Genomic DNA, 107,168 nt, shown 5'->3' on the forward strand with positions numbered 1-107,168 from the left:
CACGCCATATGCAGGAAGCCAAGGCGTTACTAGTGAAGGCTTGAAACATGGATTGTCCCATATAACTGCTGAAAAGGCATGTTTAATTGGGGCCCATGCAACTGTCCGAGGCTTCACCTTTAGTTTGGAGAAAGTGGGAGAAACCTAAGTCAAACTTGAGAGTAAGAACTAGTTCTACCAGGTGAGGAAAGATGGTGATGAAGGGGAACTGATGAGGTCTGTTGTCTAGAAAGAAGCAGAACATTAAGGACTTCCTGGAAGGGGATGAAAATGTATAAACACTAAACCCATAGTGAAAATAAAGTGATCTGGGCCAAGTAACTGAAAGTGATTGAAGTGATGGAGAGATTGCAGACCAGATAATGTTCTAAGTGTCGGTTGCCAGAAAAACATTGGCAAGAACTGGAGGAAGAACACTTCCTACTTCTTTTTAAAATTAGGACTACATTATCTGTTACATTGATAAAACCAGACAGGTTTCCGGTTACCATTGCATCTCTATTGGTAGAGTAATCCTTCAATACCGTACCATATGAATAGCCTGGATTGTGGGAGCCCAGGTCGGTCTTACAAGAGATAATGTTAAGCCTGGAAAATTGTAGCTATGGAGGAAAGATTGGATAAGCTTGGGTTGTTTTCTAGTCTTGAGATGTATAAAATTGGGAGGATCAAATGGCAGAAATGAGAAGGGCTTATTTCCTGAACAGGGGGATTAAAAAAAAACTGAGGTCCATCGTAACTGCTAGTAGTATTAAAAGTATTTTCACTCAGAGGATGGTAGAGGGATCTGAAATACTTCCAAGGCATAAATTCCCCTCATATTTAAAAAGTAAATGAATATCTGAAGCGCTGTGATCAACTGGGCTACAGAGCCTGAGGTAGGACGTGGAATTAGAATGGGTAGCTCTTTTCTTGACCATCACAGATGCAATTCCCAACATATTTATTTTTATGGTTCTATGAGCTTGGCTTAGGAAATAGGCAGGTAGGTTTTATTTTTAGAAACACAATTTAGTTGTTCAACTAATTTTTAAAAGTGTTTATACTTGTAAACTTTCAACTTAAAAAACTTTCTTTTATCAAGTGTTTTTGGAATGTGTCATCTCAGGTGTTTACAGAGAGAACATTTTGAGATGCAGACGTACCCTTTTTAACAAAGCAACTCAATGACACATTAGATCCTTCACCCTCAGGAAGCAATTTCCAGCTCTTTTCAGATTCAGCCCTGAAAACAAAAAGTAGAAAACTAATTTTGAGCTTAAGAGCTTGGCAGATAAATATCATATTGTCTTTGGAATTTTGCAGTGACGAAGGATCGCAGATCGACATTGCAGACTGCTTTTCTTTTCACAAATTCTGCCTGATTCCGTGCGTGTTACAGCAAGCTACTCACAACATTTCTGAGCCAAATCCCACAGACTCAGGAGCACAGCAAATATCATAGATTATCATTAAACTGCAGAATAGAATGAATTATGTCACTGGATGGAACAATCAGCTCTTGAAAGAAAACCTGCTAGAAATTTAGTAAACTTTTTGAAAACAGAAATCAAAATATCACAGATGCTGGAAATGTAAAGAGAATGACAAAATATTCAGCAGGTGAAGCAGTGTCTAAAAAGAGAGAAACAAAATTACTGAAATAATATTTCAAAAGTCACTGTCATTGTTTCATGCTCCACCTCCTCAGTAGAAAATACTGTACTACTCTTTAAAGAAGTCTGCTAAATAAATGAACAACAGTCACGTGCAACCTAATTTAAAAATAAGTACTTTCAATAGGGGAGAGGCCATCCCATTATGTTTAACTTATAAAACAGTGATACTACCAATATTCTGAGAAGTCCTTTTCCAACTAAGGCTGTATTGCCCAGTGACATTACCTTTGTAGAGAAAGTGGTTCAGCCTTGGGCTTCTCAGCAGCAATGGAGGAAGGGGTTTTGATTTGTGGTTTGGTGGAACTGGACACTTTGCTTAGTTTTGCTGGAGTCCTTTTAATCGATCCATCACAGGACTGGTAATACAAGAGAAAGAAAACGGTGAAATGTTCAAAGGTTCATTTTATTGTCAAAGTATGCACGTACAACTCTGATACTTGTCTTCTCCAGATAGCCCTGAAATACAGAAAGACCATGAGAGTTGATGAAAGAAAAGACACCAACTCTCCCCACCATCAGTACGACAAAGAAAAGAAACAATAACAATCCCCGACCCCCTCGCCTGCAAAACAGACCAGTGACAGTAACATCGAAACCCCCAACCCCACCTTACACACAAAATATTTACAGCTCACCCACCCACCAACCAGCCACAATTAACAAAACACCAAAACCTGAAGGAAACCAATATGAAGTACAGTCCAAAATTCACATATGTCTCAGGATATTGGAAACAGCTTTCCATCGGCATACGAAGACAGTGGCTGCAAACTCAACAAATCAGCAAAAGCATTTTCAACTTAATAAATCCAATTTTAGTTGGTAAATTAATCAAGGCTGACAACTGAAAATATTCAGAGGATGGCAAATCAATTTGGCTAAATGCTGTAAAAAATAAATTGTAAAGACTGCAACAATCCAGATTTCCCCAAACTTTCAGAAAGCATTGCCTCCTGCTGCTTTAACATAGCAGATACAAAGCAGGAGAATAGCAGCAACTGGGGAAAGACAACCGAACGCACTATTGAATGCTGCATACTTTTCAAAGACTTTTGAAAGTCAGAAGCAATATAGCAATGCAAAGGGCCTTAAGAATGAGTTGAGGGTGATATAAAGGATTTTCCAGCAATGGAACAGAAACAAAAAGAATAAAGGTAGATCAAGTCCTTTGAATAATCATGCACTTAATTTCCTCAAACACCAGGAAATCTGCAGATGCTAGGATTTCAAGCAACACACATAAACATTCACCAGCAACTTTGATGTGTGTTACTGAATTTCCTCAACAATTTTCCAAATTAAAAAATGAATATTGTGGATAGCAAATTGATTTTGGGGTAGTATATACATACAACGTTCTTATTGCCCTAATCAAAGACTGGCAGGGCAGTCAAGGTGAGTACGACGACAATCTTACCCTTAGTTCGTTAATGAGACTGACCTCCTGTGCCTTCAATCTCTCCTTCCGAAGCTTCTGCCCTTTCTTCAATTTGTTTACAATAGGTTTATGTTTCCTCAGATCATCTTTAGGTGCATGAATCCTGCCCTCGATATCACTCTGCTCAGATGCTTTCTCTGTTCAGGATGCAATCAAATCAAAGTTATAATAGGTAATAGCTTCCAATTCAACCAATTATTTATCATTCAAAATACATACCTCAGCGGGGTGAAATCAACTAACAATTTTACTCAGTTTCTATTCATTTATTGCTACTTGAAGCTTAAATTTCGAATTAAAATCCACCTGATTCAATGCATTAATAGCTGCCAGAATTAAATGGAAACTCTCACATACGATTTTGTTTTGTTTATCACACATGTCCTGAGATCCCCAGTGGCAGGAAATGCATTTTGATTTTGACACTGTCCTCCTGGTACCATTCTCCCGTAAATATAATCAAAAGCTGTCACTGTACAGTGCAATCAGATCCATAACTCACTAAATGCACTCTTAAAGCTCAGAATACTACTAACACACAGCTGAGCAAGGCAATAGACTCTTAAATGTCTTCTTAATTGGCCCAGTAAGCCAATAGATGAAGGGCAAACAGGGAAGGAAAGAAATACTGATATCCCCCAAAATACCAATTACGCACATAAAGCCCCAACCTCGTCGGACACCGACCGGCCAGAGTCACGGCCTCGTTGGAGACGTGGCTCACACTCTCAACAGCAAATACAGTTGTGGACTCATTGAGATCATAAGCAGGGAAACATCAGGAAACAATTTAAATATAAAATCAGATTTTTAAAAAAATCGAAGCTAATGGTGAGCATTGCATCAATAGGCAGAGAAACACTTGCTGCAAAATAGATTACATGCAACATTTCACTAACCAAAGCTAGAACTCACTGACCACTGCTTTTAAACCTTTTCCTTTGTGTGGTACAAATCTTGCCAGTGTAGTTTTCATGTTGATTTCCAGAGTTCAATTTGATTCGGGCTATTTAATCCCACACCCTGTCAAATACAGCCTCATTAAAGGCAGTCACTCAAATCACCTGTAAATACTGCACTAACTCTGACCCTGGAAAGTCAAAATGGGCATGGGGGAACAGATTACTGAAGAGCAAATGTCCCTTAAGAGCACAGTTGGTGACACCTCCCATTACTTTTATGATTGGACAGTAATTAGCCAGATCGGATATACTCTGTTTTTGGTGGATAGAACGTAACTAGGGACATGTAGTTGCCACTGACAGACCTGTACTGGATATGCTTGGCTTGCTAGGCATTTAGTTCTGAAGTGCAACTTTAAGCACGACACATCGGAGGTTGTCCATTTTCATTATTATTGCTGTTCCTGCTACTCGCTCATTCTTTGATTTGGCTGAAAACTACCATTATAACAGTGAGGACTTTGGGAGGAAGCACAGATGCATCATTCACTCAGTTCTTCGAGTTGAATATAGTTTCACAAAGTTCATTCCAGGCTCTGGTTTAATTGAAGGTGGGGATCTTCACTGGAGAAGTGTCCTCATGTTAGCTAACCTATCACCATCACGACTGTGTGAACCAGGGTGGCAGAACTTTGATCAGATCCATTGGTTGGGGAACTGCTGAACTCTTCATTGAAGATGAGAAAATCTGCAGATATAGGAAATCCAAAGTAATACCCAGAAAATGCTGAAGGAACTCAGCAGGCTAGGCAACAGCTACGGAAGAGAGTTAACAGTCGTGGAACAGTCCATGTTTCGAACCTAAACGGGCATCACTCCACAACTCTTCCTACGCTACAAAGATAACTGCATTGGTCCTGCTTCCAGCACCCATGCTGAGCTCATCAATTTCCTCAACTTTCTCCAATTTCCACACTGCCCTCAACTGGCCCACTTCTGACACCTCTCACCCCTTTCTCGATCCCCGTCTCCATCTTTGGAGACAGTTTATCTGCTGATACTCTTTACAAACCCACTGACTCTCACAGCTCTCTGGACAAGACATCTTCCCACCCTATCACTTGCAAAAATGCCATTCCCTGGCCTCAGTTCCTCCATTTCCACTGCATCTGCTCCCAGAATGAAGCTTTTCATTCCAGAACAACTGAGATATCCTCCTTCTTCAAAGAAAAGGGCTTCCTTTCCTCCACTATCAACGTAGCCCTCAACCACATTGCACAAATCACCCTGAACCCTTCCACCTGCCGCCACACGAAGGATAGGGTTCCTCTTGTCCTCACCTATCACCACACAAGCCTCTGCATCCCGCACGTAACTCTCTGCAACTTCTGCTATCTCCAAAGGGAGCCCACCACCAAGCACATCTTTCCGTAGGAATCACTCCTTACACGACTCCCTTGTCCACTCATCCCTCCCCACTGATTTCCCTCCTGGCACTTATCCTTGCAAGCAGAACAAGGGCCACACCTGCCCCTACACCTCCTTCCTCACTACCATTCAGGGCTTCAAACAGCCCTTCCACGCCAGGCGACACTTCACCCGTGAGTCTGTTGGGATCACCTATAGTATCTAGTGTTGCCTCCTATATATTGATCAGACCAGACTGGGAGACATTTGTCAAGCAGCTTCGCTCCATCTGCCACAAAAAGCGGGATTTTCCGGTGGCCAGCCATTCCAACTCTACTTTCCATTCCATTATGTCAGTCCATGGTCTCCTGTCACTGTGAGGCCACCCTCAGGTTGGAGCGGCAAAGAGCTTATTTTTTGTTTGGGTGATCTCCAACCTGATGGCACAAACGTCAATTTCTCAAACTTCCAGTAACTGCCTCCTCCTCCTCTCCATTCGTTTCCCTCTCTCACCTCATCTCCTTACCTGCCCATCACCTCCCACTGGGGCTCCTCCTCCTTCCCTTCTTCAATGGTCCTCTGTCCTCTCCTATCAAATACCCCCTACTCTAACCCTTTACCCCTTTCACCAATCAACTTCCCAGCTCTTTACTTTAACCGCTCCATCTCTCCCAGTATCACCTATCACCTGCCAACTTGTATCTCTTCCTTCCTTTCCCCCACCTTCTTTTTCTGACTCCTTCTTCCTTCCGTTCCAGTCGTGAAGGTTTTCGGCCTGAAACATCGATTGTTTACTCTTTTCCTTTAATGCTGTCTGGCCTGCTGAGTTCCTCCAGCATTGTGTGTGATGCATCTGTTTACTGCATGCTGCTTTTGCCATTTAACAAGCTGATGGTTCTGAGTAGCAGCTCTATTCAGTTCAGATCCACCCAATGCAACTTGTAAAACTTCTTTCTATACTCACCACTGAACTGGCATTGGTCCCTAGCTTGATAGTAATGGTCAAAAGGAGTGATAGACCAGGCCTCGAGATTACAGTTTGCAGCTGAATACAATTCTGCTGATATGGACAATTGCAACCCTTCATGAGCAACTAGATTTGCTGAGACTCTCCCATCAGTACTGAGCTGTAATGTTAGCTGTGCTTACATGGAATTCTGTGAGTACCTACCGAGTATAAATACTGAAAAGCTCACACATAGCTGTCAGAAACTTCATACCTGATTGTGTCATGGATACAGATTCGTCAGACGAGCTGCAGGATCCTTGGCATGACTGTAAACTAGGGCTGGTGTTAGTCTTTCTATCAGCTTCGTTTGATGAAGGGGCACTGTCTTCTGAGGAAGCAGACTGCACAAGGGCAAGAGAATGGAAATAGATTAGTTCCCGAGCTGTTAGTATTTTCTGATTTGATAAAATAAAGATTAGATGGGCAGGAAGCTTGCAAACATTTAACATCCAGCAACTTAAATTCTGTACATCCGTCCACTGGATTGCCCCCTCCCTGCCCTTTCAATGCATCCCATTATATCCTTCCATATATTTCACTAACCTGCTGCAACCTATTAGCCCAAACCCTCAAAGTTTAATGTTCATCTCAAACATGTTACCCTTGAAAGAATCACACAAGAAATTCCCAGCCTTTTCTTTGTGCCCAGTGATCTCATTTAGACCCTGCCATAGTCTACTGGCATCCCTTTGGTTAACCTGGGCTTCCAACTCGGCTCGATATTGCCTCTTGGCGCCCCTAATGGCTTTCCGGAGTTCACGCCTGGATTCTGTGTAGCCACTGGTATCCCCGGACCTAAAAGCCGCAGCTCTAGCCTTTAAAAGGGATTTGACCTCATAATTCATCCATGGTTTCCGGTTAGGGAATACCTGGATCGTCTTGTGAGACACACAGTTCTCCGTGCATTTCCAAAGAAGTCTGTGACAGCTGAGGCATACTCATTGAGGTTAGCTGCCGAGTCCTTGAATACCTGGTCCATTTCCGACACCTCCCTCCCCTTTCTAGATCTTTCTGTCTCTATCTCTAGAGACAGCTTATCTACTGATGCCTACTATAAGCCTACAGACTCTCACAGCTATCTGGTCTATTCCTCTTCTCACCCTGTCTCTTGAAAAAATACCATCCCCTTCTCGCAAATCCTCCATCTCCGCCGCATCTGCTTTCAGGATGAGGCTTTTCATTCCAGGACGAAGGAGATGTCCTCCTTTTTTAAAGAAAGGAGCTTCCCTTCCTCCACCATCAACTCTGCTCTCAAACGCATCTCTGCCATTTCACGCACATCTGCTCTCACCCCGTCCTCCCACCACCCCACTAGGGATAGGGTTCCCCTTGTCTTCACCTACCACCCCACCAGCCTCCAGGTCCAACAAATAATTCTCTGTAACTTCCGCCAGCTCCAACGAGATCCCACCACTAAGCACATCTTTCCCTCCCCCTCCGCTTTCCACAGGGATGGCTCCCTACGCGACTCCCTTGTCCATTCGTCCCCACCATCCCACCCCACCGATCTCCCTCCTGGCACTTATCCTTGCAAGCGGAACAAGTGCTACACACGCCCTTACACTTCCTCCCTTACCACCATTCAGGGCCCCAGACAGTCCTTCCAGGTGAGGCGACACTTCACCTGTGAGTCGGCTGGGGTGGTATACTGCGTCTCGTGCTCCCGATGTAGCCTTCTATATATTGGTGAGACCCGACGCAGACTGGGAGATCGTTTCGCTGAACACCTACGCTCTGTCCACCAGAGAAAGCAGGATTTCCCAGTGGCCACACATTTTAATTCCACGTCCCATTCCCATTCCGATATGTCTATCCATGGCCTCCTCTACTGTAAAGATGAAGCCATACTCAGGTTGGAGGAGCAACACCTTATATTCCGACTGGGTAGCCTCCAACCTGATAGCATGAACAGTGACTTCCCTAACTTCCGTTAATGCCCCACCTCCCCCTCGTACCCCATCCATTATTGCCCATCCTCTGGGCTTCCCCCCTCCCCCTTTCTTTCTCCCTAGGCCTCCTGTCCCATGATCCTCTCATATCCCTTTTGCCAATCAGCTGTCCAGCTCTTGGCTCCATCCTTCCCCCTCCTGTCTTCTCCTATCATTTCGGATCTCCCCCTCCCCCTCCCACTTTCAAATCTCTTACTAGCTCTTCCTTCAGTTAGTCCTGACGAAGGGTCTCGGCCCAAAATGTCGACTGCACCTCTTCCTATAGATGCTGCCTGGCCTGCTGCGTACACCAGCAATTTTTATGTGTGTTAATTAATTAGGTGCTGATTGCATCGTCTCTGATCTGGGCCGACATTTACATGCCAGGCAGCACCTAATTAATTAGCTTGTTTATTTTGGCTTTTTTCTGGGTGCGTTCCGGCTATCGCTGCACCACTGCATGCTTCGCGGATCAGTAGCGGTCCGCGGCCCGGAGGTTGGGGACCACTGATGTACAGCGTAGTTTCACTTAGCAGAGTCAAGAAGACAGCCAGCACGCTGGAACATTCACACATCTTTCTATCAGACAGTTCTTTGTAAGCACTCAAAACATCCTGCAAACCTGCCCTGAACCTACGTGCCCTTTCAAAGTTAAAGTCATACTTTTCTGCAATCATTGCAGCATTGTCAATTGTAGCGAAAATCTCACGCAGTTCAAAGCTATGGCAGCTTAATGCTGAGATGCTGAGTGTAGTTCCCGGGGAAGAAGCTTGGCTTTTCGCCACTCTCGCAGCTCGGGGTGCGCGCTGCCTCTATAACGGCTCGCTTCACAACAAACGCTGAACGCTATTTCACTTTTCGCTGCTCAGGGTGCGCGCTGCCTCTATAACCGCTCGCTTCACAACAAACGCTGAACGCTATTTTCACCACTCTCTCTGCTCGGGGTGCGCGCTGCCTCTATAACGGCTCGCTTCACAAGAAACGCTGAACGCTATTTTCACCACTCTCGCTGCTCAGGGTGCGCGCTGCCTCTATAACGGCTCGCTTCACAAGAAACGCTGAACGCTATTTTCACCACTCTCGCTGCTCGGGGTGCATGCTGCATTTTTTTGTAACAGTGAAAACACCTTCTTGTCAGCGAAAACCGGTAACTAATTTGGTCTTTCACAACAGCGAGGAGTCGTAAAGTGAACGTTCCAAAAAACGGGGGCCAGCTGGACACTGAACACTTGCTGACAAGTTTGGAATTACCTGAGATCTTTCCTCTTCATCCTGCCTGAGCAAGCATCTGGTCCATCTCAACCCCATTTTGTTCGGGAGTTATCACCTCTTTAGCTCTCTATTATTTCCTAGCTGAAGACTGAGACACAACAGTTTGTGCTTCTTATCTGATATCAACACCAAAATATTTCTCATGGTTTCTGATTTGGCCACTGTGATGTCATCAGCTATTGTGATGTCATGACCCACTGTGATGACATCAGCCACTGATTAAAACTAATTAAAACATGCTATCCCAAATATTTGAAGCACTTCATTATTTGAACCTTCCCATCATTGATTATAATCATTGGCCACAAATTTCAGTTGGGGTGGGTCTTGTGATTTATTGAATGAAACAGTTGTGTCTGACAGACTTTTTGTTCCAATGTACACAGAAAAGAAAACGACACAGAATTACATTCGTGATCCCAGTGCATTAATATTCACCTCTTTGGGCAAGTTAGGATTAAAAAAAAGAAATCACTCTAAATTGTTCTCCGAGGCAAAAGAATAATAAGGGGAAAGTTGACATTTGTCCGTACAATTGGCTTTAATTGATTCCTAATCTAAATTACCTTCCCACCAATGGTTAGCCAAATAGCCTCACACCTCCTCCCTGCAGGAAGCAAAGAATCTTTAAAATATAGAAATGGTCTTTGAGGAAAACAAATCCTGGCACTTCTAGAAGAATTGCCAACTGAAGAAAACTCAATTCTACCATTGACTTGTTTCCAAAATGCATCAGGCTTGTTTAGATGTTCCTTTGCAAACTTCTGATGCTGAAATTTGTGGTAACGATGCAGGAAAAGTTTTCTTCTGATGACTCTTCCATGAAGGTCATATTTCTTCAGTGTCGCTGCACAGTAGAACAGTGCACCACCACTCCAGAGTCTGCTAAATCTTCCTGAAGGTCTTTTGCAGTCAAACAGGGGTTTTCATTTGCCTTTCTGGCAATCCTATGAGTAGCTCTCTTGGAAAGTTTTCTTGGTCTTACAGACCTCAACTTGACCTCCACCGTTCCTGCTAACTGCCATTTCTTAATTACGTTACAAACTGAGGAAACGGCTATCTGAAAATGCTTTGCTATCATCTGATAGCCTTCTCCTGCTTTGTGGACATCATTTATTTTAATTTTCAGAGTGCTAGGCAGCTGCTTAGAGGAGCCCATGGCTGCTGTTTGTTGGAACAAGGTTTGAGGAGTCAGGGTATTTATAAAGCTTTAAAATTTGCATCACCTGGCCTTTCCTAATGATGACTGTGAACAAGCCATAACCCTAACAAGCTAATTAAGGTCTGGAACCTTGGTAAAAGTTATCTGAGAACTCAAATCTTTTGGGGTGCCTAAACTTTTCAATGGTGCTCCTTTCCTTTTTTTCACTCAAAAATTGTACAAAACCAAAATAATACACTAATCTTGCTCAATATGTTGAAAAGAATGTTTCATCTTCAACATTATGATTTTTGGAGATCAGTTCATCTTCTACTCACTTAACTATTCACAGTAACAGAAATTTTGACCGGGGTGCCTAAACGTTTTCCTGCCACTGTATGTCAATTTAGGCAGCTGCAGGTACCATGATGTTTACTTCTGCATAGACTGCAAGTGAACGTTATATTTTTTTTCAATATTACTGGTATTGTGAAAATGGTATTCTTCATCATCCACTTCAAGGTTCGACATGTGTGTTTAGAGATGCTCTTCTGCACACCACTGTTGTGACGTGAGGTGATTTGAGTTACTGTCACCTTCCTGTCAGCTTGTACCAGTCAGTTGTCGTTTTGGGCCAAGATGCTTCATCAGGACTAGAAAAAAAAAGATGAGATCAGAGTAAGAAGGTGGGGAAGACGTACAAGGTTGTGGGTGATAGGTGAAACCAGGAGATGGGGAGTGGTGAGGTAAAGAGCTGAGAAATTGGTGAAAGAGATAAAGTGCTGGAGAAGGGGGAATCTGATAGGAGAGGACAGAAGGCCATGGAAGAAAGGGAAGGGGGAAGAGCACCAGAGGGAGGTGATGGGCAGGTAAGGAGATAAGGTGAGGGAGCAAAATGTGAATGGAGAATGGTGAAGTGGGGGGGTCATTACCGGAAGCAGGAGAAATTGATGTTGATGCCATCAGGTTGGAGGCTACCCAGACGGAATAAGGAGTTGTTCCTCCAACCCGAGTGTGGCCTCATCGCAGCAGTAGAGGAGGCCATGGACCAACATGTTGGAATGGGAATGGGAGGTAGAATTAAAATTGGTGGCCACCAGGAGAAGTGCCACAGCTGCCCCTGGATCTCCTCCCTCACTACCATTCGGGGCCCAAACAGTCCTTCCAGGTGAGGCAACATTTCACCTGTGAGACCCGGCCCAGATTGGGAGACCACTTTGACGAGCACCTACAGTCCATTCAGCAGAAGAAACCAGGACCTCTTGGTGGCCACCAATTGACTTGGATGAGGAAGTGGAGGATTAGGTTAGTAAATTTGCTGATGACACAATGGTTGGCGGGGTTGTGGATAGTGTGGATAGCGGGACATTGATAGGATGCAAAACTGGGCTGAGAAGTGATAGATGAAGTTCAACACAAATAAGTGAGAGGTGGTTCATTTTGGTAGGTCAAATATGATGACAGAATATAGTATGAATGGTAAGGCTCTTAGCAATACGGTGACCTTTTATCCAATATTTTCATTTAATTATTTATTACTCTTTCAGTCTTTTTTTCAAAGTTTTAGATTTCATCAGAAAGTCTTTCTTTCTTTCTTGATCGTATCCTGAAAATGGACTGCCCAGTCCTCTTTTTTTTTGTTTCTTTAGTGTAGTGGGTTCTTTTTCCTTTTCATTTAAAACCCAATGTTTTTTCCTTTCTCTTCATAAACTGCTAAGACAATTGTTATTTTCATTTTTTATTATATATTTTATACTAGTTTAACAATATCTATGATTTTGACAATGTCTATCTTAATCTTGGATTATATTGTTACCGATATATATATTTGAATGAATTCTCCTCTTGATTTGTATTTAAGCTTTTTTTAAATCAATGAAAAGATTAATGAAGAAAAAGACTCTTGGCAGTGTGGGGGATCAGAGGGATCTTGGGGTCCGAGTCCATAGGATGCTCAAAGCTGCTGTGCAGGTTGGCTCTGTGGTTAAGAAAGCATACAGTGTATTGACCTTCATCAACCGTGGGATTGAGTTTAGAGCCGAGGGGTAATGTTGCAGCTATATAGGACCCTGGTCACACCCCACTTGGAGTACTCTGCTCAGTTCTGGTCGCCTCACTATAGGAAGGATGTGGAAAGCACAGAAAGGGTGCAGAGGAGATTTATAAGGATGTTCCCTGGACTGGAGAGCATGCCTTATGAGAATAGGTTAAGTGAACTCGGCCTTTTCTTCTTGGAGCGACGGAGGATGAGAGGTGACCTGACAGAGGTGTATAAGATGATGAGAGGCATTGATCGTTTGGATAGTCAGAAGCTTTTTCCCAGCTAGCATGAGAGGGCACAGTTTTAAGGTGCTTGGAAGTAGGTACAGAGGAGATGTCAGGGCTAAGCTTTTTATGCAGAGAGTGGTGAGTGCGTGGAATGAGCTGCTGGCGATGGTGGTGGAGGTGTTCTAAGAGTAAAGTTAAGAGTAAATTGCTAAGTTCTAAGAGTAAACCTAGCAATTATCAGCCTGTGAGTTTGACGTCAGTGGTGGGTAAGTTAATGGAAAATATTCTTAGAGATGGTATATATAATTATCTGGATAGACAGGGTAGCTGTTTAGGAACAGTCAACATGGATTTGTGCATGGAAGGTCATGTTTGACAGATCTTATTGAATTTTTTGAAGAGGTTACTTGAAAAGTTGACAAGGGTAAAGTGGTGGATGTTGTCTATATGGACTTCAGTAAGGCCTTTGACAAAGTTCCACACGGAAGGTTAGTTAGGAAGGTTCAATCGTTAGGTATAATATTTAAGTAGAAAAATGGATTTAACAGTGGCTGGATTGGAGATGTCAGAGAGCAGTGGTGGATAACTGTTTGTCAGGTTGGAGGCCGGTGACTAGTGGTGTGCTTCAGGGATCTGTACTGGGTCCAATGTTGTTTGTCATATACATTAATGATCTGGATGATAGAGTGGTAAATTGGATTAGTAAGTATGCAGATGATACTAAGATAGTTGGCATTTTGGATAATGAAGTGGGTTTTCAAAGCTTGCAGAGAATTTGGGCCAGTTAGAAGAGTGGGCTGAAAGATGGCAGATGGAGTTTAATGCTGATAAGCGTGAGGTGCTACATTTTGGTAGGACTAATCAAAATAGGACATACATGGTAAATGGTAAGGCATTGAAGAATGCAGTAGAACAGCGTGGTCTAGGAATAATAGTGCATAGTTCCCTGAAGGTGGAATCTCATGTGGATAGGATGGTGAAGAAAGCTTTTGGTATGCTGGCCTTTATAAATCAGAGCACTGAATATAGGAGATGGGATGTAATGTTGAAATTGTACAAGGCATTGGTGAGGCCAAATTTGGAGTCTTGTGTACAGTTGTGGTCACCAAATTATAGGAAGGATGTCAACAAAATAGAGAGAGTACAGAGGAGATTTACCAGAATGTCACCTGGGTTTCAGCACCTAAGTTACAGAGAAAGGTTGAACAAGTTAGGTCTTTATTGTTTGGAGCGTAGAAGTTTGACCGGGGACTTGATAGAGGCATTTAAAATTATGAGGGGGATAGATAGAGTTGACTTGGATAGGCTTTTTCCGTTGAGAGTAGGGGAGATTCAAACAAGAGGACATGAGTTGAGAGTTAAGGGGCAAAAGTTTAGGGGTAACAAGAGTGGGAACTTCTTTACTCAGGGAGTGGTAACTGTGTGGAATGAGCTTCCAGTAGAAGTGGTAGAGGCAGGTACAATTTTGTCATTAAAAAAAAGTTTGATAGGTATATGGACAGGAAAGGAATGAGGGTTATGGGCTAAGTGCAGGTAGATGGGACTAGGTGAGAGTAAGCATTCGGCACGGACTAGAAGGGCCACGATGGCCTGTTTCCGTGCTGTAATTGTTATATGGTTATATGGAAAGCAGGAGATTGCGGCTGAGAGGAAAAATGGATCACCCATGATGAAATGGCAGAGTAGACTTGATGGGCCAAGTGGCCTAATTCTGATCTGCATCTTATGCTCTTAACCACATTCTCTACTACCCCTTTATAATCCCTCCTCAATCCTATCGCCCTCTTTCTGATCCCACACCAGTTCCCCACTACCCACAACACAATTGTGTCGCGTTCTGGTTGCCTCAGGATTGGAAAGGTGCAGAGGAGGTTTGTAAACGTAACTTTGCTGGATCAAATAACAACAGTACAAAAAGATCGTTACTTATCTTTCCACCCGTTTAGTTCTTCGAGCTCAGCCGGTGAGTGAATTTGGACCTGACATCAGGGAGAGAACCTTTCTGATCTCCCCAGCAGTTCAACTAATTCACTGCCTGATGTCAGAATTGTCAGAGGTTATAAGGCCACCGATACAAAAGAACAATCAATTTGATAAGCATTCCAGCCAAGTCAATGGACTATGGATACAAAGAACAATCAGCTTGATAACCATTCCGGCCAAGTCAATGGACTATTGATACAAATGAACAATCAGTTTGATAACCATTCTCTTGGTTGACGTGCTAAGTCGTCTTAGGTGGGACGAATGATTTAATCTACGAGATGTAGATGATTTCAGCTGAGCTGACATCTTGTAGATGATTTACAGCTCAGCTCAAAGCAACCTCTCAGCTAAGTCAAGATTGGGAATTAAATATCCAAGGATATCAGGTTATACGGTATGATAGGCAGGAAGGTAAGGGAGGTGGGGTAGCGCTGTAAGGATGAGATCAGTGCGACAGTGAGAGACGATATAAGATCTAAGGAGCAGAACGTTGAGTCCATCTAGGTAGAGATTAGGAACAGTAATGGAAAAAAAATCCCTAGTGGGAGTTGTCGATCAGCCACCAAATAATCACATTACAGTGGCACAGGCAGTAAACAGAAATATCTCAGGCACGGGAGAATGGAACAGCAGTTATCATGGGAGACTAACTTGCACAGAGATTGGGTGAATCAAATTGGTCGAGACAGTCTTGTGGAGGACTTCATTGAACGCATAAATGATGGCTTTCTTGAACAGCGTGTTACTTAACCTGCAAGAGAATGTGTTATCTTAGATCTGGTCCTGTGCAATGAGAAAGGTAAGATTAGTGATCTTGTAGTTAGGGATCCTCTCGGAAAGAGTGATCACAGTATGACTGAGTTTCCCATACAAATGGAGGGTGCAAAAGTAGTCTGGGAACACAGGCTATATGGTGGGACTATTGAGGAGCAGTGGAAGACTTTCAAAGAGATTTTTCACGGTGCTCAACAAAAGTATATTCCAGTTAAAAGCACGGACAGTAAGGGTGGGGAGAGCCAGTCTTGGATAACTGAGGAAATTAAAGAAGGTGTCAAACTAAAAGCGTGTGAATAGAAAGCCTCCAAGAGTAGTGGGAAACTGGAAGACTGGGAAAATTTCAAACAGCAACAAAGACCCATCAAGCAATTAATAAAGAAAGGGAATAAGGAAAGAAAATAAACTAAAATTCTCTGGACTGTGGGCAGGTTCTGGTGGATTAGAAGACGGCGAATGTCACGCCACAGTTCAAAAAATGATGTAGGCTAATGCAGGTAACTACAGGTCAGTTAGTTTAACATCTGTAGTTGGAAAATGCTTGAAGCTATCATTAAAGAAGAAATAGCGAGGCATCTGGCAAGAAATGGATCCATCAGGCAGATGCAGCATGGATTCAGCAAGGGCAGATCCTGTTTGACAAACTTACTGGAGTTCTTTGAGGATATAACGAGCACAGTGGATAGAGGGGAACAGATGGACGTTATTTACTTGGATTTCTGGAAGGTGTTTGATAAGGTACTGCATAAAAGACTTATCCATAAGATAAGGATGCAAAGAGTTGGGGTGATGTATTAGCATGGATACAGGATTGGTTAACTGAAAGAAAGCAGAGTTCGGATGCATGGGTGTTACTCTGGTTGGCAATCAGTGGTGAGCAGTGGTGCCATATGGGTCGGTGCTGGGCCCGCAACTGTTCACAATATATATTAACCATCTCAAAGAGGGAACCAAGTGTAGTGTATCGCTTAAGTTTGCTGATGATACCAAATTGAGTGGAAAAGTAAATTGTGCAGAAGATACAGAGAGATACATATCGATAGGTTAAGTGAGTGGGCAAGGGTCTGGCAGATGGGGTACAATGTTGGTAAATGTGAGGTCATCCACTTTGTTAGGAAAAATAGAAGAGCAGATTATTATTTAAACGGTGAAAATTTCCAGCATACTGCTGTGCTGAGGGACTTGGGAGTACTTGTGCATGAATCACAAAAGGTTAGTTTGCAGGTGCAGCAGGCTATCACAAAAGCAAATGGAATACAGTATTGGCATTCATTACTAGAGGGACTGAATTGAAGAGCGGGGAAGTTATGCTGCAACTGTACAGGGTACTGGTGAGGCTGCACCTGGAGTACTGCATGCAGTTCGGGTCTCCATACTTGAGGAAGGATAGACTGGCTTTGGAGGCAGTTTGATGGTCAGGTTGGGATTGGTGCGGGGAGAGTAGAGGGCAGTGCATTCAGTGGAGGAGTGAAGGAGTGATGAATTCGATGTCCCGTCGGCAATTCGAGATGAGAAGATCCAGAGCAGGCAGAGAACCAGAGCGGGGAGTCCAAGGAGAGGAGGAGGTGAGTGAGGGTAATTTCAGAGATGTGAGAGCGGATCGTTTACACAGAGAGTGGTGGGTGCCTGCGGTGGTGGTAGAGATAGATGCATTAGAGATTTTTAAGAGACGTTTAGATAGGCACATGAATGTGAGGAAGATGGGAGGATATGGACATTGTGTAGGCAGGAGAGATGAGCTTAGTTAGCTATCTGATTACTAATTTAATTGTTCTGGCACAACATTGAGGGCCGAAGGGCCTGTTCCTGTACTATACTGTTGTATGTTCTATTAAAGGACTCCTGCCCTCAGCTGCAGGGATATCTTTGAAGGAACGTCGGAGGGTCACGCCAACGGGTCTTTTCACTGCTTTAGCCTTCAGCACAAGCAGGGCTTTGGTTCGGAGGTTGGGAACGTGAGCTGGATTTCAAGTTAACAACCAAACCTGTTGGCAGATGTTTGCCCTGGCCAGACAGCTTGGTGTCAGTGTGAGTGAGAGAGAGGATTCCAGTCTTTCTGCATGTAAGGATGTAATGCTGAGGCTTTATAAGGCAGTAGTGAGGCCTCACCTGGAGTCTTGTGTGCATTTTTGGGCCCCTTATCTCAGAAAGGATGGACTGACATTGGATGTTTGAATAGGCAGCTCAGGCAACGCATCACCAAATAATTAGATAGGGCGTCAAAGGTTAAAGGGAAAATGGGTTTGAGAGGGAAATGGATCAGCCATGATGAAACAGCGGAGCAGACTCGATAGTCTGAAAGGCCTAACTCTACTCCAATGTCTTCAGTTCTTCCGGTCTTTCATATGGAGGCTGTCCTCCAGTCCGCTGAAGGAGTCTGTTAATGAGCTAGGCCTGGAGGTTCTGCATTGGTCGGAATGGACCATGGATGTTGTGTCCTAGCTGTCTACATGATGTGAAAGCCAGGGAAGTACAACACGGAGAGCAAGTTGTTGCCCACACAGCAGGCTAGCTCTCTCCACGCAGCAGATGAATGCAAAGGAATGGCAGAGGTCGATAGTTTGGCATCAGCCCAAAGCAACTTGTTTTAAGGCGTCAGTAACCCACCTAGGTGCCTTCTCCTGTCAGTAGAAACGGTTCCACCAATCTTAGTAGCTCAGCCAGACGTGAAGGCCAGGAGCTGGACTTGGTTGTCAGAAGCCTGCCCTGCCGTGCGATGTAATCATGTCTGCTCTATGCTGACCACAATTCTTTTTTTCCTGTACTGGTTTACGTATTAATAAACAGCCAGTAGGTGGAGATTGTGTCTCTCTCAGTCCATCAGGGTCAAGCATATTTTGCTTCCAACCCACAACACACACACCAAGTGCTGGAGGAATTCAGCAGGTCAGGCAGCAACTCTGCTGAGGAATAAAGAGTCGATGTTTCAAACCGAGACCCCCTCATCAGGACTGGAAAGGAACTGGGAAGAAGCCAGAATAAGACTGGGAGGTGTTGGGAGCATGGAGGGAAGGACTTCAAGCTGGCAGGTGATAGGTGAGACCAGGTAAGGGGGAAGATGGATAAAGTTAGAAGCTGGAAGTGTTTAGGTCAGGGGTTCCCAATATCCTAAAACCACAAGATATGGGAGCAGAATTAGGCCATTAGTCTGCTCTGCATTTCATCATGGCTGATCCATTTTCCCTCTCAGCCCCAATCTCCTGCCTTCTCCCTTTATCCCTTCATGACCTGACCAACCTCTGCCTTAAATATACAAAAATACTCGGCCTTCACAGCTGACTGTGGCAATAAATGCCACAGATTCACCACTCTCTGGCTAAAGAACTTTCTTCTCATCTTCCTATTCATCTCTAAAAGGACACCTCACTATTATGAGGCTGTCCTCTGGTCTTAGACTCCCTACCATAAGAAACATCCTCTCCACATTCACTCTGAGACCCCTTGCTTAATTGTACTGGTCCATGGCAAGTAAAAGGTTGGGAACCCCTGGTAGAGGTGGAAGAGTTAAAGGGCTGAAGGAGGAGGAATCTGATGGGAGAGGAGAGTGGGCCATGGGAGAAGGGGGATTAGGAAGGGAAGAGGGTGAAGATGGGAAGGTCTTCATTGAGTTCACAACATCCAATCTGCTCTGGTACCACAGTATTTATGTGGGCTGTCCTGCTGAGACTCTGGACAATGTTGGCCCCTCCAGGACATTGACAGTTGGGTAATTCAGTGACGAAAGGGCTGACGAACACAGAGGTGTGTATTGGCGATGTAATACGGCTGTCTGAAGCCAGCTTGATAGTGAACCTTGGAAAAAATGAGTTCGGCCACACGAAGGTCACTTACCTGGGAATTGTGGTGACACAGGGGCAGCTGGCGGCGATGCAAGCTACGGTGCAGGCTATCGCTGACATCCCAACCCCGACAGACAAGAGGACCCTCAGAAGGCTCTTGGAGATGGTGGGGTACTGTAGGAAGTTTTGCAGTAACTCTGCGGTTACCACCCCTCCCCCTCCGACTAAGCCCTTGCGAGAGAAAACTAAGTCGGAATGGGACGACCCTTGTTATTGTGGTCCGGGACGAAACCCAATGAGAGGTACATTGATCGCAATTCATCAGTGTTTTTGGCCACTATGAAGTTTGCTAAGTTGGAGCCTGGTAAGAGGGATTATTAATAACACATATAAAAGGAACAGAAAATGTGATGGCTGACTGTCTGTCAGGTGTTGACAACTTCAAACTCGCTGTATTAGCCAAATAGCTGATAAAGATGTATATCTGTGTGTACCAAATAATGTATTCATGTTTGTAATTTTTACCCCCGGTAAAAATCCTTAAAGGGGGGAAGTGTGACAAGAATACACATAGATTAAGATGTAGCTGTCCTGTGTTGGCACCAGTGGGATCAGCAGTTGGTCTGCCACCTGTCTTCAGGAGAGAGAGAGATAAGGAAAACAATGGAGCAGCATTGGGAGATGTGTAATGAAGGGACGGGAGAGAGAGTAACAGAAGGAGAGAGCTGTCAAGATCGGCTCCCCCTTTGAACCCTGAACTGTTTGAAGTGATGGACAGGCGATACCCCAGCAGGGGGATAAAAAGGGACAGGTTCACTAAGGCAGCACACACACGACACCCGAGGTAACGAGACCCTGGAAGCGGTGCGTCTCTCACAAGTCGGTGGGAAGTTTTGGAAGGCCGGTTGCGGGACCAGGCCATAGACGCACAGGGTGGAAAGGCATGATCGGCGGGAACCTGGTGTGTGTCCACCCTTGCCTGGGTGCCGGGTTCACCGCAGAGAAACGATCGTATCTCGAAACGGAGGGGGTCACGGTCAGTGACCTCAGATGACATCACAAAGGGCTCGCCCGAAAGCTGACTGCGAAGGTCTGTGTGTGGAAGCCCTTTTGAATATTCATTCATTTTGCTCTCTCTCTCCTTCCCTCCACTGTCTGCGAACTGAGCTGAACTAAACTGAACTGAACTTTGCGTCACTTTGAAACTGGGCATTTACCCCTAGACAACGATAGAGCTTGATTGATCCTGTTATCTTAATTCTGTGTACATGCATGTTTATCACTGCTGAACTGTTGCATTCATTATCCTTTTGATTAGAGTACTGTGTTGCTTGTTTCTTTAATAAAACTTTCTTAGTTCTAGTAATCCAGACTCCAACTGAGTGATCCATTTCTGCTGGTTTGGCAACCCAGTTACGGGGTACGTAACAAAGACCAGTGGTCCCCAGTCACCGGGCTGTGGACCGGTACCGGGCCGCAAAGCATGTGCTACCGGGCCGCGAGGAAACGATATGATTTGGCGATATGAGTCAGCTTCACCTTTCCTCATCCCCCCTCACCCACTGCTGAGCTTGAACACACGCGAGGTCATTACCCGCGCGTCATCCATGTCAGCACAGGAAGAAGATCAACTCCTCGAGCTTGCAAATGAAGGCGGACTTCAAAGTATGTTTGACATAACATCTCTGCCGGCATTCTGGATCAAAGTCAAGGCTAAATATCCTGAGATAGCCACAAAAGCACTGAAAACGGTGCTTCCATTTCCAACATATCTCTGCAATGAATGCAACAAAAACTAAATTGCAGAATAGACTGGACATAGGGAACCCACTTCGAGTATCGCTGTCTCCCATCACCCCTCGATATGACCGTGTTGTTGAAGGGAACAAGTTTTCAGCCCAGGGCTCCCACTGATTCAGCGATATTTGTGTGTTGCAATTAATTTATATGCGGGGAAGTATGTGCTGTGTGTTTAATATCCAAATGTTACTTAAAATGTTATGATGCTATTGACTTATAAGTGACTTATATAACCATATAACAATTACAGCAAGGAAACAGACCATCTCTGCCCTTCTAATCTGTGCTGAACGCTACTCTCACCTAGTCCCACCGACCTGCACTCAGCCTATAACCCTCCATTCCTTTCCTGTCCATATACCTATCCAATTTAAGGTTAAATGATCATATCGAACCTGCCTCTACCACTTCCACTGGAAGTTCGTTCAATACTTACTTCAATCTCCCCTGTCCTCCCCTATAATTGACTTATTCATGCAAGGAAAATATGCGCTGTGTGCTTAATATTAAATTTGTTAGATAAACACTTTTAGAAATGAAATTCAGTGTATTAGCCACTTATCACCTATATTCCGGTCGTGATTAACACCCCGCCCCCGTACAGAATCGCCAAAAACGATTTGTAGAAAAAAAATCGGCACGTACACGCATGCGCAGGTCACGCATGCGCACTGGTGCCCACGCAAGTCTTCATGGTCATTGTAGCCTATCTCGAGGTAAACACAACGTATCCGTTGGTAACCCTACACCCCACCCCTCCACCAGGTCGGCCAGTCCGCAAGAATATTGTCAATAAGAAACCGGTCCGCGTTGCAAACTAGGTTGGGGACCCCTGCTGTACAGTTGTGTTGTTAGCAGAACCGCAGATATTACATTTATTTTTCTGATCTTCGACATGAAAATATATTAAGAATGCATGGATTACTGATTCCTTCAGTATCCCTTCTGGCCACTGCCTGCCACTTGAAAACATACTTATTCTTACTCAAATCCTACAATTCCTAGCCGTTTGTCTACTTGCACATGCAGAGGAGTTGTTAGGCTGGAAGATAGACAAGTATGGAGAGGGAGGAGTTCAAATCAAGATTTTGTTTTTATAAGTTTTTAAAGAGTAAAGTCCTGTCAGAATATGTTAACCTGGGTCTCATTAATTCTGATCCATGTTTATGCCAATAAAATTAGAATTTGAACTTGGACATTGCACCTTCGGCTCTCTAAAATCTCACATGGTCGAATAAAGCAGTTGAAAGCAGCTATAAGTGTACGAAATGCAAACGAGACCAATCACTATTGTCAATAGTTTTAGCCTGCAAAGTCGATCACGTTCGAAAGGACTATCGGTTCCCTTTTCATGAAATGAAACATGGTCATAATGCTTTTGATGTGAGGTCGATTCATCTGAGAAGCCAGGTTAACCCTCAACACATTTCCCAATACCAAAAGTAATGGGTTCACAGTGAGGGATAAACTTGGACAACGATCTGAGATCTCTTAAGTTTGGAAGAAGGCAAATGTAAAAAGAAAATACAAACGCTTCGAAAATGTCAGCAGTCTTTCAGATAGAAATCACCTATGTAATTAGATTAGTTAGTGGGAAGTCAGAAGATTCGGCAGTTTCTGAGAAATAGCAGATGGCAGCTGAAAAGCCATAGGGAGAGAAAAGTTGAAATGTGAAGGAATCTACTCAATGACACAAAGAGGATGTCAACAGTATTTTGTTTTTGTCAGATATACAAAGATTACAAGGAAAGCAAGAGTAGATATCAAATTCCAGAAAATGACACTGGAACAGTAGTAATGAGGGACGAGAAAATGGCGGAAGAACTGATTAAGTACTTTGCAGTATCTTCACTGTAGAGGACACTAGCAGCACACCGTATGGTCGGAAGTGTCAGAGGGAATACGTGAACGTAGTTGCTATTATTAGGAAGAAGGTGCCCAGGAAGTTGTAAGGTCTGAAGGCAAGTAAGTTACCTGGACCAGATGGACTACACCCCAAGGTTCAGAGGAGGTACCTGAATAGTTTGTGGAGTAATAATAATCTTTCAAGAATCACTACATTCTGGTATAGTTGCAGAGAAATGCAGAATTGCAAATGTCACTGCACTCTTCAAGAAGTGAGCGAGGGGGAAGAGAGGAAATTATAGGCTAGTTACCTTGACCTCAGTGGTTGGGAAAACTTTGGAGTCGCTTGTTCAGGAAGAGGTTTCAGGGTACCAGAGGCATGGTAAAATAGACATGGGTTTCTTTATGGGAAATCTTGCCAGGCAAATCTTATGGAATTATTTGGCGAAATACCAAGTAGGACAGGCAAAGCAGAAACGGTGGATGTTGTGGATTTGATTTTCAGAAGGCCTTTGACAAGGTGCCGCACATGAGGCTGCTAAGCAATTAAGAACCCATGGTACCACAGAGAAGATTCTAGCATGGGTAGAACATTGGCAGATTGACAAGAGGCAAAGAGTGTGAATAAGCAAAACCTCTTCCGATTGGTTGCCGATGACTGGTGGTGTTGCACAGTGGTCAATGTTAGAACCACTTATTTTTACGTTCTACTTCAATGATTTGAAGTGATGGTTTTGTGGCCAATTTTGCAGATGACACAAAGATAAGTGGACGGGCAAGTAGTGTTGAGGAAGCAAAGGGGCTGCAGGAAGACTTAGACAAATTAGGAGAATAGGCAAAGAAGTGGCAGATGGAATACAGTGTCGGGAAGAATATGATCATGAACTGTGGTAAAAGGAATAAAAGCGTAGACTAAAAGGGGAGAAAATTCAAAAATCCGAGGTGAAAAGGGACTTGGAAGACCTCGTGCAGGACTCCCTAACGGTCTTGCTGGTTGAGTCTGTGATTAGGAATGTAAATACAATTTTAGCATTCATTCTGAGAGGACAAAAAGAGAAAAAAGAAACATATCACGCTGGGAATTTATAAGGGACTGGTGACACCACACTTGGGAGTCCCGTGAGCAGTCTTGGGGCCATTATCAAAGAAAGAATGTACTGCCGTTTGACTGGTTTCCAAGAAGGTTCAGGAAAACGCAAAAATGATTCCGGAAATGACAGGCTCGCCATATTAGTGCCGTTTGACGTCTCTGGTCATGTAGTCGCTGGAATTTCAAGGATTAGACGGGGGTGGTGTGGTTAGTGTAATTTCATTGAAAGCTATCGAATGTTGAAAGGCACAGATGGACTGGGATTGGAAAGGATGTTGCCTCTATCTGGGATAGTCTAGCACCGACGTGCACAGGTTCAGAATAGAGGGACGTGCATTTACAACGGAGATGAGGGGGTTTTCCTTTAGCCTCAGAGTTGTGAATATGTTGAATTCATTAGCACAACACAGGCGACTGTGGAGGCCAGGTCATTCGGTGTAGATAAGGCGGAAGTTGCTAGGTTCCTGTTCAGTCAAATGCTGAAAAGTTACAGGAGAGGGCAAGAGAATGGAATTGAGAAGAAAAGCGATAAGCAATGATCAAATGGCAGAGCAGTGGCCCAATTCAGCTCCTATGTCTTTTGCTTTTATGGTCTTAAGGTAACGAAAGAACAAAAAAAAAACAATTTCTACAGCTAAAAAATGCTGAGGAAGGATATCCCTAATAAAAAGAGATTACCTTTGGTATATTTAACAGGTCCGTTAATACCTGACGAGAGAGAAAGAGAGCTATCGCTTCATTCCGATGGTGTTTCATTAGAGCTGAGGGGGGAAGGCTGGCCAGAAACAGGGGGAATTATTGAAATCATGCATGGTTCTATCATAGAACATAGAACATTACATCCTTATATAAAGACCCTTCAGCCCACAATGTTGTGCTGAACTATTTAAACTGACAATCAAATGACTAACCGATCTGTTCTGCCTACAGAATGTGAATATCCTTCTATTTCCCTCACATTCATGTGCCTGTTGAAATGTTGCTTAAAAATCCCTAAGGTGTCGGACTGTACCATCAACCCAGAAAGCTCATTCCAGGCACCACCCAGTCTCCGTGTAAAATATTGCCCCTCACATCTCCTTTGAGATTACACTTCTATCCGAATGCAGGCCCTAGGAAAGAGATAGTCTGTCTACTCTATCTATGCATCCAATGATCTTATAACCTCCATTGCGCGTGCCTTCTGATCTAGATAGCATCTTGGTAAACTTCTTTTGCACCCTTTCCAAAGCCTCGACATCTTTTCCGTAATGGGGCAACCAGAAATGTATGGAATATCCAGATGTGGCCCGAAAGTCGCAGCATAACCTCTTGACTTTTGAACTCAATGCCTCGACTAATAAAAGCAAGTGTTCCGTAAGCCTCCTGAACCACACTGTCAAGCTGTGTAGCTACTTTCCGGTATCTACGGACTTCGACCCCAAGATCCCTCTGCTCATCAAGATTGCTAAGATTGCCCTTGACAGTATTATCTCTTTCCATTTGGACTACCAAGGTACAGGATTTGTCCCGGTTAACCTCCATCTGCCATTTCTCCACCCATACGTACAATTGATCTATTACTCTCTGTATTTTTTTGCCAGTCAACTACACTATCCACAACAGCACCAATAAAGATAGAGAGGGAGATAAAAGGAGAGGTGTGTTGTCAAATCAGCGACAATGTCACAGTTGCTCTCAGTGAGGAAACATTAGAGGATTTATCCACTCAGACTACTAGACTAGACATTAATGTTAACGAAGGTGCAAACACTCAGGTGGCTTTGTACTACCCGCTTCCTATTAGCGAACTAGAGTTTGAGCATATAGATACTGAGATATGCACAGGTAAATATGGGGAAGATCGAAAAGCAACACGTTTGTTGCTGTGGGTGACTTCAGCATCTCCAATATTAACTGCAACATCCTCAGTGCAAGGACTTCACGCTTGGCGGAATTCATTACGTACATCCACGAGGGTTGCATATATCAACATATCGACAGTCCATGAACCGGGTAGAGGGGAGGGGTGAGGTAGGATCTGCTGTAGGGAAATGAACCTAGCCAGGTGACTGTTAATTCAGTGGGAAAACATATAAGGATCTGGGAATCCTTAGTTTAAGCAATGCATTAAAATGCTGGAGTAACAGAGCGGGTGAGGCAGCATTAAAAGTGGGAAATGTACAGTCAAGGCTTAGGGCTGCGACGAATCTCGACTGTTAGTTTCCAGATGAAAACAGGCCTGGAACCAATCCCTAAGGAACTCCATTATGCATCGACCTCCAGTCTGAAACGTAAACTCACACCATTGTCCTCTGCTTCCTACCATCAATCTAATTTTGTATCCAACCAGCTGAATCTTCCTGGAAGCCTTTCGATCTACTTTTCCATAACAACTTTTACGGGCTTCACTATTTCAAAGGTATCACTAAATCACTGAAGCTCACTTCTCTATAGGTCTGCTCTCCTCAAAAGCTGAAATCTCTGTTCAAAAAACAAAGTGGATTTCACAGATGACGAATCATATTTTACTAATCTGCACAATTATCTTTGCTCTATCTAGCTTGAAGGTTCAGTCATAGTCATACTTTATTGATCCCAAGGGAAATTGGTTTTCGTTACACTTGCACCATAAATGATTAAATAGTAGTAAAACCATAAATAATTAAATAGTAATATGTAAATTATGCCAGGAAATAAGTACAGGACTAGCCTATTGGCTCAGGGTGTCTGACCCTCCAAGGGAGGAGTCGTAAAGTTTGATGGCCACAGGCAGGAATGACTTCCTATGACGCTCAGTGTTGCATCTCGGTGGAATGAGTCTCTGGCTGAATGTACTCCTGTGCCCAGCCAGTCCATTATGTAGTGGATGGGAGATATTGTCCAAGATGGCATGCAAGTTGGACAGCATCCTCTTTTCAGACACCACCGTCAGAGAGTCCAGTTTCTTCCCCACAACATCACTGGCCTTATGAATGAGTTTGTTGATTTTGTTGGGTTTGTTGAGTTTGTTAACCTGTACATGCGATAGGTTTGTTGTTGTGCCCGAAGTGATTAGCTGTATCTCCGGAGATTAGTTGTCTGTTAATAAAGGACGATCAAAATGCTCTTATCTTTGTTCCGGCTTCCAGAGAATGGAGTGTTGGGGCAGAATTTCTCTTTGTTCCAACGAGGATATATAAAGATATTTTTCGAATGGAGAGGTTATATAATAATATGATTTTGTAAAAAAAAAGTACGTGATGTATTTCTGCCGATTTGTAAGGAGTTGTGAAACGCAGACATTGATGCATATTGCAGTAAATTAATACAGCCATTTCTTCTACCATAAAAAAATCAACCATATGCTTTATGGCATTTACTGCCTTTTATTCGCCTTGTAGCTCTTTCTCGCCTTGAACTATCATTCACGGCCTCTGTAGTACGAAATAGATCATCAGTTAGTCAAATGAAATATTTGTCCGACAAATATTAGGGATGGCTGCTGTCATTACATTATTAGAGAAATATATCCAACTTGGCCATTTCACAACAATTTCATTCTAATATTTTTATCCCTGTATTTGCAGAAGTGGTTTTGTGATCGAAGATAAAAGTTTCTGGTTCACATTTAACACAAGACAAGTTATATTTAAAACAATGTTGCACATTCGTGGTTGAATTAGCTTCATCCATTATTTCATACATTTACCTATTATATTTACTAGATATTGTACCGTGGTTTTCAGCTGTTCCCTGAACTTTCTCTGAGTGACTGCAGAGATAAATATGTTTGTGCAGCAACTTAATAGTTGGAGCATATTGACAGTTTCAATAAATATAGACTGGGGATCACTGTAACCGCTAACTTGATGGTCATTGGAAATTCTCTCATATAGGAACTGTAACAAATGTGTCATCCACAATAGTATGGAACTGCCTGAAACGGCGAAGAGTAACACAATAGACTTCCTCCTGCTCTCCATCCCTGCGTCAGTCTGATTGTTCCCACTGTTTTGGACTTGGAGTCTCTTCCGGGCTCTACTAGCTTCTAAAATGTGTCTGACAGTGAGAAGATTGAGCAAAAGGATCGGGAAACAAGGAGTGAAGAGGTGGTTGAACCAATCATAAACGCCCCACAATAGAGAAGTATAACGGACAGCTTTCAGTTTGCAATACCATGGTACATTGTTAATTATATAGCTGGGTTCATGAATGAAGTAGCATGGAATATTGATAAAACAACTAAGGAAACAAACAGTTGCTATGACCACAGATGCCGTTTTGTCGGTGCAATACTTCGCCTTCAGTTTCTGGCAACAAATGACGACAAAACGGTCAGAGGTGAAAGCGACGGTTAACCAAACAGAACTGACCCTGGCTGCATAGGTTATTGCAATAATGGCACTACACACTGGGGTGATGGAGAGGAAACTTCCTGGGAAATAAATGCCACAAATGCGGTTGATAATCACAGCGGTAATAATGAGGAGCAAATCCGTTACTGCCATGGAGACCAAATAGCGAGTGATGCATTTAGAGAGGCCACACTTCCCGCGGGACAGGATCAGAATCGCCACCAAATTAGCTTTAGGGAAAAGAAAGGGAGACACGGATGTTTATACCATAGACTGTCAACAGCAGCAGTACATAGACAAGAAAAATATACATTTTAGAACTCTGACACGTAAAACGCTCATGGTAATATGAAAATGGAAAAGTTTAAGTTAAATAAGTTAGGTTAGAGAACGCATATGCATGAACCGGCGTTCTCATAGGAAAAGTCATAAATACGAGTCGCTTCAACACTCGAGCCCACTCAGTCGAAATCATTGCTTATTATCCACATTTTTGTCATTTTCCTGCTCGCCTCTATATTCGTAATACGCAGTAAAAACACCGGTGTGTGTTTCGGATGATTCAATGACTGAGCCTGCATGCTGCGCTGAATTAATTCAGCATATTTATTTCCATACTGGTTATAAATGACCTCATGATATTTGGAGATTATGTTCCTGGTTTCGAAACACCTCGCCCTTCCCGGCCCCGACTAATAGCATCTTACACTGCCAAAGTACACTTGCTTTTTTTTCCAGAGCTACTCATTTATTAGGTAGGGAAACCAAGACGATGAATAAAACTCCAGTTAAGGTCTGAGGGAGGCCTCGCATAATTTGAACAAATCAGAGTTCGTCCGGTACTAGAACTTTCTTGTAATGTCTGCTTATACAAGGATCGCCCTTCCCGATGACATGACTTGTGTTCCAGGACAACGAGGTTCCAATTAACTGAAAAAAGACCAATCTTTGGGAAACTAAAACAACATGTTTTGGAATTAGATCACTTCAAATTTATCTATATTATATTCTATCTTCTATTTACTTTTAGAATTATTCAGAGATGTAATTTACTGACACATTTACTTGAATTTACCTTGCAAGCTTTCCGAGAATTGATGTTGAGCAGTGAGGAATTCAATTGGGAATTACACAAATCTGAGATCTTACTATATATAGTTTTCCACAGAAATCTTACATCAGTTTAAAAAAATCCGGTTTTATTATATCCTACTGATGTATAGCCTCGTCGCTAGCACAGTTTAATAATAGGTCTTTAGTTTTCGTTGCTGTGTGAAAGTCCGAGACACCGAGTAACGCAGGCTTACCCGTTTTCCAGTAGCAAAATATGAAAATCCAGAAATTTTAGTCCTGGGAAAAAGCCCCTGATCATCCACACGATCAATGACACTCATCATCTTATACACCTCTATCAGTCCACCTCTCATCCTCCATCGCTCCCAGGAGAAAAGGCCAAGTTCACTCAACCTATTCTCATAAGGTACGCCTTCCAATCCAGGCAACATCCTTGGAAACCTCCTCTACATACCCTCTATAGTACCGACATCTTTCCTGCGGTGAGGTAACCAGAACTGAGCACAATACTCTAAGTGAGGTCTGATGAAGGTCTTACATACCTGTAGCATTATCTCACGTCTCTAACTCATTCCCACGGTTGATGAATGCCAACATACCACAGGCCTTCTTAACAATACTGTCAAAGTGAGCAGCAGCTTTGAGTGTCCTATGTGACCGCAAGATCTCTCAGATAGAAACATAGAAAATAGGTGCAGGAGTAGGCCATTCGGCCCTTCGAGCCTGCACCGCCATTTATTATGATCATGGCTGATCATCCAACTCAGAACCCTGCACCAGCCTTCCCTCCATACCTCCTGATCCCCGTAGCCACAAGGGCCATATCTAACTCCCTCTTAAATATAGCCGTTGAACTGGCCTCAACTGTTTCCTGTGGCAGAGAATTCCACAGATTCACCACTCTCTGTGTGAAGAAGTTTTTCCTAATCTCAGTCCTAAAAGGCTTCCCCTTTATCCTCAAACTGTGACCCCTCGTTCTGGACTTCCCCAACATCGGGAACAATCTTCCTGCATCTAGCCTGTCCAATCCCTTTAGGATTTTATAGGTTTCAATTAGATCCCCCCTCAATCTTCTAAATTCCAACGAGTACAAGCCTAGTTCATCCGGTCTTTCTTCATATGAAAGTCCTGCCATCCCAGGAGTCAATCTGGTGAACCTTCTTTGTACTCCCTCTATGGCAAGGATGTCTTTCCTCAGATTAGGGGACCAAAACTGCACACAATACTCCAGGTGTGGTCTCACCAAGGCCATGTACAACTGCAGTAGTACCTCCCTGCTCCTGTACTCAAACCCTCTCGCTATAAGTGCCAGCATACCATCTGCCTTTTTCACTGCCTGCTGTACCTGCATGCCCACTTTCAATGACTGGTGTATAATGACACCCAGGTCTCATTGCACCTCCCCTTTTCCTAATCAGCCACCATTCAGATAATAATCTGTTTTCCTATTTTTGCCACCAAAGTGGATAACTTCACATTTATCCACATTAAATTGCATCTGTCATGAATTTGCCCACTCACCCAACCTATCCAAGTCACCCTGCATCCTCTTAGCATCCTCCTCACAGCTAACACTGCCGCTCAGCTTCGTGTCATCCGCAAACTTGGAGATGCTGCATTTAATTCCCTCATCCAAGTCATTAATATATGTTGTAAACAACTGGGGTCCCAGCACTGAGCCTTGCAGTACCCCACTAGTCACTGCCTGCCATTCTGAAAAGGTCCCGTTTATTCCCACTCTTTGCTTCCTGTCTGCTAACTAATTCTCTATCCACATCAATACCTTACCCCCAATACCGTGTGCTTTAAGTTTGCACGCTAATCTCCTGTGTGGGACCTTGTCAAAAGCCTTTTGAAAATACAAATATACTACATCCACTGGTTCTCCCCTATCCACTCTACTAGTTACGTCCTCAAAAAATTCTATGAGATTCGTCAGACATGATTTTCCTTTCACAAATCCATGCTGACTTTGTCCGATGATTTCACCGCTTTCCAAATGTGCTGTTATCACATCTTTGATAACTGATTCCAGCAGTTTCCCCACCACCGATGTTAGGCTAACCAGTCTATAATTCCCCGGTTTCTCTCTCCCTCCTTTTTTAAAAAGTGGGGTTACATTAGCCACCCTTCAATCCTCAGGAACTAGTCCAGAATCTAATGAGTTTTGAAAAATTATCACTAATGCATCCACTATTTCTTGGCCTACTTCCTTAAGCACTCTGGGATGCAGACCATCTGGCCCTGGGGATTTATCTGCCTTTAATCCTTTCAATTTACCTAACACCACTTCCCTACTAACAGGTATTTCACTCAGTTCCTCCATCTTACTGGTCCCTCTGTCCCCTACTATTTCTGGAAGATTATTTAATAATCAACATTGCCAAGAGTCTTACCATTACTATTATATTCTGTCTTCAATTTTGGCCTACCAAAATGAACCACTTCACACATCTGGGTTGAAGTCCATCTGCCACTTCACAGCCCAGTTCTGCATCCTATCGATGTCCCGTTGTAACCATTGCCAATCCTCCAGACTATCGACAACATCCCCAACCTTCGTGTCATCAGCAAACCTACCAACCCACCTTTCTACTTCTTCATCGAAGTCATATATAAAAACCACAAAGAGGACACAAAAATCACAAATCTCAGGGCTTCATGACTGTCCGCTTTTCAATACGCCAAGGACACAGCCTGGAAGAATAGCGTGCCTTCAGGGTGCCGGAATTTCATAGCTCTGGAGGCAGGCAGATGTGAGGTCGGTGTCACCGCCTAATGTGCTGTGGAAGATCGAAAGCAGAGAGCTGGCTGCTGTCTATGTGACCAGAGACCAGACTTCCTTGGACACAGAACTCGGGGAAAAAACGACGCAAAACACCTTTAACACCATAAATCTGTGAGTCATTTTGTTATGTTTCCCCTCTCTCAGTGAAACTGGGACACCTGCTATTCCCTTATTAGGGAGAGACAGAGAGCCTGTGACTTCGCGAATTACAGGGCGAAGGAGAAGTCTTCGGGGGTACTGAAATTCTGTGTCTTTATTACTGCTTTGCTGCACGTTTGACTGCTCCGTGAAGGGAGCAGATGCTTTTTTTATGCTGGCGATTGCGTTGCTTTGCTGCTGCTTATGCGTGGGTGGGGAAAGTTCGGGGACTTTGAAGTTCTAACATTTAAATATCATTCACTCTTTGGGACAATGCTCTGTTTTCGTGCATGCTTGTGAAGAAAAAAATTTTCATGATGTACGTATATTGTATACATGTCATGGTCCGGTCCGTGAAGGTCGCATTCCAGTTCACAGTCCGGTCCATGGTTCCTTATTCCAGGTTTTCCAGTTTTCCCTTGTCCTGTTGTGTGCCTCAATCCAGGCACATGATTCCCATTTTTGGTTGGCTACATAAACAGCTCCTGGGTTCAGCTTCAGTTGCTTGACTGTTCCTTCCCCATCCTTCTGTAGCCTCGCCTGCTACCTTCGCCTGTAACACCGTCATGTTCAACCGCCAGGGCAAAACTGGGGCCTTGCTGTGACTAGATAAAGAACTATCTTTCTTTGTTTGGAACTGTCTCTTTGTGTCCAAGCCTTCGCTAGGTAGGTCTGGCTGTTTGCCGCTACCTTGTGTTGGGAACCATCTCTTCGTGCTCTTGCCTCCGCTGGGTAGATCCAGCTGTTTGCCGCTGCCTTGTGTTGGGAACCATCTCTTCGTGCTCTCGCCTCCGCTGGGTAGATCCAGCCGTTTCCCACTACCTTGAGCTCTGAGTTCCTGTTCTCCCTCGACCAAGGCTGAGTTCTTGTTCTCCCTCGAACAAGGATCTGCATTCCTGTTCTCCCTCGAAAATAGCACCGAATGGCTGGCACACCATTCCTAAGTTGGAAAAAATAGCTCCTAATTTTAGCCAAATCCAAAACACTTCTTTATGAAGCTTGGATGTGGGCTATGTGCGGGATATATTACACGGGAGGGTATCTTTGTACAATTTCATTGCCAGGGAACTACACGAAAGATGCAGTGTTATCACTTTTAGTAGCAATAATTTAAAGGCAGGTTGTTAAATAAACAGCGAAAGATTATGTAATGAAAATGCAAACAGCCTTTGGTATCCTTGCGCACTGGGTTAAGAATGATATCGGCCAAATGTGGACAAATTTGCAAAGGTAAATAGGTATCTTGGTTGGTATGGTCCGGTTTGGCCAAAAGGCCCGTATCTCTGCTGTATAGCACTATGACTCTAGTCAGTGACAACGGATATACAGAACTAGAAGGCGAATAAGGATGAAAATGCTAAGTCCAAATGACGAGAAAATTTGAGTCCAGAAGTAGGGATAGAGGTTTTCATAAGTACACCATGATTACAGTGTTTACTGCAGGTCTCCCTGTCTGAGAAAAGTGTTCAAAATCGGGATTATAGCAAAGGTTCGCCAGGTTTATTCCTGGGCTGACAAGACTGATGTCCGTCAAGGGATTGATTCGATTCGATTCGATTCATATTCGCAAAAGAACGAGAGAGGGGTCTCGTGGAAATCTCGTTATATATAATCACGAAAGCGGGGCTTTTCACCCACCTCGTCAGAAAGTGATGACAATCTGTCCAGATAGCCTGCATTTCTTCTGCACAAGACTCACATTCCTGCATGTCTTTCCTGTAACCTGCCCATGAGCTTTCCAAATGTTCTACTTCGTTTCTTCATCCACCATAGTCTCTGCATTCTCGTTCGAGACAGCCATTACCGTCTATCAGGAAAACCCTGGTCATCGACTTTCAATTAAAATCCTCCTCCTCCCATCTGTGGCAACGAATACCGCAGATTCGCCGCCTCCAGGTTAAAGGAATTTCTCGTCTTTCCTGTTTTAAATGGATATTCCTCTGTTCTTTTCGAAGCACAGTAGCATAGCGGTTAGCGTAACTCTCTTACAGCAACAGCCACCGGGATTCTACCTTCTCCAGGAGGCCGTGTTTCCTTCAGATTATCTGGGATGCCCCGCCCGCCCCCCGCTTAACCAGGGGTACACAAAAACGATAGGAGGTTGGATCTGCACCCGGGTTCGGGGGACAGAAGGGAATGTTGTCTGACTCACGAGGGTCCCCCTTTCTACTGGTCAACCCTCCCTTTTGGCCGAAGGGAACAGGTAGCACGGAAGTGGCGGGACTGGCCGCAATAGAGACATTTCCCCGCTCTCAATTTCCGGAGTCGCTCTGTGAGAGAAAGGCGGTTCCGTCCCAGCTGCATGGGTTCCTCTCCTGGGTGGTGGAAACGGCTGGACTGGGAGCTATTCCAGGAGAGGGAGGGGAAGAGAGGCTAGGGCTGGTGGGAGACGGTAAAGAGTGTCGTGGAGTTGCTAAAGGGAGTGGACGACCAGTTCTCTCCCTATGGCGTTCTCGAAGACAATTGTCCAACCTGGTGGCTAGGGAGATCAAACAATCCAGGCTGTTGGTGTCATCCCTTGCCGCCAACTCGTCTTTCACCATGTCGCTGAGGCCTTTCTAAAATACCCCTTGGAGTGCCTCATCATTCCACCCCGAGTCAGCCACTAACATCCGGAAATCCACGGAATAGGCGGCAACACTGTGTGAGCGCTGACGGAGAGTGAGTAGTCGCTTAGCGGCATCTTTACCACGGACGGGGTGGTGAAAGCTCCTTCTCATTTCTGTGATAAAGGTGGGGAATGAAGAGCAGTTAGCCGGTTGATTATCCCAGATAGCTGTAGCCCACACTAAGGCACTTCCCCGCTACAACCCATATAACCCATCTTTGACTTGTCTGTGGAGTACTTGGATGACTGCTGTTCGAACACCAAGGAGCATTGCAGAAGGAAGGCCCGGCACTTCCCCAAATCCGCAGCATAGTGTTCTGGTTCAGGTATGTGTGGCTCTCTTGGCGGTGGTGTTACCGACACGTAGGGGGTTGCCACTTCCGGCTGTCTGGGCTGGGCTGACAGAGTTCCAGGAGTGGATCGGGTAAGATGAACGGATACTCGGTCCACCTGGTCACTGATCTTCTTTACGTCAGCAGACAGGGAACGGAGGTTCTCCATGACATCCCAGAGAAGTTGATCGTGCAGATCCAGTTGGGAGCCCTGGCTGGCGAGGGCTTGTTGCAGGGTATTCGTGTCCGCTGGGTCCATAGTGGCCAGATGGTTCTGTTGCAAGGAGCGACTACGGCGAACCCAAGTGCAGGACACAGGCACGGAGATTAAGGTAGGATGCTTACACGGGCGTAAACGCCGAACAGCAAACAGCAGGGATCTTGACACGGAGCCCTGATATGGAGCCTTGACTCAGAGAGACGGAGTTTCATAGATAAACCTTGAAATTGCAGCTAACTTAGAACAAACAGTTCTAAGCGGTCGGGAAACGTTAGTTATCACACAGGAAAAAGACCACGATCTGGTAACTCGGTTTTGTAACGCCGGGGGGTTCTTATACTGCAGGTCCTGATGGAAACCAGGTGTGTCATCATGAAAGAAAATTAGAAGTAATTGGGAAATTAACGGTCAGAACCATGGCACAATTAAAGGAAATTAGAGGAAACTAGGGAATAAACAATCAGGACCGTGACAATATAACATTCCTCACGTTCATCTTCAATCACTGCATTTACTTGTTTCATTTTATTCCTATTTCTGCAACAGTGTGAAAAGTAGTATGATTACTCTTATTGCATGCATATTTTTCCGTACGCTGAACACTTTTTTGCCTGGTGCTGCTGTCCGCAGCAATCACAAGACGTCTTGCTCTCTGCCGGTTTCGTTGCCTTTTTAATATTTCTTCTAATATGTTCGCGCTTTTTTACAGTATCTACGCTGCAGCTTTCAATGAAAAGGTGTTCAGCCTGTGTCGTTACGGTTTCCGAAGCTTTGCAAAATATCAAAGCTTTTTCCAAATCCAGGTCTTGCTCTCTTAACAGCCTTTCTCTCAGACCATTATCCCGAATGCCACAAACAATTCTGTCTCCAATAAGAGAGTCTTCCAGTTCTGCAAACGCACATGATTTACTTCGGCGTTTCAACTTCGTAACATATCGATCTATTTTCTGCTTACACGTGAAAATCTTGAACACCTCATACGTCACATTACGCTTCGGTATACAAAATGCTTCCAATTTGTCCATTATCGACTTTAAATTGAAATTAATTTCATCTTCAGAAATAGAATGATTATATTTCAATTGCGTCGTCACTTATTACGTGGAGTAGAATCGCCGCTTTCATGTTTTCTGGTTTTCTATCGGCTCTGATCGCCGATAAATAGATTTCAAAATGTTGCTTATATTTCCTCCAGTTTTCAGCTGCATTCCTAGTCAGCTGAAGTGTCGGTGGGGATTGTAGATGTTCCATTTTTAAAGCTGTTAGCAAACCTCGAAAACAGTTCGTGCGGTTTTCTTTTGGATCATCTTCGACTCTCCCGTACTAGCGAACGTATTATTCTTCCAGACCGACTTCTGACACCATGTTGTGTTCTTTATACGCATCGTGGTTTAACAATAACAAAACATATTCTGGAAGAATAGAACTCGAACTTCTATTTACTACAGCAACTGCAACCACGTTTACCATAGAAGTTTCTCGATGATTTCTCCGAACACTGTTCAATCACGTTCTGACACGTGATATCACCACACGAGACACCGAGTGCTGCGAGCAGGGGAACTGGGTCACGCCATCCTGATCCCCGGCCAGGACACGGGAGAAAGGTCCATGGGATTCGGTGCAATCTGTGAGCTGAGCCGGGATCGGAGCCCATTATAATCTGCCCAGCGCAGGTGGAACTATGGCGGCTTTATGGCTGCAGGAGGTTCAGCAGGGTGACGAGCCCCACCACTCGTTTGGCGTTGAGGATGCCGAGCACCATCAGGCCAGCAATCAGCCGAGACTGCCGCCCATTTCTCCACTCCCAACACCTCCAGGGCTTGAGGGCGACGGCAGTGCCAACCTGCTGTTCGACAAACGCTTCCCTGTGCTGGCGACCAGCCGCCAGGAGAATTACAGCGAGGAAGTAGCAGCCGGTAGCCCCGGTATCGAGGACCTGCTCTCTCAGCTTCGGCAAAAGGATAACGATCTCATCCTGGCGGCTAAGCTCGGCAAAGCCTTGCTGGAGAAGAACCAAGAGCTTACCGATCAGTACGAGATAATGCAGAGAGAGGTCACTGACAAACTAGAGGAAAGATAACGTGGCAAATATAAGGGAATCCTTTCATCCTGCTCACCTCCCCTCTCCAAGCGTCTTTGACCCTGTTTCACATCGCATTCGTATTTCTGCCCAATTTGGTAGGGTCATTAACCATCGGCACCCCAACTTGTCATCCTTCCTATTCGTAACCACTACTATGTCATTGGACTCCACCGCTTCCCACACCATTGCATCCCATTTTTACGCTAATATATTGCGTCCACTACATTAACATCTCGCAGACTCGCCCTAACGCTGCGCTGACGCCTGAGTTCTGATGATCTGACGTCATTACATTGGCCGGGAACCGAATCCAAGACCCTCAAACACTGGTAATATATTTGGAAATGCGCTCGTGTCCACGCTTTAATGTTCCGTGATTAATCTCGAAAATGCTATTGAGACGTGTCGAATATATCAATTTAATAGCAATAATATTACATAGTAAGGATAAGAAAAGTAGTTCGCCCCCTTTCATCTTGAGGTACAGGGTCAGTCCTGGTTTCGGTGTGCATTGATCGTTGCAAGGGCTTTTAAAGGCGGTAACTCAGGAAAATGTTGTTGCCGTGGTTAGACTACGAATGTAGCGTTTGTCCTTGCTGTTCGGCGCCTTCCCGAGGTTGGCAATGTCTGTTCTGAAATAGTATCTGTCTACCTGTTGCAGATACCTGAAACTACATGAGGCCCCGCTCCATCTTCTCACTTTCAGTCAAACAAGCGAAGTGGGCATGTCTTACTCATTCAAGCTTGGTTCAACGCTCAAACCGAATCAGTGTGCGGGATGTGCGCTATTTATATACAGCATGGTGGGGAAATGATTAGCAGCAAAATATTTCTTGTATGCAAATTAATATTTTGTCTTAGGTTTTCTTAAAGAATTTTAAAGATAATGAAGGAGAGTCAAAGTAGACAAGTTGTGGCGAAGGCTGGAATGGTGGTTGGAAGGGAGGAGAATGGTATTATGGTAGTAGAGCAAACACGAGGAATTCTGCAGATGCTGGAAATTCAAGCAACACACATCAAAGTTGCTGGTGAACGCAGCAGGCTAGGCAGCATCTCTAGAAAGAGGTACAGTTGACATATCGGGCCGAGGCCCTTCGTCAGGATGAACTGATAGAAGAGCTAGTAAGAGATTTGAGAGGGGGAGGGGGAGATCCAAAATGATAGGAGAAGGCAGGAGGGGGAGGGATGGAGCCAAGAGCTGGACAGTTGATCCTCTCATATCCTTTTTGCCAATCAACTGTCCAGCTCTTGGCTCTATCCCAACCCCTCCTGTCTACTCCAATCATTTTGGATCTCCCCCTCCCACTCCCCAACCCACTTTCAAATTTCTTACTAGCTCTCCTTTCAGTTCGTCCTGATGAAGGGTCTTGGCCCGAAACGTCGACTGTACCTCTTCCTAGAGATGCTGCCTGTCCTGCTGCGTTCACCAGCAACTTTGATGTGTGTTATGGTAGGAGGGAATGGTACAGGATCAAACAGAGAGAAACTGATTACCTTGGAGGTCTGGTACAAACATTAGCTTCCTTCCTGATCTCTAGTGTTGTCTGTGGAGGCTACACATTCATTCTGAGATCCCACCAGATGCATCCATTCCCATTAGGAACTTGCTGTGCTGCTACTGAGGCACACTCAAAAGATGTGTGAGTTACTAGGTTAATTGATTATTATAACAGGAAATCAGATTAGTGTAAATGAGCTCTTTGACAGAACGGACACAATGGGTCAAATGTACAAGGTCCCTATGTTGTACAATTCTGTGACTAATAACAGGGACCAAGCAGAGCTGGGACAGCCACTCATCCTGACATGAGGGGAAGTGGAGAAAGGCTCATTGCAGAAGTTTGTTTACGCTCAGAATCTTTATGGAACATTCTCTTCTCTGAACTTCAGTAAGATACCAAGTTGAGGTGCAGGTTGCCTTACACAAAGTCCTCACTGAAATAAATCACCAGCTACAATTACAACAACAGGGAAAGAACAGCATTGCCTTTTAATGTGCTGACAAATCTTTAGCGTTTGGCTTCTCTCAGATTGGAGCTGTTTTTAATAACTCACAGTTAGTTGTCCTCTGCTGTGGAAGAGATATTAAGATTTTTCAAATTTACTGAGAATGTGCAGGAATTTCACTGGAGTTGCAAGCTGAACTAGGGTACAGGGCACAATTACTGCATGCACATAATTTGCAGGCAACACTGGTATATTTTAGAAGGTCATATCATTTCCTCAAGTTCCAGTTGACGTGACCATTGGCAGTGAATCATGTAGGTCAGTGCCCAGCATACTAAATGCAGTCATGATACTTTCATTCTGTGGTGGTCCACCTATCCCATTTAGTAAGCACCCAGTGCTTCTGACCCTGCACCATCCTGTTCTGCAAGGGGCAATACAATTTGTCGGTAAGTGTCACCCGGTTGACATGGCTATCTTGGTTGAAACGAGCAGTTTGTGTAACCTGTGAGATTTGGATTTGGGGGTCAATTGTTGGTGCATGGATAGAACAGGTGATGTACTCTAATGTTACATATGAGGCCTGATTTATAGTCTGATGCAAAACTGGTGATTTAATAGTCAATTAGGCTGTTGGTGCAGTTAATGGAATATGACTTTTGAAGGTAGGCTCATTGATCTTGACCGTGCTTTTGAGATCATTAAAAACATCGAAGCAGAAGTAGGTCACTTTGCCTCTTCATGTATGCCCTACCAATCAGTGCAATCATGGCTGATCTTCTACCTTACTAACCCTGCATCCATTTATCAGAATGGTGGATTCCAGTTAATGGGGACACATCAGGATCAGTACATTTTGGCCCAATTAAGTGGCTGCCACAATTAGCCAAATTTTCATGAAAATAGTTTTGAAAGGGCAAACTATGTTCAACTGAGCAACAAATTATGTATTTAAATAAATACAGAACAAATTAGAATATTACCAATATAACTGTAGTACTATGATAACACCTAATAGTTCTCGACAGCAGAGTTCATACAGTGTACGCTGCTCTGTTCTTTTTGATTGACTGTAAATGAACAAAATCAGTGTTGAAGTCGTGTCAAAAATTGTTGCTTTGTCATTTGGCATCAGTAGGCTCAAATGAATACCATAGCACAAGCATACGCAATTGATGCTATTTAAAAACTATTTGCTCTAAGCATGCTGTAGTGTCACATGGCCAGACACAAGCACACAACTGATGCTAGTTAGAAACTGTTGCATTCTCCAAATCCTCATTTTCATTGTAGCATTCAAGATGATTATCAATATCTTAACTTCCTTCGTGGTTTCTAATTTGTTGAAGCAGTGAAATTGTTTCATTTTCATTCCCAGCCATTTCTTGCATCTCCAAGCCTGACTGCTTGAAACTGCAGTGAGAAAAACAGTTCTGAATTGTCTTACTGCTTATTTCTCGCTACCTATCCCTGACATGATCCACTGCTTTTTTGAACACAAGCTGATGATATTTAAAAACTGTTCACTCTAAGCACGGTGGAGTATTTAATGGCACACAAATGCACACAACTGACGCTAGTTAGAAACTGTTTGGCAATACTCTCCCGTCCCAGTTCAGAGGCATTGTGTCCCAAATAAGTGAGGAAATTCTGGCTATTTTTTTGATTAGTTTATGTTGATTTAGAGTTGTCCCAAATAAGTGGCTGTCTGGATTAACCGATAGAATAACTAACCAGAATCCACTGTACAGTATATCATTTATTCACACCCAGTCCACTCCTGGTGCAAGGTCTCAGCCTGGAATATCAACTTGTATTCTTCCTCTGCAGATACTAATTGATGAGCTAAGTTCTTTCAGAGTTTAGTTTTTGCTGGCAGATCCCAGAATCTACAGTCTCGTTTGTTTTCATATCCTTTATTAGCTCGAGAGACCAGATCTCTTTACAATATTCCAGGCACAATCTTACCAGATATTTATATAATTGCACTTGAATGTTATTATTCTTGTACTCCTTCTTCTTTCAATAAAGACGAGCAAACCATTTGTCTTTCTAATTGTTTGCTGTATTTTGGCATCAGTGATTCACGTACACTGGTACCCAGGTCACTCTGAGCACCAACTCCTTACAGTCTCTCATCATTTAACTACTCTACTTTTCTATTTTCCCTACCAAATTTCCTCTTGCACTTTTCCACATTACACTCTATCAGCTGTGACCTTGCAGATTCACATAACCTGCATGAATCCATTTGAAACCCAAAAGATACTGCAGATGCTGGAAATCCAGGACAACTCACACAAAACGCTGGAGGAACTCAGCAGGTCAGGCATCATCTATGGAAATGAATGTTAAAGTGAATTTTTTGAGGGTAATGATTTGTTTACATTTAAGTGACTTTGGCCACCAGACTTCTACTTGACAATGCACTTCCTGTGCTTCTGGCGCCGTAGTTTGACCTGATGCTGTAGTTTTGAAGACAGTATTATCTATGCATTATAAATATTAATTGTCTTCTATGTTAGCATGGGAAATGCCAAATAAATGTATCGTAGACTTAATTTACATTCCTAAAGGCTGTCGACATTTTGGCGTTGGAAGGAAAGGATGGTGTGATATTTTGCATGTAGCCTCAAAAGGAAGCATTGTCTTTAACTTTTTAAGTAGCGATTGCCTTTGTGTTTAGCATATAAATATTGAGCCCGCATTGGGCTAGCAGACCTTTCTGCGGAAGGTGTCTCCGTCCTTAAGATGCCTGCTGTAGCTTGTGTCGAAAAAAGAGGCTGCTTTGTACCTACCAGTGACTCTGTCTCTCTGGTGATTTCGTCCACGCTACAACAATGAATAAACTGTTGATGCTTCAGGCTGGGACATTCCATCAGGACTGGTAAGGAAGGGGGAAGATGCCAGAATAAAAGTGTAGGGAGAGGAGAAGGAGACCGAGCTTGAAGGTGATAGGTGAAGCCAAGTGGATGGGGGAGGGGGGAATGATGTAAGAAGCTGGAAGGTGACTTGCAGATGTAGGCGGGATGCAACTGAAACAAGAGGGATAAAATGGAGTTGTGGTATGTGGATGTGAGAGCAGGCAGAAACAATGGGCCTACCCAACCATTCAGCTTTGTGAATCTTGGGACCAAGTGTCAATTCTCTGGACACCTCCTCTTACTGACCCCTTGAAAAGGACCTCACTTGGGACCATCAGGATATTGTCTCTGACACCACCAGCAACCTCATCGACTCTGGAGATCTCCCATCCACTGCCACCAACCTCATTGTTCCCTTATCCCACACTGCAACACCTCGTATTCCAACTAAGTAGTCTTTAAGCTGATGGCATGAACATTGATTTCTCTTACTTGAATTACTTCTGGAAATTTTGCCCCTTCCATTCCCCACTCTGGCCTCTTACTACCTCTCCTCCCTGTTTATCACCTCCCTCTGGTGCCCTTCCTCCTTCCCTGTCTCCCATGGTCCACTCTCCAGTCCTTTACCTTTTCCACCTGTCATCTCCAAGCTTGTTACTTCCTCTCTCCCTCACCCCTCCCCCACCTGCCTGTCTACACCTATCACCTTCAAACTTGTCTTCCTTCCCTTACCCCTCCCTCCATATTCTGGCATCTTTCCCTTCCTCTCCAGCTCTGATAAAGGGTCTTGGCCCAAAACATCGGCTGATTATTTATTCCCATAGATCTGCTGAGTTCCTCCAGCATTTTGTGTGTACATCCCTTTAAAACTTCTCTGCATCATCATTACAAGCCATACAGACCCCAACTTGGTATCATTAGCAAACATGGATACTATATATTATTGTAAACCCTCTCAACAAGATCATTGATATTGACTGAATATTAGAGCTCAACATCAACTCCTGCAACACTAGTCAACAACCTCCCAATCTCAAAGTGACCTATTTATTCCTAGTCATTATTTTCTGTTTGTTAACTGATCCTCAACCCACACAAGAATATTTCCTTCAATCCCATGTGCTTTCTGATTTCTTCTGTGGCACTTTATTCAAGGTCTGAAAGTCTAATGAGCAGCATAGCTGTCTTCCTCATCAATTCTCAGCAAACTTGAACAAGTTACACGCCAATTCTGATCAGTCCTACTTTTTCAAATGTGCTCTTGCCACTCACTCAATGATAGACTTTAAGTATTTTCTCTGCAATTTTCTTCTCCCAACTTTGTTACGTAGTGGGGTTACGTTTACTTCCTTCCAGTTGAGGGGAACCTCAAGAAGAAAGAGGTGGGATTTTGGAAAATGTATTCTTTCTACCATCGTACTATGGTAATTTTGCTCATCCATTCTGCAGTCTCTTGAATAGATACAAGGACTGGAGTTTTCTTGGTGCTGTCTGGATCCAGATACTAGCCTCATTTGTAATTTCAATCTGTTCGCCTTACTCACCAGTTCTACAGTACTTATTGTTAAGGGCATGACGACCTCCTGGAGCAAAGTCTCCAGTGAGACCATAACCAGGTCTATTAATACTGTCTCATACGACAGGAAATTAGCTGCTTTGCAGCAATTGTAAAGTGCAAAGTTGCAAAAGTACAGCCCAAAGACAGTAAATTGCTACAAGTTTCAAAATAAATAGTGTTTAAAATGCATAATGATGCGTTGTTCGTGGACCTTCATTATAAAATCAGAATCAAATTTATTATCACTGGCATATGTTGTGCAATTTGTTTTTTGTGGCTGCAATACAGAAAACAAAATAACTAAGTTACAATAAGTCTTTGATGATTGTCTTGGAGGAGGAGATGTTATTTTTGATCTCCCGATCAGGAAGTCGATGGTCTAGTTGCAGAGGGAGGTACAGGAGCTCAGGTTTTGAAGCTTGTTGATCAGTAATGAAGGAATGATGGTGTTGACCACTGAGTTATAATCAATAAACAGTAGGCTGACGTAGGCATTGTTGTTGACCAGCTGGTTGCGAGGGTGAGTGAAGTGCCAATGAGATACATTCCCTATAGAACTGGTTGGTTGGGTGGCACAGGTTTTCAGTGCCAATGAGATACATTCCCTGTAGAACTGGTTGGTTTGGTGGCACAGGTTTTCAGTACCAATGAGATACATTCCCTATAGAACTGGTTGGTTGGGTGGCACAGGTTTTCAGTGCCAATGAGATACATTCCCTTTTGAACCGGTTGGTTGGGTGGCACAGGTTTTCAGTGCCTTGCCAGGTGCACCATTGGGCCTGAAGCTTTGTAAGAGTTCACCCTCTGGAAAGCTGTTCAGATGTCGGCCTCTGAGACAGATATAAGATGCTGCACGGAATTACACATGTATAATTTTATTCTGCCTTTCAAAGTGTACATAAAAGGCATTCATCTTAATTCAGCCATTTATGATGTTAGGTTTCACCTTGTATTTAGTAATAGCATGCAAACTCTGCCAAAGCTAAGGTGCATCCGATTCTGTCTCCAGCTTCCCTTGGAACTGTTTTTTCATACTTAAGATAGCCTTCCATAGGTCATACAACACAGGAACAGGCCCCAGGCTGATCTATTTCATAGAAAACCATTTAAGCTGCCTACTCCCAGCAACCTGCACTGGGTTAATAGCCCTCCACACCACTGCCACCCAGGTACCCATCCCAACTTCTCTTAAATGTTGAAATTGAGCTCACATGCACAGACATCCCGCCTCTCGCGGAAGTTGCAGGAGTCACCCGCACATTGACAGCGGCTCCCTGATGGCTGCAAATTATGTACAATATCCTGGAAATGGATTTTTTTCACACACACACACACACACACACACACACACACACACACACACACAAATGGGGGAGGGGGGAGAGAGGCAGAGGGGTAGGGAGGGGGGAGAGGGGGCGCAGGGGGAGAGGATGGATGGATGGCAGAGTGTTCCAAAAAAAGAAAAAAGAAAATATAAAACGTACTTCACCCCAGACTACACTAAAGTGTACCCCTGCCTAACAGGTGTCAAAAATAATGACAGTGTTGCTCGCTGCACTGCTTGCAACAGTGACTTTTCTATTGCCCATGGTGGGTTAAGACTGTAAAAGACATGTTGAGGTGAGTTTAACAGGTGTCATTCATTCATTATCATAACTAACGTTATTTAAACTAGCCGGCTATCTGCTAAGGAGCTGCTCTATTGCAGCTATCCCACCTCTCCGGAAAGTTCCAGGAGTCTCTCGCAAATTGATGGTGCTACCTCCCTGAAATGAGTTTTTGCAGGGTGGGATGTCTGCGTGCACCACTTGCATTTGCAGCTCATTCCACACACTCATGACCCTCTGAGTTTCCCTTCATGTTCCCCTTTAAGCTTGTCACCTTTCACGCTTAACCCACGACCTCTAGTTGTAGTCCCACCCAACCTCAGTGGAAAAAGCCTGCTTGCATTTCCCCATCTTTTCTCCTTCTGTGACCCGACTGGTGGTGTAGTGGCATCAGAGTCGGACTTGGGGACGAAAGGTCCCCAGCTCGAATCCAGCCGGCTCCCCTGCACACTGCTCCATGCTAGGTCACATACTTCTCCTTATTTAGTGTGTTTCCACTTCTCTCCAACAGCACTCCCTGCAAGAAAACACACCAATGAAGACCAGGATTCAGTGAGAACAACCTGATTACCCCACTGCTCTTAACTTGAGTGACCTTGAAACTGGAATCTTTCTTGTTGGAACAGCACAGGTCACACTAACACAGGACTTTGGCAGGTCAAGCACCATCTCTGGACAGGAATAAACAGACCCCTCATCAGGACAGACTGGAAAGGAAGGGGACAGAAGCTGGAATAAAGTGGTGCGGCGAGAGGAAGGAGTACAAGCTGGAAAGATATAGGCGAGACCAGGTGAGGGGGAAGGGGGCGGGGGGTGTGAGAGGCTGGGAGGTGATAGGTGGAAGAAGTAAAGGGCTAGAGAAGAAGTAATCTGATAGAGACCATGGAAGAAAGGGAAGGAGGAGGGGGGAACCAGAGGAAGTGAAGAGAAGGGTAAGAGGGGAGCCCGCATGAGGGCTGGAAACAGAGAGAAGGAGGGAGTGGGGAAAGATTACTGGAAGTTGGAGAACTCGGTGTTTGTGCCATTAGGCTGGAGGCTACCCAGATCGAATATGAGATGTTGCTCCACCAATCTGAGTGTGGCCTCTTCAAGCAGTAGAGGAGACAACCAACACTCCAAAATGGGAATAGGAAGTTGAATTGAAATGGACAGCCACTGGGAGACCCTGCCTTTTGTGGCAGATAGAGTGAAGGTGCTCAAATATATGATACCCCAATCTACGCCGAATCTCACCAATGTAGAGGAGGCTGCACCAAGTTACAGCAGGTGACCCAGGCAGACCTGCTGGTGAACTATCGCCTCACACGGAAGGACTGTTTAAGGGTCTGAATAGTGGTGAGGGAGGTGGTCTAGGGGCAGTTCACAGGGATAAGTGGAGGAGGGAGATCAGTGGGGAGCGATGAGTGGACAAGCAGAAAGCGAGAGTGGGGGGTGGGCAGGGAGAAGATGTGTTTAGTGGTAGGATCCCGTTGTAGATGGCAGAAGTTTTGGAGAGTGAAGTGCTGGACACAGAGGCTCGTGGGCTGGTAGGTAAGGACAAAGGGAACCCAGCATGCTGCAATGACAGTGTTTTCTCAAATGTTGCAAAGATGGACCAGTGGTAGTCATGGGATCCACTGCAAAGGCCCAAGAATACAGCAGTAAATGCAAGAAAGTTCAAACAAAAGACCGGAGATATTGGAGAAGCCATGGAATTTGTTTTCATAGTTCACAGTTGCAGCAGAAAGACTGGACAGGTGCATGATGGAAACAAGTCTAAAGACAGATAGGAGCTGATTGGGTAAATATGATCAGTACTATTTTCTTGTATGGGGTGGGGGGCAAAACACTGAGACAGATTAGTTGAGCCAATTGGACTGTTTTGGAATTCAACTCCCATATAATACTATGGTACCAAAGACATTTCCACATCAACAAGTGCTAATAAGAACAATCTGTGCACTCAGCAGAGAGACAGGTGAATAGTTGCCACAAAGAAACAGCCGATCGAAGCCAGATGCAAGATGTCATCTGACTGACTTGGCCTCCACTTGTCCCTTCTCCACCCGCCCCACCGTTAAGGCTGATTTATGCTTCTGCGTCGGCTCTAACCTGTAGCCGATGCCGTAGCCTACACAAGTGGTCTATGCCCTTGTGAGCATTTATACTTCTGCACTGGTGTGTCCGCGTCGCTCTGCAATTCACCGCCAAAACGCTAGTTGGCGATGGGGTTTCTATGCCACTGTGTTGAGTTTCTTCGTGTACTTCAAGCAGTGGCGACTGAAACTGAGCGCATCATGTTGCAGTTGGAGCTAATAAATGTTGAACAAGAGTTACTTTTATTGAAGTTACTGCAACGTAGAAAGGAGGGAAGACGCAGGAGGAGATGGTGTGTACGAGCATTGAATGGATTGAGGCAGAAGGAGGGTGAATTTTCTGTGCTTGTCCGGCCACTGAGAGACAAGAAGCAACCAGAAATGCACAGGAGGAAATGCGATGCTACCAAGCCAACCAATCAGTTGTTGCTGTCTGTGTCACCGCAACGCGTGGTTACATTTTTGGGGAGATGCACGTCAGGCTACAGCGTAGGGTACGTGGTTACGCCGTACCTATGGCACTAATTCAATGCAGAAGTATAAATTGCCCATAACTCCTTTCCCATGGCCTAGGGAACATTTAAGTGACACCCACCTGACTTGGGAACACAAAAGAGGAAACCGACCAAAATAATTAAGAACCAGCAGGTAAAGATAGTAATATGCCTGAAGTCATTTTCAGATACGTTTGATAAAAACAAAACTGGTGTTTATAATGTAAAGAAACAATCTTTCACAAAGGTAAGGTCGAATTTGGAGTATTGTGTGCAGTTCTGTTTACCTACTTAAAGAAAAGATATCAGTAAGATTGAAAGAGCACACAGAAAATTTACAAGGACGTTGCCAGGACTTGGGGAACTGAGCTATAGGGAAAGGTTGAATAGGTTTGGACTTTATTCCCTGGTGTGTAGGGGAATGAGGGGAGATTTTATAGAGGTATCCAAGATTATGAGGGATGTAGATAGGATAAATGCAAGCAGGCTTTTCTCATGGTGGAAGGGTGAGACTAGAACTAGAGGTCATAGGTTAAAGGTGAAAGGTGAAATACTTAAGGGTGAACCTTCACTCAGAGGGTGGTGCAAATGTGGAATCAGCTGCCAGAGGAAGTGGTGGATAAGGGTTTGATTTCAACATTTGAGAGAAATTTGGATAAGTACATGGATAGGAGGGGTACAGAGGGCGAGGTTCAGGTGCAGGCAGCTGGGACTAAGTGGAATAATAGTTTGGTACGGACTGGACAGGACAAAGGACCTGATTCTGTGCTGTAGTGGCCGATGAGCCTAAAGGTTAATTATGACAGCTACACAGCAAAAGGTCCTGAGACACTCATAGCAGCAGCATCAAACACAATTTGACACCAGGCCGTGAAAGGAGATTTTCAAACAGGTGACCAGCGTTTGGTCGATGGGAAGTTTCATAGGAGCATCACAGAGGTGGGGAGAGAGGCAGAAAGGTTTTGGGAAGGGATTCCAGAGCTTGAGACACAGACAGCTGAAGGCACAGTCATCAATAGCAGAGTGCTTAAAGTCATGGTTGAACAAGATGCTGGAATTGGAGGTGCAGAGATTGGGGGTGGGGTGATTTGTAGGTGTGGGAGAGGTTGCAGAAACAGACGGGATTGAAAGCAAGAGTCTTAAGATTGAAATGTTGTTTAACTAGGAGTTTAGGTTGTTTGGTGAGGACAGAAGAGATGGATGAAAGGTCTTGGTGCATGTTAGAACAAGGCAGCAGTGTTTTGGACGATTAAAAATTGTTAGTTGTTAAACAGGAGATTGGACAGGTGGTTTGACATTTTTTGGAAGGAGGTGCAGAGATAACAATGCAAGGTGGGAGTCTCAGAGTGTGGGAACATCTGGAGAATTAGAATCCAGAGCTGGAACAGGGGAAGACAAGATTTGGGATACTTGGCTGGGAAAGGCTAAGTGGGCTAGGTGGGACGAAGCCATGGAAGGATTTGTAAATAAGTGCATGAATTTTGATATCAATCCCCTGTATTGCCAAGTCAATGGAAGTCAATGGGAGTAACTAAGGAGTATGGCATAGAAGCATTTGCAGCTCCTCAGTATGGCCATTTGCAAGGGTGCTACCGGACCTCTTCCTTAAAGCTGTGGATCAAAGTGCTCCCCTCTACCTTTTGGAAGAGGTAATGTGAGTACATCTCATCCCACTTCATGGAATGGATTCTGAGTCGGAAGATGATCTTGGAGGGTTCTGAGACAAAGACTGAGGCCTGCTGGCTCTCCACTTCTCGGTGTTCCTCCCTAACATCCACACCCTTGACTGCAACAGGAGAAGATTCTGCAAGCATGTCAGAAGTTGACGCAAGTCCTGCTGACCCTGTCTTGGTTTCTGAATACCTTTTCATATGAAGGATCTCTTGATGATTTCAATGCATTTGTTCTATTATTCATCCAAATCAAACTGGCTTTATGCCAGGTAGATATATGCAGTTTAATTTGCGACATCCTTTCAATACTTTATACACAAAACATGCAGAAGAGGCTGTAGTCATTTCATTAGATGCGCAACATGCGTTTGACCAAGTGGAATGGCCATATATGATGTTTGCACTTAAGAAATTTGGATTTGGACCATCTTTCATTAAATGGATTGAGATAATTTATTCACACCCATCTGCTTCTATTATCACTAATCAGAATATTTCCTCCCCTTTTGCAATTCATCGTGGGACTCGTCAAGGCTGCCCCTTTCTCCGTTTTTGTTTGCAGTTATCATTGAGCCACTGGCTGTTAGCATCCGACAGGACCCTTTGATAGCTCCTATTGATATGCATGGACATAAACATCACCTTTCGTTATACGCTGATGATGTCAAGCCAGCGAGCACTGTGAGGGTCGTGGTTTTTGACTTCTCCAATGCGTTCAACACCATCCGCCCTGCTCTGCTGGGGGAGAAGCTGACAGCGATACAGGTGGATGCTTCCCTGGTGTCATGGATTCTTGATTACCTGACTGGCAGACCACAGTACGTGTGCTTGCAACACTCTGTGTCCGACAGAGTGATCAGCAGCACTGGGGCTCCACAGGGGACTGCCTTGTCTCCCTTTCTTTTCACCATTTACACCTCGGACTTCAACTACTGCACAGAGTCTTGTCATCTTCTGAAGTTTTCTGATGACTCTGCCATAGTTGGATGCATCAGCAAGGGAGATGAGGCTGAGTACAGGGCTATGGTAGGAAACTTTGTCACATGGTGTGAGCAGAATTATCTGCAGCTTAATGTGAAAAGGACTAAGGAGCTGGTGGTAGACCTGAGGAGAGTTAAGGTAATGGTGACCCCTGTATCCATCCAGGGGGTCAATGTGGACATGGTGGAGGATTACAAATACCTGGGGATACGAATTGACAATAAACTGGACTGGTCAAAGAACACTGAAGCTGTCTACAAGAAGGGTCAGAGCCATCTCTATATCCTGAGGAGACTGAGGTCCTTGAACATCTGCCGGATGATGCTGAGGATGTTCTACGAGTCTGTGGTGGCCAGTGCTATCATATTTGCTGTTGTGTGCTGGGGCAGCAGGCTGAGGGTAGCAGACACCAACAGAATCAACAAATTCATCCGTAAGGTCAGTGATGTTGTGGGGACGGAACTGGACTCTCTCACAGTGGTGTCTGAAAGGAGGATGCTGTCTAAGTTGCATGCCATCTTGGACAATGTCTCCCATCCACTACATAATGTACTGGGTTTTCAGAGGAGTACATTCAGCCAGAGACTCATTCCACTGAGATCCAACACAGAGCGTCATAGGAAGTCATTCCTGCCTGTGGCCATCAAACTTCACAACTTCTCCCTTGGAGGTTCAGACACCCTGAGCCAAAAGGCTGGTTCCTGGACTTATTTCATAATTTACTGGCATAATTTACATATTACTATTTAACTATTTATGGTTTTTTTACTATTTATTATTTATGGTGCAACTGTAACGAAAACCATTTTCCCCCGGGATCAATAAAGTATGACTATGACTATGAGTATATCTCCAGCCCACAAACATCAATACCCGCCCTTCTGACTCTAATTAATCATTTTGGTAGTTTCTCAGGTTTCTCTGTTAATTGGGATAAGCGTGAACTAATGCCAGTCACTGCAGTGGTTTAATACAGCATATTTACAGTCCATTCCCTTTAAAATAATTCATGATAATTTTTCCTATCTTGGTGTGACTAATACAAAAAACCCAGATGACCTTTTGCAAGTGAATTGGCGAAACAAAGGTGAGCAGGTTAAATGCAATATTGACTTTTGGAAAACCCTTCCGATTTCTTTGGTGGGGGGGGGGGTTAATGCAATCAAGGTAATTGTACTGCCACGATTTCTTCATCGTTTCCAGTCAATTCCATGTTTTATTCCTCTGTCATATTTTAAGCAATTGGATTCAATTATTATACCCTTCATTTGGAATTATAAAGCTATTAGAATTACTGAAAAACACTTGTCAAAGCCCAGGGAAGCAGGTGGTTTTGCCCTGCTGGACGTTAAAATGTATTACTGGGCTGCCCACCTATCCATGCTTGCATGGTGGAAAAAAGGCCCACCCTCTACCTCAGACTCGTGCCCAGCATGGTTACTCAGAGAGCGAGTGCTTTGTAAAAAGACTTCCTTACAAGCTCTCCTTATTTGCCCCACTGCAGTTAATAAGTCACATTTTAGTAACAGCTTCGTGGTTGGCAGCACTACAAGAATTTGGAAGCAGATTCAACTCCACGTTAAGGCCGCAAAAATTTATATTAACACTCTGATTTGTGACAATCATTCCTTTTTGCCTGGCCTGAATGATACTGTTTTTTTCTACCTGGAAACAGAGAGGCATCTGTAGTGTAGGTGACCTATATAGTAATGGAAGCTTTGCCTCATTTGCACAGTTACAAGCAGTTTATAATATCCCTGCATCTAGTTTTTTTTAGATATTTACAAATTCAGATTATGTTAGGAAATATATACCTAACTTCGAAGTTTTAGACAAACATGAGTCCCTGGAGGCAATAAATAAATTTGATCCTGTTACTCGTAGTGCGGTATCCTATCTTTGTCAGATTCTACAGAATGCAGCTCGGGTGAATACTGCAGGTCTTAAACAGGCATGGGTGGATGAACTGGGTATAGAACTGACAGAGGAGGTCTGGGATGAGTGTTTAAAGAGTATACATGATTGTTCGGTCAACGTCAGACACAGACTTATACAGTTTAAAACAATACATAAACTTCATTGTTCCAAAGTAAAGTTGCACAGTTTCTACCCTGAAGTTTCACCAGTTTGTAATAGATGTAAATCTGTGAGCAGTAACTTGTCACGTTCATTCTGGTCATGTTGTAAGCTTTATGCATACTGGAAAAGTATTTTTCACTCTTTCTCTGCGGCTTATGGGAAGCGACAGGAACCAGACCCGCTCATAGCCATCCTTGGAGCAACAAGCTCCCTATCTTCAGCCAATAGGTATGAAAAAAAGGCTGTATTGTTTGACAGGGTGATTGCTAAGAAGTTAATCCTGCAAATGCCGAAAATGGACTCTGTGCCTACGTACGATCTGTGGCTGAGAGAACTGGCAAATACTGTACATTTGGAGAGACTGAGACTATGTAATGAGGACAGAGGGGACATCTTTGAAAGGATATGGGGCCCTGTATTGGACTTTCTCACGGGGTGAGGACTGAGGTTTTTTGGTGCGGTGCACCTCTGCTGTGTATGTTTACTTTAGCCTTCATATTTTTCTCCCTTTTGCTGCTCGATATTTAATTAGATTTTGTTAAGGTCGTGGTTTTTGTAAATGTGCTTTTTTTTGTACAATAAAAAAAATTAAAAATAATATGAAAAAAAAGAATTTAAGAAATATGTTTTAGAACTTAAGGAAAATACTCAGATTTTATGGTTGAAGCCCAGGGTGCAGAACTGCAACAACAAATAGAAGTAGTCGACAAGAACAACTGTGAATTGGAAAGGAGATTGGAAAATGGAGGAAATTATTACAAGGATACAAAAAGAAAAGGAGTGTGTTGCAAAGCGAATTATCTACATTTGGATTATAACATGAAAACATGGAAGCAAATGAAGAAGAACTCCGAGGTCTCAGTAAACAACTGCAGGCTACGATCCAAGAAAAGGAAAACCTGAAAAAGCAGCAGACTTGGAAAAACAGCAATTTTAAAAGTATCACGTGCAATAGTTACTATTCTTTAACAAGACGATTTTAGTCTTACAAGTGATGCAGATGAAATCAATGTAATTGAGGTAATGCAACTACATGAAAGCATGTGAGAAAATTAGGGAGGGATAGCAGTTTGTGGCATTATCTAATGAGCACATTAAGCAGTCACCAGGAATTGCAACTACAGAGTGATGCTAATAGAGAACTGCAGGCTGAACTAGATTGTCTAAAGTAGAGAACTCTTCAGGACATATTTGGTTGGAACACCACGAGTCTAGCAGATGGCGGTAATGCACTGAAAAACTGGTTGCCAACCGCCATAAAACACAAAAGAAGAAGTAGTAGAGGTCCAACTGCTGGTGAGTCAGTATCCTGGCAAAAACTACACCACGAAGACAAAAGAACACTCCAGGCAACTCCGCGAAAAGGTTATTGAAAAGCACAGGTCAGCAGATGGATACAAGAATATTTCTCAGTCGCAGAATATCCCTTGGAGTACAGTTAAGTCAATCATCAAGAAATGGAAAGGATATGGCGCAGCTGTAAATCTGAAGGGAGTAGGCCGTTCTCGAAAACTGAGTGACCGTGCAAGAAGGGGAGTAGTGAGGGAGTACATGAAGAGACCTGTGACAACCCTGGAGAAGTTACAAGCTTCAGAGGCTGAGACGGGAAAGTCTGTGCATACAACGACTGTGCTTCAAAGTTGCAGTTTTATGGAAGAAGAAACGATGAATTATGAAAGGAATCTGGTGACTAACATCAAAGAAGACACTAAAAGCATTTTTAAGTATATAAAGGGCAAAAGAGAGTTAAGGGTAGCTATAGGACCAATAGAAAATGATGCTGGAGATATTGTAATGAGAGACGCAGAGATGGCAGAGTATTTTGCATCAGTCTTCACAGTGGAAGACATCTGCAGTATACCGGACACTCAAGTGTGTCAGGGAAGTGAAGTATGTGCAGTGAAAATTACGACTGAGAAGGTGTTCAGGAAGCTTAATGGTCTGAGGGTGGATAAATCTCCTGGACCTGATGGAATGCACCCTTGGTAGCTGGAGAGATTGCAGAGGCATTAGCAATGATCTTTCAAGAATCGATAGATTCTGGCATTGTACCGGATGACTGGAAAATTGCAAATGTTACTCTGCTATTTAAGAAGGGTCGGAGCAGCAGAAAGGAAACTACAGACCTGCTAGCCTGACATCAGTAGTTCGGAAGTTGTTGGAATCGATTGTTAGGGATGAGATTACGGAGTATCTGGAGGCACATGACAAGATAGGCCAGTGCCAGCATGGCTTCCTGAAAGGAAAATCCTGCCTGACAAATCTACCGCAAGATTTTGAGGAGATTACAAGCAGGGTAGACAAAGGAGATGCAGTAGACGTGGTGTATTTGGATTTCAAAAGGCCTTTGACAAAGTGCCCACAAGAGGCTGCTTAGCAAAATAAGCACCCATAGAATTACAGGGACGTTACTAGCATGGGTGGATCATTGGCTGATCGGCATAAAACAGAGTGGGAATAAAGGGATCCAATTCTGGCTGCCGCTTACCAGTGGAGTTCCACAGGGGTCGGTGTTGGGACTGCTGCTTTCTACGATGTATGTCAATAATTTGGACCATGGGATTAATGGATTTGTGGTTAATTTTGCCGATGATACCAAGATTGGTGAAGGAAAGAGAGAGCCTGCAGAGAGACTTAGATAGTTCAGGAGAATGGGCAAAGAAATGGCAAGAGAAATACAATGTTGGAAAGTGTATGGTTGTGCACTTGGGTGGAAGAAATAAACAGGCAGACTATTACTTAGATAGGGAGATAATTCAAGATGCAGAGATGCAAAGGGTCTTGGGAGTCCTTGAGCAGGATACCCTAAAGGTTAACCTCCAGGTTGAGTTGGTGGTGAAGGCAACGAATGCAATGTTGGTATTCATTTCTGGAGGTATAGAATATAAGAGCAGGGATGTGATGTTGAGGCTGTATAAGGCACTCGTGTGACCACACTTGGAGTATTGTGTGCAGCTTTGGGCTTCTTATTTTAGAAAGAATATACTGACATTGGAGAGGGTTGAGAGAAGATTCATGAGAATGATTCCAGGAATGAAAGGGTTACCATAAGAGGAACGTCTGGCAGCTCTTGGGCTGTATTCCCTGCAGTTCAGGAGAATGAGGGAAGGGGGATCTCATAGAAACATTCCAAATGTTAAGAGGTCTGAACAGATTAGATATGATAAAGTTATTTCCCACGGTCAGGGAGTCTAGGACAAGAGGGCACGAATTCAAGATTGAAGGACATCCATTTAGAACAGAGATGCAGAGAAATTTCTTTAGTCAGACGGTGGTAAATTTGTGGAATTTGTTGCCATGAGCGGCTGTGGAGGCCAAATCATTGGGTGTATTTAAGGCAGAGGTCGATGGGTCCTTGATTAGCAAGGGTATGGGGAAGAGGCAAGGGGAATGGGAATGACCGGAAGAATTGGATGGCAGAGCAGACTCGATGGGCTGATGGGCCTACTTCTGCTCCTCCACCTTATGGTCTTATGATTAAGGGGAGGTTTCTCTGGTGAGGGGCACTAAGGTTGGGCTTGAGGCTTTTGTTAGGAAGAGATGAAGAGAGAAGACGCCAGAGAGAAGAGGTGAAGGGCCTGTTCCCCTGCTGTACTTGTCTCTCCACGTTGACTAAATCTTCAGTGACTAACTCTGATTTGTGTGCAAGACTTTGCTCTCTGAAACCAGGTGAACAGCACAGAAAGCTACCTCAAAAAGAAATTTAACAGAAGGAAAAAATGACAAGGAAATGAAACGCATGACATGCTTTTTACGTGTTTCTGCTCTGCAAAAGTCTCAAGGAGGTAAATCCTGCACCTCTCTGGTGTGCAACACAAGGCAGCGTTTACCTTAATCCACACACATAAAAGTTGCTGGTGAACGCAGCACCTGCAGAATTCCTGTTGTTTGCATTTACCTTAATCCACTTTATTAGGGAAACCAGTCAAAACAACGATGTAATGTACAAATTAGGAGAAAGATGTCCACTGGTTACAGGTTAAACGTGCCTAACACAATCTCTAAAATCATTCAGAAAGCTAACAGACATTAAATTACGTGATTTGCAATATTGAAATGGCATCCCAAATGTGACTAGACCACTGGAATGATACAATATTGTGTAGTTCTGGTCGGGAGGAGAAGCTCAGCTATTGAAAAATCTACTTTAACTAATACGTACAGAAGCAATGGCTGCCTAACCAAACCATCAGGTAATCACAGCATCCACTGGCACTGCTGTTCAAGTCACTGGAATAATGAGGTCGGCATTGAAAGTCATTTCAATAACTGTCTAACGGGCACTCTTTCTTTTAATGTTAAAAATGATTTAAAGGGAAATGAAGGTAGGTCAAAACTTATAGCAGATCATTCAGCAACCTGGGGACAATACAGTGCAAACATCCTTCCCCACATGAGGCCCCATTAAATGTGGGCCCCACCTTAGGACCCACCAATGTGGACTCCACCCCTTCACCAGGCCCCATCAAATGCAAAACCCTCTCCTACATCAGGGTCAGGACCCATCAATGTGGACCACTTACCCAAGCCAAACCCATCCAACGTGGACCCCTCACTGGGCCCCTCCTCTGCCACCCCATCCGAGAACAGTTTCAGATTGGACAACATCTTCAGTTTTAATTTGAGCATTTGCCACTGGATGCTGGGAAGGGGAGGAAGGGGAGGAAGGGGAGGAAGGGGAGGAAGGGGAGGAAGGGGAGGAGGAGGAGGAATGGGAGGAAGGGGAGGAGGAGGAGGAAGGGGAGGAGGAGGAGGAAGGGGAGGAGGAGGAGGAGGAGGAAGGGGAGGAGGAGGAGGAGGAGGAAGGGGGGAGGAGGAGGAGGAGGAAGGGGGGGAGGAGGAGGAGGAAGGGGGGGAGGAGGAGGAGGAAGGGGGGAGAAGGAGGAGGAAGGGGGGAGGAGGAAGAAGGGGGGAGAAGGAGGAGGAAGGGGGGAGGAGGAGGAAGGGGGGAGGAGGAGGAAGGGGGGAGGAGGAGGAAGGGGGGAGGAGGAGGAGGAAGGGGGGAGGAGGAGGAAGGGGGAGGAGGAGGAAGGGGGAGGAGGAGGAAGGGGGGAGGAGGAGGAAGGGGGGGAGGAGGAGGAGGAAGGGGGGGAGGAGGAGGAGGAAGGGGGGGAGGAGGAGGAGGAGGAAGGGGGGGAGGAGGAGGAGGAAGGGGGGGAGGAGGAGGAGGAAGGGGGGAGGAGGAGGAGGAGGAGGAAGGGGGAGGAGGAGGAAGGGGGGAGGAGGAGGAAGGGTGGAGGAGGAGGAATGGGGGAGGAGGAGGAAGGGGGGGAGGAGGAGGAAGGGGGGAGGAGGAGGAAGGGGGGAGGAGGAGGAAGGGGGGGAGGAGGAGGAAGGGGGAGGAGGAGGAGGAAGGGGGGGAGGAGGAGGAGGAGGAGATGATGATGATGATGGATACAAGTGACTGTCAAGAGAGCAGCAAAGCTAATAACCTCACATCGGGGTTCGGGTTCGGGTTCTAGTATGTCTTTTAAGTTTCTACCCCTTTTGAAGGCTGAGACTATGGTGTATTGTCCCAGTGTCCCTACCTTCCACTTTTAGTTCTTCAAAGTGTGTTTTAACTGTCTGTGAATATTCACTGCCATCCCACTGTATCTCGTTATCAAGGGTAGTTTCCGTGTTGTGTTGTCCTGTGTTGGGGATTTGTGATACTTTTTAAAAAGTCAGATTTGATGTGTCTGAGTCTCTGTCTGCTGCAGCCCCTGTGTCTAAGTGCAGAGAAGAGGATAGTAGTGGTTTGGTGGAAGTCCTCTGCCCTGGTGCAAATGCGGTGAAACCGGGTCAGTTGTCCCTTGACAATGCCTCTGAAGGTGTGTTTGGGATGGTGGCTCCCTGTGTGTAGGAGGGTGTGTGTGTCTGTGGTTTTAAAGAATACTTTGGTGGCTAGTTTCTGGCTGCCATTTTCTGGTGCTAGTTTAAATACCGTAGTGTCCAGGAAGTCAACTTTCTCCCTATTTATTGCGGCCTTAACCTTAATCGATGGATGATGAGTGTTTAGGATTTGAATGAATTCCTCTAATTTTACCTCCGAGTGTGTCCACACTCCCCAGATGTCATCCAGGTATCTATAAAGACACATGGGTATCTTGGGGCACTTTGAATAAACTGTTTCCTCCCATTTTGCCATGTATATTTTGGCATAGGCTGGAGCAAACTTCTTTCCCATCGCTGTGCCCTTGACTTGTAAGTAGAATTCATTATTGAATTCAAAGTCATTTTTAGTTAGGCTGAGGTGAAGGAGTTCTATCAAGGCCTCGTCTGGTCTCTCTAGCTGAGGGTTCTCCCGAAGGATATCGCTCACTGCCGGTATACCCCTGTCCGTTTCTATATTGGTGTACAGGCTTTCAATGTCCATGGTGAAGAGTACGGCCTCAGGGGACACTGACATGGAATTGACTATCCGGACAAAGTGGTACGTGTCCTTGATGTAGCTGGAGTGTTTCTGCGATAGTGGGTTAAGGAAGGCATCAATGTATTCTGCTATCCTGTATGACTCACTGCTGCAGTCCGACACGATGGGCCTGCCGGGTGGCATTTCTCCCGGAACAGTCCATGAGTCTGGGTTCCTGTGTATTTTGGGGAGGATATGGAACTTTCTTGCTCGTGGCTGTATCCCTGTCAGGTACTCCACCTGCTTCTTCCCCAGGTATCTAGTCCTTTCTAGTTCTCGCAGAATGTTCCTAATTTCTGTGTGTGTTTCCCAGTATATGGGTTCCTTTAGTTTAGTGCAGTGTTCGGTGTTGTTTAATTCTCTGTGTGCCTCAAATAGATATTGCTGTTTGTCCATGATAACTATGCTGCTCCCTTTATCTGCTGGTTTGATAACAATATCCATATTTTCCTTCAGCTCTTTCAGGGCTGTTCTCTCCTTCCTAGTTAAATTGGCCTTATCCTGTACTTCTCCCTCCCTCTCCATTATCTCATCCAGTGTGCTCTCTAATTGTAGGACCGCTTCTGACCTGTACCTCCTCTTGGGGATCCAGTCTGAGCGAGGGGTGAAATGGGTCTTTCTACCTTCTGCCTCCGCAACAAAGTGGACGAGTACCAATCTCCTATTGAACTTATCCATGTCCTCCTCAATCTGCTCCTTATGGAGTTTTGCAGTTGGTACAAAAGTGAGGCCCCTGTTCAGAACTTTTTGCTGGGTTTCTGTAGGGATGAACGTACGGGAGAGGTTCACGATGGTCTCTCCCAGTCGTGGACCCTGCCTCTCTCGGCTTTGTCTCCACTCTAGTTTAAAGACTGCATCCACCTCTTGACTATGGTCAGGGCTGTGTTCTCTGTCCAATCGATGTGGTCTCTGTCTACCTTAAACTGCCTCGCCAGGACTGCAGGGATATAATTCTTTGTTCTAATAACCTCATTTAGTTGGCCCAGGGTTGCTTGTTCTGCCTCTGTCAAACAGTGGCTAAAGTTCAGTTCTGGCACCCAGATACTGGCATTGGGAAATTTAATATGGGCCATTCTTAATAGTTGCTGAAGCTGTTTAGTCGCTGTTGCTGGTTGATGTGATCTGTTGTTTATTCCAAAGGAAAGGATAACCTTCTTAGTTTCCAGTTGTGGCTTTAACTTTGTCAGGATAGCAGTGGCATGGGTGAATTTGGCTCCCGGAAAGCTGTCCAATTGAACATCCTTATTAGGGCATCTTTTGATCCTGGAAATGTTAGAGTCCCCTATAATTAGTATAGGTTTAAGGGGCCTTAGTTCCCAAGTTACATTTTTCTGTTTAGAGTGAGGATGCCTCCTTACTTGGCCCTCCTGGTTGTTGCAAATAGGGGTTACCTGTCCTCTTGTTTGTCCCACGTCCTCCGACTCTCGGGCTGTGTGGTTCCCTGGGGTGGAAGACTTGCTCGGTCCTCGTGTACTGGCTCCCCTTGTCTGTCTGCCCATCCGCACTGGTGTGGGGTGGGGTGCTGATTCCCTGGAGTCTTGGGTCGGGGAGGCCGTGGGGGTGGCGGGCTGGGGCTCCCCTGCTCCTAGGTTGGATTGCGTCTTCTCCGAGGGGCTCAATGCTGGGGAGGGGCTCACCTGGCGTCTTCTCTGTTCCTGTGACTGGGGCAGTGGGGCCGCATCGGCGTCAAGTTAGTTAACTAGCTCCAGCGCCCTCCCGTGGACGATACCGGAACTCCCACTGCAGGCGTCGGCGCCGAGAGGGCTGACCAGCTCCAGCGCCCTCCCGTGGACGATACCGGAACTCCCACTGCAGGCGTCGGCGCCGGGAGGGCTGACCAGCTCCAGCGCCCTCCTGTGGACGGTGCCGGAACTCCCACTACACGCGTCGTTCTCAGGACCTGTTGGCCTGAGACAGTCCCGCAGCGCAATTACCGGCCACAACTTCGTTTTACTCGGCGCCGACGGACGGGGTGCAGCGTGGGCGGTCTTTTTCCGGGGCTCGGGTGTGATACGAGTCCGGTCACGGCTGACCCAGAAGCCGTCCCTGAAGGTTCCCCTCTCCCCCTTGAAATGCGGTTTCCATTGTCCGTGAGACAACCTAATGCACTACTGAATGCTACATACTTTTCAAAGACTTGTGAACGTCAGAAGCAATATAGCAATGCAAAGGGCCTTAAGAATAAGTTGAGGGTGATATGAAGGATCTTCCAGCAATGGAACAGAAACAAAAAGAATAAAGCTAGATCAAGTCCTTTGAATAACCATATACTTAATTTCTTCAACAATTTTCCAAATTAAACAATGAATATTGTGGATAGCAAATTGATTTTGGAGTAGTATATACATAGAACTTTCTTATTTCCCTAATCAAAGACTGGCAGGACAGTCAAGGTAAGAAGGTATAACAATAATCTTACCTCTAGTTTTTTAATGAGTCTGGCCTCCTGTGCCTTCAATCTCTCCTTCTGATACTTTTCATGCACTTCCTTCAAATTGTCTACAATAGATCTCTTGTCAGATGCTGTCTCTGTTAGGGATGCAATCAAATCAAAGTTATAATAGGTAGTAGCTTCCAATTCAACCAATTATTTATCATTCAAAATATACACCTCAGCAGGGAGAAATCAACTAACAATTTTATTTAGTTTCTATTCATTTATCGCTACCTGAAGCTTAAGTTTCCAATTAAAATCCATCTGATTCAATGCAGTAATATCTGCCAGAATTAAATGGAAACTCTCACATACCATTTTGTTTTGTTTATCACACATGTACTGAGAGCCCCAGTCTTAGAACACATACCGACTAACACATGTAGGGTTCTTGGTAATGTTAACTGCTAAGGCTAATGAAATGGCGTCTCTGTAATGCTAACTGCTGATGTAATAGTTTCTCTGTAGCTGCAATATTTGGGTTTTAACTACACATTATGTTGAAATTCTATAAGACAGTAGTAAGACACATTATTCTATCTTGTTTGTCTGGGAACCGAGCTTTTGCAGTTTTTCGGTCGAGGCGAGTGAGGAGGTGGAACGAGTGCGGGAAGTGCTCGGTGATCACTGGACGGAGTCTACGGGAATTCGAGGGTCCGGAGGTTGGCAACGTTTCGGCGGAGGTCATTGAGGAGGAACACCGGAGGCGTGAGCTCCAACGATTTTTGTGCACAAACTGTTAACTTTAACAAGAGTGGCGTCTTTGTCTTTTATATTTGGTTTCTCTACTAACCACACAACAAAATAAGAGATATAAAGTGTAATCATTTAATAGCTGGATAGAATTGGGGACCACGTGAAGTGATGGAGAGATTACAGACCAGATAATGTTCTAAGTGTCGGTTGCCAGAAAACCATTGGCAAGAACTCGAGGAAGAACACTTCCTACTTCTTTTTAAAATTAGGATAACATTATTTGTTACATTGCTAAAACAAGACAGGCTTCCGAATACCATTGCATCTCTATTGGTAGAGTAATCCTTCAATACCGTACCATGTGAATAGCCTGGATTGTGGGACTCCAGGTCGGTCTTACAAGAGATATAGTTAAGCCTGGAAAATTGTAGCTATGGAGGAAAGATTGGATAAGTTTGGGTTGTTTTCTAGTCTTGAGATGTATAAAATTGGGAGGATTAAATGGCAGAAATGAGAAGGACTTATTTCCCGAACGGGGAATAAAAAAAAAACTGAGCAGCATAGTAACTGCTGGTAGTATTAAAAGTATTTTCACTCAGAGGATTGTAGAGGGATCTGAAATACTTCCAAGGCATGAATTCCACGCATATTTAAAAAGTAGATGAATATCTAAAGAGCTGTGATCAACTGGGCTACAGAGCCTGAGGTAGGACGTGGAATTAGAATGGGTAGCTCTTTTCTCGACCATCCCAGATACAGTTTTTATGGTTCTATGAGCTTGGCTTAGAAAATAGGCAGGTAAGTTTTATTTTTCGAAACACAATTTAGTTGTTCAATTAATTTTTAAAAGTGTTTATACTTGTAAACTTTCAACTTAAAAAACTTTCTTTTATCAAGTTTTTTTGGAATGTGTCATCTCAGGTGTTTACAGAGAGAACATTTTGAGATGCAGATGTACCCTTTTTAACAATGCAACTCAATGACACATTAGATCCTTCACCCTTTCCAGCTCTTTGCAGATTCAGTCCTGAAAACAAAAAGCAGAAAACTAATTTTGAGCCTAAGAGCTTGGCAGATAAATATCATATTGTCTTTGGAATTTTGCAGTGACAAAGGATCGCAGATCGACATTGTAGACTGCTTTTCTTTTCACAAATTCTGCCTGATTCCGTGCACGTTACAGCAAGCTACTCACAACATTTCTGAGCCAAATCCCACAGTCTCAGAAGCACAGCAAATTTTACAGTTTATCATTAAACTGCAGAATAGAATGAATTATGTCACTGGATGGAACAGTCAGCTATTGAAAGAAAACCTGCTAGAAATTTAGGTAAACTTTTTGAAAACAGAAATCAAAATATCACAGATGCTGGAAATGTAAAGAGAATGACAAAATATTCAGCAGGTGAAGCAGTGTCTAAAAAGAGAGAAACAGAATTGCTGAAATAATATTTCAAAAGTCACTGTCATTGTTTCATGCTCCACCTCCTCAGTAGAAAATACTGTACTACTCTTTAAAGAAGTCTGCTAAATAAATGAACAACAGTCACGTGCAACCTAATTTTAAAAAAAGTACTTTCAATAGGGGAGAAGGCATCCCATTATGTTTAACTTATAAAACAGTGACACTACCAATATTCTGAGAAGTCCTTTTCCAACTAAGGCTGTATTGCCCAGTGACATTACCTTTGTAGAGAAAGTGGTTTAGCCTTGGGCTTCTCAGCAGCAATGGAGGAAGGGGTTTTGATTTGTGGTTTGGTGGAACTGGACACTTTGCTTAGTTTTGCTTGAGTCCTTTTAATCGATTCATCACAGGACTGGTAATACAAGAGAAAGAAAACGGTGAAATGTTCAAAGGTTCATTTTATTGTCAAAGTATGCACGTACAACTCTGATATTTGTCTTCTCCAGATAGTCCTGAAATACAGAAAGACCATGAGAGTTGATGAAAGACACCAACTCTCCCCCACCATCAGTATGAAAAAGAAAAGAAACAATAACAATCCCTGACTCCCTGACTCACAGAGAAAAACAGCGACAATAACAATCTGCAATCCCCTGACTCACAGAGAAAAACAGCGACAATAACAATCCCTGACCTGCTCACTTGCAGAAAAAGCAGAGACAATGGCATTAAATCCACACTGCTCCCCCACAGGAAAAAAAATTACAATAACAATCCCCGACCCCCTCACCTGCAAAACAGACCAGTGACAGTAACATCAAAACCCCCAACCCCCACCTTACACACAAAATATTTACAGCTCACCCACCCACCAACCAGCCACAATTAACAAAACACCAAAAACCTGAAGGAAACCAATATGAAGTACAGTCCAAAATTCACATATGTCTCAGGATATTGGAAACAGCTTTCCATCGGCATACGAAGGCAGTGGCTGCAAACTCAACAAATCAGCAAAAGCATTTTCAACTTAATAAATCCAATTTTAGTTGGTAAATTAATCAAGGCTGACAACTGAAAATATTCAGAGGATGGCAAATCAATTTGGCTAAATGCTGTAAAAAATAAATTGTAAAGACTGCAACAATCCAGATTTCTCCAAACTTTCAGAAAGCGTTGCCTCCTGCTGCTTTAACATAGCAGATACAAAGCAGGAGAATAGCAGCAATTGAGGAGAGACAACCGAACACACTATTGAATGCTGCATACATTTCAAAGACCTTTGGAAGTCAGAAGCAATATAGCAATGAGTTGAGGGTGATATAAAGGATTTTCCAACAATGAAACAGAAACAAAAAGAATAAAGGTAGATCAAGTCCTTTGAATAATCATATACTTAATTTCCTCAAACACCAGGAAATCTGCACATGCTGGAATTTCAAGCAACACACATAAACGTTCACCAGCAAACTTTATATGTTACTTAATTTCCTCAACAATTTTCCAAGTTAAACAATGAATATTGTGGAGAGCAAATTGATTTTGGAGTAGTATATACATACAACTTTCTTATTGCCCTCATCAAAGACTGGCAGGGCAGTCAAGGTAAGAAGGTACGACAATAATCTTACCCTTAGCTCTTTAATGAGACTGGCCTCCTCTGCCTTCAATCTCTCCTTCCGAAGCTTCTGCTCTTTCTTCAATTTGTTTACAACAGATTTATGTTTCCTCAGATCATCTTTCAGTGCATGAATCCTGCCCTCAATATCACTCTGCTCAGATACTTTCTCTGTTAGGGATGCAATGAAATCAATGTTATAATAGGTAGTAGCTTCCAATTCAACCAATTATTTATCACTCAAAATACATATCTCAGCAGGGTGAAATCAACTAACAATTTTACTTAGTTTCTATTCATTTATTGCTACTTGAAGCTTAAATTTCCAATTAAAATCCACCTGCTTCAATGCAGTAATAGCTGCAAGAATTAAATGGAAACTCTCACATACCATTTTGTTTTGTTTATCACACATGTCCTGAGATCCCCAGTGGCAGGAAATGCATTTTGATTTTGACATTGTCCTCCTGGTACCATTCTCCTGTAAATATAATCAAAAGCTGTCACTGTACAGTGCAATCAGATCCATAACTCACTAAATGCACTCTTAAAGCTCAGAGTACTACTAACACACAGCTGAGCAAAGCAATAGACTCTTAAATGTCTTCTTAATTGGCCCAGTAAGCCGACAGATGAAGGGCAAACAGGGAAGGAAAGAAATACTGATATCCCCCAAAATACCAATTACGCACATAAAGCCCCAACCTTGTCGGACACCGACCGGCCAGAGTCACGGCCTCGTTGGAGACGTGGCTCACACTCTCAACAGCAAATACAGTTGTGGACTCATTGAGATCATAAGCAGGGAAACATCAGGAAACAATTTAAATATAAAATCAGATTTAAAAAAAATGGAAGCTAATGGTGAGCATTGCATCAATAGGCAGAGAAACACTTGCTGCAAAATAGATTACATGCAACATTTCACTAACCAAAGCTAGAACTCACTGACCACTGCTTTTAAACCTTTTCCTTTGTGTGGTACAAATCTTGCCAGTGTACTTTTCACGTTGATTTCCAGAGTTCAATTTGATTTGGGCTATTTAATCCCACACCCTGTCAAATACAGCCTCATTAAAGGCAGTCACTCAAATCACCTGTAAATACTGCACTAACTCTGACCATGGAAAGTCAAAATGGGCATGGGGGAACAGATTACTGAAGAGCAAATGCCCATTAAGAGCACTGTTGGTGACACCTCCCATTACTTTTATGATTGGACAGTAATTAGCCAGATCGGATATACTCTGTTTTTGGTGGATAGAATGTAACTAGGGACATGTAGTTGCCACTGACAGACCTGTACTGGATACGCTTGGCATGCTAGGCATTTAGTTCTGAAGTGCAACTTTAAGCACGGCACATCGGAGGTTACCCATTTTCATTATTATTGCTGTTCCTGCTACTTGCTCATTCTTTGATTTGGCTAAAAACTACCATTATAACAGTGAGGACTTTGGGAGGAAGCACAGATGCATCATTCACTCAGTTCTTCCAGTTGAATATAGTTTCACAAAGTTCATTCCAGGCTCTGGTTTAATTGAAGGTGGGGATCTTTACTGGAAAAGTGTCCTCATGTTAGCTAACCTATCACCATCATGACTGTGTGAACCAGGGTGGCAGAACTTTGATCAGATCCATTGGTTGGGGAACTGCTGAACTCTTCATTGAAGATGAGAAAATCTGCAGATGTAGGAAATCCAAAGTAATACCCAGAAAATGCTGAAGGAACTCAGCAGGCCAAGCAACAGCTACGGAAAAGAGTTAACAGTCGTGGAACAGTCCATGTTTCGAACCTAAACAGGCATCACTCCACAACTCTTCCTACGCTACAAAGATAACTGCATTGGTCCTGCTTCCAGCACCCATGCTGAGCTCATCAATTTCCTCAACTTTCTCCAATTTCCACACTGCCCTCAACTGGCCCATTTCTGACACCTCTCTCCCCTTTCTCGATCTCTGTCTCCATCTTTGGAGACAGTTTATCTACTGATACTCTTTACAAACCCACTGACTCTCACAGCTCTCTGGAAAAGTCATCTTCCCACCCTATCACTTGCAAAATTGCCATTCTCTAGCCTCAGTCCTCCATCTCCACTGCATCTGCTCCCAGAATGAAGCTTTTCATTCCAGAACAACTGAGGTATCCTCCTTCTTCAAAAAAAAGGGTTTCCTTTCCTCCACTATCAACACAGCCCTCAACCACATTGCACAAATCACCCTCAACCCTTCCACCTGCTGCCACACGAGGGATAGGGTTTCTCTTGTCCTCACCTATCACCACACAAGCCTCTGCATCCCGCACGTAACTCTCTGCAACTTCTGCTATCTCCAAAGGGAGCCCACCACCAAGCACATCTTTCCATAGGAATCACTCCCTACACGACTCCCTTGTCCACTCATCCCTCCCCACTGATCTCCCTCCTGGTGCTTATCCTTGCAAGCGGAACAAGGGCCACACCTGCCCCTACACCTCCTTCCTCACTACCATTCAGGGCCTCAAACAGCCCTTCCATGCCAGGAGACACTTCACCCATGAGTCTGTTGGGATCACCTATTGTATCTGGTGCAAAATGCCAGGTTGTACAGCTGGATCAAAGGCTCGTCTCCACTAGGAAAGTTACAGGCACAGATTGCAGTGTCATTGCCCAGAACAAGAGTCTATTAGTAAAGTAATTGATAGTTGTTTCTGCTGCCAGAAAGTTGTCACGGTGCTTCACCAACAACATCTTAAACCGGATGGAAAAGACAAGAATGAGAATTCCCAACCAACCTTTAACTTTGTTGGCCCCAGCTGCTCGCACTTCAGCCTCCCAATCTTTCAACAGGTTTTGGAAAGCAGGAACCAGATCATTTTCCGCAATTTCAGGACCCACGGTTTTCTGAAGCTTTAAAGGCAAGAGAAACCAAATGAGTAACAAAGATAGAGCGGGTTTCAATAGCAGCAATCTGTGCATTAACACGTGAACAGAGGAATCACAAAGACAACACCATCTTTCTTTTCCACACTCGTCTCGCTGCTGCCATCAGGTAGAAGGTGCAGGAGCCTCAGGACCCTCACCACCAGGTTCAAGAACAGTTACTAACCCTCAACCATCAGGTTCTTGAACAACAGGGGATAAGTACACTCATTCGATTGAGATGTTCCCACAACCAATGATCTTACTTTAATTACTCTTTATCTTGTTATTTCATACTCTTGTTATTTATTGCTATTTATTTATATTTGCATTTGCACTTTATCTTTTATTGATCCTGTTCAGTTACTATTCTATAGAAATTGCTGAGTATGCCCACAGGAAAATGAATCTCAGGGTTGTGTGTGGTAACCTCACTGTTACGAAAGACCTAGATTAGTACCCTGTTTTCGCTTTCAGAAGGCGTTTTCACTGTTACGAAAAAAAAATCAGCGGGCGATAAAAGGCAGCAGTCGATAAAAGGCAGCACACGATCTGAGTAGCTGCTCTCCCCCGGATTCGGAATGGCATTGCTTAAACACGAGCCTGTGAGCAGCCATTTGCAAGATGAGTTCTAAGGTATCGGAAAAGCCTGAAAGAGCTCGTAAGGGTGTTACACTTAGTGTAAAACTAGACATAATTAAGCGTTTCGATGGTGGTGAACGAAGTAAGAACAACGTGAGTTTGGCTTGTGGAAGCTGACGGACATGATGTTGAAGAGGTTTTGGCATCCCATGACCAAGAACTGACAGATGAAGACCTGATGCAATTGGAAGAGAAAAGGATAACAATGGAAACCGAATGAGTAATGATAAAGTACGACTTTAATTTTGAAAGGGTACGTCGGTTTAGGAGATATTTGCAGGATGGTTTGAGTCCTTACAAAGAACTGTGTGATAGAAAAGTGCACAGGGCTCAGCAGTCAAGCAAGCCTTCCACATCAGCCACAGCAGACGACGAACCTCGACCTTCGACACCGAGGCGGGCAGAGGTAGAAGATGAGCTGCCCGCTCTAATGGAAACAGACGATGATGAGATGACACCCCAGTGTCCCACCACCCCAACCCCCAGGTCACGGACAGATATCGATTTGTGGAGAATGCAACGGTAGCCGGGAGGCACACAGCACATCTTTAAGAAAGAAGCTGAAATAAACAAGCTAATTAATTAGGTGCCAGCAACACGTAATTGCCGGCCCAGATCAGAGATGACGCAATCGGAAATCGGCACTGATCTGGGCCAACAGTTACATGTCGGGCGGCACCTAATTAATTAGCTTGTTTATTTCGGCTTTTTTCTTAAAGATGTGCTGTGTGCCTCCCGGCTACTGCTGCATTCCTGCCTGCTTCGCAGCAATGTATCGCTCTGCAGATTGGAGGGTGGGGGCCACTGCACCATCCAAACTCTGACTCAACCTAACACACCATCATCAGTGTGCTCGGCGCTGCCTTCCCGATTCTGGTAAGTAATACTACACTGTACATACATTATTTCTCCTTTGTATCGGCTGTGTATTTTTATGCGTTATTTGGTATGATTTGGCAGCTTCATAGCTTAAAGGTTAGTGGAGAGAGTGTTTTTGCCAACAGCACTTGCGTGAGATTTCCTGCCGATGGCGCTTGCGTGAGATTTTTGCTACGGAGAACACTGCCGGCAATGATTGTGGAAAGGTATTTCTACTTTATATAGGCTGTGTGTTTATCATATCATTCCTGTTTTTACTATATGTTACTGTTATTTTAGGTTTTATGTGTTATTTGGCATAATTTGGTGGCTATTTTTGGGTTAGCAAACGCTCACAAAATTTTCCCAAATAAATAAATGGTAATTGTTTCTTCGCTTTACTACATTTCGGCTTACGAACCGTTTCATAGGAACGCTCTACCTTCGAATGGCGGGGGAAACCTGTATGTACTCTGAAAATAGCAACTTCAAAATTGAAAATCTGAACTGTACTTTAGCTACGGACTTCACTGCAAGATTAGTTTATATGTGGTCTTGAGCATAGAAAGTGCCTTTTGTTATGGTTTGTCATTAGCAATGATAGCAGAACATTATAAATACAATAAACTCCGTACCAGTATAATGCAATTGTTTTCCAATAATGGGTTGGTGCCAATTTCACAAGTGCTCTGGCAACCCTTATCTTGTTCTGGCATATTCCCCCTTCCTTTCCAGTCCTGATGAAAGGTCTTGGCCCAAAATGTGACTGTTTATTCACTTCAATAGATGCTGTCTGACCTGCTGAGTTCCTCCTGCATTTTGTGTGAACCCTTTCCCATGAACTTTCCTTCAACTATCACTTTCTAGAATATTCCCCTTCTCCTCTTCCCACCCCCCACCGACGTTCTTGTTCTGGCATCTTCCCCCTTCCTTTCCAGTCCTGATGAAGGGTCTCGGCCCAAAACGTCGACTGTTTATTCACTTCCTTAGATGCAGCCTGACCTGCTGAGTTCCTGCAGCATTTTTGTGTGTGTTACCTTACATAGAGCTTATTTTTGAACACGGGTTAGTTATCTTATAAAGACAAACAATATAAAGTCTTTGCCTGTTCCAAGGGTAACAATCCTAAGCTGACAAAATCGCTGTGTTTTCTGTGTCCTTTTGAACACCGGTCCATCTGTAATTTGCTTTAATTTTCGATTAGGTTTACAGTTTTGAATTATGTAATTTTATCATGGGTGGCGGGGTGGAAATACATCTCTACCAAGAGAGGTGTAAGGCGTTCCTTCCCTCCGCTAGCCTGCAGGTCACCCTTGGGCAAGGTGTAGCACCTGCTTAGCCAACTCCACCCCCCCACCTGCAATCAGGGTCACGTGAAGCCATGGGGTAAGAGGAAAGAAACCCAGAGAAATGTTGCCGTTGTGTTCAGATGTTTATCAATGATTGGATACCTCATGCTCTGGTAAAGAAATAAATGAGAGGGGAGAAAAAGGGAATGGTTAGATAAATGATGTCCATTTAGAAGTAGTATTCTTTAGTGTTACCCAGGTAAAACATAGTCACAGTCATAGTCATACTTAATTGATCCCAGGGGAAATTGGTTTTCATTACAGTTGCACCATAAATAATAAATAGTAATAGAACCATAAATAGTTAAATAGTAATATGTAAATTATGCCAGTAAATTATGAAATAAGTCCAGGACAAGCCTACTGGTTCAGGGTGTCTGACCCAAGGGAGGAGTTGTAAAGTTTGATGGCCACAGGCAGGAATGACTTCCTATGATGTTCTGTGCTGCATCTTGGTGGAATGAGTTTCTGGCTGAATGTACTCCTGTGCCCACCCAGTACATTATGTAGTGGATGGCAGACATTGACCAAGATGGCATGCAACTTAGACAGCATCCTCTTTTCAGACACCACCGTGAGAGAGTCCAGTTCCATCCCCACAACACCACTGGCCTTACGAATGAGTTTGTTGATTCTGTTGGTGTCTACAGCTGTAATGATCTATCCTTGATAATATATCCACAGATAAACCAGCTGCTTCAGTACAGATTTTACACTCATAGAGAACAGAAAGATTTAATCTCAATGCCTTGGGGTGGGACCGGAATTTTCTGGCCTTAAGAGACGGAATTTTAAATTTTTAAAGAAAGGCAAAGTTGAGAAAATATTGTCGTTGATGGCTCTGAATTCGAAAGTATGGTACACAGACAACAACGTGGGCAATTGTAATCAGCTAGTTTCTCAGGTCAAAAAAACAACTAAATAATGTTATTTAATCATTAAACAATGTTTCTCGATTGTTAAATAATATTAACCTGATTGTTATTGTTTGCAATTAACCTATGTAGGCAATGTGCCTTACCTTGAAGATTTGGATTACACTGCGGTGAGAAAAGCACGTTGATTTCAGTAGATCCGAGTGTTTTCCCATGCTGGGAAAGTCTAAGACTAAAGGGCATAGATTTAATTGGAGACACAGAACGCAACAAGCTGTTCCGGCCCTTCAAACTGCACTGCCAGTAACCCACCAACTTGTGCAACAATCTACAATGACCCTTTAACATACTAACCGGAATGCTTTTGGACTGTGTGAGGAAACCGGAGCACCAGGAGGAAGCCTGAGGCAACAAGTTTTATACTGAGAACAAAGACCATCTGGTTCAAAAACTATAAACACACAGGAGATTCTGCAGATGCTGGAAACCCAGCACAAAATACTGGAGGAACTCAGCAGGCCAGGCAGCATCTATGGAAATGAAATAAACAGTCGATCTTTCGGGCCGAGACTGCTCTTAAGGGCTATAAATCTGCCGATGACACAACTATTGTTGGCAGAATTTCAGATGGTGACAAGGAGCCGAAGAGGAGTGAGATAGATCAGCTGGTTGAGTGGTGTGGCAACAATCTGGCACTTGTCAGTCAGACCAAGGAACTGATTGTGGACCACAGGAAGGTGAAGTTGAATCACCACCTCCCTACACCATACCTGGTCTGTGTGAAGTCAGCAGTGGGAAGGAACCAGCAAGGTCCAGTCCATCAAAAGCTTTAAGCAGCATTTAATTAATGCACTACATCACAAAATTTACCACAATGACAGTAAAACCAAGGAACTGATTGCGGACGTCAGGAAAGGGAAGTCAAGGGAACATACATCAGTCCCAATCAAGGGGACTGTGGAAAGGGTGAGTAGTTTCAAGTTCCTGAGTGTCAAAGTCTCTGAGGATCGTCCTGGGCCCAACATATCAATGCAATTACAAAAAAAAAACGCACAGAAGTGGCTACATTTCATTCAGAGTTTGAGGAGAATTGGCAGGTCATCAAAGACACTCTCAAATTTCTAGAGGTGTACCACGGAGAATGTTCTAACTGGTTGCATTGCTGTCTGGTATGGAGGGAACACGACACAGGATCAGAAAAGGCTGCAAGTCATTATAAAATCAGCCAGTTCCATCACAGGCATTAGCCTGTCTGGCATCCAGACGCTTTCAAAAGGCAATGCATCAAAAAGGGGGCATCTATTAAGGGCCCCATCACCCAAGATATGCCCTCTTCTCTTTGCTACCATCAAGGTGGGGGTACAGGTGGCACACTCAATATTTCAGGAACAGCTTCTTCCCCTCTGCCATCAGATTTCCGAATGCACAATCAACCCATGGACACGACCTCAGTAATTTTTAAATATCTACACATTTAATATATATAGTAATATTTTAAAATTACATACTGCTTTGTACTGCTGGCATAAAACAACCAAATTTCACAACGTATGCCAGTGATATTAAACCTGATACTGGGATGAGGTGAAAGTAAGGAAATAGCACCCTTCGTGGAGGAGATAGATGAAAGAGTTGGAGAGTTTGCAGAAGATCTCAATGAGAGGCTGTTGGAGATTCAGAAAAGGAAGCGAAGTGTCAGAATAAATTTGTAAATCCAGGTAACTCTGCGGCAAGATAAAAGTTGGTGACAAAGGTGATGAAAATGTTGGGCTCCACACGAGAGTATGAAGCAGCCCTGATATTATTGATGCCAGGGAGAGGAAGGCGAAGGTGTGTACAGGGATATGTTTGGACAACCAAAAGATAGCTGCAGTGAAAGCCCATGTGACTGTATCCTTTTAGTCCCATTACTCCTCAGGCTTTTTTGAAAATTTGTTTAAGCTTACTACTGGCTTTTCGACCTTTCGGCTCATTTTTAAACAGAACTGAAGTTCCTCTTAACTTCCTCCAGTCAAAAGTAAAAAATATCAGTGTCATCAACCTGTGCACGTGCTGAATCCCCAGATCCCTGGCACTAGGCCAACAAGTTTGTTCTAAACCCTTGTCACAGGATTATCCTTCAGATACACTGAAAAAGATCTGAGCTTAATTCAGACCAACTTTGTTCTATTTCACATCCATGTTTAAAAACAAGATAATTAAATGAATCTGGAAAAAAAAATCTCAGCACCTTTTGGCATGTCAGTCAAATAGCTTTTATATTAAAAATACACAGGTGCTTGACTTAATGATTTTTTTAAAACTATATTAGAGGAACTAAAACAACAGGAATTCTGCAGATGCTGGAAATCAAAGCAACACACATCAAAGTTGCTGGTGAACGCAGCAGGCCAGGCAGCATCTCTAGGAGGAGATGCAGTCGACGTTTCAGGCCGAAACCTTTAGTCAGGGCTAACTGAAGGAAGAGTGAGTAAGGGATTTGAAAGTTGGAGGGGGAGGGGGAGATCCAAAATGATAGGAGAAGACAAGAGCGGGAGGGATGGAGCCAAGAACTGGACAAGTGATAGGCAAAAGGGATATGAGAGGATCATGGGACAGGAGGTCCGGGAAGAAAGACAAGGGGGGGGGGACCCAGAGGATGGGCAAGGGGTATATTCAGAGGGACAGAGGGAGAAAAAGGAGAGTGAGAGAAAGAATGTATGTATAAAAATAAGTAACAGATGGGGTACGAGGGGGAGGTGGGGCATTAGCGGAAGTTAGAGAAGTCGATGTTCACGCCATCAGGTTGGAGGCTACTCAGACGGAATATAAGGTGTTGTTCCTCCAACCTGAGTGTGGCTTCATCTTTACAGTAGAGGAGGCCATGGATAGACATGTCAGAATGGGAATGGGATGTGGAATTAAAATGTGTGGCCACCCTCTGAATATACCCCTTGCCCATCCTCTGGGACCCCGCCCCCCCCGCTGGCTTGTCTTTCTTCCCGGACCTCCTGTCCCATGATCCTCTCGTATTACCTTTCGTCTAACACCTGTCCAGCTCTTGGCTCCATCCCTTCCCCCTCCTGTCTTCTCCTATCATTTTGGATCTCCCACTCCCCCTCTAAATTTCAAATCCCTTTCTCACTCTTCCTTCAGCTAGTCCTGACGAAGGGTCTTGGCCTGAAACGCCGACTGCACCTCTTCCTAGAGATGCTGCCTGGCCTGCTGCGTTCACCAGCAACTTTGATGTGTGTTGCTGTTATTAGAGGAACTAATTGTGTTTTCATGGCTTTTGACAGAATCAGAAGGGATTCGAGCTGGAACAGAAAACCTAAAGACTAGTTTTAAAACATAAATGCACCATATCATCATACCAAAGAGATGCACTTTGTGCTGTAGCAATAACACGTACTTCAGAAAATTTGTCTGCCACCATATAGCAAACACGCCAGGATTTACAATCCACTGCCTGCCGGAGGGTCGGCATCACCAACGCTTCCAGGTCTTCCTGGGGCAGCAGCTGGGCTGTGCTCACACAACCCTCAACTGCCAACAGCCTCACCAAATCCTGTGAAAAAGATGTTCAAACCGGGTTTGAGCTGGTTCTTCATTAAAAAACAAAATTAATTTACTGAAGTTAACATTAGGAAGAACTAATCTCATCAAAAAAATCATAAAAATAAATACTGACAATATAACAATTGTTTCCCAGATGATATCCATTCAGATCACCTAGAAAGTAGCAACAGGTTTCATTACTTTGCAATGTGTGCTGGAATCTTCCCAGGATACAAGTACTGGAATGGAGATACTGAACTTGTAAGTTATAACTGCTGAAAAGGCATGTTTAATTGGGGCCCATGCAACTGTCCGAGGCTACACCTTTAGTTTGGAGAAAGTGGGAGAAACCTAAGTCAAACTTGAGAGTAAGAACTAGTTCTACCAGGTGAGGAAAGATGGTGATGAAGGGGAACTGATAAGGTCTGTTGTCTAGAAAGAAGCAGAACTTTAAGGACTTCCTGGAAGGGGATGAAAACGTATAAACACTAAATCCACAGTGAAAATAAAGTGATCTGGGCCAGGCAACTGTAAGTGACTGAAGTGATGGAGAGATGACAGACCAGATAATGTTCTAAGTGTCGGTTGCCAGAAAAACATTGGCAAGAACTCGAGGAAGAATACTTCCTACTTCTTTTTAAAATTAGGACAACATTATTTGTTACATTGATAAAACCAGACAGGCTTCTGAATACCATTGCATCTCTATTGGTAGAGTAATCCTTCAATACCGAACCATGTGAATAGCCTGGATTGTGGGACTCCAGGTCGGTCTTACAAGAGATATTGTTAAGCCTGGAAAACTGTAGCTATGGAGGAAAGATTAGATAAGTTTGGGTTGTTTTCTAGTCTTGAGATGTATACAGTTGGGAGGATTAAATGGCAGAAATGAGAAGGACTTATTTCCTGAACGGGGGATTAAAAAAAAACTGAAGTCCATAGTAACTGCTGGTAGTATTAAAAGTATTTTCACTCAGAGGATGGTAGAGGGATCTGAAATACTTCCAAGGTATAAATTCCCCTCATATTTAAAAAGTAAATGAATATCTGAAGAGCTGCTATCAACTGGGCTACAGAGCCTGAGGTAGGACGTGGAATTAGAATGGGTAGGTCTTTTCTCGACCATCACAGATATAGTTCCCATCATATTTATTCTTATGGTTCTATGAGCTTTGCTTAGGAAATAGGCAGGTAAGTTTTATTTTTTATTTTTAGAAACACAATTTAGTTGTTCAACTAATTTTTAAAAGTATTTATACTTCTAAACTTTCAACTTAAAAGACTTCCTTTTATCAATTTTTTTGGAATGTGTCATCTCAGGTGTTTACAGAGAGAACATTTTGAGATGCAGATGTACCCTTTTTAACAATGCAACTCAATGACACATTAGATCCTTCACCCTTTCCAGCTCTTTGCAGATTCAGTCCTGAAAACAAAAAGCAGAAAACTAATTTTGAGCTTAAGAGCTTGGCAGATAAATATCATATTGTCTTTGGAATTTTGCAGAGCAGAGGATCGCAGATCGACATTGTAGACTGCTTTTCTTTTCACAAATTCTGCCTGATTCCGTGCACGTTACAGTAAGCTACTCACAACATTTCTGAGGCAAATCCCAGAGTCTCAACAGCACAGCAAATTTTACAGATTATCATTAAACTGCAGAGTTGAATGAATTATGTCACTGGATGGAACAATCAGCTATTGAAAGAAAACCTGCTAGAAATTTAGGTAAACTTTTTGAAAACAGAAATCAAAATATCACAGATGCTGGAAATGTAAAGAGAATGACAGAAATATTCAGCAGGTGAAGCAGTGTCTAAAGAGAGAGAAACAGAATTGCTGAAATAATATTTCAAAAGTCACTGTCATTGTTTCATGCTCCACCTCCTCAGGAGAAAATACTGTACTACTCTTTAAAGAAGTCTGCTAAATAAATGAACAACAGTCACGTGCAACCTAATTTTAAAAAAAGTACTTTCAATAGGGGAGAAGGCATCCCATTATGTTTAACTTATAAAACAGTGATACTACCAATATTCTGAGAAGTCTTTTTCCAACTAAGGCTGTATTGCCCAGTGACATTACCTTTGTAGAGAAAGTGGTTCAGCCTTGGGCTTCTCAGCAGCAATGGAGGAAGGGGTTTTGATTTGTGGTTTGGTGGAACTGGACACTTTGCTTAGTTTTGCTTGAGTCCTTTTAATCGATTCATCACAAGACTGGTAATACAAGAGAAGGAAAACGGTGAAATGTTCAAAGGTTCATTATATTGTCAAAGTATGCACGTACAACTCTGATACTTGTCTTCTCCAGATAGTCCTGAAATACAGAAAGACCATGAGAGTTGATGAAAGAAAAGACACCAACTCTCCCCCACCATCAGTACGAAAAAGATAAGAAACAGTAACAATCCCCGACTCCCTGACTCACATAAAAAAAACAGCAACAATAACAATCTGCAATCCCCTGACTCACAGAGAAAAACAGCGACAATAACAATCCCTGACCTGCTCACTTGCAGAAAAATCGGGGACAATAGCATTAAATCCACACTGCTCCCCCACAGGAAAAAAAATTACAATAACAATCCCCGACCCCCTCACCTGCAAAACAGACCAGTGACAGTAACATCAAAACCCCCAACCCCCACCTTACACACAAAATATTTACAGCTCACCCACCCACCAACCAGCCACAATTAACAAAACACCAAAAACCTGAAGGAAACCAATATGAAGTACAGTCCAAAATTCACATATGTCTCAGAATATTGGAAACAGTTTCCATCGGCATACGAAGGCAGTGTCTGCAAACTCAACAAATCAGCAAAAGCATTTTCAACTTAATAAATCCAATTTTAGTTGGTAAATTAATCAAGGCTGACAACTAAAAATATTCAGAGGATGGCAAATCAATTTGGCTAAATGCTGTAAAAAATAAATTGTAAAGACTGCAACAATCCAGATTTCTCCAAACTTTCAGAAAGCGTTGCCTCCTGCTGCTTTAACATAGCAGATACAAAGCAGGAGAATAGCAGCGATTGGGGAGAGACAACCGAACGCACTATTGAATGCTGCATACTTTTCAAAGACTTTCGAAAGTCAGAAGCAATATAGCAATGCAAAGAGCCTTAAGAATGAGTTGACGGTGATATAAAGGATTTTCCAGCAATGGACCAGAAACAAAAAGAATAAAGGCAGATCAAGTCCTTTGAATAATCATATACTTAATTTCCTCAAACACCAGGAAATCTGCAGGTGCTGGAATTTCAAGCAACACACATAAACATTCACCAGCAACCTTTATGTGTTACTTAATTTCCTCAACAATTTTCCAAATTAAACAATTGTGGAGAGCAAATTGAGTTTGGAGTAGTATATACATACAACTTTCTTATTGCCCTAATCAAAGACTGGTAGGACAGTCAAGGCAAGAAGGTACGACGATAATCTTACCCATAGCTCTTTAATGAGACTGGTCTCCTGTGCCTTCAATCTCTCCTTCCGAAGCTTCTGCTCTTTCTTCAATTTCTTTACAAAAGATTTATGTTTCCTCAGATCATCTTTCAGCGCATGAATCCTGCCCTCAATATGACTCTGCTCAGATACTTTCTCTGTTAGGGATGCAATCAAATCAAAGTTATAATAGGTAGTAGCTTCCAATTCAACCAATTATTTATCATTCAAAATACATACCTCAGCAGGGTGAAATCAACTACAATTTTACTTAGTTTCTATTCATTTATTGCTACTTGAAGCTTAAATTTCCAATTAAAATCCACCTGCTTCAATGCAGTAATAGCTGCAAGAATCAAATGGACTCTCACATACCATTTTGTTTTGTTTATCACACATGTCCTGAGATCCCCAGTGGCAGGAAATGCATTTTGATTTTGACACTGTCCTCCTGGTACCATTCTCCTGTAATTATAATCAAAAGCTGTCATTGTACAGTGTAATCAGATCCATAACTCACTAAATGCACTCTTAAAGCTCAGAATACTACAAACACACAGCTGAGCAAAGCAATAGACTCTTAAATGCCTTCTTAATTGGCCCAGTAAGCCAACAGATGAAGGGCAAACAGGGAAGGAAAGAAATACTGATATCCCCCAAAATACCAATTACGCACATAAAGCCCCAACCTCGTCGGACACGGACCGGCCAGAGTCACGGCCTCGTTGGAGACGTGGCTCACACTCTCAACAGCAAATACAGTTGTGGACTCATTGAGATCATAAGCAGGGAAACATCAGGAAACAATTTAAATATAAAATCAGATTTTTAAAAAAATCGAAGCTAATGGTGAGCATTGCATCAATAGGCAGAGAAACACTTGCTGCAAAATAGAGTGCATGCAGCAGTTCACTAACCAAAGTTAGAACTAATAATACACTAATCTTGCTCAAAATGTTGAAAAGAATGTTTCATCTTCAACTTTATGATTTTTGGAGATCAGTTCATCTTCTACTCACTTAACTATTCACAGTAACAGAAATTTTGACCAGGGGTGCCCAAACGTTTTCCTGCCACTGTATGTCAATTTAGGCAGCTGCAAGTACCATGATGTCTACTTCTGCATAGACTGCAAGTCAACGTTATTTTTTTTTCAATAATATTACTGGTATTGTGAAAATGGTATTCTTCACCATTCACTTCAAGGTTCGACATGTGTGTTTAGAGATGCTCTTCTGCACACCACTGTTGTAATGTGAGGTGATTTGAGTTACTGTCACCTTCCTGTCAGCTTGAACCAGTCAGTTGTCGTTTTGGGCCAAGATGCTTCATCAGGACTAGAAAAAAAAAGATGAGATCAGAGTAAGAAGGCGGGGGAAGACGTACAAGGTTGTGGGTGAGAGGAGAAACCAGGAGATGGGGAGTGGTGAGGTAAAGAGCTGAGAAATTGGTGAAAGAGATAAAGGGCTGGAGAAGGGGGAATCTGATAGGAGAGGACAGAAGGCCATGGAAGAAAGGGAAGGGGGAAGAGCACCAGAGGGAGGTGATGGGCAGGGAAGGAGAAAAGGTGAGGGAGCAAAATGGGAATGGGGAATGGTGAAGTGGGGTGGGGGGTCTTTACCGGAAGCAGGAGAAATTGATGTTGATGCCATCAGGTTAGAGGCTACCCAGACGGAATAAGGAGTTGTTCTTCCAACCAGAGAGTGGCCTCATCGCGGCAGTAGAGGAGGCCATGGACCAACATGTTGGAATGGGAATGGGAAATAGAATTAAAATTGGTGGCCACCAGGAGAAGTGCCACACCTGCCCCTGGATCTCCTCCCTCACTACCATTCGGGGCACAAACAGTCCTTCCAGGTGAGGCAACATTTCACCTGTAAGACCTGGCCCAGATTGGGAGACCACTTTGACGAGCGCCTACAGTCCATCCAGCAGAGGACAACAGGACCTCTCGGTGGCCACCAATTGACCTGGTTGAGGAAGTGGAGGGATAGGTTAGTAAATTTGCAGATGACACAATGATTGGCAGGGTTGTGGATAGTGTGGATAGCGGAACATTGACAGGATGCAAAATTGGGCTGAGAAGTGACAGATGAAGTTCAACGCAGATAAGTGAGAGGTGGTTCATTTTGGTCGGTCAAATATGATGACAGAATATAGTATGAATGGTAAGGCTCATAGCAATATGGTGACCTTTTATCCAATATTTTCATTTAATTATTTATTACTCTTTCAGTCTTTTTTCAAAGTTTTAGATTTGATCAGAAAGTCTTTCTTTCTTTCTTTTTTGATTGTATCCTCAAAATGGAATGCCCAGTCCTTTTTTTTTTGTTTTGTTTTTTAGTGTAGTGGGTTTTTTTTCCTTTTCATTTAAAACCCAATGATTTTCCCTTTCTCTTCATAAACTGCAAAGAGAATTGTTATTTTCATTTTTTTATTATATATTTTATACTAGTTTAACAATATCTATGATTTTGACAATGTCTATCTTAATCTTGGATTATATTGTTACTGATATATATATTTGAATTAATTCTCTTCTTGATTGTATTTATGCTTTTTTTAAATCAATGAAAAGATTAATGAAGAAAAAGACTCTTGGCAGTGTGGGGGATGAGAGAGATCTTGGGGTCCGAGTCCATAGGACGCTCAAAGCTGCTGCGCAGGTTGGCTCTGTGGTTAAGAAAGCATACAGTGTATTGACCTTCATCAACTGTGGGATTGAGTTTCGAGCCCGGGGGGGTAATGTTGCAGCTATATCGGACCCTGGTCAGACCTCACTTGGAGTACTCTGCTCAGTTCTGGTCGCCTCACTATAGGAAGGATGTGGAAACCATAGAAAGGGTGCAGAGGAGATCTACAAGGATGTTGCCTGGATTGGGGAGCATGCCTTATGAGAATAGGTTGAGTGAACTCGGCCTTTTCTTCCTGGAGTGACGGAGGATTAGAGGTGTATAAGATGGTGATTGATTGTTTGGATAGTCAGAAGCTTTTTCTCAGCTAACACGAGAAGGCACAGTTTTAAGGTGCTTGGAAGTAGGTACAGAGGAGATGTCAGGGGTAAGTTTTTTATGCAGAGAGTGGTGAGTGCGTCAAATGGGCTGCTGGCGATGGTGGTGGAGGTGTTCTAAGAGTAAACCTAAGAGTAAATTGCTAGGTTCTAAGAGTAAACCTAGCCATTATCGGCCTGTGAGTTTGACATCACTGGTGGGTAAATTAATGGAAAGTATTCTTAGAGATGGTATATGTAATTATCTGGATAGACAGGGTCTGTTTAGGTACAGTCAACATGGATTTGTGCATGGAAGGTCATGTTTGGCAAATCTTATTGAATTTTTTGAAGAGGTTACCTGGAAAATTGACAAGGGTAAAGTGGCAGATGTTGTCTATATGGACTTCAGTAAGGCCTCTGACAAAGTTCCACACGGAAGGTTAGTTAGGAAGGTTCAATTGTTAGGTATTAATATTGAAGTAGTAAAATGGATTTAACAGTGGCTGGATGGGAGATGCCAGAGAGTAGTTGTGGATAACTGTTTGTCAGGTTGCAAGCCAGTGACTAATGGTGTGCCTCAGGAATCTGTACTGGGTCCAATGTTGTTTGTCATATACATTAATGATCTGGATGATGGAGTGGTAAATTGGATTAGTAAGCATGCAGATGATACTAAGATACGTAGCATTGTGGATAATGAAGTGGGTTTTCAAAGCTTGCAGAGAATTTGGGTCAGTTAGAAGAACGGGCTGAAAGATGGCAGATGGAGTTTAATGCTGATAACTGTGAGGTGCTACTTTTTGGTAGGACTAATCAAAATAGGACATACATGGTAAATGGTAGGGCATTGAGGAATGTAGTAGAACAGTGTGGTCTAGGAATAATAGTGCATAGTTCCCTGAAGGTGGAATCTCATGTGGATAGGATGGTGAAGAAAGCTTTTGGTGTGCTGGCCTTTATAAATCAGAGCATTGAGTATAGGAGTTGGGATGTAATGTTAAAATTGTACAAGGCATTGGTGAGGCCAAATTTGGAGTATTATGTACAGTTCTGATCACCGAATTATAGGAAGGATGTCAACAAAACAGAGAAAGTACAGAGGAGATTTACTACAGTGTTACCTGGGTTTCAGCACCTAAGTTACAGAGAAAGGTTGAACAAGTTAGGTCTTTAATGTTTGGAGCGTAGAAGGTTGTGGGGGGACTTGATAGAGGTATTTAAAATTATGAGGGGGATAGATAGGGTTGACATGGATAGGCTTTTTCTATTGAGAGAGGGGAGATTCAAACAAGAGGACATTAGAACAAGAGAGTTAAGGGGCAAAAGTTTAGGGGTAACAGAATGGGAACTTCTTTACTCAGGGAGTGGTAGCTGTGTGGAACGAGCTTCCAGTAGAAGTGGTAGAGGCAGGTACGATTTTGTCATGAAAAAAAAATTCATTAGGAAAATGGACAGGAAAGGAATGGAGGGTTATGGGCCAAGTACAGGTAGATGGGCCTAGGTGAGAGAAAGCGTTCGGCACGGACTAGAAGGGCCAAGATGGCCTGTTTCCGTGCTGTAATTGTGATATGGTTATATGGAAAGCAGGAGATTGCAGCTGAGAGGAAAAATGGATCAGCCATGATGAAATGGCAGATCAGACTTGATGGGCCAAATGGCCTAATTCTGATCTGCATCTTATGGTCTTAACCACATTCTCTACTACCCCTTTATAATCCCTCCCCAATCCTATCGCCCTCTTTCTAATCCCACACCACTTCCCCACTACCCACAACACAATTGCGTCGTGTTCTGGTTGCTTCATGATTGGAAAGGTGCAGAGGAGGTTTGTAAACGTAACTTTGCTGGATCAAAGAACAACAGTACAAAAAAGATCGTTACTTATCTTTCCACCCGTTTATTTCTTCGAGCTCAGCCGGCGAGTGAATTGGGACCCGACATCAGGGAGAGAACCTTTCTGATCTCCCCGGCAGTTCAACACATTCACTGCCTGATGTCAGAATTGTCAGAAGTTATAAGGCCACCGATACAAAAGAACAATCAATTTGATAATTATTCCAGCCAAGTCAATGGACTATTGATACAAAGAATAATCAGCTTGATAACCATTCGGGCCAAGTCAATGGACTACTGATACAAATGAACAATCAGCTTGATAATTATTCCGGCCAAGTCAATGGACTATTGATACAAATGAACAATCAGCTTGATAATTATTCCGGCCAAGTCAATGGACTATTGATACCAATGAACAATCAGTTTGATTAATTATTCCGGCCAAGTCAATGGACTATTGATACAATGAACAATCAGCTTGATAATTATTCCGGCCAAGTCAATGGACTATTGATACAAATGAACAATCAGCTTGATAATTATTCCGGCCAAGTCAATGGACTATTGATACAATGAACAATCAGTTTGATAATTATTCCGGCCAAGTCAATGGACTATTGATACAATGAACAATCAGTTTGATAATTATTCCGGCCAAGTCAATGGACTATTGATACCAATGAACAATCAGTTTGATAATTATTCCGGCCAAGTCAATGGACTATTGATACCAATGAACAATCAGTTTGATAATTATTCCGGCCAAGTCAATGGACTATTGATACAATGAACAATCAGTTTGATAATTATTCCGGCCAAGTCAATGGACTATTGATACAATGAACAATCAGTTTGATAATTATTCCGGCCAAGTCAATGGACTATTGATACCAATGAACAATCAGTTTGATAATTATTCCGGCCAAGTCAATGGACTATTGATACCAATGAACAATCAGTTTGATAATTATTCCGGCCAAGTCAATGGACTATTGATACAATGAACAATCAGTTTGATAATTATTCCGGCCAAGTCAATGGACTATTGATACAATGAACAATCAGTTTGATAATTATTCCGGCCAAGTCAATGGACTATTGATACCAATGAACAATCAGTTTGATAATTATTCCGGCCAAGTCAATGGACTATTGATACAATGAACAATCAGTTTGATAATTATTCCGGCCAAGTCAATGGACTATTGATACAATGAACAATCAGTTTGATCGACACCCCAGCCACCTGAATTAAAGTAAGGAATGTCCTACCTGGTTTGCTGGAGCCACAACATAATTACAAAGATAAGTCAAATTTGTGTTTTAATTAAGAAAGCAATGTTCTGTCTAATTTCCATCAGGTACTGCTTTTTGTCAAAATCAAAAGGTGTGAAAAGCCCAGAGACATCTTATGTGGATCTGGACGAACCTTAACCCTTATCTTGCTCCAAAGAAAGCAGCTGTGAGACATTATTCAAACACACTGCAGTCACAGACATAGTCAGTACCGAGTCCATTGTTTACAGGGATCTGAGAATCCCCCATTCCCTTAAACTTTATCAGGTTTACCAGGATGCTCCCCAGATCAGACAGCATGTCTTTATGGGAATGGGTGAATGAGTTAGGGCTTTTCTCCTTGGAGCGAAGGAGGGTGAGAGGTGACTTGATGGAGGAGATGAAAAAGGCATAGATCAAATGGGCAGTCAGAGACTTTTTCCCAGGTTGGAAGTGGCTAATGGGGAAGGGGGGCATCATTTTAAAATAATTGGAGGGAAGTATAGGGGGGATGTCAGAGGTAAATTCTTCACACAGAGTAGTGAGTGTATGGAACACCCTGCCAGGGGTGGTGGTAGAGGCAGATACATTAGGGACATTAAAGAGACTCTTAGATGGGCACATGGATGACAGAAGAATGGAGGGCTCTGTGGAAGGGAAAGGTTAAATTGACCTTAAAGTAGGTTAAAGATTAGCACCACATCGTGGGGTGAAGGGCCTGTACTGTGCTGTCAGGTTCTATGTTCTGTCCCTCCACAGCTATATATTCTTACCATCATTAAGGACCTCCACCACCCAGGACATGCCCTCTTCTCATTGCTACCATCAGGGAGGAGGTACAGGAGCCTGAAGACCCACAGTCAATGATTCAGGAACAGCTTCTTCCCCTGTGCCACCGGATTTCAGAATGGACATTGAACCCAAGAACACCACCTCACTGTTTCTTGCAGTCTTTTTGCACTACTCATTTAGTTTAATTTTTAGTATGTTTCCTATTGCAACTTACAGTGTTTTTATGTCGCAAGTTTCACAACAACTTTCCCAATATATGTCAATGATGTGAAACCTGATTCTGATCAAGTGTGGTGATTCATCACTGGTGATACGGAACAGAATCAGAATTTGGTTCATATCACTGGGGTACGTCGTGAAACTTGTTGTTACGTGGTAGCAGTACAATGTGATACATAATAAACAAAACTGTGAATTACTGTATATATATATATATATATAATAGTTAAATTAATTAAGTAGTGCAAAAAGAGGGGGAGAAAAGTAGTCAGCTCGTGTTCATGGTTTCATTGTCCATTCAGAAACCTGATGGCTGAGGGGAAGGAGCTGTTCCTGAGTTGTTGAGTTTGTGCCTTCAGGCTCCTGTACCTTCTCCCTGACGGTTGTAGTGAGAAGAGGTCATGCCCTGGGCGATGGGGGTCCTTGATGGTGGAGGCCGTCTTTTTGAGGCATCGCTCCTTGAAGATGCCCTGGATGCTGGGGAGGTTAGTGCTCATGATGGAGCTGACTGAGTTCACAACTTTCTGTAGCTCCTTTCGGTCCTGTGCAGTGCCCACCCCCACCACCATACCAGATGGTGATGCAGCCGATTAGAATGCTCTCCATGGTACATCTGTAGAGATTTGCAAGTGTGTTTTGCAGACATACTAAATCACCTCAGCTTCCTCATGATATATAGCCGATGTTGTGCCTTCTTTGTAACTGCATCGATATCCTCAGAGATGTTGACACCCAGGAACATGAAATTGCTCACTCTCTCCACTTCTGATCCCTCTGTGAGGACTGATGTGTGTTCCCTCATCTTACCCTTTGAGGTCTGCAATCAGTTCTTTGGTCTTACTGACGTTAAAACTAGTGATCTTGTAGTTAGGGACCCTCTTGGAAAGATTGATCACAGTAAGATTTAGTTTCCCATACAAATGGAGGGTGCAAAAGTTTGATATAACACTAGTGTATTATGCCTAAACAATGGAGACTACAATGGGATGAGGAAGGATTTGGTTAGTGTCGACTGGGAACACAGGCTATATGGCGGGACTACTGAGGAACAGTGGAAGACTTTCAAAGAGATTTTTCATGGTGCTCAATAAAAGTATATTCCAGTAAAAAGCAAGGACAGTAAAAGTGGGGAGAGCCAGTCTTTGATGACTAAGGATATAAAAGAAGGCGTCAAACTAAAAGCCTGTGAATAGAAAGCCTCCAAGAGTAGTGGGAAACTGGAAGACTGGGAAAATTTTGAAAAGCAACAAAGGGCCATCAAGCAGGTAATAACGAAAGGGAATAAAGAAAGAAAATAAAGAAAATATAAAAACTGAGAGTAAAAGTTTTTATAATTATATAAAGTGGAAAAGGGTGGCTAAAGTGAACGTAGGTTCCTTGGAGGGATGAGAAGTGGGAATTGATATTGGGTAACGAGGAAATGGCAGAAGCTTTGAATGACTATTTTGTGTTGGTCTTCATGGTGGAGGACATGTTTAACATGCCAAAGAGAGATGTTATGGAAGTGATGGGAGGTGAAGACCTCGATACAATAGCTATCTTTAAAGAGGTAGTGCTGAGCAAACTTGTGGGCCTGAAGATACATAAGTCCTCTGGACCTGATGGAATGCATCCTGGGGTCCTGAAAGAGATGGCAGAATTTATAGTAGAGGCTTTGGTGAGAATCCACTAAAATTCTCTGGATTCTGGGCAGGTTCTGGTGGATGAGAAGACGGCGAATGTCACGCCACTGTTCAAAAACTGATGTCGGCAAAAGCAGGTAACTACAGGTCAGTAAGTTTAACATCTGTAGTTGGAAAATGCTTGAAGCTATCATTAAAGAAGAAATAGCAAGACATCTGGCAAGAAATGGATCCATCAGGCAGATGCAGCATGGATTCAGCAAAGGCAGATCCTGTTTGACAAACTTACTGGAGCTCTTTGAGGTTATAATGAGCGCAGTGGATACAGGAGAACAGATGGACGTTATTTACTTGGATTTCTGGAAGGTGTTTGATAAGGTGCTGCATAAAACACTTATCCATAAGATAAGGATGCAAAGAGTTGGGGTGATGTATTAGCATGGATACAGGATTGGCTAACTGAAAGAAAGCAGAGTTGGGATACATGGGTGTTACTCTGGTTGGCAATCGGTGGTGAGCGGTGGTGCCATACGGGTCGGTGCTGGGCCTGCAACTGTTCACGATATATATTAACCATCTCGAAGAGGGAATCGAGTGTAGTGTATCTAAGTTTGCTGATGATACCAAATTGAGTGGAAAAGTAAATTGTGTAGAAGATACAGAGAGATACGTATAGATAGGTTAGGTGAGTGGGCAAGGGACTGGCAGATGGAGTACAATGTTGGTAAATGCGAGGTCATCTACTTTGGAGGGAAAAATGGAAGAGCAGATTATTATTTAAACAGTAAAAAGTTCCATCATGCTGCTGTGCAGAGGGACTTGGGAGTAATTATGCATGAATCACAAAAGGTTGGTTTGCAGGTGCCGCAGGCTATCAAGAAAGCAAATGTAATGTTGGTCTTCATTACTAGAGGGACTGAATTGAAGAGCAGGAAGGTTATGCTGCAACTCTACAGGGTACTGGTGAGGCTGCACCTGGAGTACTACATGCAGTTCTGGTCTCCTTACTTGAGGAAGGATTTACTGGCTTTGGAAGCGGTGCAGAGGAGGTTCACTAGGTTGATTCCAGAGATGAGGAGTTTAGACGATGAGGAGAGATTGAGTAGCCTGGGACTGTACTCGCTGGAATTCAGAAGAATGAGAGGAGATCGTATAGAAACATACAAAATTATGAAGGAGATAGATCAGTGTGACAACAGACCAAATTATCAGAAGATTGATGCCAATAAGAGGACAATGGGGGAACATTCAGAAATGTTAATGGGGGACGAGAGATATTAACAAAAATTTTCAAGACCGGTTGCTTTGAAACTGAACTGTTTGAAGTTTGATGGACAGACAATACCCCAGCAGGGAGATAAAAGGGACAGGTTCGCTAAGGCAACAGACACACCACAACACCACGAGGTAACGAGACCCGGGAAGCGGTGTGCCCCCACAAGTTGGTGAAAGTTTTGGAGGTCTGCTCGCGGGCCCAGCCATAGACGCGGTACGGTCGGCGGGAACCCGGTGTGTGTGTCCGCCCTTGCCTGGGTGCCGGGCTCACCGCAGAAGAACGATCGTATCTGGAATGGAGGGGTCACAGTCGGTGACCTCAGAAGACATTACAAAGGGCTCGCCCAAAAGCTAACTGCGAGGAATATCGAAGGTTTGTTTGGAATCCGATTTGCATATTCATTCACTCTCTCTCTCTCTCTCTCCCCAACGGCACAACAGCGATTACTGAGAACTGAACTAAATTGAACTGAACTCTGTGTCACTTGAGACTGATCATTTTACCCCTAGACTGCGATAGAGCTTGATTGATCCTATTATCCTAGTTCTGTGTACATGTGTGTTTTATCATTGCTAACCTGTTGCATTTATATCCTTATGATTAGAGTACTGTGTTGCTTATTTCTTTAATAAAACATTCTTAGTTCCAGTAATCCAGACTCCAACTAAGTGGTCCATTTCTGCTGGTTTGGCAACCCAGTTATGGGGTATGTAACATCAGATAGAGGCAAGAAAATTGTTTCCACTGGAAGGTGAGACTAGAACTAGGGGACGCAGCCTCAAGATTTGTGCGAAGTGATTTCGGATGGAGATGAGGAGGAAGTGCTTTTCCCAGAGGGTGGTGAATCTGTGGAATTCTCTGCCCAATGAAGCAGTGGAAGCTACCTCAGTAAATATATCTAAGACAAGGTTGGATAGAGTTTTGCACAGTAGGGGAATTAGTCATAGTCATACTTTATTGATCCCGGGGAAAATTGGTTTTTGTTACAGTTGCAATAATAAATACTAATAAAACCATAAATAGTTAAGTAGTAATATGTAAATTATGCCAGGAAATAAGTCCAGGACCAGCCTATTAGCTCAGGGTGTCTGACCCTCTAAGGGAGGAGTTGTAAAGTTTGATGGCCACAGGCAGGAATGACTTCCTATGACGCTCTGTGTTGCATCTGGGTGGAATGAGTCTCTGGCTGAATGTACTCCTGTGCCCAACCAGTACATTATGTAGTGGATGGGAGACATTCTCCAAGATGGCATGCAACTTGGACGGCATCTTCTTTTCAGACACCACCATCAGAGAGTCCAGTTCCATCCCCACAACATCACTGGCCAAACGAATGAGTTTGCTGATTCTGTTGGTGTCTGCTACCCTCAGCCTGCTGCCCCAGCACACAACAGCAAACATGATCGCACTGGCCACCACAGACTCATAGAACATCCTCAGCATCGTCCGGCAGATGTTAAAGGACCTCAGTCTCCTCAGGAAGTAGAGATGGCTCTGACCCTTCTTGTAGACAGCCTCAGTGTTCTTTGACCAGTCCAGTTTATTGTCAATTCGTATCTCCAGGTATTTGTAATCCTCCACCATGTCCACACTGACCCCCTGGATGGAAACAGGGGTCACCGGTACCTTAGCTCTCCTCAGGTCTACCACCAGCCACTTAAAGTCTTTTTCACATTAAGCTGCAGATAATTCTGCTCACACCATGTGACAAAGTTTCCTACCGTAGCCCTGTAATCAGCCTCATCTCCCTTGCTGATGCATCCAACTATGGCAGAGTCATCAGAAAACTTCTGAAGATGACAAGACTCTGTGCAGTAGTTGAAGTCCGAGGTGTAAATGATGAAGAGAAAGAGGGACAAGACAGTCCTCTGTGGAGCCCCGGTGCTGCTGATCATTCTGTCGGACACACAGACGTACTGTGGTCTGCCAGTCAGGTAGTCAAGAATCCATGACACCAGGAAAGTATCCACCTGCATCGCTGTCAGCTTCTCCCCCAGCAGAGCAGGGAGGATGGGGTTGAACGCACTAGAGAAGTCAAAAAATATGACCCTCACAGTGCTCGCTGGCTTGTCCAGGTGGGGTAGACACGGTTCAGCAGGTAGAGGATGGCAGCCTCAACTCCTAGTCGGGGCTGGTAGGCGAACTGGCCGGGATAAGTGTGGCCTGACCATAGGCCAGAGCAGCTCCAGAACAAGTCTCTCCAGGGTCTTCATGATGTGGGAGGTCAATGCCACCGGTCTGTAGTCATTGAGGCCGTTGGGTTCCGAGGAAAAGGCAGGTAGGTGGAGATGAGTCGATGGGCAGATCAGCCATGATCTTATTAAATGGTGGAGTAGGCTTGATGGGCCAGATGGCCTACACCTGTTCCTTTTTCCTATTTCTTATGTTCCTATGTTGGAGGTGGCAGTCTGGTGCTTATGGTCTCACTCCAAGGCTTGACTGATGAGAAATTTCCACTTTGTATAAGGTGCTGTTCTGGTCTCGGGGACCCATCTATGTTCTCCTGAATATCAGGCAGCTTTTTGTGTAGGGCATAGAATGGAATCGAGATATAAGGACATGAGTTCAGTGGGGCAGTAGCAGGCAGAGACAACAGGCCAACCCGGAGAGTCCGATCTGTGGATCTTTGGTGGGAGGTAGAAGCGAGCAGTGCAGGGTAAGGGAACTATGAGTTTGGTAACAGCGGTTGGGAGTTCTCCAGAGTGGATGAAGTCAGTGATGTGTCGGAGACAGTTTTCTGATGGTGTGGGGTGGGGTCTTCCTCGAGGGGTAGGTGTGAGGAAGTGTCTGAGAGTCACAGCCTGGCCTCAGCAAAGTAGAGGTCAGTGGGCCACACTACAACAGCATCCCATTTGCCTGCCAGTTTGATGGTCAGGTTGGGATTGGTGCGGGGAGAGCAGAGGGCAGTGCGTTCAGTAGAGGAGTGAAGGAGTGATGAAGTCGAGACGGTTGATGTCCCTTCGGCAATTCGAGATGAGAAGATCCAGAGCAGGCAGAGAACCAGAGCGGGGAGTCCAAGGAGAGGAGGAGGTGAGTGAGGGTAATTTCAGAGATGTGAGAGCGGATCTTTTACACAGAGAGTGGTGGGTGCCTGTGGTGGTGGCTGAGATAGATACAATAGAGATTTTTAAGAGATGTTTAGATAGGCACAAGAATGTGAGGAAGATGGGAGGATATGGACATTGTGTAGGCAGGAGAGATGAGCTTAGTTAGCTATTTGATTACTAATTTAATTGGTCTGGCACAACATTGAGGGCCAAAGGGCCTGTTCCTGTACTATACTGTTGTATGTTCTATTAAAGGACTCCTGTCCTCAGCTGCAGGGATATCGTTGAAGGAACGTCTGAGGGTCACGCCAATGGGTCTTTTCACTGCTTTAGCCTTCAGCCCAAGCAGGGCTTTGGTTCGGAGGTTGGGAACGTGAGCTGGCTTTCAAGTTAGCAACCAAACCTGCTGGCAGATGTTTGCCCTGGCCAGACAGCTTGGTGTCAGCGTGAGTAAGAGAGAGAGAGAGAGGATTCCAGTCTTTCTGCATGTAAGGATGTAATGCTGAGGCATTATAAGGCAGTAGTGAGGCCTCACCTGGAGTCTTGTGTGCACTTTTGGGCCCCTTATCTCAGAAAGGATGGACTGATATTGGATGTTTGAATAGGCAGCTCAGGCAATGCATCACCAAATGATTAGATAGGGCGTCAGAGGTTAAAGGGAAAATGGGTTTGAGAGGGAAATGGATCAGCCGTGATGAAAGGGCAAAGCAGACTCGATAGACTGCTCCAATGTTTTAAGTTCTTCCGGTCTTTCATATGGAGACTGTCCTCCAGTCCGCTGAAGGAGTCTGTTAATGAGCTAGACCTGGAGGTCCTCCATTGGTCAGAATGGACCATGGATGTTGTGTCCGAGCTGTCTACATGATGTGCAAGCCAGGGAAGTACAACACGGAGAGCAAGTTTTTGCCCACACAGCAGGCTAGCTCTCTCCATGCAGCTGACAAATGCAAAGGAATGGCAGAGATCGACAGTTTGGCACCGGCAATGTCAGAGGAGTTTCCAGTTAGTGCTGAACTCAATGTAGGGACTCCAGCTTCAGAATTTTCCCTCTGGGTTTACTCCTGAGCCTCTCCCCAATCTGGCAAGGTGGTCTTGTTGGACTGTGAGGGAACGGCAAATTGGAATCACCAATTGCAAGTCTTGTGGAAGAATTCAAATGCACTCACTGAATCTGAAGATACTGTTATTCGAACAGTGGCCCCCTGTGTGGCAACGGAGAGGAAGTGGACTCCATCTGAAGCCGTTCAGAGTGCTAAGTCTGCTCTTCACTTCAGAGATGTGGGTGGCCAAGTCCAACATGGGAGAGCCGGGCTCGGGCTTGTCCCAAAGGCTCCTCAATGGCACAGGGCAACACCAGTGCAAAAGGGACGGCTCATGGTGGAGGAGTTGAGAAGACAGGAGGAGGCAGAGCGACACGCCAGAGCCCTCTCAATGACCAAGCAGGACCACTGGACTAATTGGGAGAGCCTGGAAAAGAGGAAACTTAGCTGGCGTGACATCTGGGAGATGGAGGGATCCCGGCTAAGTTTTGTCACCAGAGCCACTTATGACCTCCTACCCACACCCCAGAACCTGAACCAGTGGTGGGGAGAAGACCCCGCTTGCTCTCTTTGTCAAGCACCTGGATCACTAAGGTACATTTTAACAGGATGCACCACGAGCCTCACCCAGGGGCGGTACACTTGGCAGCATAACCAAGTTCTCAGACAGCTGGCATCAATCTTGGAATAGAGGCGAATCACCACAAATGCTCTCCCACAAACATCGGCAGTAAATGTCCACATCACACGATTTGTACCAGCAGGCCAACCTCCAGAGCACCATATAACATCGAAAGATGTAAGCATGCTGCAGGTTGCTCGGGATTGGAAAATGGACATGAACTTGGAAAAAAAGCTTGTGTTTCCCCCAGACATTGCGGCTACAGCACTCGGGCCAGACATGGTCCTGTGGTCCACAACAGCCAAGCTGGCATATGTTGTGGAATTGACAGTACCATGGGAAGATGGTGTCGAAGAAGCTTATGAGAGGGAAAAGACCAAGTACTCCGAACTGGCAACTGAAGCTGCCCAGAATGGCTGGAAGACCAAGATTTTCCCTGCAGAAGTGGGATGCAGGGGATTCGTTGCCACATCTACGACCAGTCTATTGAAGAAGATGGGGGTGAGGGGTCACTCCCTCCAACAAGCAATCAAGTCCTTGTCAAATGCAGCAGAAGAAAGCAGCAACTGGATTTGGATTAAAAGGAAAGACAACAACTGGGCTGCAAGATGAAGACAGGAGGGTATGGAACTGAGGGGGGTGTATCTGGGACACCAGGTAGCACCGTTGAGCCCTCTGGAGACGTCGTGGGCTTATCAACGAAACGTCAAAGGAGAGTGCCCACCTGATGACCCCGATGACGTACCTACCCTCCCCCCTTGTCACCACTCCAAGCCCACTGCCAGCATCGAGAGTGCCAACTTACCATAAAGAATTGAAACATCAAGTCCTAGTAGCTCTACTTCTAATGGAGAGCATTCTAACCGGCTGCATCACTGGTCTGGTATGGAGGGGCCACTGCACAGGATTGGAAACAACTGCGGATGGTTGCAAACACAGGCAGCTCCAACACAGGAAATAGCCCACCCCCCTCCCCCTCAGCATCAAGGACATCTTCAAAAGGTGATGCCTCAGAAAGACAGCATCCATTAATAAGGACCCCCCCATCACCCAGGACATGCCCTCTTCTCATTGCTACCATCAGGGAGGAGGTACAGGAGCCTGAAGACACACACTCAGTGATTCAGGAACAGTTTCTTCCCCTCTGCCATCAGGGGGGAGGTACAGGAGCCCGAAGGCACACACTCAGCGATTTAGGAACAGTTTCTTCCCCTCCACCATCAGGGAGGAGGTACAGGAGCCTGGAGACACACATCCAATGATTCAGGAACAGCTTCTTCCCTCTGCCATCAGATTTCTGAATGGACACTGAACCCATGAACAACACCTCGCTGCTTTTTTTGCTCTCATTTTGCACTCTTTAAATTTTGTATCAGGATCAGGTTTAACATCGCTGGCATACGTCATGGAATTTGTTAACTTTGCGGGAGCGGCACAATGCAATAACAAGTGAATTACAGCAAGTATATGTACAGTATATTAAATAGATAAATTTAAACAAGTAGTGCAAAAAACAGAAAATTTACAAAAAAAAGTAATGAGTTCATGGGTTGAATGTCCATTTTGAAATCTGTGTATATAAGCTATCTTATGTTTTTATATTTATTCCGTTTTTTTTAAATTACAGTGTTCTTTATCTTATTGTGTTGGTTATCTTGTGTTCTTTTTTGTCTTGTATCAGATCTGGAGTAACATTTATTTTGTTCTCCTTTACACTTGACATTAACCAATCGTGGACTTCTCCTGCGTTCCGAGAACCAATCAGTAACTTCACTGAGGAACTGAAGCGACTTGCAGCATCTAAGGTCCCTCTTTTGGGCAACACTCTACGAGCAAGCTGGGTGCATCGGAAGCTTTCAAACTCCCCTTACCTTCGAACGTTACTTGCTGCTGGCGTTCCACCTGACCGACCTCCTTCGGGAGAGGAGCCCAAACAAACGTGCGGTAATCTCCAGCTGTACTCCGTCCAACCTGCGGCAAAACGGAAGGATAGCTAAAAGCCAAAGAACTGTGCAGGCAGATCACAAAACTACAAGACATAAAGCACTGTGCAAAAGGCTCAGGTATATAGTGGGGTGCCCAAGACTTTTACACCGTACTGTAGTAAATTTATGTATCACACAGAATCAGGTTTATTATCACCGGCATGTGTCGTGTAATTTGTCCAATTAGCAGCGACCGTTCAACGCAACACGTAATGAAGAAGAAAAAAAGAAAAATAAATAAGTAAATCAATTACAGTATATGCATGTTGAATAGATACAAAATTGTGCAGAAACAGAAATAATATAGATTAAAAAAGCGAGGTAGTGTCCAAGGGTTCAATGTCCATTTGGGAATCGGATGGCAGAGAAAGAAGCTGTTCCTGAATCGCTGAGTGTGTGCTGTCAGGCTTCTGTCCCTCCTACCTGACTGTAACAGTGAGAAAAGGGCATGCCCTGGGTGCTGGAGGTCCTTAATAATGGACGCTGTCTTTCTGAGACACCGCTCCTTGAAGATGCCCTGGGTACTTTGTAGACTAGTACCCAAGATGGAGCTGACTAGATTTACCACCCTCTGCAGCTTCTTTCGGTCCTGTGCAGTAGCCCCCACCTCCCCCCACCCCCATATCTGACAGTGTCAGAATGCTCACCACGGAAGTTTTCAAGTGCATTTGTTGACATACCAAATCTCTTCAAACTCCTACTCTGTAGCTCTCAATTCTGTACTGCTGCCATGAAGAATAAAATTTCACGACATATGTGAGTGACAATAAACCTGATTCTGATGTGGGTGTCTATTGTGGACTGAGAGTAGAAGGGGGCAGGGAGAGGGGAATCATGGTTGGGAAAAGGGAAAGGGAGAGGGGAGGGAGCAGGAAGCACCAGAGGGACATTCTGTAATGATCAATAAACCAATTGTTTGGAATCAAATGACCTTGCCTGGTCTCTCAGGGCTGGGTGTGTTTGCACCTGCCTCTGGCACTCCTTCTCTGCCACCTGTCCCACACCCCTCCCACAGTGCTCCGTCCTCACCATTCCCAACGTCCTTTCCTCCCATCGGATTTACAAACTCACTCTCCGCTCCACATTGACAAATACAGTACTGTGCAAAAGTCTTGGGCACCCTACCTATATACAGTACATATATATATATACCTATGATTTTTGCACTGTACTGTAGTTAAGCAGCATTTGTAAAAAAAGACAAAACTAGTCAATCTAGATTATTTCATCCTCTCCCCGCCCATCAGACAGATGGATAAAGTGCCACGTGGTTCCAGGTCAGTTTTTAATCTGCTGTTATAGGACTACTGAACGATCCCCTAACAGGATAACATAGACTCTTAACCTCACAATGTACCTCATTGTAACTGTTCACTTTATTATCCGCTGGCGTTGCACTTTCTGAGTAACTGTAATATATTCTGTATTCCGTTATTGTCTTCCCTCAAATGTCGTGTTGGAATGAAATAATCTCTGCAGAGGGCACACAAAGCAAGTATTTTCACTGTCTCTTAGTTCATTCGTTATGGGCCACGTCGCCTGACATCATCATGCGCCGTGTTGCATGACGTGGGCGATCATGGTCTTTCCACGACCATGATTGTTCTCGGCAAATTCTTCTACAGAAGTGGTTTGCCATTGCCTTCTTCTGGCCAGTGTCTTTACAAGACAGGTGACCTCACCCCAGCCACATTATCAATACTCTTCTGAGATTGTCCGCCTGGCGTCAGCAGTCACATAATCAGAACTTGTGATCTGCACCGGCTGCTCATACGACCATCCACCACCTGCTCCCATGCTTTCATGTGACCCTGATCGGGGAGTGGGGGCTACGCAGGTGCTACACCTTGCCCAGGGGTGACCAGCAGGCCAGCAGAGGGAAGCTGCGCCTCACACCTCCTTTGGTAGAGATTCATCTCCATCCTGCCACCCACATGACCCTCAGTACATGTGACAATAGTAAGGGGTGGGACTCCACGGTAGCCTAGTGGTTCACGTGAGGCTATTACAGCTCAGGGCATTGGGATTGGTGTTAAAATCCCGTATCCTCAGTCAGCACGTTTGTGTGGTCTTCCTGTGTGCTCGTGGCTTTCCCCCTGGTGCTCCGGGTCCCTCACACAGAACAAAGACGGGTAGGTTAATAAGTTAATTCCCATTCCCGCATGTCGATCCATGGCCTCCTCTCGTGCCAAGATGAGGCCACGCTCAGGGTGGGGAAGCCCCAACACTCATATTCCATCTGGGTAGCCTCCAACCTGATGGTATGAACATTGATTTCTCCTTCCAGTGAACAAAATTCCCTCCCCCCCCCCGCCCATTCCCAGCTCTGACCTTTCACCGCCCCCCCCATTCCCGGCTCTGACCTCCCCCCCCCCCCGCCCATTCCCGGCTCTGACCTTTCACCCCCCCACCCATTCCCGGCTCTGACCTTCCCGCCCCCGCCCATTTCCGGCTCTGACCTTTCACCCCCCCGCCCATTTCCGGCTCTGACCTTCCCCCCCCCCGCCCATTCCTGGCTCTGACCTTTCACTTCTTCTCAGCTGCCTTCCCTTTCTCCAATGGTCCACTCTCCACCTCCAGTCAGACTCTTCCTTCTGCAGCCCCCTTGACCCTTCCCACCCACCTGGCTTCACCTAGCCTCCCCCCCCACCATTTTATTCAGGCATCGCCCCCCCCCTTCCTTCTCAGTCCTGAAGACGACTCTCCGCCCAAAGCATCACCCGTTTTACTCCTTTCCATGGGTGCTGCCTGATGTGCTGCAGTTCCTCCAGCAGTTTGTGTGGGTTTACAATCGGTGGGGGCTGCTCGAAGGGCTATCTCGTGCTGTGTCTCTAAATCGATAAACCAATTACTATTTTGTATTTGCCAGGTGGGGAGGGAGGTTCTTACCTTGAAAATTCCAATCCAGTCGTTCTTATGGGGTGTGATCCTGGGGTTGCATTTTACAGCAACGTCTCTCGTGTACTGCATTTCTACGTTGACAGAGATTACTCGGACGAAGGTGCTGGAGTACAGTGAAGAGGTGCCAGTCAATGAATCTTCGTTCATGGTGTCCAGACTGAGCAATAAAGAGAGAAACAAAATGTATTTAGCCACAGTGTCTGAGATCTCCTTCCCAGGGGGAGAAAAACACCTTTATGATGCAAGACCACAGATGTAGGAACAGAATCAGGCCATTTGGGACTGCAGTTGGGAGGGTGAGTAGTTTCACGTTCCTCGGTATACACATCACCAAAGATCTCACCTGGATTGTACACACCGGCTATGTGGCAAAAAAAAAGGCACAACAGCGTCTCTTCCACCTCAGGCGACTGAAGAGGTTCGGCACGAGTCCCCAAATCCTCAAGACCTTCTGCAGGGGCACCATTGAGAGCATCCTGACTAGCTGTATCACTGCCTGGTACGGGAACTGCACCAACCTTGATTGCTGGCCACTACAGAGAGTAGTACGGACAGCCCAGCACATCTGTGGATGTGAACTTCCCTCCATTGAGGACATTTACAGCAGCAGGTGCAGAAAGGAAGATCATCGGGGACACCAGTCACCCCCCACCCAACCATAAACTGTTTCTGCTGCTTCACTACCACAGCATTAAAGCCAAGATCAATAGGCTACGGGACAGCTTCTTTCTTCGAACTGGTGCTGGCATCCGTTAGTCTCACGAGACTATGGATCCACACCTGGAAGGTTTCCAGGGCGCAGGCCTGGGCAAGGTTTTATGGAAGACCGGCAGTTGCCCATGCAGCAAGTCTTCCCTCTCCACGACACCAACGTTGTCCAAGGGAAGGGCAAGGGCCGATACAACTTGGCACCGGTGTCATCGCAGGAGTTGCCAGAATGAGGTTGAAGGCAGTGTCGGATTGCCTTAGGGACTCCAGCTCCCGATCTGTCCTCAGGATTTACTCTCGAAGCCTTTCCCATGAGTGGGTATGGCCACAAGGCAGCCGAGGTTTGAAAGCAGAGTTTTCCCCCTCTTAGACGGACTGTCTTCCCAGGCTGATGAGCTCAATCTACCTGAAGCACTGGTTTTAAGGCAGTAGGACCCGCCTTCGCCCCTTCTCCTGTCAGTACAAACAGTTCCGCTGGGCTTAGAGGCTAAACCACACGAGAAGGCCAGGAGTTGAACTTGGTTGTCAGAGGCTATTTGAGTCATATGCCGTAAGGAGCACCTTTAGGTAGTGGGAGCTTGTCCCCATTACCACTCCTCGGCTTGACAACCTTAAGAACCAAACTTCTTCAAACTATTAGACTTTTAAATTCACATGTCTGTACACTGCGATAGAGTCAAAGATTTTTACTCCCTCACGTTGTGGGATGGATGCAAGATTTAAATAGAAGCAAATTAAATTCAAATCTCCTCCACCATTCCATCGAGGCTGATATGAACCCAAGAAACAGGAGCAGGAGTAGGCCATCTGGCCAGTCGACCCTGCTCCACCATTCAATAAGATCATGGTTGATCTGGCCATGGACTCATCTCCACGAACCTGACTTTTCCCCATAACCCTTAATTCCCCTGCTCTGCAAAAATCGATCCAACCTTGTCTTCAATATATTTACTGGGGTAGCTTCCACTGCTTCATTGGGCAGAGATTTCCACAGATTCACCACCCTCTGAGAAAAGCAGTTTCTCCTCATCTCTGTCCTAAATCTACTCTCCTGAATCTTGAGGCCATGTCCCCTAGTTCTAGTCTCACCTATCAGTGGAAACAACTTTCCGGCCTCTACCTTATCTATCCCTTTCATAATTTTATATGTTTCTATAAGATCTCTTCTCATTCTTCTGAACTCCCGTCCCAGTCCCAGGCAACTCAATCTCTCCTCAAAATGTATTATTCCCCTCAACCCCATTCCCCTGCCTCCTCCTTGTATCTTTTGACACCCTTGCTATTTACAAGACTGGTGACCTCAGCCATTATCAATACTCTTCAGAGATTATCTGCCTGGCGTCAGTGGTCGCATAACCAGGACTTGTAATCTGCACCGGCTGCTCATATGACCATCCACCACCTGCTCCTGTGGCTTCATGTGACCTAGATCTGGGAGGGTGTGGGGGGGGGGGGGGGGGGGCTAAGCAGGTGCTACACCCTGCCCAAGGGTGACCTGCAGGCTAGTGGAGGGAAGGAGTGCCTTACACCTCCTTTGGTAGGGACGTATCTCCACCCGCCACCCGGAAGGCGGCAGTGGCAAATTACTTCTGAGGAAAAGTATGCCAAGAACAATCATGGTCAAGGACTGTGATTCTGTGAAATAAATTCCATAGATTCATCACCCTCTGCCAAAAGAAATTCCTTTTCATCTCTGTTCTAAAGGGAGGACCTTCTCTTCTGCGGCTGTGCCCACCATGTTCACTCTGTCGAGGCCTTTCACTATCTGACGGGTTTCAGTCAGATCCTCCCGTCTCAACTCTGGCGAGTACAGGCCCAGAGCAGAGCATTCCAATGCTTCTCACACGTTAACCCTTCCATCCCTGGGATCATCCCCGTGAACCTCCTCTCTAATATCAGCACATCCTTGCTCAGATAAAGCTCCCAAAATTGCTCACAATACTCCAAGTGAGGCCTCACCAGTGCCCTATAAAGCCTCATCATCACATCCTTGCTTTCGTATTCTAGTCCTCTCGAGATGAATGCCGACATCATATTTGCCTTCCTCCCCGATGACGTATCCAGCAACTTATCCTTTAGGTAATCCTGTGCGAGAACCCCCAAGTCCCTCTGTACAGCGGGTTTTTAAAATTTTCTCCGTTTCGAAAATAGCCCATGCCTTTACTCCTTCTACCAAAGTGCATGTCTGTACACTTCCCGACACTGCATTCCATCTGTCACTTCTTTGTCCGTTCTCCTAATCTGTCCAAGTCCTCCCTGCTTCCTCAACACCACCGGCCCCCACTACCCATCTTTGTATCGTCCACAAACTTGGCCACAAACCCAGCAGTTCCGTCATCCAGGGATGAGAGCGGGAGAGGTGAGGGAAGGATCTGAACACACGGATTGCTTTTTAAAAAAATTAATCAAATCTGATCCTCATTTATCACCAAAGAAAATGAGACCAACTTGGATCAGTCTGTGCAAGGAAAGAAATTCAAACACAAGTGACATGAAAGGGAATGAAAAAGAAATTGCAGGGAACAAACTGTTTAAAACAGCCAGAAACACTGCAGCAGACCAGCATTCAAGATGGACAATGGTGGCAGACAGGATCTCATGAAAACCTGACATTCTCCTGCCATTAATCATTCGGCATCTATTCAGTCAAAAAGTTGGGACTAGGAATCAGACACAGTTTCTCATATGGAGAACAACAGATCTGACAACACACAAGGTGTACATTATGTGTGTGTGTATGAGAGAGAGACACACACACACAGAGCGAGGGAGGTTAAAAATTTGCAGAACACTGCAGTAATTTTACATATTGTACTGCACTGTAGCCACACAAAATAAAACAAGTTTCATGACATATATGAGTGACGATAAACCTGATTCTGATGTGAGTCTCCATTGTGGACTGAGAGTGGGAAGGGGGGGCAGGGAGAGGGGAATCATGGTTGGGAAAAGGGTGGGAGTGGGAAGCATCAGAGAGACATTCTGTAATGATCGGTAAACCAATTGTTTGGAATCAAATGACCTTGCCTGGTGTCTCAGGGCCGGGTGTGTCGGTACCCCCGCCAGACACACCATCTCTGCCACCTGTCCCCGCACCCCTACGGCGGTATTCCACACGCAAAATTCCCAACATCCCTTTGCTCCCGCCGGATTTAAAAGCACGCTCTCAGTGCACATTGACAAACACAGTACTGTGTGCAGAAGTCTTGGGCACCCCAACTATATACAGGCGCCCGAGATGTTTGCACAGACTGTAAACAGCAGAATTAAGCCATTCAGCCCATCGAGTCTGTTCTGGAAGAGGAGAGAAAACAGGGGTACAGTTGAGCAGTGATAGGATCAATGTTCAGGCTGTGATACAACAGAAGGGTGTACATTTCATAGTGTGCCCAACTTGCTGGAACACAGATGGAAAAATCATATAACTCCCATGAACGGAAAATCCACCAGGGTGGGGCAGAAAAATCTGTAGCAGTAAAATTATATCCCAACAACTGCCCAACACATTAACCAAAGAGAATAAATGAAATGTCCAAATCACTTCTACTGTTTTTGTGTGGGGGAGATAGGGGAAGGGGGGGTTGTGGATTGATGTTCAATCTGACGTTTCCCTGTGGACGATCAGTTAGTTTTTGTGTGAGGGAGGGGATTGATGTTCAATCCGACGTTTCTGTGTGGTCAATCAGTTAGTTTTTGTGAGGTGGAGGGGATTCGGTGGGGGGGGCGGGGTTTAGGGTTTGATGTTCAATCTGACAGTTCCGTGAGGACAATCTGTTAGTTTTTCTGTGAGAGAGGGGATTGGCGGGGCGTGGTTTAGGGTTTGAGATTTCTGTAATTCAACAAACCCCTCACATTCTTTCTCCTAGTTCGACCACCTCAGCTTCCAACAAACTCCCTCCGCCCATGAATGGGCATTCTAGCCATGCCCAGGGTTTAGTCTCCTACCCGATGTATTCAGCAAGAGACCACCTCCTGTGTCAGTACATGTATCCATACAGCACTCTATTTCCTCACTATACCAGACACGCATTGCCTGAGTACTCACCTGGATTCAGTGGCCTTCATCCTCTCGGCAGCCCAGCCACTTTCAACAACATGAACAACCTCAGCCTGTTTGGCAAGATGCCTCCAGTTTGTTGTGGCTTCGTCGTGGCAAACTGCCTCTCCAATGCCATGATGAGTCGGACTGTGTTGCCCGTCATGCTGCCTCCAGAAGAAAGGCAAACGGATCATGTTTCAGAGCAGCTAAAAGACGTTCTTATCTCTGCTCCCACCAGAGCCTCCTCACCCATGGCTCCAGGGGTGGGCTGAAGGAGATACCCCTCGCCCAGCCGTCAACTTCAGGTACCTCAATAAACTCAGAACCACCAATGCATCTGAAAGCTGCCTCATGTGCTCCAGGGAGTGAAGAGGCAATGAATCTGAGCAAACCAAAGACCTCTTCTGCAGGTCTCCCTGGTTTTCAGTCACTTCGTTACCCACTGAAAAAACAGAATGGGGAGATCAAATACGAATGCAATGTGTGTTCGAAGCCCTTCGGTCATCCATTTAACCTAAAAGTATGTATTTTGTCTACAATCTTTCTACTTGTAGGAACAGGCACAGGCTTGCACTCTCAGCTCGGGCTACTCTTTGCACTGGAACTCTCATGTGCTTCCTCACTGCTGCCAGGGGTGGGACATGCAGAAGCACATCACTACTTGTGTGAAGGGCATTGTTCCCTCCTTCCCTCCTCCAAGAAAGGGATTATTTGTGCCTGTTGCACCGCTGCCATTCCAACCCACCATTCCAGTGGGACTCAACTGTCAAACAGCTGGACATCAGCTCCCAGTTGTGGAGTCTTGACTGTCGGTGTGACAGGGGGTGGCTCGTCAAGAATCCTGTCAGGGCTCTCTCTCTCTCTCTCTCTCTCTCTCAGTCTTTTCTCCAGAGGGAGAGAGAACGATCAGAAAACTCGGGTCTGACGGGGAGATTTCTCTCTCTCTCTCGCTGATCTTTCGGCAGAATGAAACACTCTCTGAACGAGCTGTCCCGAGGCTCCTCAAAGGAGGATCTTCCAAAAGGGAGTTCGGGGGCTGCGACTGCCAGCCACGGGGAAGATGACTGCGAGACGCCGCAAGACGCTTCCCAAACCGACACCGTAATTCTCTGCCATGCCCGTGAAGGCCGGGCCAAGACGATGAGGCGGAAGAGGTAACGACCAAATAAATGGCAGGCAATCCGGTATTGGGTGGGTGGGGTGCGTCCATTGCCGGTAGTGTTATCGGCGGGTGGGAGGGTGTTTGTGGGTCGGTCCGCTCATCATCCAAGTCGGGTTCTTAAATTTAGCCTCAGAATACACGGTCGACCCTTGGGAGCAGAGATGAAGGAAAACATTTCCACCATGGACTAGATGGGCCGAAGGGCTCGCTTATGTACTGCAGTTCATAAGGAAGCGGGGTTTGGGGTTTGATGTTTAATCTGACGTTTCCATGTGGACGATCTGTTAGTTTTTGTATGAGGGAGGGGATTCGGGGGGGGCGGTGTTTGGGGTTTGATGTTCAATCTGACGTTCCCGTTTGGACAATCTGTTAGTTTTTGTGTGAGGGAGGGGATTGGGTGGGGTTTGGGATTTGAGATTTGATGTTCAATCTCACGTTTCCATGTAAACGATCAGTTCCTTTTAGTATGAGGGAGGGGATTCGGGGGGGTTGGGTTTGATGTTCAATCTGACGTTTCCATGTGCACGATCTGTTAGTTTATGTGTGAGGGAGGGGATTCGGGGGGTTTCAGATTTGATTTTCAATCTGATGTTTCTGTGTGGATGATATGTTAGTTTTTGTGTGAGGGAGGGAATTCGGTGGGGGGGGGTTGGGTTTGATGGTCAATATGACGTTTCCATGTGGACGATCTGTTAGTTTTTGTGTGAGGGAGGGGATTGGGGGAGGTTTGGGGTTCGATGTTCAATACAACGTTTCCATGTTGACGATCTGTTAGTTTTTGTGTGAGGGAGCAACTGGGGGGGTTTGGGATTTGATGTTCAATCTCCCGTTTCCGTGTGGACGATTTGTTAGTTTTTGTGTGAGGGAGGGATTTGGGGTTTGATGGTCAATCTGAGTTTCCCTGTGGATGATCTGTTAATTTTTGTGTGAGGGAGGGGATTGGGATTTGATGTTCAATCTGACGTTTCCATGTGGACGATCTGTTAGTTTTTGTGTGAGGGAGGGATTCAGGGGGGTGTTTGGGGTTCGATGTTCAATACGATGTTTCCCTGTGGATGATCTGTTAGTTTTTGTGTGAGGGAGGGGATTGTGGGGGTTTGGGGTTTGATGTTCAATCTGACGTTCCGTGTGGACGATCTCTTAGTTTTTTTGTGAGTGTGGGGATTGGTGGGGGGGCAGTTAGGGTTTGATGTTCACTCTGACGTTTCCGTGTGGACGATCCGTTAGTTTTTCTGTGAGAGATGAGATTGGGAGGGGGTTTGGGGTTTGATGTTTAACCTGAAGTTTCCATGTAGACTATCAGTCCGTTTTTGTGTGAGGGAGGGGTTTTGTTGTTTGATGGTCAATCTGAAGTTTCCCTGCGGATGATCTATTCGCTTTTGTGTGAGGGAGGGGATTGGGGTGGATTGGGATTTTATATACAATCTGACGTTTCTGCGCGGACAATTCTATCTCCTGTGATCAGAATTCCTATCTCCTTTACCACAGCATTGGAGAGGGATAGTCACAGACAAGTTAGGAAAACGTTTAATTGGAGTAAGGGGGAATATGAGGCTATCAGGCAGGAACTTGGAAGCAGAAATTGGGAACAGAGATTCTCAGGGAAATGTACGGTGAAGTGTGGCAAATGTTGAGGGGATTTTTGCGTGGAGTTCTGCTTAGAGACGTTCCAATGAGACCGGGAAAGGACGGTCGGTAACAGGAACCGTGGCGTAGAAAGGCTGTTGTAAATCTCGTCAAGAAGAAAAGCTTACGGAAGGTTTAAGAAACTAATGATGGAGATCTAGAAGATTATAAAGCCAGCAGGAAGGAGTTTGAGAATGAAATTAGGAGAGCCGGAAGGGGCCATGAGAACTTCGGAGCACCCCGAGGTGTCATGGCGCCTTGCCGTTGGCGGCGTTACCGTGGCCCCCGTTTGAGGTTGCGAGGGAGAGCGAGTCCCACCTGACGCGGAATTATTGGGAGCCCTTTCGGTTCCCGAGCCAGGCGCTCGGCCTGTGGCGGAGTCTAACTGGCCGGCCAACCATGCCTGGTGTCGGTGACTGGCCTCGGCCCCATTCGGACCAAAACCGCAGCCGAATCTGTTGCTTTGCCTCGGGTCTGACGGGGAGATTTCTCTCTCTCTCTCGCTCTGATCTTCCGGCAGAATGAGACGCTCCCTGAACGAGCTGTCCCGAGGCTCCTCAAAGGAGGCTCTTCCAGAAGGGAGCTCGGGGGCTGCGACTGCCAGCCACGGGGAAGATGGCTGCGAGACCCTGCAAGACGCACCCGACACCAGAATTCTCTGCCGAGCCCGTAAAGCCCGGGCCGAGATGATGAGGCGGGAGAGGTAACGACCAAATAAATGGCAGGCAATCC

General features: G+C 44.4%; 2 long non-coding RNA genes across 2 annotated transcripts; both read right to left on the minus strand.

The window, feature by feature from the left end:
* Positions 1 to 26,907: 26,907 nt before the first annotated feature.
* Positions 26,908 to 64,462, minus strand: LOC140204481 (uncharacterized). Its single transcript, XR_011887641.1, has 3 exons — positions 64,345 to 64,462; positions 61,948 to 62,057; positions 26,908 to 27,692 (listed from the first exon to the last, which is right to left on the minus strand). It is a non-coding gene; the product is annotated as an uncharacterized lncRNA (long non-coding RNA).
* Positions 64,463 to 68,453: 3,991 nt separating this feature from the next.
* Positions 68,454 to 78,053, minus strand: LOC140204482 (uncharacterized). The gene is made up of 3 exons (XR_011887642.1): positions 77,928 to 78,053; positions 75,697 to 75,852; positions 68,454 to 68,569 (listed from the first exon to the last, which is right to left on the minus strand). It is a non-coding gene; the product is annotated as an uncharacterized lncRNA (long non-coding RNA).
* Between the last annotated feature and the right edge of the window lie 29,115 nt (positions 78,054 to 107,168).

The sequence above is a fragment of the Mobula birostris genome, chromosome 10, assembly GCF_030028105.1.
Source record: "Mobula birostris isolate sMobBir1 chromosome 10, sMobBir1.hap1, whole genome shotgun sequence".
NCBI classification, from domain to species: domain Eukaryota; kingdom Metazoa; phylum Chordata; class Chondrichthyes; order Myliobatiformes; family Myliobatidae; genus Mobula; species Mobula birostris.